General features: G+C 40.6%; 1 protein-coding gene and 1 long non-coding RNA gene across 4 annotated transcripts; one reads left to right on the forward strand and one right to left on the reverse strand.

The window, feature by feature from the left end:
• Positions 1 to 36,297: 36,297 nt before the first annotated feature.
• Positions 36,298 to 95,550, reverse strand: ajap1 (adherens junctions associated protein 1). 2 transcript variants are annotated; one of them, XM_076878311.1, is made up of 7 exons: positions 94,925 to 95,550; positions 94,617 to 94,738; positions 59,175 to 59,917; positions 45,667 to 45,754; positions 45,284 to 45,526; positions 43,819 to 43,951; positions 36,298 to 42,900 (listed from the first exon to the last, which is right to left on the reverse strand). In XM_076878311.1, the coding sequence occupies exons 2-6, from the start codon at positions 94,643 to 94,645 to the stop codon at positions 43,879 to 43,881; spliced, it is 1,176 nt and encodes a 391-aa protein (XP_076734426.1). In that variant the 5' UTR covers positions 94,646 to 94,738; positions 94,925 to 95,550; the 3' UTR covers positions 36,298 to 42,900; positions 43,819 to 43,878. The 2 variants fall into 2 exon arrangements, with proteins under 2 accessions (XP_076734426.1, XP_004570992.1); XM_004570935.3 differs by having other exon boundaries at positions 94,617 to 95,550.
• Positions 85,607 to 89,501, forward strand: LOC143414348 (uncharacterized). Of its 2 annotated transcripts, none has more exons than XR_013094908.1 (5): positions 85,607 to 85,954; positions 86,738 to 86,803; positions 87,154 to 87,309; positions 87,762 to 87,854; positions 88,144 to 89,501. It is a non-coding gene; the product is annotated as an uncharacterized LOC143414348 (long non-coding RNA). The 2 variants fall into 2 exon arrangements; XR_013094909.1 differs by lacking the exon at positions 85,607 to 85,954 and adding an exon at positions 85,968 to 86,111.
• Positions 95,551 to 144,179: the final 48,629 nt, after the last annotated feature.

Here is a 144,179-nt window from a genome sequence, read left to right on the forward strand (position 1 = left end):
TAGCTGGTGCTTTGGCCCAGTGGTGTTGTTTCTAATGCCATTCTGAGCATCATTCATGTGCCTAATACTCAGCTTGGTTGCTATGATGATTGAGAGGAGCATACATGTTGTGGAGAGGCAGGTAATTGGTATTTAGATAGTAAGAAGGTGTTGTACCTTGGTAAGAATCATGAGCTAACTTTTTTATCATCTGTACTTCCAATGACTCTGAGTTTTGGTTTCATCTTTCCAAAGAAAGTTTTCTGTCTGGTCTGTATAGCCTCGATCTCACATGAGCATGAGAATACTTTTAAATTCTGCCATTATTTCTTAGCCTCTGAAAATGAGCACCCATGTATAAAAGTGGCTGTCATTCCAATTCCATTAATATAAGATTTTCTTTAATCCCTCTGCTGTGACAGTGCAAAATTTGAAAAACTGTGACAGTGTCTAAATACTTATGAACCTGAACCATTTCAGAACACTAACATTAAGCTAGGTAACACTGAGGGCAATTAGGTAAATAAAGGCAATTTAACAGGGAAGTCTCTTGGTTCTGGTCACCAAAAATTGTTTTCGTTTCTCAAATATAATTCAGTAATAGCTCTTTACTTTCACAGCCATCACATTACCACAAGGGAAATAAGTTTTAATACGGCCCTCTGGAGCAAAATTTACAGACTACTGTCAATTAGACTATCCCCTGATTTAGAAAAAAAAGAAAGAGAGAGAAAGAGAGCATGAACTGAACGCCTCTATGAGCCCACTGTGTGTAGCGGTGTGTGAGAATCGCAGGGAGGAAGAACTACTTGTGAAATTTTGAAATGTTGAAGAAACGTTTTTGAGGAAAGTTCCTGTTAAAGTTTTAACACTGACTCTCCCATAGTTTTCCTGGCAGAAAAATGGGTCTGGGATGTGTTAATATTAATATTAACATTGGAGTCGCTCCAATGACATTTAAAGAAGAATACAAAATAAATCTGTATCACTATAAACATTAAAACTAAAGCTTTTCATCAGTAGCCTCAATTCTGTTAAGGAAAGTGAACTATATAGTTGAACTGCTTTCTCCAGTAACTTGGCTTTGGGTGAATAAATGAAAGAATAAATGGGACAAAATCGCCCGGAGAATTCTCATCAGAGGAAACATGTTTCAGCTCATTAACACTTGCGGCACACAAACTGTTTTCACTGTTGTACCACTGGCACAGACTGACCATTATGATTGCTAGGTCAAATTAAACAACCTATTGAACTTGCAATTATGTTCTTTTATGTTTGTTTTATATCCAACCGTTGGTCTTAACCACATATGTGACACTAAATTTCAACTGAAAGATTAAATGTGGTTTGAAAAACATCCTGTTACTGTCATTATTAGGATTTGCCATGTGTTTGCTCTTTAGAATTTACTTTTTAAAAAGATTAGATATTAATCTATGTCTGTATTATACCTTCTAATTATTTTTGATGGCATACATTGCAGATTCAAACAAAAAGTAAAGTGTTTACATCAGTCTGACCTGATTTGGCACTGCTAGCTGTAAGTATCTTGACTGATCATCGCACACAGTTTTGTTTCCTGTTTATCCTCCGAGCTAGAGGTTCATATTCATGCAGTTTTGGGCATTTTAACATTATTTCAATGCTACACACAGATAGCTTGAGGAATACCAAGGAGTTGAGTCGTGTAAGGGTGTTCTGGGTGACTAGTAAGCAGGTGTACATTTATGAGATAACCACTAACCTCAGTATTTTGAAATTCAATTTGTCATTTAACTGTACTTGCTATTTTTGAAGGCAAATATTTTTTAGCCTGTGGATAAGTCAGACCAGACCATAAAGCTATATATACCAGTTACATAACATTACGAGCACTGACAGGTGAAGTGAATAACACTCTTTTCATCATGGCACCTGTTAGTGGGTGGATACATTAGGGATTTTGTCCTCAAAGTTGATATGTTAGAAATAAGGAAAATGGGCAAGTGTAAAGATTTGAGGGAATTTGACAAGGGGCAAACTCTGATGGCATCTACAAAACTGCAGCTCTTGTAGGGAGTTCACAGTCTGCAGTCTGCAGTCCATGGAAGGTACAGTGGTGAAACAGTGAGAGAGTCATGAGCGGGCACGATTCAGTGATGTACATGATGGAGCAAAGACTAGCCCGTGTGGTCCGATCCAACAGATGAGCAACTAGAGCTCAAATTGCCAAAAAAAAGTTAAAGGTAAATATAATCTATAGGTGTCAGGATACACAGTGCATCACATGTCTGTGTAGGTTCTCCATCATCCAGGTCATGGTAGTTCAAGGAGCTTGGAAAGAAAGGAGCTGGAGTTCTTTAAGTTTCTTCAAGACATTTCAGCTCTTATCTGAGAAGCTTCTTCAGTTCTAAAACCGTCTTCAGCTTCACACCTTGGCCCATGTGGTGAGATACTTGATCAATAGTCTTAAGGGACAACTCCTGCATAACTACACATCAAACAGGGTGTCCATGCTGACCTCTGTCCACCACCAAAAATGCTAATAATCATGAGCATCAGAACTGGAGACAATGGCAGAAGGTGCCCTGGTTTGAATCTTGTTTTCTTTTACATTACATGGATGCCCATATGTGTGAGTCGCTTACCTGGTGAACACCTGGCACCAGGATGCACTGTGGGAAGAAGCCAAGCTGACAGAGGCAGTGTGATGCTTAGGGCACTGTTCTCCTGGGAAGATCCTGTCATCCAAGAGGATGTCACTTTCACATGCACCACCTACCTAAGGACTGTTGCAGTCCATGGAAACAGCATTCCCTGATGACTGTGGCCTCATTCAGCAGGATACTGTTCCCTATCATAAAAATGGTTTAAAGAGGAGCACAGCAATGAGTTTGAGGTGTTGACCTACCTGCCAAATTCCCCAGATCTCAGTTCAATCATGGGTCAGGGCAGATTTGGCAGCATTAGGACCAACAGAATATTAGGAAGGAAGGTGGTATGTTCTGATCAGTATATGTATCCACATGGAGGGTTACAGTTTTATCAGAGTGTACCAGTGTACCCTGTACTGGAGATGCAGGCTTCCTACCTGTTCTCCAGAGCCGAAGTGACAGTCAGCATGCAAGTGCGAGGCTAAATGGAGGACTGCATGCAAGCTTTTTCTTTTTCCTTCTACTTGTTTCATTTCACTGTGTATTGCTGTCTTCCTGTTGCTGTCGACATTCTGTCTTTCTTCCCGTCCTATCCCCTATATCGTCACCCCACATCTAACTGGCTTCCTCTCACCCTCCTCTCTCTCTCTGTCTGACAGCAGTAAGGCTCCTTTGGGAGGTAATTAGGAAAAGCTCAACAGAGACACACACAGCAGCTGCTGAAAACAAGGCTTTCAATCGCTTTTACTCTCTCTCTGCATTACAATAGCAAAAGGCCGGGAGTCAGGGGAAGAGGATGATGAGGGAGGGTGCGCGGGCACTACCAGGACATCTTTAGGGAACAATGTCTGGGAGAAAATGCTGCTTTGGTAGTCCTAAATTTTTATGTGCTGAAGAACCAGGTATTTTTTTTTTTTAAATTACTTGTACCTGCGCTTGTGTCATTCGGAGGCAAAAGGTCTTGTCTATCCCTGTCTAGCACAATGGCAGCTTTGAAGTGAAGATGACACAAAAACTGAGAGTGTACAAAAGGAGACACATTTCAGTAATTTAGGACAGAGATGAAGTTGCTTTTCTTCCTTGAAGCAATTTGTTCACTTTTCAAAACTGCGTGTTATTGGCTCTAAGCCTTGTTCTCTGCAAGCTAGTAAACAAAACCATAGGATAAATCCTCAATAAAGGCACCTGATGGTTCTTCTCTCTTCAACAAACCTGCTGCCCTCTGGGCTGATTTCAAGTGTTTTCATCAAGCTGTATGGTCATTCTGTGCCCTCTCTGCACACTATGACTGACCTAGTTCAAATACTTCACTACTGAGAAACAGAAGAGGCTGTTGATGGTGTTGGTGACCATGAACCAAACTTTTAACCGTGCCAATCACAAACTTTACATTTTATAGATTTATAAGTCAAATGTCACTCCCCTTCACTCCACTCCTACATTTCACTGTTCCTGTCAAATAGAAGGCCAAAAGTTCCTGAATGCAATATTCCATAAATTTCCGGCCACATTCCATAACCACAAAATGATGGCTTAATCATACCACCCAGAACTGGATGGTTTTATACATTTCAATACAGGATGTGAAAATATGAAAACATTGGTCTCTGAGTAAAATTCTATTACAAGATCCAGACAGAACAGCGTGACTATTGCCATGCTAATGCAGTTGTGTAACCATTGCTATAGAGCTCAGTTCTCACATTAGCATGCAATATGCTCACTATGACAATCCTGACATGGTGACATTTAGCGGTTTTAGTTCATCACCATGTTAACATTTGCTAATTAGCTGTAAAGACAAAGAAATGCTGAAGCTAAAAGGGAAAACTGATGATGCTGGATGAAAAGTGATTACAGTTAAAGACAGGCACGACAGTCCAGTAGATACAGTCCAGTGGTTACTGGACATTTCACTTAACTACAAATCCCAGCATTGTGATATTGATATGTATTTTTCTATCCTTCCAGTAATGATTTTGAAGATTTTTTTTAATATAACTTAAATATTGACTTTTACTCAATAGAAGCTATTCAGTTTATTTTAGTAATCAGATAACAATAAGAGACTGTACTGTAGATGTGTAGCATGGAGGAGTAATATCAGAGCCTTGATAAAAGTGAACTTTGCTTTTGTAGTTTCTGCAGCAGCATTAATAACTAAATGTGCAAACCTCTTCATTGCCTGCAGATGCAAAGTCTGTTATTACAGAGGTGAGCATGGAGAGGGGGGAGTGCATGCGGTAGTTCCAGGAGGGTGCACCGCTGTGCATTTTAAACACAAGCATACATAAATGCTAATGATATAGACAAACACAAATATTTACATACACCTGTAGATGCAAAGTGCACTGGCAGTTCTGGACTTTTCACTCAGCAATTACCTCCCACTTAAGACTGTACATCTGAAATCTCATTCAGCATATCTTCAGTCCCTCACTGCTGAATTACATGCTTTGGATATGCAGTATGCTGCACATCATGCATTAGAGCCCTAAATTTCCAATAGAATCATTTCTTTTATTTCCCACACTGTGCTCTGAATAGTTCTTTCCACTCTTAAATTTTCTTTGAAGAACTTGCAGTAGCTAAGTGTAACTGTCTTTTGAAATACATGGGACTGAATTCGTAACATTTCCAAAACTGCAGATTTCTTTGCTTTTCTTTGCGAAGTGTATGTTACTTTAATGCTGACGGTTTGTTAAACGTGGCTAAAGATGGATGAGCGTTCATGCTGAAGCATACCAAGGGTGAACAGATAACTTTTCTGTGCTGCAAAGAGGATGGATGGATGGATGGATGGATGGATGGATGGATGGATGGATGGATGGATGGACGGTCATTCTGTGGCACGGAATGAAAGAAAGGGCTGACGATCGATGACTCACCATCTCTGTGTGTGGACTTCAGGACAGGCAGGCCAGGCATGTCTGGACAAGCCAAAATCAGCAGCTTTTACCTTTGTACAAAGGCAAGTGAAGACAACCAATTTGGCTGGAAGATTTATTCAGTGGACACCAAGCATCCCGACATGACAGGACTTCCACTGCAGAGATCTAGAAAATATCTTTGCAGTTTCTGGAGAGAACTGATTATAAAAGAGAAGAAAAGAGAGTTGGCATCAGACTTGACGTTACAGGAGCAAGGAGCCCAATCATATATAAAGCACTCTAAGCACTGTGCTTTCAGAAGTCACTTATTTTTTTTAAAGCCAACACATTGCTTTTACTGCCTGTGAGATTCAAATTCAGAGAGCAAGTATTAAGAAAGCTTTGACAGTATAGTTTAAATGAGGTCATGCTTCAGATTAAAAAGGGTGGTATTCAGCAAAAACTCAAACTCCCGACAGTAAAGTATTGCAAACACTCCCTTCTCTCTGAGGATATTATTAATGTGCTTTTAAAAAAAGAAGGGGAAAAAAAGCAGCTTTATAATATTGCAAACTGACCAGTTGTGTACATTGTACATTCTCTTTTGGCTCTTGCTCAGATCAGAGAGGTGTTTAAATTATTTATGTAGAGATGTTCGTGCATTTGCATTGAGTGGTGATGCAGGAAGGATCGTGGGTGAGCTGTATACCGTACAGTGCGAGCTGTCTAGGTTCCAGGCTGATAAGCGCTAAAAAGAATCTTTAGTAAGATGAAAGCTGCCTTCGGCCAGTGTGTAGATTGGGTTGACATCTCTCCAGTGGTGCAGACTTACTACAGCTGCCTTTTAGCTGCCTTTAATAATCCACAACTTTCAGTTTAACACTTAAGCTGCAAGAAAAAGCGGTAGCTCGGAAACAGCCCTGCAAATCCTGCTCTGTACGTGTTGACACAGTGGGCTCAATGGCAGTCATCTCATAACCAATCCATAAAGCTTGAAATGCTCCCATTCACTTAGGTGATGCAGTACCTCTCAGGGAGATGTTAGTGCAGGTGAATTTAAAAGGTTCAGTGTTACAGGCTCAAGGGATGGCGTTACCACCAAAGAACTAAATTACTTATTTGTGTTTTCAAAGCCCCTTAAAGAGCAAATCTAGGATAACAATTTTCTCTGCAGTGTTTTTGATCTCTGGGGTGCTCACATAGTCTCTGTGGTTCACAGCAACTAAATTACAATGCGTTTGGTATAGTACAGGAGCACAAAGCTGATACACCTCTGTCAGTAATCATTTGTACATTATGAGCAGGGAGCCGCTTCACTGGATCCAAGCTATTGGGGGGAAAGTGCCAAATCATTAAGTTATTTAATAGTTCATTGAGTCTCTACAGTTGGCTGCTAATTAAACAACATTCGATCAGTGTGAATAGGGAGAGGCAGTGGATGACATTAAGTAGATGAGGTGGTCTTAACCCCTGCAAACTGCTAGGATCAACTGATTGGCAATTAATGTTCTCGCCGGCTGCCGCTGATGAAACCTCCTGAAGTGACTTTGAAAGCTCAAACTTTCCAGCAACACTGATGCCAGAGCTTCCAGTATTTCTCATACTGGGACGGTACTGTTCTCTCTGCCATCACGACTTTATGTTAATCCTGTGCTTTTGGACTCCAAAAGTGCTGCTTTTTTCCGTCTTTTTCTCAACTGATTTAAACTGATGTTTATTGGGAACAGCAGTTCACTGCATTTCATTATATTCATGCAAGTGAGAGTAAACTACAAACACTTCTCACTTGTTTCTTGATTACTTCAGAGAACATTTTTTTAACCTTCAAAACTGTATAAAATGCAGGTTTTGGAGTTGTGGCTCAAGGTGAGATAGTGGTTTGGATTCACTCAGTAAATAGAAGAAATACCAAAGACCAGGTTAGCGATGTTGTGTCACAGTCAGAAGGTCCTGACTTTGACTCCACCATCTGGCCAGAGCTTTTCCGTGTGGAATTTCCATGTTCTCCCTGTGTCTGGGTTCCTTCCGGGGTACTTTGGCTTCTTACCACAGTCCAAAGACATGCAGTTAGTGGGATTAGGTTAGGCAATTCTCTTGGCGACCTATCCACGGTGTAACCTGCATTTATGGTACCTGTATAGGTGCCAGTCCCCCTGCAATCCTGAATTAGATAAGTAGAAGAAAATGGATGGGTGGATGGATAGACCAAAGCCAAAGTCATTCAGTAAATATAAAAAACTCTTTGTTTTGCTGACCCATAGAATAAAGAATCAGTGGATGATTCTTTATTCTTCCATCATTTTCAATCAACACAGAAACTGGGGCAGTCGACGGTAGGAGTGGTTCACCTTAAGTAAGAAATGTTAGACTTTCAGAGGCGTTATTTCATTTTGGCAGTGTGTAATAATTACAATTAAAGTCACATTTTCACTATTTTGATTTTCATATTAATATATTTAGGGAGGTAGAAAAGCTGTGGTGGATTCTTAATGAACTAAACTGGTTGGTGGATAGAAGAACTGGAATTAGAGAATAGTTCCAGGCTACCGCAGTAATCGTGCAATATCCGGTGCCGAAATGAGAGTGGGTTGTCATGAGTAGGCTTACTTGCAGACCTTGTAAGGTCAACAAGGCTTTAAGGCTTTAATCAGCACTGAGATCATACAGGTATCGAAGGCCTAAACAACTGAGAAGCTACATGTCTTATAAATGTCTGAAAGAGAAAGCCAAAGGGTTTCAGAGGAATCTTGCCCTCCTGAAGGTGCCCACACACTGTGGGATTTCAGCAGTTTTATACATTCATCGTAACCCCTCATGGATCTAATAAAATTTACGTACCAAAGTTCAGCTGAGTTCTGATCCTGGCTTAGGACACACAGATGCTATTCCCCTATAACTTTTTCCATGCTACATCCTCCTTGGTGTTGTCATGACAACAGACACATACCTTTGCACATTTTATCTCCATCTAGTCTGTTTGAATGTGTTTTATTTATTTATCATTTAGTGTTGATGTCATGCTGACCACTCTGCCAGTTCATGCTGCATTCCCTTTGATTAGTTAATAAATGTAGCAGCAATCAGTGTACACTGACACGCTACACCATCTTTGGTTGTAAAGCTGTTACAGCATCCAACTTCAGTTCTATGACTCCTTTATGGTTTTGGTTATAGTTCATATTAGGAACAACACTGCACAGTGTCTACCAGGCTCACAGCTAGCTAAATGGGATCGTATAGACATCTATTACCTGTATTTTCTATGAGAATTGATTGGTTAGATCACTATTTGGTATTTTGAAGCACTTGTTATTTCCACTATAACCCGCTCAGCAGCACGTCATGTGCACCATGGCGAAGAAGTTTCCCCCCAAACCCCAGATCCCACCTCGTAGCACCAGCTAAAGCCTCGGGCTGTGAAGCAACATTTCCTTCTCTCAAAATAAAAGAGAAATAACTGCTCCTCAGATCAACACATTGAACTATTTCCTCATCAGGAAAATGCTATGCTTATAATTTCCTTGCCTGCCTTCCGCAAGCCAATCAGCCGTTTTGTTTGTGTGGTTTAAATCTCACTGCTCTTCTGTCATTCTGCCTTTCAGACTCTCATTTGTGTGACCTCCACCTCGCCAACTCCCCCTCATCATGACATCCACCTTTTACTGTTTATTTTACTGTTTATTTTCATGTGTGTTTATGGCACCAATGCTAAGAACACAACGCGGCACAAAAATAAAATGCTTCAGTTTAGGAAACCTTGTGGTTTGGGTTAAAATGGCTATTTCATTGTCAGACTTTGTGTTGAAGCTACATACTTTACACATACTGTACCCAATTGTTGCTGTTTGCTAGTCTGAAAAAATGAATTCTTATAGCACAGCAGTAGGGGGAGGACTAACATGATGATTTTGCTGGTCATTATGATATGTTTGAACCTCAAAAATAGATGCTTCCACATGAAAATGTGTGAATATACACCACCCTAAACCTGTCCAGGACGGACGGTGGAAATCTGACATTTGGAATCATTTCATTTTTATCAAGGCTCCTATAATAATTAGCTGATCTTAGTTGGTACCCAGCCGGTCCGAGCAGTCACATAGCCGTGAAACTGTTTAGATGCAACACTATACCAAAAAAAGAAAATATTAAAAAGCATAGCATTTTCAGACACACACACTCGGCTGGAAGATTATCATCGCTGCAATGATGCACAATAACAGCAGAACTGAGGCTGTGAAAGAAATGAAAAATTCTGAGCGCTGGGCCTGATCCTCAGGAGGGCTGCTGCTGTATTGATCACATGCAGAAAAGTCCCATGAAAACAACTCAAAGGTCAAGCTGGCGGGACTCTGTCTACAAAATATGAAAATCTCCAACTTATCTGTGATTATAATCACAGTGTGCCACCTCATCTGTTGCCTGGAGGCAATTAGCATCTGGATGGGAATGTGTCAGATGGCGCAAATTAATCGCATAATGGAACATAATACTGGAATAATGGAAATACTTACACTCACACATGCAGCTGACAGACAGGGAGATTTGTTTTGTCTTTTCACTGCTTGTCATGTTCATCCCCATGAAGCTGTATAAAACATCAGAGTCATTTATAATACGAAAAAAACGGATTTTCCAAACACACTTACATTATCTGCATGTTTACATGACTTCCTGTTTGCTTGACTCATCCACTTACAGCCTTCCTTATGCACAAATGCAGCCTTATGGATTTCTTGCGGTAGTGTGCATAAATTCAGTTTGCTTAATTCCATCATCCCTTCAGTGGCTGCGACTCTCATCAGGAGGTAATGTTACAGTGAATAAAACTGACAGGAAGGCTTTTGGCTCCTAGCAAAGTGCAACTTTTCTTTTCCTCTGTCACTAAAATATTAACATCAGAATCAGCTTTGATCTTGTTTAACCCCTTTAATTTGAAATTGAGGTCACATGTGTACTACTTGGATGTTTTTTTGTTTCTTTTTTAAAATGAATGACCGCCGCAGTTTTATAGTTGACGGGGGTTTAAGTTTTACTGATTTGTAAAGGCAACCTTTCGGTACAATATAGGTAACACAATTACATAGATAGCAAACCTGTGACCCTAACCTGTCTGCTTGGGTAACAGAGAAAAATTAAACGTGTTAAATGTGTACAGTGCAAACTTTTTAAGTCTATTTCAAGTGATTTCATTCTCGCTGTCACTCCTACCTCTTTGATTATTCACCTGCAAGACTGAAAGAGAATTCAGCCAGAGTAAAAGAAGTCATCTTCTATCAGCTGAAAGAAAACGAGTCACAGATGGCAGACAATGACTATAGCGGGAGCTCTCTCAGTCGGCCCTATTCTTCCCTGCTGCCTGTGTTGTTAGCTGGATTCCTTACCCGCGGTTCTGGCATTCAGAGGCACTGGGCTGTGAGAAGGCAATCAAGGCTGCGCGTGGACGAGAGAAGAGGGACATCGGGGCAGTTAGGAAAGTGGGCTGTGCCCCGGAGACAGATAGGAAAAGGCGGATCTGGGCTGTCCTGAAGTCAATCTGTGTTCGCTCAAGAGGAGAGAGTGGAGGGGGAGGCGTTCTCAGCGAGGGAAGAGGATATCACCTCAGGCCATTCTGCCTTTTCTGTCGCTGCTCAAGCCTTTTAATAAACATTTAACATTCACAGAGAGAAAAATCAATACCCACAGGAGGTGACTTCCCTCTGTTACTATGAGCTGCCGCTAACTGCTAGGAACATGTTTAAGAGTGTGGATGAACAGGTGGTAGCAGCATGGGAATACCAGTGGAATGCATAGATTAGATTTATTACGGCATATTCCAACACTGACGTTTAAAAGAATGCCCAAGTATATGCTTTTATTTTATGTGCATATAAGAAAACAAGGCATTCAATAATATTTACTGATTTTCTCACTGTGAATTTTGCATTACCCAAATGAGGGCAGAGCATTGACAATGATTAATGGCATGAAATTATGAATAACAGATAAGCATTTCAAAATTTCCCCCAAAACATCTCCAGCTCTGTTGAATAATCTTTATGAAATAATGCTTAACACGAGGTTTCAAGTGATAGTCTACATTGCTGAGCCTCTGACTTTTCATCTAGTGCCACCAACAGGTTGGCATTTTAGCTGAGAGTGTGATGTCTTCACAGCTGAGTGACTTGCCAATTTATTCAGACATTCTTCTCCTGCTCAGCGTAACTTTTTAACGACACTGATGAGCCTGTAACTTTTCATCAAGATTCATTACCAGGTCAGAATTGCACTTTGTCAATTTCTTTGATTTATGACCAAATACTTGCAAAACAACTGAAATTTCCATGCTCAGACTCAGAAATACTTTGTAGCTTTATTACTTTTTGTAGAAAGCCATCATTAGCTGTAACTGGATATGCTTAATCACTATATGTTGCCTGTGCAGAAGGGCTGTGCTTATATTGAGGGTTTGTAGAAACAATAGCAGTGGGCAACAGTACAGTCATAAGAAAGATGATTACACTAGTTTATTTTAACTAACTAGTGTCACAGCTAATAACTCAGAGGAAAATAAGGAAAATTTCCCGTTTGTGTTTGGTTTTAGATAGATAGATAGATAGATAGATAGATAGATAGATAGATAGATAGATAGATAGATAGATAGATAGATAGATAGATAGATAGATAGATAGATAAGTTCTTATTTAGTGCAAACACTACAGTTTAGTTGTCCCCGCCCTCCTTTGCCCTCCTGTTGCCCCCAACAGTTTGATGACATGTGGGTCAAAGGAGTTTTTAGGTCTGTTGGTCCTAGACCTGGGGAGAAGCAACCTGTCGCTAAGCAGACTCCTCTGGTTATTTATGATCATATGCAGAGGATGCCCAGCATTGTCCATAATGTCTAGCAGTTTTTTAAATGACCTCTTCTTTGCCACTGTCACCAGAGTGTCCAGTTTAATGCCTTGCTGAGTAGTTTTTCCAGCCTGGATGAGTCTCTCTTTGCTGCACTGCTCCCCCAGCACACCACAGCATAGAAAAGTACACCAGCAACCACCGACTGATAGAACATCCACACATTATATGATCTGACCCATCAGTCTTCTTGGAAACTTTATTTCTTCAAGATGATGAGAAGAGAAAGTGGGCAGCGGGCAATTTTGGAGGTAGGCTGTAGCCTGTGTGCTGTTTTCTACTGGCTTAAACAAATCATAACATTAAATTTTGATTGAGTGAGCAAGGTGCACATTTGGATTTCATGAGCCTATAGCTGCTGCCAACTTGGCTGTACACATAAGAACAGAATCTGTTCTGTTTTTCTATGGTATACATGGAATTCGTGCTGGTGCTGTGCATCTGTGAAGCTGGAGGAAATGCGGTATTTTTATCAAGGACAGTCTGACAAAGTCTGTTCTTTTTTAGTGTGCATTTTTGGAATTTTGGTGACTCACCATGAACGTGACTGAACCTGACTGAGTTGGGACCACAAGCACAGAAGGGGGTATGACAGGGAAGATCAAGGGGATGGTGCAATTCTGATTTAAGCTGCAGCTCTTCCTCAGAATACCAAGTAGTTATTTTGATTTTTTTATATGATATGTTGTGGGAACAATATAATCATATAAGAAACATGATAGTTGAGTATAGCGGCATTTATTTATTTGATATTTTTTGCAAGATGTTAGAAAATTTTCTTGTATCTATGATCGGTTTCAATGAGATATATTCATTTGCTTTTACCATTTACTTTTTCTTTATTTCATTTTTTACTGAAATGCTTCATTTTATAAATTCATTTCTTTTTGAGCTAGTTCTTGTTAGATTGTGCCACTTCACGTTTACTCAAATGGCTCAGCTTGAGCTGATAACTGCAGCTACCCTTGAAACAGTAAAAGAACCCCAAACCACCACAAACCATGACTAGTTGCATCATTTATAGGCATTCACAAGCTTTCTTTTTCGATCTAAATGAAACCACACGTGTATTTAGCTAAGAGATCATCAGGACTTTTTTTGGAGTAACTTGTATTACTAGGCAATTTTTCAAAGAGAATCAAATAATGTCAAAAATAATAAATCAATTTACACTTTTTCACATGACTGTACTCCATTTCTTAGACTCAACACACCCAGCAGTTTAGAAGTAGCACACTGCTTGCTCCTGCTATTTCAGCTCATTATTTTGAGTGCGCAGTAATTACTGAAGGCTAGTAAGATGAATGCATCAAGATTCTCTCATCACATCTTTCATATGTGTTATTGTGGCTGGTGGTAAGAAGGAAAGTTTCAAAGAGGTTTCAGAAAGAAAAATCAACATGAAACAATAAAAGGGAGACAGACACGTTCCTCTCATCCCAACTGGAAATCCTGCCACTGCTGACAGGTTCAGTAAAATAAACCTTGTGAAGGCTATGGTCAAATATCAGCTTTTGGACATTCAAGGCGAATTTATTTTCCTATATCAACCCAACATCACTTCAGTTTATGTGCAAGACCACTTCTAAATGTCAAGAGACATTTTTTTGAAGGCCTCTATTGAATTTTACTTGGCGTTTACACAGCCTGAGTATTAGATTATTTAAAGGGGACTTCTTAATGTCAGTGGACGAAGAGAGAGTTAGTAGAAGAATTTACAGGAACACTTTAAAAACCAAACACTGTGCCCTTGGTACAACATCTCTCAGAGAGAGAAAGTTTTTTCAAGACACATACACTATACAGTGGGGCAAAAAAGTATTTAGTCAGCCACCGATTGTGCAAGTTCCCCCACCTAAAATGATGACAGAGGTCAGTAATTTGCACCAGAGGTACACTTCAGCTGTGAGAGACAGAATGTGAAAAAAAAAATCCATGAATCCACATGGTAGGATTTGTAAAGAATTTATTCGTAAATCAGGGTGGAAAATAAGTATTTGGCCAATAACAAAAATACAACTCAATACTTTGTAACATAACCTTTGTTGGCAATAACAGAGGTCAAACGTTTACTATAGGTCTTTACCAGGTTTGCACACACAGTAGCTGGTATTTTGGCCCATTCCTCCATGCAGATCTTCTCGAGAGCAGTGATGTTTTGGGGCTGTCGCCGAGCAACACGGACTTTCAACTCCCGCCACAGATTTTCTATGGGGTTGAGGTCTGGAGACTGGCTAGGCCACTCCAGGACTTTCAAATGCTTCTTACGGAGCCACTCCTTTGTTGCCCGGGCGGTGTGTTTTGGATCATTGTCATGTTGGAAGACCCAGCCTCGTTTCATCTTCAAAGTTCTCACTGATGGAAGGAGGTTTTGGCTCAAAATCTCACGATACATGGCCCCATTCATTCTGTCCTTAACACGGATCAGTCGTCCTGTCCCCTTGGCAGAAAAACAGCCCCATAGCATGATGTTTCCACCCCCATGCTTCACAGTAGGTATGGTGTTCTTGGGATGCAACTCAGTATTCTTCTTCCTCCAAACACGACGAGTTGAATTTATACCAAAAAGTTCTACTTTGGTTTCATCTGACCACATGACATTCTCCCAATCCTCTGCTGTATCATCCATGTGCTCTCTGGCAAACTTCAGACGGGCCTGGACATGCACTGGCTTCAGCAGCGGAACACGTCTGGCACTGCGGGATTTGATTCCCTGCCGTTGTAGTGTGTTACTGATGGTGACCTTTGTTACTTTGGTCCCAGCTCTCTGCAGGTCATTCACCAGGTCCCCCCGTGTGGTTCTGGGATCTTTGCTCACCGTTCTCATGATCATTTTGACCCCACGGAATGAGATCTTGCGTGGAGCCCCAGATCGAGGGAGATTATCAGTGGTCTTGTATGTCTTCCATTTTCTGATGATTGCTCCCACAGTTGATTTTTTCACACCAAGCTGCTTGCCTATTGTAGATTCACTCTTCCCAGTCTGGTGCAGGTCTACAATACTTTTCCTGGTGTCCTTCAAAAGCTCTTTGGTCTTGGCCATGGCGGAGTTTGGAGTCTGACTGTTTGAGGCTGTGGACAGGTGTCTTTTATACAGATGATGAGTTCAAACAGGTGCCATTCATACAGGTAACGAGTGGGGGACAGAAAAGCTTCTTACAGAAGACGTTACAGGTCTGTGAGAGCCAGAGATTTTCCTTGTTTGAGGTGACCAAATACTTATTTTCCACCCTAATTTATGAATAAATTCTTTACAAATCCTACCATGTGAATTCATGGATTTTTTTTTCACATTCTGTCTCTCACAGTTGAAGTGTACCTCTGGTGCAAATTACTGACCTCTGTCATCATTTTAAGTGGGGGAACTTGCACAATCGGTGGCTGACTAAATACTTTTTTGCCCCACTGTATTGCCAAAAGTATTCGCCTCTCTGCCTTCACAGGCATATAGGCTTGAGTGACATTCCAGTGTTAGACACTGATGGCAGTCTCTGCTCTGATTCATCCCAAAGGTGCTACGTCGGGTTGAGGTCAGGACTCTGCACAGGCCAGTCAAGTTCTTCCACACCCATGGCCATGGAAGTGATTGGAAAACCTGAATTAAATGATTTGGATAAGCAATATAGTGTGTGTGTTTTGACTTGATTAGACAGTATTTGGGGTTTGACATTTAAATGAAAATTATAAAACCATATAATTAATAATTACAGAAGTCGCATTTCTATTGGTATTTGTGTCGAGATGTGCCTTGTTTAATAAATATATGAGCTATTTATTTAATTAAACATTTACATCTTTTGTCATGATGTGTTTCCTTTATATCAAGTAGAATGTATTGTGTAAGATATATATTTAAACCAGAACGTACAATACATGACCATTGTTTTAATTCTTTTAATGTTTAATTTAATTTTTACATTTCACTGTTAGCGAATTTTGACAAATGACTGTCATGGTCTTGTTTTTAAAGTATTTTTTAAGTTTTGATACATTTTTATTAAGTCTTGACCCATCGAGACATGGAGACCACTAGATCCCTGTAAGTGTGCTGTGGTAACCTGGCACCAAGATGTTTAAGTCCTGTACGTTGTGAGGTGCGGCCGTATGGATCGGACATGTATTGTCATGGTCCTGGGCCATGTGGGCCCAGTATTCTCAGTTCTTTGTATTCTCGTATTTCGTTCCTTATTTAGACCATGTCTTCTGAGTTGCCCTGTTGTGTTGTTCCCTAAGTGTTTTCCCTTCATGGCTTCTACCCCCTGTGTGCCCCTCTGTGTATCTGTGAGCCCTCGTCTCTCCTTATGTTTTATTCCATGTTTCCCCTGCCCTTTATGTCTAAGTTCTCCCCGTGCTCTCTCTCCCCCCCTGTGTGCCTTCTAGGTATTTATGAGCCCTCGTCTCCCTTTGTGGTTGTTTCATGTTTCCCCAGCCCGTTATGTCTGTGTTTTCCCCGTGCTCTCTCTCTCCTCCTGTCTGAACCTCTGTGCCTGTACATGTCATGTTCAGTTCACCCCGCCCTGTCTCGTTATGGTTATCTGTGTCACCTGTGTTCCCCGTGTGTTCCCACTTTCCTCGTTAACCCTCTGTGTATTTCTGTCTGCGTCTTCCCCTGTTCGGCGTCGCGTTCTCCCTCATGCCGTGTGTGGTTCTCCCCGTGTCTTCCGGTATATGTTACTTTAGCTTTTCCCAGTTTAGTGTAGTTTTGTATTGCTTTTGTATCATCGTTATTGTTTATCACTTATCAGCAATAAAGCTGCATTTTGAGTTTATCCCCCGTGTCTGTGAGTTTGCAATTTGGGTCCTCATTCTGCCTGCCACACGGCCGAAACATGACAGAAGAACGCGACCACAGTATGGACCCAGCGACACAGAGAAGGGAGGTCGTTCAGACAGTGGAAGCGCTATGCTGTCAGTGGATGCAGCGTTCCGGGGAGGAGGATACGGAGGAGTTGCTTCACCCATTGCGGGTGAGCGTAACCGTGTTCCCCTGGCTGTGGGAGGCGCTACCCCCCCTGATTTCTGACTACCTCCGCACCATCCTCCAACCCCGTCCTCAGGAGCAGGCGCCCAGCGCACGGGCCGCGTCACCACCGTTCCGCTGTCACGCAACTTCCCCATCACCACCTCCACCATCTTGCGGCTCCGGGGTGATTAAAGTTGGCTCACTGAGACTCGGACGCAACCTGGGGTCGCTACCATCCATGCCTTCGTACACGAGCCGCTCACCCTCGCCGTTTCGTTCGGATTTCGCTTCTCCAGCCTCCTTTCTGGCACGGATGTGGTCGGAGGATGAGGAGCCAGCCGTCACAGCTATCAATGTTGTGTCAACAGCCGCTGCTAGGAGGAAGCGGCGCCTTCGTCGCCGCCGCACGTCAGCGCAGCCAGAGTCCGGGGTGTCGTCAGAGCAGTCGCCTGGGCCGGAACCGCTGGCCGAAGCCGCCTCCGAGTCCGTGTCAGCAGTGATTTTCGGCTCTGAGGAGATGTCCCCACAAATCACTGCCCGGGACATCGCGGAACGGGAGCAGGTGGTTCTCGCGGAGCTGGAGGAGAAGCTCCGGTGGAAGCCGTGGCTGACCCCCGACTGTGAGCAAGTCTTTCGGGGAACGCGCCTCGCTCTCGGGGGCCCCCGGAGTTGCCAGGGACTTCCACCACTCACCCCGCCCGCTTCCACGGATAGAAAGAAGCGGCACTCTCGCCGCCGGCGCTCTGAGCCCCTCACAGTTCAGTTAGCTCCCTCGCAGCCACCCTCAGTTCAGTTAGCTCCCTCGCAGCCACCCTCAGTTCAGTTAGCTCCCTCGCAGCCACCCTCAGTTCAGTTAGCTCCCTCGCAGCCACCCTCAGTTCAGTTAGCTCCCTCGCCGCCTGTAGCGCAGGCCCCAGTAGCTCCAGTGCCGCCTGTAGCGCAGGCCCCAGTAGCTCCAGTGCCGCCTGTAGCGCAGGCCCCAGTAGCTCCAGTGCCGCCTGTAGCGCAGGCCCCAGTAGCTCCAGTGCCGCCTGTAGCCCAGGCCCCGATAGCAGTACGGTCCGCTGGTCGGCTTAACATTCAGCCAGGGGTCTCAAATCTCTCTGGCTCTGCATCAGCTCCTGCTGGGAGCTCGGATGAGCTCATCCAGGACTCTGCGGCTCCCACGCCGCCATCTACCTCGTCAGCTGGAGGGTCCGAGGGGCCCGTTCAGCCTCCTGTCTCCGCTGGAGGGTCCGAGGGGCCCGTTCAGCAACCTTCCTCGTCAGCTGGGGGTTCGGGAGAACCGCACCAGCCTCATGCCACGTCAGCTGGAGGGTCCGAGGGGCCCGTTCAGCCTCCTGTCTCCGCTGGAGGGTCCGAGGGGCCCGTTCAGCAACCTTCCTCGTCAGCTGGGGGTTCGGGAGAACCGCACCAGCCTCATGCCACGTCAGCTGGAGGGTCCGAGGGGCCCGTTCAGCCTCCTGTCTCCGCTGGAGGGTCCGAGGGGCCCGTTCAGCCTCCTTCCTCGTCGGCTGGGGGTTCGGGAGAACCGCACCAGCCTCATGCCACGTCAGCTGGAGGGCCCGAGGAGCCCGTCCAGCACCATGCCACGTCAGCTGGAGGGCCCGAGGAGCCCATCCAGCCACCTTCTGCTACGCCTGGTCCAGCCTGTGCTTCGTCAGCTGCAGCCTCAGAGCCTTCGTCAGCTGCAGCCTCAGAGCCTTCGCCTGGTCCAGCCTCAGAGCCTTCGCCTGGTCCAGCCTCAGAGCCTTCGTCAGCTGCAGCAGCCTCCGAGCCTTCGTCAGCTGCAGCAGCCTCCGAGCCTTCGTCAGCTGCAGCAGCCTCCGAGCCTTCGGCCTGTGCTTTGTCTGGTCCTGTGCCCACCGGGCCATGGCCAGCACGCCTGACACTGGAGAGCCGCCGCTGCCTTCCGCGCGGCCGGCCCCCTGAACTGCTCCGTCGTCTCCTTCGCCGCCGCCGCTGCCTTCCGCGCGGCCGGCCCCCTGAACTGCTCCGTCGTCTCCTTCGCCGCCGCCGCTGCCTTCCGCGCGGCCGGCCTCCTGAACTGCTCCGTCTCCTTCGCCGCCGCCGCTGCCTTCCGCGCGGCCGGCCTCCGGACCAGCTCTGCCACCTGTGCCACCCGCCTGGTCGGCCCCCCGACCGTGTGACCCGTGAACTCTTGTTCCTGTGGGCTCTGGGTCGGCCCCCTGGACTTTATTTTGACTATGGTCGTGTGCTCCCGTGTTTTCTGTTGTTTATTTTGTTTCCCGTTCTGGTCCCTCCGTCCTGGTCCCCCGCCTCCCGCCCTGGGTGGGTTGTTTTCTGTTTTTGTTTTTGTTTCTCGGGTTTGGGCTGTCGGGAGCCAGCCCTTTAGGGGGGGGTGGTGTCATGGTCCTGGGCCATGTGGGCCCAGTATTCTCAGTTCTTTGTATTCTCGTATTTCGTTCCTTATTTAGACCATGTCTTCTGAGTTGCCCTGTTGTGTTGTTCCCTAAGTGTTTTCCCTTCATGGCTTCTACCCCCTGTGTGCCCCTCTGTGTATCTGTGAGCCCTCGTCTCTCCTTATGTTTTATTCCATGTTTCCCCTGCCCTTTATGTCTAAGTTCTCCCCGTGCTCTCTCTCCCCCCCTGTGTGCCTTCTAGGTATTTATGAGCCCTCGTCTCCCTTTGTGGTTGTTTCATGTTTCCCCAGCCCGTTATGTCTGTGTTTTCCCCGTGCTCTCTCTCTCCTCCTGTCTGAACCTCTGTGCCTGTACATGTCATGTTCAGTTCACCCCGCCCTGTCTCGTTATGGTTATCTGTGTCACCTGTGTTCCCCGTGTGTTCCCACTTTCCTCGTTAACCCTCTGTGTATTTCTGTCTGCGTCTTCCCCTGTTCGGCGTCGCGTTCTCCCTCATGCCGTGTGTGGTTCTCCCCGTGTCTTCCGGTATATGTTACTTTAGCTTTTCCCAGTTTAGTGTAGTTTTGTATTGCTTTTGTATCATCGTTATTGTTTATCACTTATCAGCAATAAAGCTGCATTTTGAGTTTATCCCCCGTGTCTGTGAGTTTGCAATTTGGGTCCTCATTCTGCCTGCCACACGGCCGAAACATGACATGTATATCGGACATATTTCACAATTCAACACCTCATTTGTTGTGTTCCTCAAATTATCCTGCTGAAAGAGGCCACAGTCGTCAGGGAATACTGTTTCCGTGAAAGGGTGTACATGGTCTGCAGTAATGCTCAGGTAGGTGGTGCATGTCAAAGAACACCACACACATGGATGGCAGGATCCATGGTTTCCCAGCAGAACACTGTCCAAAGCATCACACTGCCTCCACCAGTTTGCTTTTTTCCTATAGTCGATGTTCCTCAGGTAAGTGATGCACACACGATGCAAGAAGTCTAGTCGCTTTCTTTCAAAGCTCCTTGAACTACCATGACCTGGATGATGGAGACCTGTAATGCACTTTGTATTCTGACACCTTTATATCAGAACCAGCATTAAGTTTTTGGCAATTTTAGCTTCAGTAGCTCATCTGTTGGATTGGACCACATGGGTTAGTCCCCACGTGCATCAGTGAGCCTTGACTGCCCATGACCGTTTTGTTGGTTTACCACTGTTCCTTCCTTGGACCACTTTTCATAGATACTGATCACTGCAGACCGGAAATACCCCACAATAGCTGCAGTTTTGGAGATGTTCTGACCCAGTGGTCTAGTGCCCATATCAAAATCATGTAATCAAACTCTCTGAAATCCTTACCTTTGCTCATTTTTCCTGCTTGTAACACATCAACTTTCAGGACAAAATGTTCACTTGCACTCTGATATATCCCACCCACTAACAGGTGCCATGATGTACAGGGTGGGCCATTTATATGGATACACCGTAATAACATGGGAATTTTTGGTGATATTAAAGTCCTGTTTGTGGCACATTAGTATATGTGAGGGGGCAAACTCCTCAAGATGGGTGGTGACCATGGTGGCCATTTAGAAGTGGGCCATCTTGGATACAACTTTTGTTTTTTCAATAGGAAGAGGGCCATGTGACACATCAAACTTATTGGTAATGTCACAAGAAAAACAATGGTGTGCTTGGTTTCAACATAACTTTATTCTGTCATGAGTTAGTTTTTCCTTTTGGCTCTCCTCCCCTTTATCTTCCCTGCTTAGTTCTTATGTCCTTGTCTAGTCTCGTGTTTTTTTGTATTACTTTTCCCTGGAACACTCTCTCACAGTCTGTTTCTAAAACCTAAAGAGAATTATGGATTTGATCAACTGGTCTCTGAATGCTATTGACACCCTTTTCTCAACGAGAAGTCTGGGCTCGGGAGAGCCCGAGTGCCCTGGAGGGACTTTCCCTGCCGGATGGACAGGTGGCAGGAATGGAGGGTCGTGTGCCTGGCGGGACTGTTGATCGAGGACGCTGAAGATATCTACCTATTCGGAACCATGATAACAGGGTTCTTGCTGATCGGTGCTGGCTTGGCCCTGGCTTATAGGAGAATTAAGAAAGCGGAACTGGCTGTTCAAACCCCCCCAAAGCTGCCCGCTGGGATTGAAACGATGGGATGAGGCGCGACTTCTCAGAACGGGATCATTGAGAGCAGCATGGTTAAGACCTTGGAGATGCTTACAGCTGCTGTGAATACTCAGAATAACACCTCTGAGCGTATATTGGGTTACATCAAGGAGAGGCCTGCTCAGAATAACATCTTTGAGCGAAAGTTGGATCACATCGTGGAACAGCTGACTGCAGTCGTGAGTTCTCAGAATCGGCTCTCTGAGCAAAAGAATGACAACACCACGGAACGCAAGTTTGATACCATCATGGGGAAGCTCGCAGTTCTCCAACGGGAGATTGAGAGACCAGTGTCGGAGTGTTAAAGAACAGCTTTGAAATTCTCATGAGTTGTTGCAAAAGACAAATTACCCTCAAAATCAAAACCGAACAAAAACTCCCTGATAACGACTGTGTTTAGACTGTTCCTTCCCATTCCATGCAAGGCCACCTGGGTTGGCTGGAAGACTGTTTACTTAGCCTGGCAGGGCGAAGGACACTGTCTCAGCTGAACTATGGACACGCACACACATACATATACTGATACTGATAAGCACTCACTGACGCATCACCCTCCCTACCCCGGATCCAACGCCACCTCCAACGCTTACCTCCCCTCTGATGTGGACATCGGGTCAGCTGGAGGCGCAGTCGAAGATTGCAGCGGTCCCAGATCAGATGTACACACTGGAACACTTTCCCATGTTGCTGTCTGTGTTTATTGTGCTATGGTGTGTTGATATCTGTGCATTCATGTATTATCCTTTTGTGTTACACATTTCGATGTTTTTTTCCTCGCTACCTAGCCTGACCTGTCTCCCCAATGTGATGTTTGTGTATTGTATGTAAGTACGGTCGGCAAGGTCTGTCATCTCGGTTGTGGGCAAAAGACCTGCAACTGACAAATGAAGGCTATCTCATCATCATCTCATCAAAAGTTTCTCTTTGTTCACAGCCATTTACATGTCAAAGAGGTTAACACGTGAGGAGCGGATTGAAATTGTGTTGATATCTGGTGAACGCAGTAACCGGGTCATTGCAGCAGATTTCAATGCAAGACACCCTACGTGACCCCCCATCTCCCATGCTACAGTTAGCAAACTGCTTGCTAAATTTCGTGAAACTGGTTCAGTGTTGGATTTGCCAAAATGTGGACGCAAGAAAACTGTCACTAATGAAGAAACATCAGTCCTAGCTTCATTCAGCAAGAGCCCACAGCGTAGCACTCGCTGCATGTCACTGTAGAGTGGCATTAGTCGGTACAACTAATGGACCCACTATCGGTACAACAATAGTGGGTCCATTCTTCATCAATGGAAACCTCAAGGCCACTGGATATTTGAAATTGCTACATGATGATGTGTTTCCCTCTTTATGCACTGAAGCAGGCACGTTCCCTGAGTTTTTCCAGCAAGCTGGTGCACCACCACATTATGGGTGCCAGGTCCGAGCATTCCTAGATGAACAGTTTCCTGGAAAGTGGATTGGTTGTCGTCGGCCAGCTGAATGGCCCCCAAGGTCTCCCGATCTGACCCCCTTAGACTTTTATCTTTGGGGTCATCTGAAGGCAATTGTCTATGGTGTGAAGATACGAGATGTGCAGCACCTGAAACTACGGATACTGGATGCCTGTGCTGGCATTTCTCCTGCGGTGTTGCTATCAGTGTGTGAAGAGTGGGAGAAGAGGGTTGCACTGACAATCCAACACAATGGGCAGCACATTGAACACATTTTATAAGTGGTCAGAAACTTGTAAATAACTCATGAGAGAATAAAGTTACGTTGAAACCAAGCACACCATTGTTTTTCTTGTGAATAAAGTTTGATGTGTCACATGGCCCTCTTCCTATTGAAAAAACAAAAGTTGTATCCAAGATGGCCGACTTCTAAATGGCCACCATGGTCACCACCCATCTTGAGGAGTTTGCCCCCTCACATATACTAATGTGCCACAAACAGGACTTTAATATCACCAAAAATTCCCATGTTATTACGGTGTATCCATATAAATGGCCCACCCTGTACATCATGGCACCTGTTAGTGGGTGGGATATATCAGAGTGCAAGTGAACATTTTGTCCTGAAAGTTGATGTGTTACAAGCAGGAAAAATGGGCAAAGGTAAGGATTTCAGAGAGTTTGATTACATGATTTTGATATGGGCACTAGACCACTGGGTCAGAACATCTCCAAAACTGCAGCTATTGTGGGGTATTTCCGGTCTGCAGTGATCAGTATCTATGAAAAGTGGTCCAAGGAAGGAACAGTGGTTTAGTATATGTGAGTTTGCCCCCTCACATATACTAATGTGCCACAAACAGGACTTGTTATTACAGGACCATGTTATTACGGTGTATCCATATAAATGGCCCACCCTGTAGTGATAATCAGTGTTATTCCCTTCACCTCCCATAATATTATGGCTGATCGGTGTATATCTCTGCTCATGCCTCAAATGAAAAAGAATTGATTAGTGATCACTGATTTGATTAGCGATCCATAAAGTAATTTATTTGCACCAACAAGTGTTTTTTTGTTTTGTTTTTTGTTTTGTTCCATGAGGCAGCTGTCCAGGAACTGAGGCGCTGTCAGATTAAAAGCTCTGCCAAACAGGCGGACCGGACAGCTGCCTAGATGCGTTCGGTGTCTGCTACGATTAACAGTCACACAGTACAATACACACAGTTCTATTCATGGTTCATTAAATGGAAATCAATATCAATATACTGTGGCTTTATGTAAGACAGTGGCTACAAACTGCCAGCATTTTCTTTGTCATGTACTGTACGTGACTGTTTCTTATTTAGTACTTCTGTGTGTTTGTGCATTTTTCTCTGTGTGTGCAAGTACCAGCAAGACAGAATACCCCAGCTCAGCAGTGCAAGTAGTGTGTGATAAAGCTGTCCTATCAGCCAGCAAGTCGGCAGTTATTGCGTCCGTTCCGCATCTGTGAGCTCCCTCCTTAAACTCAGCAAAGAAACTCTTGGAGGAGCCATTTGCGAGGAATTGAATCAGTCTTTGGAACACAGAGTGGCCTGGCACCACCAAGGATTAAAGGGAAAAAAAAGTGAAGCTGTTTCACTTCACTTGGGAACTTTTGCATATACTGTCTCACTGTATCATATACAGGTAGCGTTTTACAGGCTTGCCGCAGAGACAGAGAAGGAGTGAGCTCATGAATGTTTAATCAACGTTTTCAACGTGCAGTCAAAACAAGCATTTATATTCCTCGAGTCGATATCCAGTGCGGAGGCTGATCTATGTTTAGCTATGCAAATGTGGGGATTAAAACTTGAGGCCAGGCTGGTAACGGGGAAGCGCTCACTGCTAAATTAGGCATTCCCAGCAAAATGCATTTGCAGAAATGTGTGTATGTGCACTCATAATTGCTAAAACAGAGACCAAGTTTTTGTTGTTGGACTCTCACAGAACACAGTATGAAAGAAAAACACTTCACCAAAGAGTTTCAATGACGAGGCGCCCAGTGAGTGATGGACTCTTGGATGTCACAAGCATCTACCAACCTGGAGATACTGCCCATCTACTTCAGCATCAATCAGCCCGAGGCCCAAAAATTCACCCCCCAAAAAAGCCCATTTGGATCTGTTCATTGATGTGTTTCCCTCAAAGGTGAGTCATTTGTTCCACGCTCAGACACTCATTAATTGGATTGTAAATCTTTGGTGACGATTAATCATACGACCTGCTTCAGAGGTGCTAATGAGGAGCTATTTTAGCCTGGTGACATCACCACACATCACCTCTGGCAACTCCAGGCTCCGGGTTTTAGCCTGTTTGCGAGTGTTTCTCCCCGTTGCACGAGAAATTCAGTCATCATTACTGTGCTTACTTCTAATTTCAAGTTTGCTGAAATAATGATAAACATTCATAGGTTCTCTACATTTTCTCTAGATCATGATATTTGAGTACTGTTCTGTTATGTTTTTGGTATCCCTTGCATCTATGCATGTCATTCCTTTGTTTGTAACACAATAGTTCACAAAATTCTGATCAAACTTTTCAGGAGTGTAGAGCAGGGTCAGGTTATAAAATCCATTAAAAATTGGCTTGCATCCACCAGGGTCTTCAAGGTCAACTTAATGATTTTTTGGTAGACAATTGGCCAAAAGCATTAGAACTTAGAAACTATGATTCCTACAAGTATGGTGTGTATAGTCATCATATAGAAATTCCCATATAAAGACTAAAATATCATGTCACATTTGACCTCAGACCTGTCATTCAAGGTCAATACACTGAAAGTAAAGTGTGAGCTGCCTTGACAGAGGTTTGCACTCTTGATGAGCTTCTTGTTTTGTTTTGTTTAACTCAGAAATAAAGCTGTAAAATCATTTCAGTCTCAGCATCAATTGTAAATTTTTGATGGAAAAAAAGGATTAAGATTGCTCATGTCACCATAGGAACCATGAAACCTGGATTTGGCCTGACAATTCTTGAACAAGTAAAACGCAGACTGGTCAAACAAAGGGTTCTGGATTGTGCTGATAAGTGATGTGCAAACAGCAGCCACCCTGCAGACGTCTGTCACTCAGGTCCCTTTGTCACAAATAATGACTGGCTTTCAGAACTTTGTTTACCTTGCAGCCCATTTATACTAAATCTGACCAACTGTTAAAAAGTTTTGTGCTCCAAATGTCACAACGCATAAGTATTGTTAACACATCCTGATATTTTTCATCTTCGTCATGTAAATGCTATGTGCATGCATGACTAATGTGGCTTACAAAATGTTTTCTCTAGAAAATGTATGCAGTGTTACACTGAATATTTATGAAAGCCAATTTATGAGCAGACATCATTTTGCCAAGGTTTGCTTAGGCATAGGTACACATGCAGAGAGAAGATCATGTTTTGAGGTAAAATAGATGAGCGTTTTGCAATCTACACTGTGCATTTACCGCTGTTAAAATGGGAATGGGTGTCGATGGGGAAAGAAAGCAGTGTCACCTGTCATTAGGAAATGGGAAATAGCAATATCTTCAGTTAAGGTTCAATGTTTGTTTTTGCTAGCTATCCAATAAGATTTTCTGTCGAATTTTTGGCTTCATAATAACATTCTTTCCCCTTCCTGACAGATAACTCATTATTACTGTGGCTTCAAGGGAGTTTACTTGATAGTAAACAAATCTTATTTGCTGGGATCTGTAGAAATGGCTGATGGTTGCATTCATTTTTTGGCTAGACACTCTCTATTACACATATAATTTTTTCACTACCTTTGAAGGATGCCCTCCTTTTTTTCCAATAATGTTGCCAGTGAACATAACCCCCTACAGTAAAACAGTGTAAAAACAAATAAATAAACAAATTTGGGGAATGAAAATACAAAAGAACTAGATGGGTTCATTTATTTGTATTTTGCTCAGGCAAATTAGTTGATGATTTTGTCTTGTGAGGTGTTAATCAGTGTTCCGCACTCTGGTTGGACTGAGACACGACCTTAATATTGATTCAGTGCGATTCAGTTCTTTTATAAACAAAGAAGATCTGAGTAAACTCAGGCAGACACTGAAAAACTGCCTCACAAGCTACTACTGTAGCTAATATAATTATGCAATATGTATGTGTGTAAGTTTTAACATTTAAAAGAAACGATAACCAATGTTGATCCCTCTGTTTATTTTTCTACTCTTGGTGGTGTCTGTTTAAACCATCACTATCCACAAGATGGCATTGAATGGGAGTAGAGTTTAGAAAGTTCTACTCAGGTCATAAATTCTAAGCTGACTCCAATCTAGTTCCACAGACTTCAATGCTAGGGCAGCAGTAACAGAAAGCTGCTTTCAGGCGTTCAGTGCAGAAACCTAGTAGCTAGGCAATACTGTCTGGCAGACAGTGTAGTGCTTGCGCATAAAGTAGTGCACCATATAGCTAACCTTACATACTGCACAAGTGGTAAGCTTATCAAAAGGAGTCATTTGCCACTGCATGTTGTCGAAGCACAGATCCTCCAATTGGTTAGAGACCTGCAGGAGTGGCTCATTTTGTCCCCTAGCTCTTGAGTACTGCAGCCACTGTTTTAAGGCCAAGACCAAGACAGTGGCAGCCTTACATCACCTGCAGCTATGACTTATCAAGTTGCCTGAGGCATACTGTGGTATCGCAAGAAATAAGTGGTTATATAAATATGAGTATACATAATAGTTATTATTCATAGATACCTACATCCTAAGTTCCTGTTAATCTTCTGAAAGAAACAGAATGAATGTGTTGTTACAATGGTAATGCCAGGAGAGGCAGTATTAGTTCTGTGTTACATTAATGTGTAAGGAAGTGGAAGAAGAGTGAGTCCTGTAGGAGGCAGTAGAAAATGGATGCTCATGTTCTGTACATGCCCTGAAAGTAAGGTTCAGTAAACCAGTGCAACGATACCCCGGTGTAAGGCTCAGTTATTGTATTTTTATTTTTTGAAGATGCAACATCTTTTTGGCGACGAGGACGTTTAGGGGGAAGGAGTTTGGGCGATCGGACTGAAAGAAAAGAGAAGAAAAAAAGTGATGGAGTCGGCTACAGGTTTGGCTAGCTTTTCAAAGAATGCAAAAGTTTTCGGCTGGAAATAGAAGGCAGTGACCTCGAAGCGGAAATGGCTACAATTGGTACGCTAGTAGCGTTCGATCCAAAGAATCAGACTTGGGATGAGTACACGGAAATACTCGAGCAGTTTTTCACAGCTAACGGGATCGACGATGCAGAGAAACAAAGAGCGATATTAATAAGTGTCGTCGGAGCAGCGACGTACAGCTTGATGCGAAACCTTCTCAGCCCGGCCAAGCCCAAAGACAAAACCTTCCAAGAGCTGGTGCTTCTGATGAAAAATCACTTCGATCCGAAGCCCAGTGAAATTGTGCAAAGGTATAAGTTCGACTCTCGCTCCCGCAAGCCGAATGAAACCGTCATGGAATATGTAGCGGAGCTGCGTCGCCTTGCACAGGATTGTAACTATGGCAACACGTTACAACAGATGTTGAGAGATAGGATCGTCTGCGGAATTAAGGATGACCGAATTCAGAGACGTCTCTTGTCAGAAATAGATCTCACTTTTGACAAGGCTCTGTCAATTGCAGTAGCCATGGAGACTGCAAATAAAAATGCACAGGATCTGCAGACCTCAGGGGCGTCAGCAAAATGTTTCAGTCTCGCTAGAGGACAACAGGAGAGTCGTACCTTTAAAGCAGAAAATAAAGAGTGTTATCGTTGCAAAGGAACCAAGCACACAGCAGCAGACTGTAAGTACAAACAAGAAAAATGTCATGCTTGTGGTAAAATGGGACACATAGCTAGAGCTTGTAAAAGCAAGACTAAACTGAACCAGAAAAAGTATGGATCGACATATGTAAAGAAAGAAAAAAAGCAGAGTTCACGCTACAGTACTCACAATGTGGGCGAGAAAGCAGATAACAACAAAACTGATAGCTCTGAAGATGACTCTTTTATGTTGAACTGTGTCAAGTGCAGTCAAGGGCACAAAAGAAAACTGTTCAAGTTAGGGCGTGGCAGTGCGGTACACTTAAGAAGAGTAGACCCCTACACTGTGGATATGCAAATTGATGGAAAAAAGGTGAACTTTGAAATAGACACTGGATGTTGCCTAACAGTCATGAACGAAGCAACATTCAGAGAAACAGGGAAAGACAGCAAGCCCCCCAGCCTGCAGCCCATCAAAATCAAGCTCGAAACTTATACAGGGGATCCTGTTAAGGTGATTGGTGCAACACGAGTCAGCGTCAAATACAAGCAGCAGAAAAAACATCTGCCCCTGGTGGTGGTCGAAGGCGACGGCCCCAGCTTGCTAGGTCGAGCTTGGCTCGAGGAAATTAAATTGGACTGGGGTGAAGTGAAAAACAGTCCTAACAACAGAAAGCTGCACCAAGTCAAAACAACAGAGAAAACACTTCAGCAAGTGTTAAGTAAACATGAAAATGTGTTCAAAGAGGAGTTGGGCACCCTGAAAGGAATGAAAGCTGCTATTCATGTGAAAAGTGATGCCACCCCACGCTTCTTCCGTCCGCGTTCTGTCCCCTTTGCTATGCGAGCAAAAGTCGACGAGGAAATAGACCGACTGTTGAAAGAAGGCATCATCTCGCCAGTGAAATATGCTGAATGGGCGGCACCAGTAGTGCCACTCCTGAAGCCCACAGGGACAATAAGACTGTGTGGGGATTACAAGCTTACTGTAAATACCGTGGCTTCACTGGAGCAGTACCCCATACCCAGAATGGAGGACTTGTTTGCCACACTGTCCGGGGGTAAGCAGTTCTCAAAATTAGACATGAGCCACGCTTACCAGCAAATCCTCTTGGATGACGAATCGAAAAAGTACGTGACAGTAAACACATCGCGGGGGCTGTTCACGTATAACAGATTGCCTTTTGGAGTGGCCTCTGCTCCAGCAATATTCCAGAGGACCATGGAAAGTCTTTTGAAGGGGATACCTCATGTAGCAGTGTATTTAGATGACATCTTAGTGACTGGAGTGGATGAAGTAAGCCATCTACAGAACCTGGATGAGGTGTTGACCCGGTTGGAGGAAGCTGGGTTGAGGTTAAAGAGGTGCAAGTGTGCCTTCATGCAAGAGAAAGTGGAGTACTTGGGGCACATAGTGGACGCCCAGGGGCTCCACCCAGTGGAAAAGAAAGTTAAAGCAATCATGGACGCACCTACCCCCACAAATGTCACTGAACTGAAAGCATACTTAGGTTTGCTAAATTACTACAACAAATTCCTTCCAAACCTGGCAACCCGGTTGGCACCCTTACATGAACTTTTGAGACACGAGGTACGGTGGACATGGCAAAAGAGACAAGAGGAAGCATTCCAGAAATCTAAGAACCTGTTGAACTCAGCAGAGGTGTTAGTTCATTATTCTGCTGACCGTGAGTTGGTTCTCTCATGTGATGCATCCCCATATGGCGTAGGCGCCGTATTGTCGCATAAGATGGAGGATGGAAGCGAGAGACCTTTGGGGTTCATGTCACGCACACTCTCTCCTGCTGAGAAAAAGTATTCTCAGCTTGACAAAGAAGGTCTAGCTGTGATATTTGGCATCAAGAAATTTCACAAATACTTGTATGGCCGAGTTTTCACGATTTACACAGATCATAAACCCCTAATCTCACTGTTCAATGAAAAGAAGCCTATACCTCAGATGGGCTCACCAAGAGTACAAAGATGGGCCGTGACATTGAGTGCTTACGAGTACAACATCAGGTACAAGCCAGGAAAACATCATGAAAACGCGGATGCGCTCAGCCGGTTGCCGGTACCAGACTCAGCACCTGAGCGAGAGATGGCTGAGCAGGTTTTGATGATGGATGTACTGGATGACACATTAGTGGACACTGCACAGATCAAACGATGGACAGCTAAGGATGTCTTGTTGTCGCAAGTCCACGAGTACACCTTAAAAGCCTGGCCAACTGAGACCGACACCTGTTTAAAGCCGTATCGACAGAGAAAGCTGGAACTGAGTGTGAGGGATGGTTGCGTGCTCTGGGGAGCCCGAGTAATTATTCCCACCAAAGGCCGAGACAAAATATTGAAACTCCTGCACCAGACTCATACAGGCATGTCGAAGATGAAAGGCTTGGCAAGGTCGTATGTATGGTGGCCAGGGATGGATGAGAACATTGAAAGAGAAGTGCAGGCATGTGAGGAGTGTCAGAAACACTCCAAGTCACCACCTACTGCACCATTACACCCTTGGGAGTGGCCGGAGTCACCATGGTCCAGAATCCATGTGGACTATGCAGGGCCTTTCCTCGGGGAGATGTTTCTAATCATTGTGGATGCTCATTCCAAGTGGATGGACATTTACCCTGTGAAATCCTCTACATCACAGGTAACTATAGAGAAACTGCGCCAGAGTTTCAGTGTGTTTGGACTACCTAAAATGTTAGTTTCAGACAACGGAACATGCTTCACAAGTGCTGAATTTGAGTCATTCATGAAGCAGAATGGAATTGACCATGTAAGATCAGCACCTTTCCACCCTTCTTCAAATGGGCTGGCTGAGAGGGCGGTCCAGACCTTTAAGGAGGGGATGAAGAAAGTCAAAGGTGATACCTTGCAAACCAGACTGTCCCGATTTCTGTTCAGTTATCGCATCACACCGCATGCCACTACTGGTTTATCACCTGCAGAGTTGATGATGTCACGGAGACTCAGATCAGTTTTGGACTTGCTCATGCCTGATGTGAAAACAAAAGTGCAGCACAAACAATCGAAACAGAAAGAAAATCATGACACCAAGAAAAGACTGAGAAGTTTCACACCAGGAGACAAGGTCTTCATCAGAAACTACTCCTATGGCCCGAAGTGGATTCCCGCAGTCATTGTGAGAGCATCGGGTCCAGTGTCTTACATTGTTACCATTGGATCAGGTCAAACTGTGAAGCGGCATGTGGATCAGGTGAGAGCAAGAGTGGCTGACACTGTTCCCAGTACACCAGACAGGGAGGTGGAGCCATTGCTTGACAAAGAATCAGTGCCTGAGTGCTGCTGGCCATCAGAGTTGGACACATCGCCACAACCTCCGGCAATGGAGTTGCCTTATGCTCCGGAGACTCCAGCTCCCGGAGACTCCTCAGGGACACCCGTGTTGTGACGTTCCCAGAGAGAGAGACGTCCACCAGAGACTTTAAAGGACTTTGTTAGGTAGTGTGAGATCTTCCAGAAATAGAGCAACAATGCGCTCTGATCTCACAGGAAGGACGTACCTTCCTAGTTAGAAAAAAAAAAAGAGAAACATGGAAACCTATGTACAGTTGTATGGTTGTATGGTTACCTTAATTACATGTTGATTGTTTGTTAAGCATTCTTTAGATAAACAGTTATTTTGTAAGTCAAGGGAGTTGTTGACTTAAGGGGGGAGGAGATGTGGTATCGCAAGAAATAAGTGGTTATATAAATATGAGTATACATAATAGTTATTATTCATAGATACCTACATCCTAAGTTCCTGTTAATCTTCTGAAAGAAACAGAATGAATGTGTTGTTACAATGGTAATGCCAGGAGAGGCAGTATTAGTTCTGTGTTACATTAATGTGTAAGGAAGTGGAAGAAGAGTGTGTCCTGTAGGAGGCAGTAGAAAATGGATGCTCATGTTCTGTACATGCCCTGAAAGTAAGGTTCAGTAAACCAGTGCAACGATACCCCGGTGTAAGGCTCAGTTATTGTATTTTTATTTTTTGAAGATGCAACACATACCATTTTGAATTTCTTTATTGTTTTGCTAAACTGTCGGATTTTATTCAACATGCTCCCAACCAGCTGCCAAAGGAGGAAACATGAGCATAACAGTCTGTCAAGACATTTTCACATGGAGCCCAAAGAACTGGCAACAAGAACTGCTTCTTTCCTACAGAGAAGACTACTTTATGGCACAAAGCAGGACATGTGTGGCTCTTCTTTCCAGCACAGTAGACATTCTGTCTCTTCAAGAAATATGGAAAATATGAGATGGGTTTGGAAAAGCACTCACACTGACAAGGCTTGACCCCGGTAGACAAAGCCAATCACCTCTAAAGACTCTAAAATATCAATTGAAAAAGTGAGTAGAATAGTTTAGTAGTCTTCTCAGCCCTGTCCTACACTATCTTAGCTGCCATTCAGAGGTGGTCTGGATGTTCCACTCCCCACTGGACAACTAAGGAGCTAATCAACTTTGACTCCCCTGTCTGGGCAAGGCGGCAGGAGACTCTTTGAAGGGTGCAGGTTTGCAACTGGGATTAATCTCACCGTGCTGAAGTATCTCCCTGGCAGCTGTTGGCATGTGCCGTCCACTCCATTGATCGTGTCCGTCTGTGCAGGCAGGGCTGCATAATTCTATTTAATGTATGAGGAGCGAGAGGGGCTCCGTTCCTGTCACAGTCAGTGTAGACTGATCCAACTGGCCTCATGCTAATGCGGCCTGGCAGGCCTCCCCGAGGACAGAGTCTGGCTTTAGGGAGTACAGAGGAGGACTCATTCTGCCCATGCCGATTCGTCAAACATGAGAGGAGAACCGTATCTCCAGGTGATCTCAAAAGCACAGCGTGGGTGAGAAAGCAAGGACTAAAGAGAAGCCGCTGATCAACAAGATATGCTGTTAAACCGAGGAGCAGTATCACAATGCTTAGATAAATTAGCATTTATTGTCACACTGTGAATTTTGTCAAAGAGGAAAGATGCATATGACAGATACAATATGTCAACCTAGACCTTTTTGAAGTGTGGCTGAAGTGGAAGAAACATGAATTTTCTTTAAATTAAAGGCAATCCATTCAGTAGTTGTTAAGATATTTAAGAACATATACATAAGTTATGGCTCACAAATTATACTAAATTGCTTTAGTTTTATCACAAAAAAGACGAGTAACTGATTATTGAATCTGAATACGAAGGATATATAATAATTACCACTTGGTGCGAAGTTGCTTGTTGTCAGTTGCTTTTTCATGTGAGCTGGTTGTAACTTTGGGCCAGTGTTAAGTGGGATTCTCCACTAAGCCTTCAAAAACCATTGTGTGGCGCATACTGAACAAACAGGGCCCGCGCTCGCAAAGCTTTAATCATTGCTATTATTAATGATTGAGTGGTTTAGATACGAGGAAACGCGAGCCGAGAAGACATTTCGCACCTTAATCAGGTAGAAAAACAACCACTGGAGCGCTTACAGCTTTCCCTGCAAATATGTCACTACTCATTCTGGAGGCTTTTATCCAGGCAAGCCACGAAGGACGTTATTATTAGTTATTTTTGTCATTTTACAAGAAATTGTTGACTGGAGCCAATGAAGAGAGCTTCTTGACCTTAGTATTATAACAGTGACATAGTGTGATATTCATAAGTTTCAATTTTCCATTAACTTTCCTTTAATATAAATAAATACTGCATTTTTTTTCCTGTGTCATTAACGCAAAATAGAGTCCAATTTATTAATTTAATATTATGAATATAATCCTGCATGTATAATGTACCCGATCACAAATGCGGTCATCCATTTAGACTCTTCTGCTCATCGAGGTCGCTGGTCACAGTCAGGCTGGAGGCTAGAAAGAGAACCATTCACATTCACAGCCGATTTAGAATCAGCAGTGGACCTAATGTGCATGTCTCTGGGCAGTGGGAGGAAGCTGGAGAATCAAGAAGGAACCCACACAGGCACATGGAGAACATGTAAACTCCTACCAGGTCAGTGGATTTGAATCAATGGCCCTTCTTGCTTTGAAGCAATAATGCTAACCACCGTAACACCGTACCACCAAAAGGCTGTGAAATGGAGAGAATGACGAGTTTACAAGGGAAACAGCAAAAAATAAACTAATAGATCAATTAAAAAATCGATGCTTCATATCTGGGATGATCAAGATAGATATTTCATGGTCAAGCTCACAAATATCGAAAAATAAACAATCACAGAAAAATTAGTCTTAATGAGCCGTGGCAGTGTTAAGTAATCTAATGGCTGAGGGAATGAAGGCTTTTAAGTTTCTGTTTGTGTTACTCTGGGGTAAAAGGTAACCTGTGTGCAACTTCCTGAACTCAGATGACAAAACATGTTCAGGATGGATATTAATGTTTTTTGCCTTCGTTGCCACCTGGTTTTCCCATAGTGAACACAAACCTCTCTGCCTGACCCCCGTGATTTTGGAGCAGGTGTTAACAATACTGCTGAGGGAGTTTCTATTATTGATTGAGAAAACAATGTAACACCAAATAAAAGAAAATCAACAATAAAAAATACATAAAATGTTCTTTAAAGTCTATATACTCTTTTTTTTTTGCAGAGGACTTTGTTCATATTAAATTTGAGTTGATATGATGATCCCGGTATATGGAGATTTCACATTATAGTCTGCATCCAAATATAATTTCACATTTGACCCCTAACCTCCCTTTTATGTTTCAGCCCCCAAAATACAGTTCTAGTTTTTTAAAAGTAAATACTACCCTTGAATTTTGCTGCCTTGCTGGATGTTTCTTGTTTTTGTTTTTCCCTGATGATACTTTTCATGTTCCGTCTAGAATATTATAGCTGTTTGAGTTCCGCATATTATATTCACCATGTTTAATATATTTCGCCAACGGTGTCATCTTTATGCTTTTAAAGCGACGCATGAGTCATTGTTACCACTGTGGTTACTGGAAGAACCCTGAGCCCTTGATACCACATAGTGTAAATGCTGGTGGATGTGAGTGCTAGTCTCATTTGTTAGCATTATTAATGCTCATGTATCACATTTGACATGATAACTCATGTTTATTCATTAAAATGCTGAGAATTTAGCTGCTCAGAATTTTGCACATCATTGGATTTGACAGAAGCATCGATTGGATTCATATTAAAATCTTTTATTTCGTGCCATTTGCCCAGATCGCTGCCCTCCCCCAGATTCATTCCAACAAACTCCCTATAGCACGTGCTCGTGTTGTTTTACATTTTATTAATAGCAACATCAGAGTACTAAATGTACAGAGGACGAGTCCAATGAGAATCGCATTTACAGTGCTTGCAAATACAGAGCTTAGTAGTACAAGAGTAACCAAATCAAAGTCACCTGGAAATCGTAACATTTACCAATAACTACAAAAGGAAGAGATGTGGTTCATAAGACACAAAATAAAAGTTATACAACATTTAGCCGTCACAGAGACAGACTAGAGTCCCTTTTCGTGGAGGTGTGTTTTGTGTGTGTGAGTGTGTTTGTATATACTATAGTCATAGGTCTTATACAAAAGTTAACAGAGGTACTCATTGATATATTAAACACAAATATAAAAGTTTGAGTCACAAAGTACAAACTCTTCATTTTTATGGCGACAACACAACTTGAGTCAGGTTCCTTCATGGTAGGTATGAATCATGATTGTAAGTCAGCCTCAATGAACTGTGTGTGAAAAGCCCTTCCCTCCCCCCTGCCCCAGAGAGAAAAGAATCTATACAAGCTCCTCACCCCTTGACCTTTGACTTGACCTTTGAACTTTTACTGTACTTCATATTTAGTTTTGTTGCTGTTTTTGCTCCATCTACTTTGATCAGCTCTCGCAGAACATGCAATCGCAGGCTATCCCATTCGCCTGCTATTCCGAATTCCCTCGCTGTGTCACTCGTTTCAGGCCTGCACTTAGCTCGCGAAGGCATGATCCAGGGCTAGAGGCCATCTGCATGAATTAGCTGACACGACAGCAGATTTGGGTCACGCTGCTAGTCTCATTCTAGCAGAGGGATTATAAGAGAATTGAGATGTTGCAAACAAAGTCGTTTTTTTTTTCTCCAAGTCTTTTTCAAGTCTGACTGCACTGATAATCACTGACAGTGACAGTGCTTTAGCTCTTGTGAATAGAAAAAGTAAAAACATGACCCGAGAGGAGAGTCGCAGCCCTCCGCTTAAAATACAGTAAGCGCACAGTACGTGATTTTTAGTTTTTTTAGTTTTTTGAAAAGATGCGGAAAAGCGAGGAGTGAGGAGCTACAGTTTACTGGGAGTGAAAAAAAGAAATAAATGGATCCAGCGATATACCTCCACAGTCTCGGGGCAGTTTGTGAAATAGTCACAACAATATAATCACTTTTATTGAAGTTCTCAGGCAGAAAAGAGCTGTGTCACAGTTGTTTTTTGTGCTTCATTTTGAAAAAGCAACACATTAGGCATCAACAGACCTTCACCAAAGACTTGTCTACACCTTCTTTATATATTTTTTCTTTTCTGTCGACTTGCTGATTTTGGTTTCTTTGGTTCAGAAAAAAAACTCACGATTTGGATCAAAACACTTTTTGTTAATATGTTTAGGAAATATCCAATTTTCTAAGTTGCCTGTCAGAGGACAGTTTCAAAAGAAACACGTCCACTAGCATTAGCCTGAAAATCCTGCTGACTGAGAAAAGATGTGTCCGTGCACGAGTGGACTATATTTTGTCACTATTTCACAAAAGGCCAAAACACCGGCCGAGGATGGATATATATCATTCTGCAAAGATAAACTTTATCCTTTCCTCTCAGTTTGTCCTCTCACCTTCTAATTAAACGTCTCTTTTTGTTTTCATTGATAAAGCGTCCACAAGATATTTTTGTTATCACACAGTGTGCTAATAAGTCCACAATATAGCCAATACACGGATTCCTCTGACCGTTCCTCTGGTATGAATGCTTCCATTAATATGTGGAAAGAAAACAACTTTGTCCTTCAGCTAGCATGTCATTCAAACAAAACACATGTCAATAACTTCCACTCTGAGTTTCTGACATGCAAAGAGGAATCACAGTCTCTGTAAATGTGGCACATCGTTCATCTTGACAGGAAAAGCCTCGCTGATTGATAGCTTGTTTATGTCGAGGAGAGCACAGGTTTTATGGGCTGCTGAAGAAACAGAAAGGAGAACCGCAAAATATTCATTTGCTGTGAAAAAAAAGGCATGTCGAGTAACCCCCACACCCACACCTAACACAACAACACAATATTTCTTCAATCAAATCTGACTGGGCCGAGTGGAATTACTTTCCTGCCTCTTAGTTATAATAAACTAAACTCATCTGCTATACTGAAATGTAAACTGAAAACGCAAGAAAGCAGTAAGACGCTTCCTTACGTATCAGTTTGATTTCAGACAGCGGTAAAAGGGGGAAGCGTGCTGTATGCTGATGTCTCCAGACATCCGCGACTGTTTAAAATATAGATCACAGCTGCTGGTTACATTTTTCTTTGTCTAAATGTCCTTCAGGAATGCAAAGAGAATTCCTTTTAGCAGCTCCTCATGATTTCAAAGAGAAATACTAACATTAAAATCAAGCTTTTCAAGTCTTTATAGATCTGCCCGAAACACGCCCAATGCCTGAAAAGAAAAAAAAAGCTCAAAAACTTTTTCCCCAAAGTATTAAAACACAAAGAACTTCAGAAAGTTAAAGTTTCCTGTTGTTCAATTAGAGCATTTAGTATATTCCAAGGAATCCAGAATCTTTCCCACAATATCGGTATAATCTCAGCTGACACTTTCAGCAAATTCTAGCTAGTTGCATTGATATTCCACAATCATCAGATATGGTGTTGTTAACAGATGAAACTGTTTACATCAAATGTCAATCAGCCAAATGTTTTAAAGTTGTGAGACTAAAATAGAAGTTGTTCAAATTTCTGTGTAGGTCTCTTATATGTAGCATGTAATCTTAAAACGACAGTCAACTTTAGCACAGCTAGAAATTAGGGGGGGGGGGGGATTTTTACATAGATTTGGCCATCACTGCATTCAATAATATTAATATACTGTATTCAACAGAGTAACTGGGAAATTGTTTACATCAGGCAGCCATTTAAAAGAGAAAGAAATGGGCAAATTATAAAATGATCTCACAAACTTTCCACTTTGAAGGTTCATTGTCCTGTTGTTGTTGGCTCCCTCCCCTCAGCCTCATTGGGCTCAGGGAGAGGCAGATGGACGCCTCTCCCTGAGGTTCTGTTGGAGGTTTCTTCCTGTTATCGGGGAGTTTTCCCTTCCCACTGTTGCCAAGCGCTTGCTCAATGGGGCCGTCTGATTATTGAGGTTTTCTTTGTACAGTTGGAGTTTGAATTGATTTGATAACCTGGCTTGATTAGGCAAAATGACTGCGCTCCCAGTTTTTGGCAAATTACTTGTTTAGTACATTGTCATTATAAACAGCAGAAATTTTGGCCAAAGCTAAAGAAGCAGAAGAATTTGCAACCAAACTAGCAGCCCTGTGAGGCCGCACTGAAGCACAGCAGCTGTGATTTCAGCTAAAACAGCACATAAACAGACAGTGCTAACATGCTAATGTTGAGCAGGTGTAAGGTTTGTCATATTCACTGGCCTAGTTCAGTGTGTTAGCATGCTAGGTACACCTAGCATACTGACTGAAACCAACACTGCCATAGCCATGCCGGGATTATAGCTGAAGGGCAAAGCTGGAATAAAAACAGGATTACTGAAAAAGTTTGAAAATGAAAACGTTGCCTATCAACGCTAAAGTTGGCTTTTTGTATTTTTAACCCTGACTATTTAGCAGTCACATCAAAAAGGAAAATACAGACAGTGTATTTCACGAACGGTCCTCCTTTCAAAAGTTTTCCTTTAGATGTCTTTCCCTGATTTTCTTATATGCTTAATAAATGCTGATATTGGTTTATTTTCAGAGTCATTACAGTAAATAACATTTTCTGGGGCAGTTGTAGCAGTATGTATATACAAATACAAAATGAGGATGGTGACAAATGATTGCAATCCAGTCTAAATCAAGTTTAGTTAGTTTCTTGGCAGCTACTGTTGGATTAACAGTTTTTTTGTTTTTTGTTTTTTTTAATTCATGTGATGATACACTGTCTATTAAAATCGATGCAGAAATGATAGTTAAGAAGAGCAAGTCATTGGTTTCCCAGCCAACCATGGATACAGCTGAACCCAAGATATGATCACAACACCGTTTAAAACCACTCGGTACTGTTTTTACTTTCCACCTGGAAATCACTCTTCAGTCTCTGAGCTATTGCAGCGTCTACTGAAGTATTATACTGGTTAGCTAAAGATATAATACAAGTAACTGCTTGAAAGTGCAGGTAAGAAGCTTGGCACAAGGTTAGTTTTTGTGTTTTGAAAGAAATACCATAGTTACACATGTAAACAAAGACACTATCCCCGACCTAGCTGAAACCTTCCCAAAAAATGGGAGAGGTCTTGAAAAATAGAACACACCTGTACACAAATAGAAGCAAATATATAGAAAATACATTTACACGTGTATAATTTACAGCAAGTTTCATAACCCTCTTACTAGTAAGATATCACTGTTCATTCAAAAAAATATATGTTATGTCAAAGAAGCAACGCAGCCTATCGTGAGGCTGCACTGGTATGTGTCATTCATGAGATGAGTTTCATGTTGTGAATTGGCCAGAGCAGGAGTTTTGCACCACAGTGTTTATCCCAAGCCATCTCGACACCTCCTGAATGGCTCCCACGTACTGATACTGATCACTGGGACAACCTGTTGTCTTGAATCCTTTAAGGAAGTGAGTACAAGTCCGAAAACCTAGCAAGTGAAGTACTGGAGATCGACCGTCTATACCTAGTAAAACCCATCATTTATATCTGTACATATTGCTGTCTATAGCCATAAACATTTACAATTGCAGAATTGTAGTTGTGCTTTGTACAAACCCACAGCAAAATAAAAAGGTAGATTAACAGACAACTTTCTCGAAAGCTTCGTAGCACAAAGCTAATCTGTTTCAGGAGCTTGAAGATGATAATAAAAAGTATTGGTGCTAGGAAGCTCTCAGGAGAGCTTTACTGTCCTTCCTCACCAGAAGTTTAAACCAATTTGGCAGCAGCAGATTGGTTTGTCTTAATCCCCTTACTACAACAAAACACAGAGGGAGTGTTTTTAGGCCTTTGAAAGTACAAAATAGAATTTTTTCCTCTTAATTCTGTCCTTTTTTTCCCCTTTTTGCTCAGCTTTCTACAGCACAAATTAAAACAAATTATCCGAGAGTAACCCCAAACATCCTGGCTGTGATAGCTTAACTACTGAATGATTTAAACATTGTCCTCAAGAGTTTATTTGGGTCTGGAGAGAGCGAACCCTTAAAAAACCTACTGTGTTTGATGGGGGATTCCTTCCTGCTTACATTCCACAGTTAAACAAACCATGCATTTTGATCCTGAGGGACACCACATTTTTAGCTTCCCATTTCTTCTGTTTAATTCCACCTTGAACAAATCGGTTGACGATGGAATTACATAGACTTCCGCCTATAATTTAAGAGTTTCAGGCTCAACAACTAATTTGTCAAACCGGTCGAGAGTTGGGAGTTGGGTGGGGATGTTCAATTACTATCCGTTTTTCAACTTTGCTGTTTATGCAAATGACCACAATTTATTTGAACACAGGAGGTTCAGATTAAATCTCTTCTACCCTTTAATTTGGAGCTCGGATCAAAATCTAAACCGTTAGATTTATCCCAGACAGCTGCTGAGACAAGAGACTGATACGAGGTGTGCGAGAAAGCTAGACAGACCTGAGGCAGTATGAATGTCCTGTCAAGCTCCATGCAGTCTGTGGCTGTACTCACTCGTGAATGTGCCGCTGTGGGATCTAACGAGGACACACGCCTGCGCCACAGAAGCCTTTTGTGTATTTTTCCATTTTCCTAAATCAGATGCAAATCTTACATAATAAGCAGTCGAGGTGGGCGCTGTACTGGCTTGGACCAGATGTGTTCAGATGGTTGTCTTTGATATTACCTCAGCTTAGGTGGGAGTATTTAAAAAGTGGTTCCAAGCGCTTCTGACTTCCCCCGTTAGGGCTGTGGCAGACTCTTGTGTGTAAAAAAATAGACACGACTATTCTGATTTTAAAATGGGACCGGTAGAAAGAACTTTTTTTCTTCTTTTTTTTCTTAAATTAACCGTCCAATAAAGCATATACCGTTTTCCATCATCTCTCTTCCCCAGCTAATAGAATAGTGCTTCATATAAATATCTTTTAGACTCTTTTGTAACACATTTCTTAAAACTATTTCATAACATATTCAAATACATTTAGCATTTTTTTGTACTTTCATATTTCTTTAAAAACCAAAAACCAAAAGAAAAAAATGTAACTGCAGTTGATACAGGGTTAATATAACGCTCTTTTTTTGTCGGCTTGTTTTTTAGTCCATCAGTCGTTGTTGAAACTTCTGTCCATCCAGGTTGTGGCACATAGTGGCATTATTGGCACATTGTTCAGAAATACAGTTCATCTTCCTCCCGAAGAAGCTCCTTGAGTTCCTCTGTGATAGGGCTAATGTTTTCCTTGAGACATCCGCGACGTCCACAGTCTAGTTCCATACATCCTGTAAATATATTTATATATAATCTATATCTAAATGACCGTAGGTTCTTGGAAATATGGTTTTCGCAGCGTTATGGCTGCTGCTTGTCAACTCTAGAAAAATAAATATCTTCACCAGTGTCCAAAGATCACGCTATTTTACAAAAGAAGCTGTTTTTTTGTGTTTCTTGTTTCCAACTGGATCCTGTGGAGATGCAGAGAACACAACCCCAGTTACTTCTCATTATGTTGCCAGTGCAAAATTAAACACACACACAAAGCTAGCCTGCTTCTGACTTATTATAGGGAGAATATGGGTTTGTCTCAAAAAACATGTGACTCCAGTGCCTTTTTTACATGATATGAAAGGGCAGTGTTGAATTAAAAATCAGTACAGTTAAGGTCTATTGTTGCATACACTTAAGCCTAAAAAATACACAAGATTTGCAAAGATAAAAAGGGATCTTATGTCTTTTATGACTCCAGCACAGGGAGCAAGCTGTGGAAAGCTAAGCTGAGTGAGACTAATGTGTGTCCAGATAACCCAGGGTCCCTGTCCCTGCCTCTCTGTGTTACCTGCTGGCAATCTATTCCTCTTAAAAATCTGGGTCAATAGCAAACATTACACCGCTTCTTGACCTTCCAGCAACACTGTGGGGCTAGACCATGTGTTTAACGTTCACGCTTTGAATTTCAAATGCTGGCCCATTCTGGCATATTTTAGCCACGCATAAAAATGTGTCACAAGTCAAGCAAAAGTGCCCCTTACTCCTTGAAATGCGCCAAACAATGCACCTTTGGTGTAAGAATGAAAGCGGCACCAAAAATATCAATGAAAATGTTTCAGATGTGAGAGGAGAAATAATTAACAGTGACCATAGTACTGATATTCACATAATTAGTCTCTTATCTCAGCTAAAGACCCCGGCTACTGCATTGAACCGGATTCCTCCTGGTTTTTTTTTTATATCAAAAGGGAACAAGATGGAAAGGGAGCATAATCATGTCACAAATAACAAACATATGCCAAGTTCCCTTTTATTCCCAAAGTGGGGCAGCATCACCATGGGGATCGAAGGCTCAGATGATTATTTACAAGGGGATAAAGTGCTGCGGTACCCACCAAAGCGTGAATTCAGGAAGTCTCTTCCACCCACAGAACATGAACAAGGCCTTCAGCTCGTCAACATGAGATCTCAAACCACTTCTCTGACACAAAGGCCACAGGAATCAGTTGTCTTTCAGTTGGTGAGGGCCTGTTAGGCAAAACGCAAGAAGTCAGAGTCACACTGCAAGAAGTTAACTTGTGAATATAAATGATGTAATCAGACTGGTTACATTTTTATATTAGATACCATCACAACATATTAGTTGATAGTAAACCTCCTATAATTGATTCTAAAATTATCATTGGTGAGCAGTGTCTTTTTCTCATAAGACTTCTTCTTTTTTATGCTGCACACGCTACAAGGCCTAATTATGTCTCTTGGTAGCCTTAAGTGCCAAAATCAACACGGTACCACTGTCACGTACACAAGCGGGGTGACAGAGACCTGCACTGGGTGAAGGTCTATGTCAGCCTCGGACGGCTGCTCTGCAAAAATAAAAAAAATCCTAGATTTTTCAGCAGTGCTGTTGGTTAACCTGTGAAAAACAAGCTATAAAAACCTAACCATCCCTGTGTAATTTAAAAGCAGACTATTTACAGCAGATGAATTATCCCGCCATCCTTGCCAACATAATGAATCTGTTACAGGGTTTGGATTCACTGAGTAAGTGTGACCATCTTTGCTGGCCCTGCGGCTTAGATGACTATGTTATCCACTCAGACAGCAAACACTGTGAATACTCCACCAACTTATTGTCGGCGTGGCAATGCAAAGTGTGTGCGATTTCGATGTGAAACCTACCTGTCCGGTTAAATCGCAAAGCGGAATGCAAACGCACCAACGACTCACCAAAGACACATCTCTCGCCTAATGTTTCTCTGTATATATAACACTTTACATGTTCAGTAAACTTGGGCATGTAAAGTGTATTTACTGATATTACATAACTTGCAGGTATTGAAGTTCAAAGCATACACCTTTGTGCCAACGTTTAATACTCCCATGAAGAGCCAGACACAAAACGACACAGTAAAGACATCTATCAGCTGACTCATTACACCAATAGAAATCAGTAGAACATGTTATTTTTTGTGTGTGTGCAGCCTGAACATGCTGAGGCATGCGGCAGATGGATGAGGTGATGGGAAGCAGTCCGCCAATTTATGTGTAGATTTGCTCGAGCAAAATACCGACTGAAGCTGACTGTGGCTGCGGGGTAAAAACACGAGCTTGGAGACGAATGTGAGGATTCGTGGTCGACATTTCAATGCTCTTATTCTCATCTGTTTCTGCTTAATGCTTCTTAATCCTGAGTACGAGTTACTGGAACGTTTTTTAACCTATTTTAAACCGATCAAGCCTTGCTGCTCAGCACGGAGCTTCATAAAATATAAGCCACATGCTAATAACATTCACACTGTGGATTTCCAAGTGCTGAATGACTGGGAAGCGTGCATCCACCTGTCATACAGTCAGTACCTGTTTCCGTTATAAGCAGTCTTGTAGACAGGCGTCTGCTGGATCATCTCATCAGTGTAGATGGGTACGGCAGTCCGAACGCACTCGTGCGAGCACTGCAGGCTGTCGTTGTAGGCAGTGAATATGTCCACCTTGCTGGGCACCCGAGCTGGGGTGAAGTCTGTCAGGTTTTGGCAGCTTTCTTCTTGCTGGTGGATCTTTCGCTGATGGCTATTGTGGCGACCATTTCCAGACTGCGCACAGCTACAAAAACACGCACCAAAGACAAGAAACAAACATAAAATCATACCTTGTACCTTCGTTCATCTATTAGGGTTTCTGAAAAGGAACGGGGGTGCGCGTCTGACGTGTCGTGAAGCAAAAAGTAAAGGAATCTTTCCTACCAGTTTTTAAGGACGAGTGTTGTAATCAAGGCCGCGATAACCATAATGAGAGACACAGTGATTGTGATTATCTGGTGAACTGCCAAACCTGTAAAAAGGGCAGAAATGTGCAGGAGAGCAGAGAATTACAATCATTTGTATAGGAAATGGATTCCCCTGTTGTTCACAGCACACGGCCAAGCACTTCACTTCTGTTTTGTTTTTTGAACTGCACAAACTTGCTGCACTTGACAAAGTTTCGAGGCCGTCCTCTTAAAATGTAGAGGATAACAAGCTGCAAAGAGTACTGGTGACACTGACTGAGTTTGAGAATTAGAAATTATTCTATTACAGTACAGTCCACTCGAATGGGTAAGTGAGTTTTCTAATCTGCAGATCGGAACTTTATATTATGTCACCAAACTCACAATCAGTAGCTCTACAAAAAAGAACTGACATGTTTTTCCATAATGCTGTCTTTGTAGATACTGCCCCAAGGCTTTTATTTAAATATTAAATGAGAGCAAACAAGTTGATATGTTATAGATGTATATTTTTATGCATGAAAAAAAAAAACAGATCGAAAGATGATCTGCAGTCTGAACGCTCTAAAGGGAGGCATGCCATTGCACAGCTAACAACCAAGGCCACTTACACACATACATACAAAGACACACACGCACATTATGTGAATCATTAATTGATTTGGGGCAACAAGACATGACCATATATAATTTGCAGAAAAGTACTACCACGTTAAGATGGCAAACTAGTCATGGCCCGCCTAGGAAAGATTGCATTCACTTGAATGTTTGGTTTGTTGTATAAACTGAAACATTTTTCCACATTTAAGGTGTTTTTGGAAACCTTAAATTAAAGTTTGGTGTCACATATACCACTATTTCTCCAACTAGCTGCTAACTGTGTTTGTTAGCTGTCTGGTGCTGGGCAGGTAGCATACGGTGACTGAGGTTATATATACTCCTGCATTTCTGTGGTACTTCACTTCTTTACTGATAAAGTCAAAATTTGAACCACAGTAAACACTGACTCAGTCACTGCAAGGACTTCTGAGGTCACATTCCTATCCACTCACTGTTAATATTCATGATACTCTGGGCTGAGTAAGATCTATTTGGACGTGTCTCCCTGCTCTTAGAAAATCATTATTGGAAAAAATTAAACCCCAATTATAGGGCTATCAGAAGGAAAGAGTGGTTGCTAGCTGACAAAATGATAACTCATATGGACTGAGTCTTTAGTGGTCAATTTAGAACAGAACACTTTTGTATGAATCACTGCTTATTATTATTTGATCTAAGGAGGATTATAAAACCCGCAAATCTCTGTATAATCACAAGTCAACCTGGTGGCAACCATATCATTGTAAATTCACACAATCACTACGATTGTTTGCTAAGCTTTCTGGACAGTGCCAAGCCATACAAGTATTCAGCCTTTTGTTTATGCAGGACATCTTAATCAGCTTCCACATATATATGAAGCCCACATTTGTATGTTCTGTATGACTAAAGTATAAAAGCGCTTTTATTACTTAAAGACTTCAGACTCATGTGTGCTGATCTCTCACTGGTGCCAGAGGAGAGTAATCCAAACAAAACTGCCCAGGACATGTCTAAAGTAAGGATTAGTGCAAGCCTATTGCATTGTACTGTAAGGTTAGTGTGTATCTGTGTGGGTGAGTGATACAGCATGAGAGAGACTAGGACACAATGACACACTGCAGCAGGAAGCCAAAAAAAGAGAAAAAAGGGAAAGAAAAGCCGTCATGATGAAAATGCCCACGTGGGCCTTATACATCTCACCTCTCCATCAGCCAGCTGCCTGGCTGCTGATCCAAGCCAATTTGTCTTCGGGAAACGCTCAAAAGGAAGTGCTGCTCGGTCATTTTAGAAAGCACACAACGTCTCCTCTGCCTTCCAACTGTCTAAACAGCCTCTTCTTAGACAATAAACTTAGATGGGCAGGACCATGCAAAAGACATACCAGGTCAACCTTGGATTAATGATATCTCCGGCTGGCTCAGGGAAGCCTTACCTTCCCAGTGCAATCAGGGTCCCTTGCCATGGCAAAGGCACATTAACTTATCTGGCAAGTCATTTGCATTTGCCTCATATCCCCTCTGTATCCTCTAACCCCCCTCTCTGCCTGTGCCAGGCTTATGCTGAAGCTGTTAAGTTGAAAGTGTTCAGCTGTAAATTAACATCTGTCCAAATTCAGGCACAATACAGCTCCAACCTGACCTTGATCGATAGTTGAGTTGTCCACTGAGGATTGCTTCATTTTATATCGATGTCAGACTGAAAGAGGGGGACTTTCCAGTCAGTAGATTTTAAAATCAAAAGCTGCACTAATTTGATTTGTAAAGCCATTACTGATTAAATCCCATTATGGGACAGAATTAGGCTGTGTTCCTTTCCAGCCTCCTATGGACACTCCTCAGCTCAGGAAACAAGTGGAACTTCAATTAGTAAATTACAAACTGCCATTAACTGACAAATATGATGATTGATGTCTGTAAACATGTTCAGAATTCTATAATCTTGTATGAGGGGAATGTGATTGGCTACGCTAGGCAAACATTCACATGCTGTGCAGGGCTTACTGATGCGGCTTTACATCTTATTGTGGCTGTAGCTCAGGTGGCAGAGCAGGTCAGCCACTAACCTGAAGGTCAGTGGTTCGATCCCAGGCTGCCTCCTGGCGGCATGCCAAATATCCTTGGGCAAGATACTAACCCCATGTTTGCCTACTGGTGGTGGTCAGAGGGCCCGGTGGCGCCAGTGTCCGGCAGCCTCGCCTCTGTCAGTGCGCCCCAGGGCAGCTGTGGCTACAATGTAGCTTGCCATCGCCAGTGTGTGAATGACTGAATGTAGTGTGAAGCGCTTTTGGGTCCTTAGGGACTAGAAAAGCGCTATACAAATGCAGGCCATTTACCATTTATTGCTATTTTTTAATGGTATTTAACCCTCTCAAGGCAGGCGTTGCAGATTTGTAACAAGTAAAAGCTAACAACCTGATTACCCCACATACATATTTTATGAGTTTTTTTTACTCAGAAGTACCACTGCAGGTATTCTTTTGTGCATTAGCAACAAAAACTTAATTTGAGCCTGAGAGGGTTAAATCAAAGTTACTTCCAGCTGCCATTCGGAGCCAAAACAAGCACACTTTCATCACATGTCCTTTAATGAAACAACTGTACCCAAGAATGTGAGGTCCAGCAACACAAACACAACATTAAGTCTATTGCATCTTAATTTTCAGGGCAGTACATTTAAGGCTGTGGGAATAATGGAGCAGATAATGACACGGGTGACAAATCTGAGTGCAGAGGCTAGTTCTATTTTAATCCACGACTGCCAGTTGGAGGGAGGGAAATTTGGCCTCTCTATCTAAAACTCATTGTGTCCTGGCAGTCAGCTTGAAAAATCACCTTTGGCAGTCACCTTGCTTTAGAGATACCCAGTTAGATTTTGTTTGGTCAAATCACTGCCAAACAAAGAGCAGCAGAGAGTCACACAGGCAGAGGGAGGAAGGAAGAGGAAATGGGGACATGAAGTGATACAAAAGGGAAGGGACTGCTGGCCTGTAACCTCTGTGGAGCTCCCATCAATGCTCCCAGCAAGGAATAAATGAGATTTTTCACCTTCATTGCTATGACAGTTTGATGAACATGTCAACAAAAAGAAGTACAATTAAATTAAATTTCCCCTTGCCACCTATTTTTAATAAAAGAGCGACAGCTTAGACACAAAAACTCTGGGGAGTCAATTAATGTGACGTTAATGCGTCGAAGACAAATATCTGTCTCATCAAAGCAAAAAGGTCAAAAGAACAAAAATACAGTAACATTTTTACAGATATATGTACACCAAAAATAACAGCCCCACCTTCACAGAGTGGTGGAGCATTGGAGAAAGAAAACTTCGCCTATGTCGGTGCAGCTCTAGATTGCCTTCTTTAAAAGTGCAAGATAACTGATAGGGGATTGTGAAGTCCAGGTTCTCTTCTAGTTTTAAACCATCAACCTTTCTCTTTATGTACATAGTTTATCTTCTCTAATTCTGGATGCCGTAGTTAGCTTTTCCTACCTGTTTTGCACCAAACATCAGGCACAGTCAGCAGCTAAACAGCCAGGCATTTCTCTCAGCACATTTCTTAGTGGACACAAAACTAATACCAGTGAATATGGGACTTTCAGTCTGCTCAAAGTGTCAAGCAAAAACATTTTATTGACATGTGTGCCATTACAATTGTATAAAAAATTTGGTGTTGTGTTTACTCTGCTGCCTCCAAGTGGAAAAACATCCACTTTTTACACTGTTGCTGCATTAATCTGAAGAATCACATCTCTAATCAGAAGATTTACTAATTTATATTTATAAGTCACCAATTTCTTGAGTTGTGGAGTGATGGTTATGGCTGTTTTTATGAAGGAAAATACAGTCACAGCAGTTCTCTCTAAAAATCCAGTATGATTTATATGGGTAAAACTCCTCAGCCGTCAGTGTCTTGAAATATCACTTTGGCTTAAAATGTTATGCACACAAATTGTTATTTTCCCTTATAGCTAACGGGTTATTAAATGAGATTAGATTTATTTTTAGCTTTTGAATAGTGGCAGTTGAGTCAGACCTGAAAGTGTAGCAAGAAAACAGCATGTTGACATGAAACAGCTGGCCTGGGATTGGCTCAACCCAGGCAAATGCTGACTGCAAGCTACAGGGACATCATTTATTTTGATAATATTAGCAGTAGTCGTTTTATTTGTTCAGTGGCATATCAAAATTTCTTCTTGTGCAAACACCATTCAAATCGTCTCCATGCACAAGGAATCTACTTTAGCCTTTCTAAACAGTAGTTGAGATGCAAGATCTGTCTGTCTGCTGTTTCATTCGTAAATTAGAATGATGCAACAACTCAATGGTGATGGTGCTACAAAGAAAATCTATATTTAATCACTGTGCATATGTATGAGTTATTGTGTTAGTGTGAGTGTGTGTGTGTATACTGCATCGTCTACATGTAGTGGGTTTAGGCATTATTTGCAAAGTGATTTAGAGGTAATGGCACCAAAGCCCACGCAGTATTTGCTTAAAAGCACCTGAAAAATGTAGGAAAGGGTCCTCATTTGTAAACCAGACTTTTAGCTTATAGAGGTTGAGCAACCTCATTTCCACAGAGAGCAATGTGTGTTTGTTCTGGCATACCCAATACATGCCTATATAAACCCTCCAAGACTGAGCAAAACAGGTTAGGAGAGGGCTTCCATCAAAGGTTTGCCTACTGATAGCTAGAAACTGCCAATTAATGCTGGTGTCAAAGTGTCAGTCTAGGGCTGATTTCCACAGAGTCACCGAGCAATCTAAAATGCTCACTGAAGAAGCGGACAAGAGAGCTGAATGAGGAGCAGGGAGAGGAAGAAAGAGAGCGAGAGGGGGAGAGGAAGAAAGCTAAAGATCGGAAACAATTAGTCTACAGATCTTTTCTCTCAATGTCAAAAGCATTGCTGCATAAGTCAAGCTCAATGGCAAATGCAACAATCCATTGCCAAAAAGAAAAAGTAGCTAGAGTCTATTGCTCCAGTAAGGCCTTTTTTCCCCACAAACATGCGCTCCTCTTCTGTCCTTCTCTGTATTAGAAACAGCAGGGAGCACACAAGAGCTCATCCTACAACAAACAAATGAAAATTACTGCAATTTTCAGGAGGGTGTAAAATGGCATTGCTACTGAGGCAGTTTCAAACAACCTTCTGAAAAATCTGTGTACTATCATGCTGGTGACAGGGGGCATTTTTGTAAACCAAACAAAAAGCTTAGCTGAACTGCTGACCAGGCGATTGGACCTAAAACTGGCAGGCAATACAATATCTCTCTCTCTCACTCTCTTATTTTTCCAACAAAACCTCCAAAAATAAAACAAATAAGAGTTTGGAGAAGTCATATTAAAAATTGTCCCTAAGCACTTTTGATTGACAGAACAATCTAACATAGCCAAAACAGTGTCTCGGTCAACATCTGTAGTCTTCTTCCTTGAGGCGGACGTGTCAAGCCACGGAGAAAGAGCTGGAGAAAACAGAAAGTGAAACAGCATCTGCTCAGTGAAGCCCGCTCAGCTCCTCTTGGCTGAGATTTCTGTAAATCAGGAACAGGGGGGTTTGACTCTGCACGCCTGTCGCCGGGCATCAGCATTTAAGTCCAGATTTAATGCTTGAGAAAAGGAGATTCATTTTTACTCACTTTATTGAGAGTCAATACAGAGAGTAAAGGCAACCTTATTGGATTGCCATGGTAACTGTTGGGAGAAGTGATTTCTCTCTGTCTCTATGTGTATCTCTCATTGTTGAAGAGGCTGCATTGTACGCCTATATGGGTGTGCACAGGTCAAAAATCTGCATTACAATGCTCGCCGCGCTGCCTTCTTTAAAAATAGATTGCTGGGATGCTTAACGTACATTTTACATGCTCTCACTTTGCTCCGTAGTGGATGTAAACTCCATCCACTTTACCCACACGTCCATCACAAACTTGATAGCGTGACGTGATTTGTTACCACATGGATCCGTTTAGTTTAAATACCTCGAATTCATACGCTGAATGCTGTTCTGTGCATTTTAAACATCCTCTACAAGCAACCGACAGGTCCGCACGGCTCAACGGGACCGTTCGGGAACACGTGGTGGCGTTCGATGGCCCAACATAACACTGCAACATTTAACCTTGCAACCCTCAGATCATCTAACAAGGCCCAAGTTATCAGTAGTGGCTTTGCTGACTGGAGTTTTAATCATCTCATATCCATAATGGAGCTGACAGCTCCATCTGCGTGGAATAGAGGGGGGTTGAAGTTGCTAGCAGCACAAACAACAGGAACAATCAGTGAGCATCTGGAGGCTCCACAGCTATAACACCCCCCCCTCCACCCGCCTCCGCTCCCTACCCTCAGCTCCTCTATGATGGCCAGAGAGAGCAGGATCAACAGGAGCCTGTTTGCTTACAGTATCCCGAAAAACTCCAATCCAAACAAAGTAAAATGTGTAACATGCACAATGCTGGCATATTGTCTCAATACAAGAAACTACAGATTGCATGTTGGTGATTAACCACAAAGGTTATAATACTGTGAGAAAGCATTTAATTACATAATCATAAAAACCTACGGCTGCAAGCCAATAAAACTTCACAGGTGTTAAACGGATGCCCTGACAGATGACATGCATGAGAATAGTTCAATCTCTGTTAATGAGACAGAAGGCATGCGAAAGCTACTTCCTTCACACAGATTAAGGGCAACATTCACTTCTTTATCTCGGTCTAAACAATTTGGATTTTCACCAGTGCCAGAAAGAACCATCCCTTTTGTTGTCCTGTGCATCCACGCCAACAGCGAGTGGGAGTTAAGACACATAGCCTGTATTCAACAAGTGCAACTCAGTCAAGCTGCGGCAAGCTGTTGTGTACTTTCCCTGTGTCACTACGTAGCTGGTTTTTCTACCAACCCAAACTGGTTGGAGAAATGTCAGAGTAACTGACTGGATCCCACGGCAGGCGTGAGGAAATACAGCTCAAATGTTCATTTCTGGACACTGACATAAATATAGAAAGAAACAAGCTTTTGATGGTAGTTGGATCCAAATGAGCTGCAGTCTCTCAAGAATAATAAGGACTTCCAGAAAATCCAGAAAAGATTATGACAAAAAAATATGGGAAAAATTGACAGCAACAGTCAACGGTGCAAACAGTACAGAAAACTTTCTGCTGCATAAAAGCTCAGCGCAGTGCAATCCTGTGGCATAGGTGGGATTATTTTCAGGTTTCAGTATAGTTCTGTGAATTCTGCAGTCAGGATCAGGACAGTTTCCTTTCGCTTTGTGTGACCAAAATCAATGTTAGAAAAGCACAAAATATGAGCTCTGTTTTCCTCCTTTTGTGACTCGAGTCCCAATCGTCAACACAGGTGTAACTGCCTGTTGCCATGGTAATGGCAGTCTTAGGTTTGATTTAGTCTGGGGTTAAGTTGGAATTTTTTTTATATCTGAAGACATTTCCGCTAATGACAGAATAAACCTGGTTTTCAAAGTGCTGTGGAGCTTGCTTTTCTACATTTTTTTCTATCCTTGTGGTCATACAGGTGCAACATGCGTTCAGAAATTCACCATCACCTGAAGTATTAATGATTTTATCGGAGCACAGTCAAGCAACAGAATGTAACATTCAGACTACTGTCGGAAAAAATCTACATTACTTCTATTTTCTTTCTTTTTTGATTTAAAAAAAAGGCTTTTTGGATACTTCCTCTATCACTGGCAAATCCTTGTGAATAAGAGAGCAGTCGAAAGTAGCTTCCTCTACTCTCTGCCACTCTCTGCTCTTTGCATTCATGTTTGACAGCGATTACACTCTGAAATGATTACAGTCATGTTACACACACGCCATATGGGATGACACCAAGTACATTCACGACTTGCGTTTGTGCAAGCATACAATATTCATGAGTCATAATGTGCATTTATTGCATGGCTGCATGTCTCTACTTGTACTGTGGTCTCATAGTCAGTGAATGCCTAAGCAGCAAAGATATAGACATTTTCTGAGCTGCTGAGCTAAAGCAACTAAGTGATTTAGTATAAGGAAGTTCATTTGTGATCTGAATATGTATCTAATTATTTTAGGAAACGTGCTACCAGCCCATGCTGCGAGGACCTTTTTGCCTTAGAAAGTCTATAGACTGCATCAACACTATAGATGAAGAGAAGAAGAAGGTACTGAAAGTAACTGCAAGGATGAATGTACCAAACAAATGAATATTTAATTAGTCAATAACTGGCTCTGTTAAATACGTAATTTCTAGACATCTTTTTCAGCTATTTTGCAGCTTCTTAGCAATCATTCAGAGCATTGCAGAAACCATTTTTGTAATTAATCATCCAACTTGAAATAACACTTCTGGCATTTTTAATAATTTAGATTTTTTTATAGAATGTCCGTGACCCTAAATTGTATATATATCGATGAAGATGGAGGGATGGATGGATGGCAGAACCCCGGAATCCAGAATGCATGCTATGAGCTAACTGTCATTCTCCATCGATACTTTAAGAATGCAGTTACTTTTGAGTGCCCTTGGTGCTGCACAGTGGAAAATGTGGCCCTCTCCCAATTTTTTTTGAGAAGAGCTGCCATCAAACTCAAAATGAGCTAATATTTTTTCTTCAATAAATAAAGGGCAGATTTTCTCAATTTAAACCTTAATTTTTTTTCCATTTTACACGGCATCCCAACATTTTTCAGAATTGGGGTTATACATGCTTATTGATACTGTGAATATAGGAAACAATCAAGCACAGGAGAATTACAACAGTAATTAAAAATGTTTAGTTTAGAATAACTTGGTTAGTAAACAGCATAAGTTGTTTAAATCCTCATAACATTGAAACTAATAGTCTCTTAGGTTCTTCTCATACTGGCTGCAGATGACTTGACCATGTTTTGAATGTGAACTGAAATGTGGCGGCACTTCCATGTACATGAAAATATTGTATCATTCACCTGAAATAACTGCCACAGTTAACTTAGCAGAGTGAGTGAAAGCTTCGAGGATGGCAAGGCACAACCACGGAGCGAAAAGTACATTCAGCAGATACCAGCTGGGTGCCAAATGCGCTTGAACTCTCTGCATGCATGCATGATGCATGCACAGTCTTTTGCACTGGTTATGCATTTTTCAGAGCAATGCATCTACATTGCATGCATGTGCACCAGCTTCTCTCCTACTCACTACTAACCTTAAATGGACTTCGACACAGCTCTGTTTAAGCACTGACATTTAGGTTGGTCTTGTACGAAAAATAACTTTCATCTAGGGCTGTGCAATATGACCAAAATCTCATATCCCGATATAAGAATTCTATCGTCCGATAACGATATAAATCACAAAAATGTAAGATTTTCTGTAAATTCTGTGAATCTCGGGCAGCTCGTCTTGCGGAAAGTGTTTCCAGCTGCGCGTCATTTAGCTGGAGTCTAGTGTTTTAACCTATGCATGAACCATACATTTTTAGACATAAGTTGTAAAGGCCGCCGTTTTCTTTGTATTTATTACACGGCGTGCTGCGGGGAAAAGCCTGTTCTAACGTTTGAGTCTAAGGTTTATTTTTTAGCACCTGGCGGCTCTTTTTTAATTCTCATCCGTAGATAATCTGCTCTTTCACGTGATTCAGTTTATTTTGAAAAGTCTCAACAGGATCTTGAGCTTTATTGTGAAAGGTTTACGTGGAACATAAACAAGCGGACACGCGATGCTGTTACCGTCGTTGTTGCTAACCACAACGCATAAAAACAGGCTCTTGTCCGTCCGTAGTGTGGTTATATAAAATATAAGAGAAAGAGAGAACTTTAAGAAATTAATATAGCCACTACAGTGACCATCAAAACGATGAAAAAATATTGCTGTAAACAGTTTATTTTGCGACACCACGAAACAAACGATAGCGTAAAATGAAACGATAGACGTTTTTATATCGTCATCCGATATATCGAACAGCCCTACTTTCAGCAGTTATTTTGTGACAAAGCAGCCTTATGTCTTAGGCACTGACAGATTAGATGCCGTTGTTAGCATTGCTGTCAGATGATGTCAACTCATCTGCCTGTTAAAGTTAACATTGCATGCAGCGGGCAGGTTAGACACAGTAGACATCCGGAAGTGCAGTCATCCGGTTGTTCAGTCTGACGTCACTAGCCGTGTCTGGGTCTAAACTCCGCTGCAGGTCCATATATCAAACGATCACTATGGCATTACTGAGAGTTGAAAAACTGTCTAAAGTATTTCATCTTTAATAAAATGATCAGCCTTCTCCTCTACCAGGTGTAACAATTGAGTTTAACATCCAGGCATCCATGAAAACGGAATTTATGACATTTAACAGAGTTAGAAGTTAGCAGGGAGTTAGCTCGCTAGCTTCTATCTAAATACAATATAGCATGTCCTGACTGCGGGGTTTTGGAAACAAATTAAAACGTACAGCTCTGCTATCACTTCCAGCATAAATGAAGACAGAAAACTAAACAGCAGTGACGTTTGTAGGGTTACTGAAGTTGGGCTAGCTGGTATATAATGATGTGCTACGTGACCGCTAGCGACACAGCTATGTTAGCATAATATAAACAAGCTAACTTTTTTTTCCACTCGATAAAAGTTACCGTGAGTGTTCTCGGTGGTCAGGAACAAATGTAATCGCATGGCAGGATGCTGTAAAAGGACCAAACTTCAGCCAGGAGAACAACTGAGATAATCCATCCACAATACGAGGTTAGTCATTCATATACTGCTGCATGGGCTGGGCTGTAGTTACATCGTAAGGTTTTAAAAACTGAGCTTAAATAAATGATTAGCGGTAATAAAAGCCGAGGGAGGTCAACAGTGGTCGCTGACTGTTTTAGGAGCTTTTTGAGATCAAATAGAAGAAAATACATAACATTAAACATGTTAACAACACAAAAGCCATATTAAACGCAGACTACTTTAGACCCGGAAGTAGGATTCGTCGCGTCATCACTGAACAACCGGATAGATCTTAACCTTCTATGAAAGGATTTCCTGTGAGGGATAGTGGTAAGAGAGAAGGAGAAACCTAGATAAATTAAAATAAATTTTATTAACACCTTTCCCACTTTAACAGAATCAGTTTAAGTTTGCAAGTGAGAGGTTATCCCACTGCAAGTTTCATCAATCATGACTAAGAAATTTTGTATGCATCCACTAAGACAATTCAGAGATATGAGAGTAAGAGACAGGCATACAGTGAAGCGCCTCTCCATCTGCAATGCTTTCAATTCAGCAGCAATCCAATGCTGCACTGCTCGTGTGGTAATTACATCTTGCCTTGGGGCTAATATGAGGCAGAGGGTTAACGTGTTGTGAAGGCAGAGGGAAAATTTCTGCTGCGATTACACACCCACTCTTTGCTCTGAAACATGATTCTCTTCATCTGCTCTGATCAGACACAATGTGCTTATTGATACAATAATATTCAACCAGTTGGAGGGAGAAAAAGTCTCAACTCTCCTTTCTTATCAGCTCTCAGTTAGCTGTGGTGACTGATTTCCTCCAGGATACAAGCCATCATCTGAATCACAGGTGGTCTCACACTTACCTCCCAATCAAGAGAAAATGAAGAGATCACAACAACACTGACAAGATAATTATGTCCTGCCATTTCATTTTGCATGAGCTATATACAGTTCAATCACAGTGCAACTTATATGTATGCCACTAACACTCAAGGCTGTTTTGGGAGGCATCGTTGTTCCAGTATAGGGCTTGAACAGCACTGAGTAACAGCAAATAGTTCAAAGTGTTCATTATCTGAATACTCCCACTGCAGGATGAACTTTTCTTGATTCCTCTAACATTTATCATTGAAACTGAGTAAGTCCTTCCTTATCTTTGCATACTTTTATGACATTTTTGCTACTGCACTAAATGGGAAAACTTAATTTACCACAGTTATTGTTCCTAAGTTGTTAAAACATAACTTACATAGGTCATTTTAATAAAAAAAAACATGTTCCTCATAGACATAATGACATACTAAATCTAATAAGCCCGGCAGGAGAAGATTGTGTTTCCACATTACAGAAGAACTGCCCATAAAAATCCTTGCCCATAAAATGCCCACCACCGGTATTTCAGACCTGAGGGCTACAATATAGTCGAGGGCATAGTCTGTCAGTATCAGCGCCTATATCTCTAAGCTGCAATATTATAGTCATGAAAGCAGATCATCAGATGTACAGTGAAAAGGTGATTATAGAGGCTTATAATCAAACAAACAACAACCTTTATTTATCACATAGACAATTAAACAGGGTACAACATGTAGTGAAATTCTTGCGTCCGAGCTGCGGACAGGCTGCAGACATAGCCGCGCCATTCCAGGGCTTTGTTTTAAGCATGGGGGGTCTAGCCAGGACCGTTACTGGCTAGACCAGTAAGGGTGGTAAATGTGTGATGGTCACACATTTAACCCCTTTTCAGTGTAAAAGCAAAGCTGTATATTTCAGATTCATTTGATTTTCAGTTTGTCAGAGAGTGGCCAATTATCCATAGATCCATTGGGGCTTAAACAGATTATGAATTTGTTAGGAAATGTCATTAACATACGTTTCATTCCTATAGAACCTGTTTTACGTGTATATATACCTGTAAACACAACTGTGGAAAACTTGTCATATCACAAAATAAAGCTCTGCAGAGAAAAGCCAATTCATAATTTATTTATAATGTTTTCAGAGCTGATTTAACAAATGTGTTACCTTTATCCGCTTAAGGTTCCCCTGAGAAATGTTTTATTAAAAAGACAACCTGCAAAGGAAAATCTAAGTAGCATGTTTGGACACTGCTGACTTGAAGAATTACCTTCACATCACTCTATGTTTGTCTGTTTAACAGTTACTGAGAGAAAAAAAACATATCTATATCTATATATATCTTATATCTCTTACCTGGTGTGTCCCCTGGTGGGTCTAGCTTTGGTGGTTTGACAGACTCCGTGTTGCTCATAGAGGACTTGGTGGTGCTCTTGGACTCTGTTGTGGTCACCACAGTGAACGTCCTTTGGGAGAGCCTGGTTGTAGTGCTAGTGGTTGTGGCCACTGTAGTAGTTGCAGCCCTGGTGGACGTTAAGTTTGGCTCCATTTTGCCATCCTCATCTATGCTATCAGTCCCCGTGGGTCCCCAGTCAATAAATCCAGCCACTGTTGTAGTCCGGCCCTCCTGAGACTTGTCATAGCTGTCCCATTTGAGCTGCCTCCTGGTTCTAATTAACAACCTCTCGCTTGATAAAGCAACTGGAGCTTTTGCTAATACAGCCAAAGGATCGCCCGTCTCTTTTTGAGAGTATCTCAGCCGGCAATTCTTGCACGCTGCTTGTCCTTTGTGTGCTGGCTTCCAATGCTTTTGACCTTTAACTTTTGGCACTATTCCTGCCCTGCTGTCTTGGGGCGGAGGAACAGGGCTGAGGAGCCGGTGGGCTAACGGGCTCACTGTTCTCCAGTGAAGCATGTTAGGCTTATCCCAGAGGGGCTGCAAGCGAGGCCGTGAGCGAGGCACCGGTTTAGGCGTGAGTTTGATCCCCAGACCTTGACTGAGAGGGCTGCACACAGAAAAGTCCAAGGTAAGGTGAGTCATGGCTAGCAGGATCCACACCCGATGCCCCACACAGCTGCCTGGCTTCAAAGCAGACGGACTGCAAAGAGAGAGTAAATGAGAGGCAGCGTTTTAGATTTAGCACTAAATGTTAAAAAAATACAAATCAAATTTTCTCCGTCTCCCATCCTACCAAGTTTTAGCTCTTTTGTCAAGATGCACAGCAGTAATTATCCCCTATTTACACACTTAGCAAAGCTTAACTCCAAGTTCTGGAAAACACACCCAATTACACTATGATAATAATTAGCCTCGCAAAGTGATTCTTCAATAACAACATAAAGGTCAGACGCAGGGTAAACGTTGCAGAACATGGGAAAGATTCTGGAGTTGCTCTTTTCACTCTCAACTGTAACAAGCAGGGAGGGCGAAGCTGCAGATTCACATCAACCCAGTGATGATAACGACAACACACAAGGTCAGTCCTCGTTTAACTGATCATCATCATCATTTTCAGCATTATCTCCTCCAAAACACAAAGTCATCTGATTCCCAAAAGGGAAATCTGGTCGTGCAGAGAAACATCTAAGAAGGTTTAGTGTAACAATAATGGGAATGCACAAGTGAGCTTCACATATAACAGGTCTGCTTCGGTGTGTACATGCTGTTATTTTCAGTCGTAGATTCCTTCGCTCCTCTCTGCTGCTTTGGGCACTGTGAACTCCCGCTGGGTCCTGCCTTAATATGCACCACTGTGCACTTTGACTCGCAGGTGTCTCCGTAGTTTGCGGCTGGATTATAAAATCGAATCACTGAAGTTTGACGTTGTATTTTAGCTTTGTTGAGGTTGAGTACTGCTTACAATATGATATCTAGTGATATTAACTTTTACTTACCTTGCCCTCTTATACAGAACAGTGAATTACTATGTCTGTCTTTTTACATGCTTTGTCTTTTCAAGACTTAAATGTTATTGCATTTTAGTTATATAATTTACCTTATTTTACTTGCTTTCTGTAAAATGTCCGTGAGAATATGTTAATGTTTTCACTGACTGTTGATGCCGATAACGCATGTGGAAAAAAATTACGTGAGGAATCAAGTTATGCTAGCTTTGTGGAGAAGTTAGCAGGTTACTTCCTAGTGCAGCCGCTCAATGCCCGGTGAACTCAAAAACCTACTTCTAGTCAGAGAGGAGAGAAGCTGGAGCAGACAGTTTAATACAAGGCAGCTTTTCTTTATCATTTGTTGTCAGAATGAACAGTGATCGCCTATAAGGCGAGGTGTCATGGCAGTCTTTTCATGACAACAAAAAATGAAGAGCCTTATTGTTTCACATTTGTGAACACTGCGGAAAAAGCCACAGTGACAAACTTGGGTGAAGTTAAATGAAGAAGTTATGAACAAGGGCGCAAATTAAAAGTGTGGATCACGGTGCAATATTTTCAGATGAAGCATGATGACTACGTTGCAGAAAGCTTCACTTATATCACATGTGCGTACATTTTTTTCATATTTTATGATGTCCAAAAATAGATTTTGTCCCTAAGTAAACTTCACCTCTAGACAACATTAACTGCATGGCAAGGTGACAGACAAGCTGGCTGTTCGGGCTTGAGCCCCATAGCAGACTGATTCTAGAGACAACCTTCAGGAGCCCCTGGGACAAAGCTACACATTGAATCCTAAGGGAGGAACCTCATTATGGGCAGCTTTCATCTCTGCTGTCCTTGGCCAATTTAAACCCATACGGAGGACTTTTGTGGAGAAGTAATGATGGGTGGGAAAGTTTGAACGGGTCTGTCAACAGTCAGAAGCAGCATTAGACATCTTTTGATCATATAATCATAAAGTCTCTATCATGTTTCTATTACAGTTGTCCAAATAATCAACACTCAGCTACTAATCGATACAAAAACTACTACCGGATTAGATACTCATTTGCAACAGTCTCAATACAGACAGTACCATCTTTGCCTCCTCCAGTTGACACACAACTTTACCTTAAGCCATTTAACTATTATGCGACAGCCACATTAGCCATGGGTTATTATTCAATTCAGTTCAATGTAATTCAATTTTATTTATCTAGCGCCAAATCACAACAACAGTAAGGTAATAATACATACAGAGAAAACCCCAACAATCATATGACCCCCTATGAGCAAGCACTTTGGTGACAGTGGGAAGGAAAAACTCCCTTTTAACTGGGAGAAACCTCCAGCAGAAGCAGGCTCAGGGAGGGGTGGCCATCTGCTGCGACAGGTTGGGGTGAGAGAAGATGTGTTTATAGGATAAAAGACATGCTGTGGAAGATGCGAGAGATCAATAACAAGTATGATTCAATACAGAGAGGTCTATTAACACATGTTGAGTGAGAAAGGTGACTGAAAATGAAATACTCAGTGCATCACAGGAATCCCCCTGCAGCCTACACTTATTGCAGCATAACTAAAGGAGGATTTAGGGTCACCTGATCCAGCCCCAACTATATGCTTTAGCAAAAAGGAAAGTTTTAACCCTAATCTTAACAGTAGAGATAGTGTCTATCTCCTGAATCCAAAACCATTATCAAAACAGTGTCTAGCTAAATCCAATAATAACAAAGTGACATTAATGTGGGAGCTAGGCAGTGCTTGTTGAATAGTATAACACAGTTATTTATACTTTAAGTGTTAAGGTTCCCTTTAAGTCCCAGATCAAAGCAGAGAAAAGTCTACTAACAGCGTGACAGAAACAGCGGCAGCCTACCTCACCAACTGCATTTGATAAGCAATGAAAATAGGGTGCTAAGTCACCAGCAGAAAAAAAGAATGAACTGGGATGTAGATAAATACATTTGCACATAACAATATTGTTTTAATCTATTTCTGCCTAACTCTTAATTTTCTACCCACTGATGGAAAATGGTATTGAGTATTTGTCGAGTGTAAAGTTCTAGTATCATGATGACCCTACTAACTATACTACGGTGACATTTGATGAGACAAACTAAACTTTTTAAGGTTGTATCTACAATTGCTTTGATCATAAACAATGCTTCTTACAAGCACATGTACACAAATAGGACAAAATAAGTACAGCGTGCCAAGAGCCTTGCTAAATCATTTCTACTCACTAAGAATACCAATTTTTAAAAACAAATTAAATGTATATTTCACAGGCGACGGTACATATGTCAGTCCCCATACATTTAATCTCCGCCTGACCCTCTGCATAGATTGTTGCCTCGAATGTAAAAAACAAGAAGAGAAAATGTGGTTTTTGGATTTGAGCTATAAACAAGGTTCAAAGCGCTTCAGTGGCATAAAAACATATTAAAAGATAAAACCGTTGCTGCCTGGCAGTAATATTATAACACTGCTTGTCACTTGAGGTGAGCTTCACACTTTTTGAACTTGTTCAATTATAATTCAAAGGTAATCCAGCATGCTAACTAGAGACCTTTACAATTATTATGTAGACAGGCTGCCCATGAAGAATGACAACAGGCTTTTATTATCACCAGCGTTCCATTTTTAAGGTGTGAGAGACCAGCCGACCACTAACTGATAAATAATTTAGAATGACATCTTAATTGAGCTGTAAATGGTGACTGATGTGGTCAGGAAAGAGCTGTGACAAGGTCATTTGATTTTTGACAGTTAAAAATATGGATAATAATTTGTCTTGTGAGTGTTTTGGCCTTGACCTCAGACTGAGACCTTGGCACCTGCTCAACCTGCACACTTCAGGTGAGTAAATTTTAACACTCCAATCCAAATTATGGCAATACATGATAAGGAAAATGGCTGTTAGGAATATTATTATTTTACAACATGGAAAAATGCGGTGTAAACATTTTTTGACCATGTTTGTTTGCTGTACCTCAAACATGATCAGAACAATGTAAGCAAAAATAACCCTGAGGAGAGATGCCTACAAAAGGCAGCAGAGAGGACTTTTATGATCTCACTCACGCAAGTCTCTGATATGATTGAGTAAGATGGAAGTGTTGTTCTTTTTTGCCAGCGGTACATAAGTGAATAACAACCACAGACAACAAATACTGAGCTCATGCTGGGTATTGAACTTCATTCATTAGGGAGTGGTAGGTAACTTTTGTATGTTATTCATTGTCAACTGAACATTGAGAGCACAGATGCAAACATTATTCCTAAAATAAAAGGAACTTCTTTCTGTGCCTGCACCATCTTTAGTATCACAGCTGTGGCTCAGGCGCTAGAGCGGGTCATCTGCTAATCATTAGGCTGGCAGTTCGATCCTTAGCTCCTCCAGCCTGCATGTTTAAGTATTCTTGGATAAGATGCTAAACCCCGAGTTGTCCAGTAGGTTCGCTTAATCATTCTTAATTACTTTGAAAAAAGAGGAGAGCATTATGTATAAATGGACCAAAATGCTTTGAACCATAAGGAGGAGCACCTATAAGAAGTCAACTATAGGCTGATTAACTTCATTGTGGACTTCAAGGTTTATGTTTTATTAGCCTATTTTGACTAAACTGTCTGATCAATATTAAGAAGCAAAACCATAACTTTTTAAAAAAGTCACGGCCAGTGTTTTATATAAAGTAGCTATAATGAGAGATCTTTAAAAAATACTGTTATTACTGCTCTAAAATTTATCTAAAATTAAGCAGTGTTCATAAACTTGATTCACTAACATGCTGATGTATTTTCACTTGCCTTTCATTCACATACCTTCTACACCGTGAAGCAATGTTGGTGTTGAATTAGACAGAAAAGGAAAAAAAAGTTACAGCAAGAACAACACATGCTACAGATAAATTTCCTTCAACCGATGTTTTCTAAGAACAGCACTTGCATAATTTCAGAATTGCTAATACTCTTTGACATCCTGCATAATGAAAATATAATCTACAAGTATACCGCACAGATGGCGGAATAATTGCAGTTTTCACAGCATGAACATACCAGATTGCTTTCTGGTTGGATTGTGTGTCTGGTGTCCTATTTTATGAGCACATGCTCTATCATACTGTCAATGCTAACTTCAGAATATAGGTAAGCCTTGCCGATATGGCAGGAAATCCCTTTAGTAGAGCTTGTGACATCTAATGACTCACTAATGAGTTTCTCGGGCACCTTCTTACATGCAGTCTTTCCACAAGAAGGAGTATCTCATGCACATGTTTACTGCAGACTTGGTGAAGTTAACCGAAAGCCAATTTAAATGCATTATTCAGGCATCATTCAGTGACCCTACAGGATACTTTTTAGTCCTGAATCTCAGTATGCCAGCCCCATTTTTGAACCCAGACATACAGGGAATGAAATTGCTTTGTGAAGTTACGGACCAATCCGTTAATTAGCATGTCTGCTGGCCTGGAGGACTCAGGTTTGAAGGTCAGCGAAAGACTTGCTGGAATGATGATTTTAACCAAGACTTGACAGACAGCAGATGAAAGAGGTACCTTGGGATTCTGTTCGCAGACATATCAGGCAAAACAAAATTGCTGTGCATAGCACGTAGACACATTCCAGGAGTTTCTACCATTATATTACACATAAAGCACAATATGTTTTGTAAACAACATATTTGCTGCTATCCTTCACTGCTTCTTGTACCTTATCAATCCAGCAACCGTGGTTCTTGCTATATGTGTGGACTCTAATTACACTAAAATGCAAGAAATGGAAGGAACGTGTGTGTGTGTGTGTGTGTGTGTGTGTGTGTGTGTGTGTGTGTGTGTGTGTGTGTGTGTGTGTGTGTGTGTGTGTGTGTGTGTGTGTGTGTTTCAAGCCTCTATCATCCTTAACCAAACTCAAGTGATGTAGGATTTCAACAGAAACTCTGTGATGTAACAGTGTATGTAAGATGTGATATTTTGGAGCAATATATTTAGATTACCAAATATGAAAAAGCGCTGGAGGAAGGTTCACCAAGCTTGACTTCTCACTCTGCTCGTTGCCAGTTTAAGCTGTACTATATTCAGTAAATCTACTTCCAACTTATTCTGCAGCTTTTTATAAATGTCACAGTCGGGGGGGTGGTGTGTGTGTGTGTGTGTGTGTGTGTGTGTGTGTGTGTGTGTGTGTGTGTGTGTGTGTGTGTGTGTGTGTGTGTGTGTGTGTGGGGGGGGGGGTTATCTTTGACAGGCACACCAAATTAAACAGATGATCTATAAGCACAAAATCACAGTCAGCCACAAATATATTATTAGTAAACCATACATAAGCTTCCAATGTGCAAATGCCAAAAAGGTCATCCGAAATCTAACAACAAATGTCAAAGTGAAGACTTTGCCAGCAGAATTTCAGCACACAGCGTGACTGTCTCACTAACACTGGAACTAAAATGAATTTTTCGTTATTCTTTTCCGATTTTCTGTCACTTTCTTCTTCAAAAGCCAATGCAGTGCTGTTGCGCAAAACAGAAAAACATTACAGAGAGTAATCCATTGTGTACGGCACTTAATACCATTTACCTGTCCTTGAAACTGGAAACCTCGCTTAACCAACATAATACCATCAAAAGACCAAAATGAATGAAGAGTAGCCTTTGAAGTCTGTGAAAAAGATTCACGGCATAATCCTGAATCAAATGCTTAAGCAAAGGGTGTGAGCGGTTAATAAAAAAAGACCATTCATACGGGCCATTATGCCTCGCAGACACAGCGTCTGCATCCTATATGTCAGATTGTTGACATGAAAAGTGGACTACTGTGGTGTGTGCTTGACCACTGGTTTTCCCGCCTATTGTTTTTTACTCTTTCATGGTCTGTGAACTCAGGCAGAGCAGCGTTTGCGGATTCTTGCTTTCAGCAGCACAGAGACTATGGCACTCTAAAGTAATATACAAGCAATATACAAGTAATATACAAGCATATGTTATGTGGGCTTAGCTGAAGCATCATATAGAGATGCTTAAGCAGGTCTGTGTTAAACTGAATTTATGCAAATGTTAGATTTATCATGTTGTTTAAAACTCTGTTACACTCTCTGCACCAGTAGTCTGCATTACCAACACTGAAAATGCTTCAAAGATCAGGAAATGGTGTAGTATATGTACCGTATATATGTATATACAGTGGCTTGCAAAAGTATTCGGCCCCCTTGAACTTTTCCACATTTTGTCACATTACAGCCACAAACATGAATCAATTTTATTGGAATTCCACGTGAAAGACCAACACAAAGTGGTGTACATGTGAGAAGTGGAACGAAAATCATACATGATTCCAAACATTTTTCACAAATAAATAACTGCAAAGTGGGGTGTGCGTAATTATTCAGCCCCCTGAGTCAATACTTTGTAGAACCACCTTTTGCTGCAATTGCAGCTGCCAGTCTTTTAGGGTCTGTCTCTACCAGCTTTGCCCATCTAGAGACTGAAGTCCTTGCCCATTCTTCTTTGCAAAACAGCTCCAGCTCAGTCAGATTAGATGGACAGCATTTGTGAACAGCAGTTTTCAGATCTTGCCACAGATTCTCGATTGGATTTAGATCTGGACTTTAACTGGGCCATTTCAACACATGGATGTGTTTTGTTTTAAACCATTCCATTGTTGCCCTTGCTTTATGTTTAGGGTCATTGTCCTGCTGGAAGGTGAACCTCCGCCCCAGTCTCAAGTCTTTTGCAGACTCCAAGAGGTTTTCTTCCAAGATTGCCCTGTATTTGGCTCCATCCATGTTCCCATCAACTCTGACCAGCTTCCCTGTCCCTGCTGAAGAGAAGCGCCCCAGAGCATGATGCTGCCACCACCATATTTGACAGTGGGGATGGTGTGTTCAGAGTGATGTGCAGTGTTAGTTTTCTGCCACACATAGCGTTTTGCATTTTGGCCAAAAAGTTCCACTTTGGTCTCATCTGACCAGAGCACCTTCTTCCACATGTTTGCTGTGTCCCCCACATGGCTTGTGGCAAACTGCAAACGGGACTTCTTATGGTTTTCTGTTAACAATGGCTTTCTTCTTGCCACTCTTCCATAAAGGCCAACTTTGTGCAGTGCACGACTAATAGTTGTCCTATGGACAGATTTCCCCACTTGAGCTGTAGATCTCTGCAGCTCGTCCAGAGTCACTATGGGCCTCTTGGCTGCATTTCTGATCAGCGCTCTCCTTGTTCGGCCTGTGAGTTTAGGTGGACGGCCTTGTCTGGGTAGGTTTACAGTTGTGCCAAACTCCTTCCATTTCTGAATGATTGCTTGAACAGTGCTCCGTGGGATGTTCAAGGCTTGGGAAATCTTTTTGTAGCCTAAACCTGCTTTAAATTTCTCAATAACTTTATCCCTGACCTGTCTGGTGTGTTCTTTAGACTTCATGGTGTTGTTGCTCCCAATATTCTCTTAGGCAACCTCTGAGGCCGTCACAGAGCAGCTGTATTTGTACTGAAATTAGATTACACACAGGTGCACTCTATTTAGTCATTAGCACTCATCAGGCATGTCTATGGGCAACTGACTGCACTCAGACCAAAGGGAGCTGAATAATTACGCACACCCCACTTTGCAGTTATTTATTTGTAAAAAATGTTTGGAATCATGTATGATTTTCGTTCCACTTCTCACATGTGCACCACTTTGTGTTGGTCTTTCACGTGGAATTCCAATAAAATTGTTTCATGTTTGTGGCTGTAATGTGACAAAATGTGGAAAAGTTCAAGGGGGCCGAATACTTTTGCAAGCCACTGTATATATTAAAAACACTATAATTTTATTTTACTCACAGTCTGAATTCTCTGAGTGTCAGCTAGCTTAATTCTTTTGGTTTATAAACATCTCAGTCTAAAGTCACACTTTCAAATTCCTTTAATGGTCAAACAAAATAAAACATTAATAAAATAAAATATTTTCAAACATCAGGTTAGTTGCATATTTTGTTTTTTCCGTCGACTCACTTGAATTGGCACAAGACAAACTTTTCCCACTAAGAGGCGAGACCCTAGACTACCATGACCTGGATGAATGAGAACCTACAAAGGCACTAATAACCAACTCAGCTGATAAAAACAGTATAAACTGGGTGGAAAGCAAATCTGAAAGCTTAATAATTGAACTGGTACATTATTAAAATTTTAATAGACGTGTGCACATAATGAGGTCAATAAATACATAAATGATGGGAGGAGCTTGCATTTTTAGAGGTTTTTTAATAACATTAAACTGTAAGTCAGTCTGTGCATCATCATTATCTTCTTCATATTTGCAGTATTATTTTGTCAAATTCTTTTAAGGATTTCAATGCAATGCCAGATTTGCTGTATTAAATATGTCAAACGACCACAATCTAAATAAATAATCTAATCGTGACAGTCAGCATCGTGACGGTTTTTGGGCCGGTTACAACCACCATTTTATCCGAGTGAAGAGGAAACTCATCACATCCTTACGGCTTGCAACATGTCAAGCATCTTGAAAAAGGAGAGCAGTGCCCGGTGCCTGATGATTCCGCTCTTTCCCTAGAAAAGATCAAAGTAGTTGAGTGCTGTGTAGGCTATTATGCGCAGCAATTCTGCAAACCATTTGCCAGTGGGACACGGATAAGCAAAGAAACAAAGGGCAGGAAACAGCATCTGTGAATGAGGCCAACTTTAAAGGCTCTTCTGAAGCCTTTTTATAATGCTTCACAGAGCCTCGATGTTTTAGTAATCAGAAGAAGTCAAGCTTAACAGAGAGTGATAAAACAGTTAAGAATACATTAAAGTGATACTACACACAGACTATTTTAAAAAGTCTAAATTTAGAGGAAAATTTCTTCCCTATAGTGTACTTAAATTATCGTCATGAGAGTACAAGGGCCTAGTAAAGGATTATCTGACTCTTTGAACTCATCCTTTTCACCCTGTTAGACCCAGTAAAACAAAACTATTATCTCTGAAGCTAATCAGATATTGCCCCTAATTGTCTCTGCGCACTATCTCTGGCCCATTTCTTGGTTCATCATCACACTGTGATCACTTGTGCGAAGTAGGTCTTAATTAGAACTTGTTGGGAGTTTGCAGATCTGAGGCCTCAGCAGATGGGCTTCCCACCTGAGGGAGGTGAAAAAGGCATGCCTTCTTCAATCCCTTCAACCTGGATCCCCAGCCTGCCATCCATAGAAATTTGATCAGCATGGTCTTGACAGCCCTGCCACTGAGTACACCTAATTTTCTTGGCTGGCCATTGAAAGGTGCCTTATTGAAGGTGACTCCACCTCTGCTGAAAATCTGGGTGGAATGGCAGACGCTATATGCCAGACAAGATTTAGACTGAACCAGTGGTTTCCTTTCCTTTTTTATAACCTCTCAGTGGGGCTTTGCATGCCCTAGGAAAAGTGCTCCAATTCAGCCTTTTGTGAACAATCTCAAGAGTACAAAAAGTAACTGGTGTTATACAGGGTAGCACAAGCAATTTATAGAGTATTTACACGTTGAACTATGGTATTCATGTGTCTCCCACACACTTCTAAAAACAGCACCTGTAAATACACACACACACACACACACACACACACATATATATATATACACTGGGGAAAAGGTTCACCAGCTACAGTTCAGAAAGTTTCACAATGCAGTGGGTGGTTTTCCCTGGTTGGACCAAGCAGGCGCAGCAAGCGGTTTTAAAATGAGACTATGAGCATAAACTGGAGGACAACATCTCAGCATCATACTTGTTTTTAACTAACTTGACTTTTCTTTTTTCATATTGTTCCCCGAGACAGAACCCTTTGGCTGGGCAGAGGGAGTCGGGGTAGTGGTGGAGGTTGTGTGTGCCTTTTTTTATTGGGTTCTTTAAAAAAACATAATAATAATGTTTGTAGAGAGCAGAAGCTGTAACAGAAAATCAATAAAGTATTCCTAATATAATAATACATGTACATACATACATACATACATACATACATACATACATACATACATACATACATACATACATACATCCTAATAATACATGTCTCAACTTTGTATATTTTTATATATTTTATTTATTGTTTACTCTATTTAATTTGTAAAATATGTGTACACACACACACACACACACACACACACACACACGTAGAAAAATATTTAGTATACACATCCAGAAATGCATATACTATTATATATTGTGCATATATTTATTAGTTTCAGATGTAGCCATTCTTGTATTTTGCACAACTCTGTTGCTTGTGAAGCTCGCACACAAGAATTTCACTCACATGTGCTGTACCAATGTACCTGCACATGTGATGTGACAATAAAAGTGATTTGATTTGATTTGATATCGCTGAATAAGGTATTCAGTAGCAGCAGCTCAAGGATTTTAGGGAGATTTTATTGCACTTAAGGTTGTGGTCATCTTCAGTAATCTCAAATTAGCAGAGTCCTACATACAGCTACAGTGAAACATGTAAACACTGCACAGAAATTTGGTAATAACATACAATAAGATATATTTTGAATCTTGTTAAGTCAGCAGCCTCCTCTGCTGACTTTCCCGACCACTGTATCTTGGTCAAAGACTGATTTTTGTACTTTTATTGCGCTTTCTGGTCTCCTGGGCCTCATTTTGATTACTCCCACCTGCCATTATCGAGACAACTGAAAGTAGATACAGTTGCAGGTAGTTAAATCTCAATCTGTGTGCTCTTCTTGAACATTGTCCCTTAGATGCCTCAGCATGGTACAGAAGAACTACACACTGGCAGTTTGACCCTTGGGGACATATATAATAGTAAAGTATCTGATGAATACTGAAGTTGAGCTGTACATAAACAGCAAACTATAGGATACGCCACACCTTCAAGTTTTCAGTTTGTAACAGAATTTCGTATTTGATAGTATTTATCAAGATGATATCCATCCGTTTTCTTCCATGAACCTGAGTGGTGTGGCTGGAGACTATCCCAGTTGTCATAGGGTACATCCTGAACAGGTCACCGATCTACTGCAGCACTATCATAAAGCCAATCACACACCTTCACATCATGCCAGCTAAGAATCACCAATTAATGTAACATGCATGTTTTGGGAGGAAGCCAGAGTACCTAGAGTGAAGCCAAGTAGAGAACATGGAAACTGCACACAGAAAGGCCCAAGCTGGCAAGCAAATTTGAACCCAGGACTGCTGTGAGGTGATGGTGCTACCCACCACAACAACATGCTGCGCCATGGGGAAACTGGCAACGTTTAATCATTTGTGTATCATCGTATCACGTCTCATTTTTGTTTCTATGGCTAAGTTTTTGATCGTAATTTGTATTCAGTTATGGATATCCACAAACATTTGCTTCTCAGTTGGAGTTTATATCTCTTATGTAAAGACATCATTTTGCCATAAATGTTTTCTTGTTAAGCCTTATTTTAAAAAAAATTCAATATTACCTCAAATGAATCTGTGGAATACGCAAAGTAATATAACAACTTCGTTTAACTAAGGAGCTTGTAAAGAAAAGGTATTTCAGTCCTACTGAGAGCTTTCCATTAAGAGGGTCATTGACCAACGATTGATCGTGTGCCTCAACACATGAGCCAAGGTGTGAAAAAGGGTGTGGGTCATTATCACCAGAGTTTTCAGGTGAAACTATTATGAGACCTTGCCTCAATATATCATGAGACCTACTGAGCTCAACTGACGTATGTGAGTGGGTGTTGTTAAGGCCCTGGAAAGGGATCTAAAAACTGGATTGTAGGTGACATCTGTCATAGGCCATTTCCAACTGTTAAATATTTTCTTTGGTGAAAAGGGTTTGTTTTTTTTTTTAAACTAAAACATTTCCATAAAAAGGCACCTCTTTATCCATGATTTATGCTTTGTGTTAAACTGCTGTATTCTAACCACTTTCAGATACTTCAGCTTCTAGGCTAAAGCAAACAATAGAACTGAGCATAACAGCACAATGCAGATTAGTCAGCATGTCAAGTTTGTAGACTGTGTTTACACTGATCGCTTTTTCGGGTTTCGATGGAGGTCCCTAGGGGTTTCCTGTTTACATTAAATGTATCAACAAAAAGGAGGTATTTGTTGACACATTTATTATTCATGGTCATATACTCATTCTCCCAACACTGTTATAATAGCTACTGTAATGTTTGCAGAGTAACACCAGGTTATTATCAGTCAGTGAATTAATATCTTATGTCTGTGCAATTAACTTTTTCCCTTAGAAGCATTAATTCTGGTATTGAGTCCTTTAACATTATTTATAACCAAGTTGTCTGAAAAACATTACACGGTCATGGCTTTTTGCAAAAGCCTGCAGGGGATTTGTGGATGGTTCATACCTTAAAAGTCATACACTTTGGGGCAACTATTAAGTCGCTCCAGTGGCTATGTTGCTAGATTGAACAACTTTAAAGGATTATGGATTGAGAACACACCAAAGACAGTGGGATGCTTGTGAGCGCTCATACAGTCTGTTTCCAGTCATTCAACCTTCCCCAATTCGACCAGCCCCAAGCACAGCATGTCCACACGAGAGAGAAGATTCTTAAAATAGAGATGGGAGTATATGGAGTATGCATTTGAATTACCCTAAGAGAGTGACAGAGATGGAGAAAGAAAGGAGAGAACAGGGAAGGAGCTGTGTGGTAGTCTTACCCCTCTGGGGGTAAAAACTCTCTGATAACATCCAGGCCACAGAACAAGGACGACTTACTCTAAGGGCAATGCACATAGGTTTGCAGACTGGATGCACTGGCAAAGCTAGCTGCATTTGACTGCTGTATCAGATTACAACAGGGCCTTATTTACTTGCAAACTGAATATTGATAAATTCTAGATTTACATGAACATGTTATTGGCATATTGGCATTGCATTGTGGCTCAGTTAACCTAAAATCTTTATGTGGTAATTATAATTGGTTGTTATTATTGTTTTGGTCACTGCTGACCTCACAACACAATATCACTATCTTGGTAGTGAACTTAACTTGTCTATAGTCACCAAACATCAAACAATCCTTTGCCACAGAGATCACTGGCCAGGTAGGACTGATAGAAATGTATAACATAAAATGTATCATGCACTGTCACATTATGCTAACAGACCTCCAGTTTCAGTAGTAGTAATAAGAGGATTAATGTCATTTTAGCCTCACAATAAAAACCACAAGTGGATGAAGCCCTGGGGAGCTAAAGTGCTGCTTAATCTCCCCAAAGACTCAATTCTGACCTCTAGAACATGAAAAACAATGCCGACACACATTAAATAATTCCATCACTCTCACACTGGGAATTGACGTGCTTTCCTACAGAAAACACAAATTTACAATGAATGGAAATGACTGACCCCTCTAGGATTAGCGAGGTAAAACATGTCTTTTTTTTCAGCTGCAGCGCACTGAGAAACAAGGGCACAATAACATTCCCTATTTGCCCTTCCCAGTTCCATTAATTCCAGCATGTAGCTTTAAAAGAGTCTGACCCAGAATAATCACTGTGTTCAAGAGGAGGTCAGCAGAGATGTCCTGTGCAGCTGAAACCGCCTCAAGTTGGGAGGCTCAAAACAACTGGCTCTCTCTGTAAAACAAAGGCGCTACTGGAGAAGACACCACACATGATCAAAACAAACTTACAAATATTTTTAGTGTTGTATTTCAGAATTTCTCACAGTTTTACTGAAGAATCAAACATAAAGTCCAATCATTAGGAGGATAATCCGACAACAATGAGGGGGGAGTCATCATGGAAAGCTTGCTAAGATAAGATGATAAAAAAAATCAAGCAAAGTTTTTTTAAACTTGAAACTGTGAAATTTTATCCACATGAATGCCAGGACCAAAGGTTTGGCAGCATCGCACTCTGGGGTATTTACTTTAATATTTATCAATATGATCAATGTTATACACTTCCCCTGTCAAGGTGAGATTTTTAAGGGAGATACAAGATAAGAAATTACAGCTGACAATGACATATTCTGACGTTGGGGTATGAAACATGAATGTCTGGCTGCTCTCACGGCACTCGTCCAAGAATAAATAATATTTCAAAGTTGGGAGGCTTACAGAGTTAATCTTACAATCAAAGTTTGCTGATTCAAAGTCAACAGGCTCCGTTGACACAAACTGCAATTTTACCGTGCAGAGCACTGGATTGCTGGACCACCACTGTGTGATCAGAAAATAAGAAAAATAAGCTAATCACTTGAGGCAGCAGTTGACCTGCAAATGCAGCGTTCTCCGAGGTAAAATTACTGTGTTGACAAAGTCCAGTGACTTTAGAAGGCGATTACACCGATTGTGAAATGGTCATCTGACGGCAAGGCAGAAAAATGTTTTACAGCCTGTTTTAAATATAGCCTAAGCCTAATCTAATATTGATTTCTGTAAGTGGGTGGCTAAAATACACGCCTACATCAATACCTTGCTTTATCTCCATATCTGTTTGAGGGCATGCCAACAGTAGGTAATATTCTGACTATGGATAAGTACCTTATACAATCCCACTTCAAGAAAGCAAAGGAAGTTTGGAGTGGAAACAGTTTAGTCAGCTAAGCTTTTATTTTTTCTAAACCCTACAATCAAATTTATAAAATGTTTCCTGTTAGCTGTAAGTTTCCTGAAAATTCCAAATGCTCCAGAAAGACAATTTGACAGGGTTAAAACACATCCTGTGATCATTTTTTTTGGCTCATTTTAGACAGATTAATAAAAGTGCATGAAAGATTTAACATGTTGCTTTGACTTATAACCAGACATACAGTTGGCTTTTTATGTAGAACTTGAATCAAATCCTGCTCTCCCCCAGCAGAAGACCCAGAGCAGACAGGCTCACATCAGCAGCAGGTGGAAGATAAAAGGAAAGGTTGAATGATTACAAAGCCAGTTTCATGTAAAATTATGAACCTTTTTAAATTTTGTTTTGATCCATGTGTGTAATAAAGAGGCTCTCAAACCTTCATATTCCCCACTGATAAAATTAAGCTTCTAATGTTTGAGGCTTTTTTGAATCATTGGTGGAACTGCACTTTTTTACTACTAGTCGTGAGTAAAAAATGAAGGCATAATATTGCCGTATTTTGCGTGGTGAGATTTTATTGATATAAGGACACCAAATATCGATATTTTATTCAATGCAATAAAATACAACAAACAAGAGGCCTCGTCTCATGCATCACGATCCTGAGATAACGTTCGCTGAGAAAACTTGCATTAAGTCAACTCAACGGAAAATCCATCCGACAGTGGACACGCTTAGCTTGATGAAGTTGGACCGACTGCTATCAGCCTCAGAGAGCTTGTTGACAATTTACAAATAATTGTTGTCTAATTTATAAATCCACAGATTGGCAACACATGGACATCAGTATGAATGAGTCTTTGTCAATGAGCAAAACTTACAGGAATCAAATCAACTGGCTGTCACATCGCTGTATTCTGGTTATATTCCTATAGAACAGGAAGGTTGTTGAGCACAAATGTGGTAGTTAAATGTGAATCTCTGTAGATTGCAACAGATATGTGACTTTTGATGGTTTATCACGGTTAACTGGTGTATTATTGGAAAAAGATTGTATGTAAGTTCCAATTATACCCCATTCAGTTGCAAACTGACTCCAACTTAAGGCAACATTTCTGACAGGTTTAAGTGATAGTGTTAGTAGCCTGTCAAACTGGAGTGAAATAATATCAGTTTATTAGTGGATAAAACAGACACTGACCAAGTTTAACTATGAGGACAAAATTTGCAGTTTAGAAAAGCTAATAAATCAAAATGAATGTTATTGCAATACTATATATAGAATATTGGAAAATGTTAAAATTGCTATAATGTGGTATCTTGCCAAGTATTGTGATAATTTTATACCATGGGGTGTCAAGTGATTCTCACTTTTAGTTGCTACCAACTTGACTCTTCACACATTTACAATATATTTGTGCTACCATGATTGTCCATACCTGGATTTTAAAGTAAAATATCTTAACAGACCTGGTATCATAAATAATAACAAATGTTCTGTTTTGGCTATTTTTTGGTAAATAACCATGTCAACTAGTGATTATTGACAAGTGACTACAAATACAGTAGATCATGACTAAAAACAGTTGTTTCCATGTATGTGTATAAGCAAGTCAAAAACAGAAACAGAAATTTGTATTTTAAATAGATATTATAGATACTAGCTTGATAAAGCTTGGACTAAAAGATGTTTAATACGAGGTCTTGGACGTTATGCAAGTTGACACCCATCTGCGCACAGACTGCACAAGTGTCTGTCGTTGCAGCTGTGTAGTGGTCATTGTTTGTAGCTACTTCTGATGAACATATCAACCCAGCATGTCCTAGGCATGTTCAATAGCAGACATAAATAAAAGCTGGCCAAGGAAGTGTCTAGATATGCTTGGGATCCAGAAAGCCCTGCTGTGTACTCTGGCAGTGTGGCAACAAGCAGTCTTCTGTTGAAATAGCTGAAAGGTGGACTGCTGCTGCAAGAATGCCACAAGTTCAGGTTAGAACACCTGATCTCAGTACCTCTGTCCAGTCAGATTTCCACCAAGTTCAGTAAGATCAGAGATGGTGCTTTTATAGCTAGTTTGAGGCATGCCAACAGCCAAGCCTTGGTCAATCTCAGTCAGTCATGGTATGACGGCACTGATGATGATAATATTGTGCATATATTAGTATCAGTACTAGTTTATATTCAGAGACTGCTGGTTAGAAAATGTGGCGGTGTAGAAATGAGTTCATCTGTGTTTGGTAAACAAATCAACAATTTTATAGGGCTGCTCAATTAATCGAATTTTAATCACAATTACGATCTGGGCTTTCAACGATCATTAAAAATGACTGAGCCGATTATTAGCCCCTCCCTCGTGCTTTACTCTCGCGCTGCTCCGTGTGGCAAATCGAGCGCACCTCTCTGCATTTCGAACACGTGTCACAACAATTAAGAGCAGCGGTCCCCAACCTTTTTTGCGCCACGGACCGGTTTATGCCCGACAATATTTTCATGGACCGGCCTTTAAGGTGTCGCGGATAAATACAACAAAATAAAACTAGTACCGGTACCGAAAAAAAGAAAATTTATTCATAGCACACGTGAAAAGACCCAGGAAAACAGAGTAAACAATAAAAACGCTAACAAAATAACACTAAAAACCGATTTAAAAACCCTGAAAACTATACATTTCACCCCTGAGCCTCAACTCTCGCGGCCCGGTACCAAACAACTTACGTACCGGTCCGAGGCCCGGGGGTTGGGGACCGCTGATTAAGAGGACCCGAGGGATGCTCGGAAAGCTAAGCAGAAGTTATTTGGAGAGGAGAGTGACTGCCGTTGGTTGAAAAGAGAGGTAAAAAAAAACTTCAGTGGTGCGGAAACATTATGGGTTCGCGGAGTCAGACGTGGATCAAGTAGACATAGTGTGTAAACTTTGCTACAGTGTCGTAGCTGCACCACAGAGCAACACTGCAAAGTTCACTAAACATAGATGTTTACATTTTTCATTTATTTTTTATATTGCAAACATTTGCACTGTTATCAGTATTGCACACTATTTTATATTATTTTTTGACAATCTTTAAAGTCATTATTCAATACATTGTTATTGTTAAATAAATATCGTCAAATAATCGAGATCTCAATTTCAGTGAAAATAATCGTGATTATCATTTTTGCCATAATCGAGCAGCCCTACAATTTTACAATGGACAAAACTACTCACAGAATATGTTTGGGTTTAAAATTATGATTAAAATGATGTACAGAGAAATCAACTGCAAACAAAGATTAAAAATGTATTTCATGCATGAAAACTTCTATTTTTCAAAACTTGCTTCTATTTTTTACATACTTTACTGTATGTATGCAACTCTTTCTGTGATAAACTGTGTTGTAGTGGTATCACGCTATCAATGATACAATAATATTTCCTAGCACACAGAACAAGGCCAAATTTGTCTGACAGCAAAGGCCATGTGTCAGCCTCCATTGATGTTTAGTAAAGAAGTCACTTCAACCAAACACAGCACTTTGCAAAACATTCAGTTCAATTCAGTTCAATATAATTTTGTTTATACAAAATCACAATAACAGTCAATTAAGACACTTTATATTGTAAGGTGGAGACACTACAATGCAGGAACACCGAAGTGGAAAAAACAAACTTGGCTCACCATTACAAACAAACCATCAAGTACACGTGTGACCCGAGCTTTAACAAATGACTCGATTGGACGACGCCGGAACATCTGCCAGTTGTGTGAAAGGTAAAGGAAAATTACTGATGCGGTTACATGGTGGTAAAACAGGACTTTAAGCAGCTGGTTAAAAAGCTCAACATCCCAGACTCCCGAAGAGTTAAAAGGTAAAGTTTCTTTAGCTATTGTTAAACTAAAGTGATAAGCAGTTATGTTTTACTTTTACATAACATTTCCTTGGCTACTTTTGTGGCTTTCCTGTGTTGCTATATATACTCCTATGTCACTAGTAATGCAATATAAATCTGCTCCTGCTGACAACTGAGGGCACAAGATTCTCACTTTGAATCAGTTAGTGTGTCATAAACGAGCTCATTTGAAAAGAATGGTGGAAAATACACTTCAGTATTTTTTTTCTGTATCATCATAAATATCGTTATCACAAAATTCCTTGAAATATTGTAATATCATTTTGAGAAAATATTGCCCAACCTCTACTGTGTACTGTGAGCAAATAGACTCAAGATCTAGAATATATAAAAGCAGACGTTTTATGTGCATGAATAAATCTGATGCAGACTAAATGTATTCAGACAGGTTTAATTTCAAACTGCTGCTTCATCATCTGTGTGCGTGTGGGGTGGGAAGCAGATGATAGGGCTGCAGACCTTTGGGACATTTAGGTTATAGAACAAAAGTGAGGCTGTTTTTTTGCACAGTGCTCACACGGTGCACAACTCTCAGGGGGACTGAGGGAATATGTGGGAGCTTCACCGCAACAAGGTCCAGAAACACACTTACTCAAATACACTCTGACCACTCTGCTGCCCTTAATACACCTGTCTCTCAGGCTTTCTTTTTCCTCTCACACTTTTTTTCTCCACACAATGGAGAAAACACACGATTCTGGGTGGAATCAAACTAGCTCTGCCTTTTAAAAAAAAGAAAAAACAAAAGAATGAAATCTGCTGTTCTTTATTTATGGTAGAAATAACACCACCTTTGTTCCCCCCAGCTATTTGCTTTCATCCTCCTATCCATTTACATGAAGAGCTGACCTATCGTACAGACTACTCAGTTAATGTGCTTTTGCTACTGATCACACAAAGACTGCTTTCTGGCAATAAGCCTGGTCACTGCTTTTAAATCTGCATCTGTTATTTTAATAAGCACATACTGGTGTGTTGTTCAGCCCACCATGTTAGTCCAGACTCAGTTTCCTTTATAACTGTTTGATGGACTAAGATAAAGGTTTGGATGAATTTGACTTACATCTCATTTAACCATTATTGTAGCTTGCTTATCTGTCAGTTAAATCTACCACATTCTATAAGCAAAATAAGCAGTCTCTATCAATTCAAAAGCTGCCAGCAAATTTGAGCAGAAATTTTGTAACATAAAGCAAATGCAAAGGTTCCAATAACAGTAATATTCTTCTACACTGGTTTGCATGAAATCTACTATTATGAGGGCCTCATTAGTAAAAATGTGAAGCCATTAACAGCTAAAATATTTATGTCATATCACTGCAACTAGCGGTTACTCGTAGCCACAGTATTCTATGAGCCTACCCTGATCTCACCTCAGTACACTGATCACTTAAACCTGACAGGCAGATCAGAGCTAGAGTCGGGGTTACTTTAATACAGCTGATACTATAATATTGCAGGCTTCATCAGTCTGTGAAAGTCTGTGAAAGTGGGCTTTCTTTTATGTTAATGTTGCTCATGACAGATAAGATGGAGAGAGCTACAGTACATGCACGATTGGTCAGTACATGTGTGCTGCATTAAATGATTTTTTTTTCTTACTAAAAAAATGGCAGAAGAATATGTTTCCCAGACAGATAGTTTATAATCTTAATAGTATTTAATGCTATTCCAAAACAACTTTATCAAACTGAGAAACTATGAGCACATGCAGCACACGTTACATGCCCCGTGCATGCCTGCTCTTTAGTGCAAGTGCAAGTATTCAAACTTATTGTGTTTAAAGTAATGCATGCAGTATAGTTACTACAAGAGGTGGGACCTTGTTTTTAACTGCAAATTATGTCCTTAAAATTAAACCATATCAATGTCTGTTTTATCCAATAAGAAAAGGTTATCAAATCCCTTCAGAATTTTTTGTTATGTCATTTTCGTTGCAAAATTACTGTCAAGCACACCAAGACTGTCATTTAAACCTGCCATAGATGTTGCCCTAAGACAGAGTCAGACTGCAATCAGTCTGCAACTGAATGCCAATTAAAGGTTGGCAATTACATTCAATCCATTTTTTATTATCCAGCAATTAACTGTAATAAATCATCAAAATTGCATATCTTTCTTTATAGACAGAAATTCACATTTAATTAGTACACCTGTGCTCAGCAGAACAGGATGGTTATCCTGTTCTATATGAATATAACCAGTAAACAACCAACTGACAACCAATTGAGTCGAGTTTCCTTGAGTTGTGTTCCCTGACAAAAACTCATTCAGACCGATGGCAACATGTTGGCATCAGAGAGATGAGACCTTGTGTTCATAGTATTTTTAATTTATTTAAGAAAATATTAATATTTAGTGTATAATACTGAAAAATATGCCAATACTATACTGTGTCATCTTTATAGTTACTAAATCCAATTTAGTAATACTGCCACCACCGCTTTTATGGACACATGACCAGAGTGCAAGGATGAAGTCGACAAGTTCAGGCGCAGTGTCATCGCTGCAAAGAAGTGCATATCTGAAAGAGCCTAATGTGTCTCCAGGGAGATAATGCCTAAATTGACTGGGATCATCTCTTGAAAAAGAAACAAAAATCTGCAGAACAGTGTGTAATCATGCGTACAGCCTGAAAGAAACACCCAGTTGTCATTTAAGAAAATATACGACCATTTAAAAGGCTGAACTTCTCAGAGAAATGAATGTTATTCATGTGAAAAATATGGCAGGCCTGCTTTTCCAGTTCAATAAACACAATAGACTGCTAATGATAATGCAAATTGAAAATGTCAGAAGGTATACAAAATGCTGAAAGGAGTTCTCTGCAGCTTTGATGAATGGTGCTGCATACAGGATATTTGTGAATTATGAGGCTACACAGTTCGTTCCATTATTCCATTTAAAACTCATTTTAACTGGCACCTGGCCCACAGACCCAGACACAATGGAAACATTTTATGGCACTGAACTTTGAGACACTGTTGAAATAGTGCTTTAGATTTTTATCAAATACAAAAGTTAATTATTTTCTAATAGAAAGCAAAGCCTCATTTACTAAAACTGTCTGCAGGATTTAATATGTGCTAATAGGCAACGTGTCTTAGAGAAAGAATGACAGTCAGCATTATCCATTATCAAACACTAACATTCTCACAAAGTAAGGCATGCAAAGCATTAGTATGTCTCTAGAGACATCAGCACCTTTCTTATCCACCATAATTCTCACAGACAGTATTACATTGTGGCAACAGCTCAAAATGGACTATTAGCAAAATGCTCTATTGTTATTTTAATCCATTTCTGCTCACTTTTCATTTTTCCCTTTGCTTGGCACTTTTTTTCCCTCCACTATCTCCCAATGTGCAGAGAACTTTTCAGGGAAAAGACTCCAATGGCCTTTTTATTTCTGAGGGAATATTAGTGGGACGGGAGTTTTTGCATCTTTATACATTTAACTACAAGCGATCCTCATGATGAACATCATGTTTTCCGTTTTTATTTTTCATCCCCCAATGTTACACACATTTAACAGTATTTATGTTTAAGTACCATTTCACTCTTAATAACTGTGGTTTATTTGCTGTCAGAGATTTTCTTATTCTTATTTGTTTCATGCCTGTATTGTATTGTATTGTATTGTATCTTTATTTAGGTAGGTTTGTTTTATTAGATTTTTGCATTTACAGGAAGAGTCATAAATTTTGAACAAAACCTGTTTTTGTAGTTATCGCCCCACACCACACACAAATAATCAAATATAATTGAAGTTCATACTTTCAGCTTTATTTCAGAAAGTTTTACAGCTTCAACATTAACTGGCCAGGAAATTTCATGGCCAGGTCTAGCCTGTGTTCTCTTGTTATTTCATGACAAAACAATCAGAATGTGTGAAGTCGATTCACAGTGTTGGATGTGTATTTTATAGCTTTTCGCTGTCGTTTTAAATATATGCTCCACAAGATGTTAGTCCAAGGGACAGAAGACGTCATGACATTGAAAAACAGAGCACACCTGTCACAGGGACAGCAAAACTTTTAGGAGTGCCAACATTAACAGTCTGATTCATTCGTAAAATATTACAGTGTTTATTTACAACAAGGTGCAAACCTCTGGTTACACTCAAGAACAGGAAGGCCAGGTCAGAAAACAAGAGCCTGTGCAACTTCTAAAAACAAAGAAAAATGGAAGAAACCAAGAAAACTGTTTGCCATAATGATGGGAAGAGAAAACTTTGGAAAAGGAAAGAAACAATTCATGATCCTAAACATACCACGTTATCTGTGAAACATGATGGAGGCAATGTGACAGGATGTGGCTGTACGGCTGCCAGGGGTACCGGGGCGCCACTGTTTATTGATGATGTGACTGTTGACAGAAGTAGCAGGAAGAAATGTGAAGTATATATTCTGTTCAGATTTTCGAATGCTTCAAAATTGATTAGATGGTACATAACAGTGCAAATGAAGTTTGTCGAGATAAAGAAAATTAGGACTCTTCAATGGCCAAGTCAGTCAAAGAATCCAAGTAATAAATACAGTCGTTATATGTAAAAATCAGATTAGTTTTTCCAATTAATTTATAGCCTCTTTTTAACTTCAATCACATCTTGATTGTTTGATAGAAAATCCCTTGGTACAGAATTACAGAAATGGTCTAATTTACAAACAAATTATGGCTCTAAATGTATAAAATTAGTATTTCTAATGTATTATAGTTAAAATATTCCACATATAAATGTTACAAATTAATATGTGGAATAAAAATCAACACCCACAATAACAGTTGTATTATTTAGTCATTTATTTTGAAGACATAAGTGCAGAAACATGGAAGAAGAGCATCACGTTTTTCATATAAATGTGATTAGATGTGACTGGAGAGGGTGGGTACAATTTTATGTTGCACTTGATTTTTACAGCACTAGCTACCTGCTGTAGCGCTAATCACTAATTGTGTGGTGGAACAGACAGAACAGCAAGACTGCGTATGTGCACACAGGAGGAGAGAAGGCAGAGACAGAGAGACACTGGGAAGTGGAATATGGAAGTAAAATGTATCTATAACAGAAGGGGAGAATTGATTTACAGTTGGATTCATATGATAGCTTAGCCTACCTTAATTAGTTGACCTGTGTATTTATGTACTGCACTTTTTCTAACCCTCCCGTTCAGCTTTACACCACATACTTAAACTGACAATCAGACCATGGTTGTTGGTCGTTGTTTGCATTTCAATTGCAGAAGCATTTGCATTTCATCCAGAAGACCTGAGGGGGTTCATCCTCTGTCCACTTAAAGGAAGAGCCGTGATACCCTGAGTCTGTATTTGCAGCCTGTTGAATATGCAATCACGCCTTTGTTGGAAAGTGAAAAGGGCTGTGTGCTCAAGCTCTCAGCTCTCAGACTAAGTGATGGGGCAAATATAACCCAGCATGTATACACACACTCGCACTCACACACACTAACATACCTACATGGAAATGGCTCTGTATTGGCAAGCACAATTGCCAAGATACACAGGAACCAAATCGCTTATTCCCACTACGTTGTGTTTCTAATTTGTTGACTGTGGTGGCTAAATCCTCCTCAATGCCACTCTAACCAAGTAACATGCCTCTAGTATCAAATGAATGTGATTAGCTTTGAGACTTGCCAGATGTTTACAATCCCCGCTGACATATCCCACTGATCAGCAATAAAAGAAAAAAGGCATATCACTCAAGTTGTCTGCTTTGATGCAGGTTATACAAACAATTTCCCTTCCACAGTGGCCCGGCTTTCATCTTGACTCTGAGGAAACTAAATGTTTTGTCCTTTTTCCAAATTACCAGAAATACAGAGCGACCCTCCTTAGTTACTGATAGTGAACATACAGTACCTTTCCATGTTATCTGTAATACATGAGAGCTTTGTTCCAGAATATCTTGAACATCAAATTGAAAGGTCAGAAACATTGGTAGGAAGATACTGATCATCTGTGTAGAAACATGAACTTCTCTTATGACCTTTTACTTTGGATGATGCCCGAATGCCTCAGTGCATCCCTTATTTCCCCACTCTACTTCTAAAATAAATCCTAGCTCTTCTCATCATAAATCAAAATGTACTGTTTATGATTATCTCTAGATGCTTGCTGTGTTTATATTTATTTATTTAGCTATTTTATTTTTAGGGATCTCAGCGGCATGTGCTTGCATTGCTCGTAAAAATGCAGGCTCCAAGGTGTAGGAGTTAAGCTGTCCTCAGTAGATATCCAGTATTAGGGAGATAAATACCACAGTTGGCTTTCCAAAGAGTTCCAGAGATTTATGGATTGCCGCGGTGCAGCAGGCCTCTGGGAGGCAAATATTGTATGAAATCCTCCAAATGTTTTGGTAGTGTGCAACGCGCACACACACACACACACACACACACACACACACACACACACAAACAGATATGCACACAAATAAGACTCCATCCATGCCTGAAAGGCTGAGCTGCAGCAGCTGCTACTATGGCCGTACACTCAAAAAAATGAATGAGGTGGATTGTTCAGTGTATATTAATTATTTATTTTCATTTTACTTAAAATATATGTTTTTGTTAAGTTAACATATGTTTTTCTAATCAAGTCTACGTAATTGTGTCTATTATTCAACGTACATAATACTAATGTGTTACTTGATCGCATAACATTTAAGTTAAGTCAATTAGGATCGATATACCTTGTATATCCACAAGGTGGCAGTAATGCAAAAACAGTTGTAATGAAACCGCGCAGAACAAGAAGGTTTCACGGCTTGTGCCTGCTCATGCGCAAGACTTCAAATTTAACTGAAAAAGGCTGTTTTGGCGCCAAGCTACTGTTTCTTTGAGAGGTAAGACCACTTTTTTTCTTTGACTATGTTGTGTAGTATCTATATGTCCAGCATGGTTATATTTTGCGTTTGTCTTACAAGACATGTTATATCGTTTGCGTGCGCTTGTTTTACATTAGTTTTACTGGGTCCTGGACATGCTTATTTTGTGGACTGTGTAAGAAACATTTTTATTGTTTTTTGTTTTATTAAGGGATTAGCTACAGGGGTTCATGGGGTTATTCTTTCAAGGGGTTATTTTTCCATTTGCTTTCTTGGGATTCACTGAGTGAATGGGTCAAATGCAGAGAAAAACAAGTAATTTCCCCATGGGGATCAATAAAGTATCCATTATTATTATTATTCCTTTTCTGTAATCCGAGAGTCGGAAATATCGAATAGGATAGCAAGGATAGCATAAAGTGACATTTAAAATCCAAAAAGTCAAGGGCGAAAGCCACTGTGACACCATTGTTCTGCTCTATCAGTAATCTGTATTATGTAAAAATGGTCTGTAAATACAGCATGTTTCCTAGCGGAGTTATACATATCAATGTAGTTATAAATTACAGTTTGTGAAAGTACACACTTAATTTTTTTTAATAAAATTATTCAAGACATATGAGTGGACAGACAATGGAGGTCGACAGACCTGGTAATAATTGCTTCTATAGAAAGTTAGCACATGGCAGTGTCAATCTCTTGCTTTTCTTCTGAGTAGTATTTTATTTAGTTGTAATTCAAACAATAATTTGCTTCTTGAAATTAAGTAATGAATTTCTTGTTTTACTTTATAAATCTCAGATCCTGCCTTTACCTGCTCCCTCCTATACTGATGTGGTGTATGTGGTATTGCTGAGCTTGTATGTGGTATGTGAACTGTTATACTTTTAAAAACAAAACTGTTTTATAAGTTAAGTTTTCTTTTGTGACCCATCCCATGCCCCTGTTATTTCTTCTCCACATCTGAACCATGGTAAAGGTTGCAGTTCAAGGGCCTGAGGCATGAAATTCTTTTCAGATCAGTAGTGATCAATATTTTTTGGAACTTGATAAATAACAATAAAAGCTGTAATGGCTCCATTAGCATTTTGTGTAAATGTTTGTGTTAAAATTATAGCTTTAATGAGGTCTTACTACATTAGTTTTAGTTTGTATATGTGTACATATAGTATGTATATTTACAGTACAGTATGTTGTGTTTGTTGACATATTTTCAGGTGGAAGCAGAATATGTGAGGATTACTACTGCTGCACATGTTCCAAGGCTTTTTACACAACTTGACCAATACACTGACCAGCTCATAAAAGTCTTCAAGAAAAAAGGAGGCGTTGCAGGGAAGAAAATTAGACAAACTTTGGCCCCAGCCACACAGGTGCGTTATTCTGTTGGTAGCAAAATATTATAGCTAATAAGATCATTTTCAAATTTAAACAGCTAGTGTATGGTAGCTGCACAGTGCACTTACATTTATATTAAGCAAGACAAAGTTTGGTACTCAAAACGTTGGAAAATTTAAATTACCTAAACATATGTAAAATCTGATCCCTTGATTTAGGTTAAACCAGAAGTGAATGTTTTTATGTTATGTTTTGAATGCAAAAAAGATGATGTATTAGTTTGTCTTTACCTCCATTATGGACATATATAATGTGGTGGAAACCCTGCCCAACAGGTTAACTATTCATGTCCATGCGATGATTAGTTGGTCTTGTGTACATGTCTATCTGTGCAGTGGATATGTCATTCATTTTGCGTATAATGTGAGTTTCTGTCATCCTAAAGTATATCTGTTTTCTCTTCCTGTATCTCTGCCACTCTCTACAGAAGGAAAGTATTGAAAAGGGGAGGGAGTGTGTCCTCAGGGCACTACCTTTTTACCTGAATGAAGACCCAAGCATCCTCTTCAAAGAATAATTGGTTGGTAATTTTAGTTTAGTTTTTTATCTGTATTAAACCAAATTTTGAATAACTAATGTTGTTGCATGTTGTTGTTGTTGTAATTTGCATGGAACCTGTTTAAATGTTTTGGGAAATCTTCTTGTATACCCAAACTATTTATATTTATCGTTGAATCTGTAGTCTGAAATAGTGGCACACTGGGGTGCATGTTCCTAATATTGTGTTTACGTCATTAAAGGGTAGCTTTGGCCCTTTTTCTTTCTTTTTTTAAAACTGGATGCCATTTTTCTATGTTTTTGTGTCTAAGCTACAGCTGTTCAGAGGGAGCTGGAACAAATTACCCTTGCTATCTTTACCATCGAAAGAGCTGATGCCAGCACTCCTCCAGCCGATGTGGGTATAACCATCTAGTGTGTCCTGCATGACCTGGAAGACCTGGCCTCTGCATGTGCACTCTTAATGGGTGGGATATATGCACTGAATCTCAGTTAACCTCAAGACTGAAAGCTTTCTTTGAAGTACTTCAGAAGCTCTTCCTTCATCTGTATGTCAGCATACTCTTGACCAAGGTACAGTTGCTCAAGAATACACTGAATGAATAAGCCAACCTTTAATTTGGATGATGAATGTTCTGTCAGATGGACAGAAGTTTTTCGGAGGCTGAATGGGAATAAAATGGTAATTTGTAAATGACAGATAACGGGAAAATTACATTTAAGAGAAATTTAGAACATTTTGAAAAGTTTGTAAACTACTACAATTTGAGAGATTTTACTGTTGTGGGGGGCTAGTAAGAGACAATCAAAAGTATTGAGATTTAAAGGATTTAATTGAGAGATGATACTGCACCAGAAATGTTGAAGGGTGGTGTGTATATTAGCGTTCAAGGCATATTGTTATGAGGTGGAAATATGTTCATATTCAGTTTGTGTTACATTGTGTGCATTGTAAAGGTAATTGCAATACATACTAAAAATAAGGGTAAGTTAGGAGGTTGATCTGATATCCTCGTGTTGGTGTTGTTCCCAGATCATCATACTAAATGTTGTTCCAGGATCAACATTGCAAGTGACCAATCAGAATGTTGTGACGTCATACTTTTGCGACTTCGGGAAAAACCGGCGTAAAACAAAAAACTGTACTTAAGCTGCGTGAAACCGCCTCTGTCCGCCGATCAACTGACCCTAACCCTAACCGTAACCCTTTAATAAACAGTAAGCAGAATTGATATTGTCCTTGCAACATTGGAATTTCATAAATGCACGAATGGCTTGGCGCGCAAAAGAATAACGTCACAACAATGTGACAACATTTTCATGATGGTCTGGGAACAACACCAACACGAGGATATCAGATCATCCAAGTTGGGAATGCAGGATGAATGTATATTTTGTGGACTTTTAAAGACGAACAATTGTTTCCATGTTAAAATGTTTACATCTGAAGTTTTTTGCCCAAACACTAGTAAAATAAATGTTGACAGTGGCAAGTGTTAAATGGTTACTGCTGTGCTGTTGCAAAAAAACTGAACGCTGACAAGCTGTTTTATTGTTAGACCATAATGTTGGCATGTTTTGTTAAAGTTTTATTTGGGATGGTGATGTAATTTTCTTTGATTGCTAATATCAGTGGACTATTTATTATTATTATTATTATTATTATTATTATTATGATTATTATTATTATTATTGTTGTTGTTGTTGTTGTTGTTGTTACATAAATTTTTTTTAAATTGTGGCTGTTGAGGTGGACACTTCACTTTGCATTGTTAAAGGAAAGCACTTCATTGGCATTGTGTTACTGGACTGACCCTAAGCAATCATTGCAAATAGCAACTTTGCTATCCATTTTAGACACTAAAAGAAAAAAACACTCACAGACCTTACTAGCATCACATGTGCATAACTCAAGTGTCATCTTATCAATGTGTTATGTGATCTTCAATGCGTTTTTTTTTCTCTCTTCTATTTCTGGTAGATACAGACATTTAATTTAAAGTCTTGATGTTGCATCTGTCTACATACTGTTAATTACTAACCCTAATGAGCTGTTGTGTTTTATTTTGGACTGGGTTTACACAAATGCTCACTGAATGTGTTGGCAATAAAAGAAATTTTAAAAAATAAGTTGGATGTACTTAATTCATTTGTGTGGAACCTGTTGACAAAATAGATTTATGTAAAACTAATTAATAAAGCACAAGGTGGCTGAAAATATAATATTTGAATTAATCTAACTTAAATTTAACATTTTACTGCCACAAATAAGAAATGTGTTGAAGTAACTAATCTAAACTATCTAACCTGAAAATATATCATCTTTGTTCATACAACATAACTTGATTTAGTTAGTCTTAAATATGTCTTGTTAATCTTAAGTAGTTTTTTTAAATTAGATGAACTAAAGATTTTTGCTTTAAACTAACATAATTCAATTTCGTGGAACCTGTTGACAAAATAATTTTAATTAAAGTCAACGTTTCATTTTTTTGAGTGTAGTGTAAGAAACATTGCTGCATTGCTGAGGTCAGAACATAATTCATCGAGGAAAACAAACAAAAGAGAAAATGGGTGGGGCAGAGTGTGTATATATGTGTATATGGGGGGTCTAAGGCGCAACAGCAAGAGTGTTGCATCATCCCATTAATTACTCCCACTGCAGTAGAGTGTACATGACCCACATGCTCAGAAAGATAAGCAGGGCTGTAAAGAAACATGGTGGAAAAAGGAAATAACAGGACAATGCTTCGGTCATATCAGCCCTTTACTGTCTTTAAGTCTTGTTTGTCTCTTGTGACAAACTTGACAGCAAATACCACTAAGTAGCTAAACACAAAATAAAGCAGGTGGCAGTTTGGGGTTTTGGTGGAGGAGGAGGAGTAGAAAATGGCCCTCTGAGAGGCACCCCAGTGCCTGGAGAAGGCCAGTTAGTGGGAAGGGCCATGACGGATAAGTCTGATCCTTTGTAGAGGCAGTATTGATCCAGCAAAAGCTCACTACATGAATCAAGTATGAGTTCTGTGCTGTTAGTTCCTTTACTTTGTGGATGGTTGTGCTCCAGTGCGATAGAAACACGCACACTTTTTTCATGTAGCACAAAGCGGACAAGCCGGTGATTAAACACAATCAGGCTGAAGGTTGCTGCCAATAAAGTTAGAACACGGACTATAAATTCATGAGATCTGAATATGGAGGTTTTATTCTGAGGTTTACTGTCATTTGGCGGTCTACAGCCGGTTCCACAAAGCAAAACACTTATTCTGATTGCTATTGATTTTTTTTTTTTTTTTTTTTGATCACCAGCGCATAAATTCAAGTATTTTAAGTGTTCGGTTTTCAAAAAAAAAAAGAAAGAAAAAACTTAATGAGCTAAACTCCAGGCTTCTCATTTCAAGCTTCCGATATGCACTCATGTGTTGCAGTAAGAAATTAAAGCACAGTAGCAGTTACGGTCCCATTCTGCCTTTGACTCCTCTCTGCTAATTGCTATGCCAGTCACTGACAGGTCGTTCATGTTTCACCCACGTCTTCAACAACAGCTAGCCTTTCTCTTGTTCTCTTTCTTTCTCAGAGGTATTTCCAGAAGGTTTAGATGGACAGCGTCCATGCCTTTTTTGTCTTTTATGTCATTAGAAAGGGACAACCTGTACCGGTCCTTCTGGATCTAACAGATTCCTGCTGAGCACAGGGTGCTAATGACACACATGCAGACACACTCTCACATACACACAGACACACACGCCTCCAGAGGATAGGATCTCCAAGAAGCAACACAGCCTATTTCACTGCAAATTAGGTTAATCACGCTCCAGAGAGGCCCAGTTAATAACCCTCATAGAGGCTATTAAGATGGCACCTAAATCATAGGAATATCTGAATATCTGATGGCCCCTAACACAGTAATGCCATGTTTAGCCCTGGAGTTCTTAGTAGGGCTCGCTAAGAGAACCACGGCTTGTCATATAACCAGCTGCAGACTGATGATGCTGTGCAACTTTTTCTCATTGGGGAAGAAAAAAACACCTCACTGCAAACTGTAATACATGAGGAACCCTTCTCATTAAGCCAGTGATATTAATCAGAATTAGACTATTATAACAGTTTTCTTTTTCACACAGGAGTAACTCGCAAAATACCAAAGAAATTATCACCAGGTGTAGCAATATTAGGCAGCTCACAGCTCATTAAAACCACTCTCTTTTCTTTTTTAGTGCATATCTGAATCACTACTGTCAAATTCACTCGATGTATCACTCTTGATCACTCAATGTATCCCTATTGAGCAGAAAAGGCTAAACATACAAAGACACAGCCATCTATGCTTTACAATCCTCTGCCAGGCAAGTGAAACAAGACAAATAAAGCCTTCGTAAAAGGCAACTGGTGTCTCAGTCAGCAACGCTTTTTACTGCCGCAGTGTGCCGAGGCTTGATAGCATCTCCGGTGCCTCAGCTGTACAAGAGCTCGCCATGGGGGACCTGAAACTGTGTGACATCCATGAAAGGCTCAGCCCAGAGATCCCGAGTGTGTGAGAGCCGAATCCCCGCTGGTTAACCCTCGAGTCAGATGCTCTCTGGTTCAAGCTCGTTATAACGCTGCAAATTACCAGCATTTAGCTTTGACTGGAAGATTTCACACATCACAGACAGTGAAGCATGTCGCAGGTCATGAGCGTTCATTGTTATCCATTTACGAGAAAAACTGAATGCACACCAACAAACAGCTGGTTTACAATTTGGGATGGCTACTTTAATAAGAACCCAATTACAATTCGTTCCCATGTTATCATCACATCTTTACAGTCTTTTTAGTAAGTCTATAAATAATAGTGATAATCACTAAAGCCCAGCCTTAGCCCACAGGCTGTCTTAATGAGACGGTTTGCCCAGAACGATGAGTAACTACTGTAGTCATCTCTAGAAGCCTTGTTTTTTAAAATTGTATCTGTAACTCTCCATCAGCCCTTTTTTTTCTCCTGGTCTACTGAAGCCAGTGCGGTTGCATTTACGCCCACATATTTACTTTCTGTAGGTGGTTTGTTCTTTGTCTCTTCCAACAGGTACAGTGGCTTTCTCTGTACACATTCAGTTCATCCATCCTTTTTTTTTTTTCAAACAAAGGAAAGTAAATATTTTCACCACCCATACTGCAGGGAAGGAAATCACTCCAGTAAAAGCCCCGCCACCAACTGCTGCCATCAATGTCTGATAATCAGCGACAGCATTGCAAAACTTTAGACTGTGGCGGGGTTTCTCGTGCACAGAGTAACCGTGGGCACCTCATGAAGATGCTTCGGCTACAGCTACTGAACTACCGAGAGCATTTTAATATTCTTTAACGAGTTTTGATAATTGGGGTTTAACTTAAAGGAAAATGGACAGATCTCTGTCACATAAACAACTTTATTGCCTTTAATGCATGTGCACAGATTCCTGTGTTCACAATAACTTCTGCGCCCTGAAAAGGCCCAAGCCAGTAAAAATACCTGACTACAAAACAGGGTACATTACTGCTAATAACAAGCGACTTCAGTCCATAACAGCGGCTGCAGATCGTCCAATGTCCCATTTGGACATTCCAGTTTGTGTGAGCAAGTGACAAGGAAATTCCCGATGATGGAAATTGGTTTCTCTGTGCCCCTTGCCGATCCATCTAAAGGCATGGCATTTCATTTCATCATCTCGCACAACTGCACTGTCTAAGACGTGCATTGCCATTACCCTGCGAGGTCAGCCCTAAAGATGTACAGCGTGTGTCATGCATAACAAATGTACGGCTGCAACTGGGCAGGAATATGAGCTGCCGGTGGGAATGGGATCCAGCAGGTGGCAAGAAAACAGACTTGGTCTCATTTTGCAGTGTGTCATTACCTATAAACCCACTTTGGGGCAAATGAATGATCTCACTTAGGGCTTTTGTTTGGACTTCCTCACTCATCAGTTGAAGTCTGAAGCCTACTTTCTATATCTTCACTTTAGGGATGTAGTTCTATCATATCTATCATTTAAAAAAAACTATTTCTCAGGCAAAAAGACTTTAATGTAGCCTAAAAAGATAAGGGATGTGTTGTTCAGTGTGATCAAGCTGACCCCTGCGCACAGATATTTTGTATGCCATCCTCTCCTTGTGCTTGGATACGCACTCATCAGAACACCAAGTGCTTTAATATTTTGGGGGCAAAGCTTCTCAGTTTTATTTATTTCATCATTTTACCTTCACTTTATGCCAACGAATTGCACGTGGAGCTCACCTGGACGCGTTTATTCTCACAAGTGGGGAGGAATTGACAGACCTAACCTTGAGACTGTGCACGCGCACGCGCGCGTGTGTCTACACACGTGTCGCTTTGAGCACGCGTCTGTTATCTGCGAATGTATGTGCGTCGCTTGCGCCGTACTGTTGGCGACCCCCAGCGTACAGGATGTGAAATTTTCCAATTATTTTCTTCCTTAAAATTTTTTTTAAAAATCACACAACATATCTATAGAAAGCCTGTACCCGGATATTCTTTATTACCAACGCTAAAGCAGCTAATATGTGTATAACTCTAACACAGCGGCAGCCACAGCCTCGCGCTTTTCACAGTCCAATTGATCTATGTTATTCGTTCATCAATTCCAGCAGACTCTAATAACTTGCAGTGGCGTAGATTTAAAAGAAAAAATTGAGACACGCTGTTGAAGAGAAATTACAATGCACAATCACAGTCTACATTTCCCCCCTTAATCATTCAAGAATTTAAGTACAAAGTAATTACTGAACAAAATAATTTGTGCCTTACCTGCGCGCGACACTCCGTTTTATCCACATTTTTTTCTCTCTCTCTCTCGACTGTCGAAAACCGACTCAGTCCTCCAGGTATCCTCCCATTTGGATGGGTTTTTCCACCAAAGTCGGCAATTGCTGATGAGAAGAAAGCACTCAAGTTACGGACCTTACTCCAGCTGTCAACGCAAACATCATTTAAGCCATATCCTTCTACGTTGCGCACATCAAATTCCTCCCAAAAAAAAGGACAGTGGGGGGGGGGGGGAGGAGGAAAAAAACACTGCCGAAAAAAACAAACAAAAAAAATTCCACTAAAAATACTAGAACAATTGTCGGGTCTCTTTGAAGTTGTCCGTCAGTTCTTCTGTTGGCGATGATTTGCTCTCCCTGCTCACCAGCCGAGAGGAGAGAGAGGGGGTAGGCGCGTGCAGGCGGACAGGTGAGCGGGAAACCGAAAGAGGTACCCTCAAACTTTGCCTTCACGCAAATCGTTCATTTTTCAGTCGCCCCAGCAGAAAAGGCAAAGATGCAAGATGCCGAGAGCCGAAATCGGGGCATGCAGTTGGCATCCTCATTGCTGAAATGACGCCGTCACTTCTCCTACATTGCTGAACGGCAGATGAACGTCCAAAAAAGAAAATTGGAAAAAAAAATGGGGGGCGGAAAATGAGAATGTTCAGTTCTCTGAAGCAGGGAGGATTCAAGTCACCAGAGGCAGGGGATCTTCATTATCTGTTGACATCTCTGTGGAGGGGGGTGGTTGAGAGGTTAGATAAAGTAAAATAAATGAAAGTAAAATGAAATAAGGTGCAACTGAAAAGAAAAAGGAAGAGGGGAAGCGGCGGAGGAAAATCCTGGAGGCTGAGGGTTGTTTCAGAGGAGTTGGAGAGAGTGGCTGTGAGGGCTTGTCATTACAGCGGAGAGGAGACCGGCACGTCTCCTCCTGCTGCTCCTCTTCTCTCAGACTGACGAACGATCTGCCTGCTGAGCCCCACGCTGCCGTGACGTCACTTTAAAGCCAAATATGTCATGTGCTGGAGTGTCTCACGTCATATGGGTGCACATTCATGACTGCAAGACTGGGTATGACAAATCCAGCAGAGTACAGAAGTGTGCAGAGCTGCACACTATGGTTGGAAGACCATATAACAGTGAGACCATTACGTATCTGCACTTTTGTAGCCAGCTAAGGGAATTGCCAAATAACCTTGTAGCCTGTAAGATAGCATATCATAAAATAATTTATATTTTATATGATATGAGACACATAAAATAGAAACGACCCAGTTCATTTAGCCTGGGTGTTGCTATGTTCTGCCAGGCAGATCGACAACACTGCTCAATATCAGCTTGCTCACAAACTGCTTGTTATTCTTGTTATTTCTTTTTTTAAGCCATAGACTGTATATAAAAGATGGACACAACAAGGACATCAATAAGCATAAATGCGTCTGGCTGCAAAAGGAGGTTGTCAAAATCATCCTCTCTCCTCTAATCTTCCTCCTATACTACTGATCAGAATTTAATCAAACTTACACAATGATTATCTAATGAGTAGCCATCTGAATTGTCAAGGTCAAAATCATATTTATTGTTTTATGGGCAATTTTACAAGACTTGCTACTCCCTTCAGAATAGATTTTACTCTGAAAAGAGATTTTATTGAAACTTATACACGATGATTGCCTAATGGGTCTTCACCCCAACTGTGTTCGTGTTCAACGTCGCATTTGTTGTTTTTTTATAGCAATAACCTGTGAATTGTGATGGAGCGGGATTGCTGATTTAATCACATATACTCTTCAGCATCTGGTTTCAAAAAGCTGAAATAGATGGCATCACAGTAACTAGATACATTTTTTATATACAGTCTTTCGTTGAAGCCGCAAAACTTGTTGTTCAGTTTAGATAAGAAGTTGTTTTTTTCTTATTTGCTTTATAAATTTTTGAAGCAATATTTTTGGATTAAAAAATCTCTGGGAAATAAATAAAAATGATTAATAAATATGTAGCCAATCAATGACACAGTCTACTACAGCACATGTAAGGTATAATACAACAATACATTGACCTGTGGCTGAAGACATTTTATGCATGTCTAACACAGTGTGATAATAAATTAGCCAAGGTAATATTGGCCTATATGATACATACTGCAATTGTATTACAGGGTCTATTGCTGAACTGGCTCTAGACTCTGCGAATGCTCTAATGATCCAGTCCAACCACAAAGGAGTGCCCGGAAAATTAAAAAGAGTCCCTTTTTTTGTTCAAAAGTCCAATTCTGAAGCAACAGCCCAATATGAAACATTAACATTTTAACCAGAGGCACGGACAAGCCCATTTGTGAAGTAATCAAAAAATGGAAAATTGAAGTTACTCTGTAACACGTGAGTAGAGTTACAGTTAAGTCTGTAACACTTTAACTGTTTTAAAAGGCTCAAAAGAGACAGAAAAAAGACACATTTCTGTATTCTGTTAGATCAGTTTGTCATTAGAAATGTGGGATCTCAACCATCATTCAATGTAATCAAATTGATTATCATGTGTTTTTCACCTGTGATTGATGTTGTCAGTGCTTTTCACACTCCCTGCCCCACAAGTCAAAAAGGTCCATAGTGTACAATACACAGTATAAACAGAGATAGCTACAATGAGATGTCAGATATCAGGAAGTGCTCTGAACATCAGGATCAATCACATCACCTGAGCTTTGGAATAGCTCCACAATCTGAGGTTAAATGTTCTTTCCTTGTAACATTTGCTAGCTGAGTGCTGAAGCTAAAGCGACAGGTATTCTCTAGTGAGGGGCTTATATCTACCATCGTTCCCATATGACACGAATGCAGCATTAAACTGTCAACCTGGGGGCTTTTTGCACACCTGTACTACAAGATATCAGCGGTAGGCAAAATCCAATTTCATTAGAATCATTGTGCTCATGTGACCGCACAGCGAGATAGGTGAAAATATTACCCATGACAAGACCAGCTCTTGCGTGAGAGAAAGAGGGGATGTGCCGGCCTTTCTTGTACACCTCGGGGTCAACGTGTCAAACTGGTGAACGCATCACACCTGTTTTTTAGCCTTTGCAGCCGCTCTAGAATTTCCTGGAAAAGAAGAAAAAAGCATGTATAGCCATTGTATTTACTGAATTTAAATTTGCTTTTCACTCCAATTCTCAGTGTCTAAACCCGAGGCCGACTTTGCCTCTGGCGTGCCTGTCTGGGGTTGCCTTGATCAGCATCTAGTCATGAAGAAAGTCACTCATCTCCCAATCAGAACTGCAGCTGTTTCAGAACAGTGACTGCTCTATACGCGAAGATGCGACTTTCCTCCCCCACTAATTGTTGCTATAAAGCACACTTCTGTCAAATACCCTCATTACTCCATTACTGTGTATACGTACGTACTGATCCAAGTGGGTATCTCTGTCTGAGGAAGCGGTCCGTGGCTCCGCAGCAGATGGAAGCTGTCATCACTCTTTTTCTCTCTGTCACTTCCTCCATCTCATCCCTTCTCATTCACACTCCATATCCCACACTCGCTGTTTCTGCATGCCGTCTTCCTCCCTTTCCCGTTTGTGTGCGCACTCGCACGTGCCTTTGCCTTTGTTACTTCATGCGAGCAGCATATGTGCAGTAAAGTGTTAACGGGCTTATTTTGCCTCCGAGATAAGAGTCACAGGTTGTCATATATAAGGCTGCGGGTGGCTTGGGCTCACATGGACCTAAACGCAGCATACTAAACATCTGTTGTGTAAGCCATTAACACCCCGCCAAGAGAGTGCGAATTAAAAGGAAGAGGGATTTGGGTATTGCTGTGTGTCTGCTAAGCTGGACTGAGTCACTCTGAACAGCAGTTGTGGGTACAGTTAAGTGTGCAAGGGTGAAATTGATGCTGCAGAAGTTTAAAGCTGTGGTGTTGCTGGGGGTACACGGAGAGAACATACAGTCTCTCCCTGAGGAAGAGGCCATTTATATCTCTTGTGTCTTCTCTCTCCTGTGCCCCCCCATACCTTTCTGCGGGTATTTCCGACTCATGTCTCTGATCTGTTACTGGCCTCAGCAACCTGGTGAGTATTTGTTGTTTGTTGCTTCTCAGTGCTCTTCTTTGCGCTCTTCACTCTTCCCTCACCCCAACCGGTTGAGGCAGATGGCCGCCCTCCCCGAGTCTGATTCTGCCTGAGGTTTCTTCCTGTTAAAAGGGAGTTGTTGTTTTTTTTACTCCCTACTGCTGCCAAGTCCTTGCTCAAAGGGAATTGTTTGGTTTCTCTCTATAATATTGTGAAGGCTTGTCCTTACTGTGCAAAGCGCCTTGAGACGACTTGAGCCAGATCTGTTGTGATTTGGTGCTATACAAATAAAACTGAATTGAACTGCCCAAGGCTTTAATCTAAAGTGAAATCTTAAGAGGTTTATACAAACGGCCACAAGCACAGATGTTTAAGAGAATACGAAAAGAGCTTGTAAGCACACAGATGGATTTGGTTTTCCAGTGAACGATAATAATTATGTACAGTTTATTTATAATGTATTAGTTAACTCACTCTGTCTTTAATAGAAGTTTCCTGTGACTGGAAGCAGAAGCGGAAAGCGCACAGAGGCTCACAAAGTGAAGTAGACCTATTGTGCTGTCTCCGTATTTTTATTCTTGGACTCCACTGGAATAATTTTACATGACTCATAGTTCAAACTAATCCTCATTTATCTTACGCCGGGTGCTCAGTTAATACCCTGTCTGAAACAAGTGTCTCAATTTAAAGCTACAGTCTCTGTAGGCTTTCTTCTGATTGGTTGCCCCTCACTTGTTTTTTCACAAACTGAATCTGGTGCTGCAGGGGACGGCGTCCTCTACTTTCCAAACTGTAAACTTACTAAAAGAAAAAAACAAATCCAAGTATGAAGCAGAGCTCACAAACATCAGTTTACAAAGATTAAAGCAAGACAACCGTCTTCGGTAAACGTTACACTTATTTCACTTATTTCACTTATTTCTCACAATGAGCTTTTCAAAAATGAGTTGTATGAAACTGTGTCTGTATACAGGATTTAAATATACTATTAAAGGATGCACATGCAGGGAAATGTGATGAAACTCCTTCTGCTATGAGGAAACATGAAATAGTGAGTAAAATGCTATTCGGCTCTGGCTAAAAGACTCTGTTCCACAAGTTAGTCAAATTAAAAGCTTAACTATATTGTAAGTGTGCACACTTTTCTTCCTTCCTTAAACAGGGAAATATTCATCATTCAGTCATCATTAGTCATTTTGGTTTGATTATCAGTACAAAGCAAACATTTCAGCGATATGTTAATTACAGCTCGTATCTCTGATGCTCCACCACTGCCCCTTAAATCAGGAAGTCAAATAACTTTAACTCTCCCTCACAAATCGAAACCCCTATCCAGAGTCCCAAAACCTGCTGAGTAATCTGTTTCAGAGCTTGACCACATGGAGCAAATCCCCTCTCATCAGCATGAGTTATTGTGAGTGACTGTCAGCCAGTAAACTTTACTAGTTTTTGTTGCTTACCGTCTTGACTTTTTTGTTTCCGTTCTCTTTTTTGAGCTACAGATGGGAAAGGTAGACAAGACATTTTTTTATTTAATTAGCTGCTCTTCAATGTTTGCATTTATTAGAGTTATTGTTGGAAGCACTAAGGAAAAAAGAAAGAGTTTCCAAGTTGCTTTAACATTACTGCATTATGTTATTTCAGTGTAAACATATAGAGATTTTTGGTCCTGTTTTTATATAACTTTGCTTGATCTGACCTGGTGTCACAGTCCCTGAAAATTCATCACAGCACTTGCTCTGAGTGATGCTGGAAAGATCCTCCTGACCCTTTCATGTAGTTACCACTGCAATACATCTTCAGTTGCATACACCAGCCACACTGGGTGTTCGAGCCTTTGATTACATGACATCCTCGGGCAAGGCAGGTCCGCCACGTGCTTATGTCGGTGACAGTGTCAAGTTCCTTAATTGCCTTCTGATGGGTCTGTCCTCTGATGTGGACTTCCTTCAGCAGTCTTCTAGTTAGCCTCTCCAGCTAACGTCCACTGGCCACACCTTCACCTTCCAGCCCCACACCTTCGCCACAGCTGCCAAGTGTGCATATAATAGTTCCCTTGATATTCCTCATGGAGGACCTCCTCCCATGGGGCTGTCGGCTCAACAGTGAGGACATGCTGCCTTGGGCCAAAGGATCAGATCCAGGCACAAGTTGATGATTGCGATTTTGATTGGGAATATGAGTCTTCAGTGGTGCTCTAACGCTGAGGCCAAGCACCAAGCAACCTGTCCATCTGTCCATTTTCTTCCACTTATCAGGCTCAAGGTTGCAAGGGGGCTAGAGCCCATTCCAGCTGCCATAGGGTGAGAAGTGGGTTACATCCTGGACATCCGGTCAGTCACAGGGCTTAAACAGAGCGCCAGTAAACCAACTACTCACTATCGCATTCATGCCTACAACCAATTTAGAATAATCAGTGAACCTAACCCATTCATGTGGGACTCTGGAAGGAAGCCAGAGTACTTGGAGGGAACCCAAGAATGGGGAAAACATGCAAACGCCACACAGAAAGGCCCCAGACCTCTTGGGTGTGAGGCAACAGTGCTAGCAACTGAACCACCATGCTAATGTTAGTGTGGCTGTATAGCTGTATAATACAGAGGTTTGGGGGTTTTTTTAAATCAAGAATAAAACCTTTTCACATTTCACGTGGGACTATGTTCGTGGACAGAGGTTATATCACTGAGTTACACAGAAGACTGAGAAGATAACACATTTTTATCAAGCAAAATTATAAGGTATCTGTCCCAACATTCCTAATGTTAAAAGAAGAGACTAGTCACCAACTTTTCATTTATGTATTTCTTTATTCATTGCATCTTCAAAGCCACATTTAACTAAGCATCAATCCCTTTCATCAATATCAAAGTGCTCATGTTTTAAATAGGGAATCACAGACAGATCCAATTACATTTCTAATCATTTACATTTGAAATGTTCATATTATATGTAACTCCTTTTAAAAATGTGATCTAATAATCTAACAGTTTGATATATAAATCAAGTTTTCACCTTTTTGTTGCAGCTGAAAATTATTCAAGAAAGAAAATCAAGTTAAAAACATCTGTATGAAACAACTATAATACCCCACAAATCCCGGCACAACACTCTAAATTATTCTTCCATTGTATGACAGAAAGTTATGAATCAAAGAGTGAAAAAAATTTCATCTCAGGTTCTCCTGTCAACGTCTTTGCTAGTGGGAATTTCAAACTGAAATCACAAGCACAGATAAAATATATTGCAAGTGCTGCAACATAGGCACTTTTTACTTTCCTCTTCATGCTACTAGTAGGCAAAGTAGTGCCAATCAGAATCAGCCGGCAGACATGTCTCCCAGAATAGCCCAAAAGACTGTGAGGAAAAGAGTTACTATCAGGGGAGTCTCTGGATTTCTTCAAGCAACTTTTTACATCACAAAGGTTGTACTGGCTTCTTTTAATCGCAAAATGCTGTGTAAGCTATGATATTGGTGTAGATATACTTTTCCTATGTTACAACTTTAATTATGTCCAGTGTTCTGAATAAAAGGTGCACTCGGGAGTGAAAATTGTTCTTTAAATGTTGCCAAAATACATCAAGACAAAGAGATGACCTTTGAAGGTTTACATTTAATGTTTTATTTTATTATCATTATTATTATTATTTTGTAGATGGCAGTACACTGAGTGGCTGAGTTGCCCACCTTCAGTTCTCAGGGATGGAGGACATGCAGAGCTGAACCCACATTAATGTGTTGTCTCCTTACTCTGATAAGCTGTACACACATCCACAAGCTACTCTTTAGCATGTCAACCATACATCTAACAATCACAGCATCTCGTGGGTCAAATATGTGCAGGCTCGACTGAGACTAAAGCTGATGTTACTATGGCAACATCATTTGGATGAACATTTTAGTGGCAGCTGGGATTAACAGTCTAACTTACCAGAGATCATATTTTTGTGCTGACAAATAAGAAACAATGCCAAATAAAAAGAACATTTTTTAAATGCTGCTTGTTATTCTTTAACATTAGTCTGTAAATCTATAAATAGACCGGTTTTTAAAGGGCAGCAATATAGTCCTGCTTCTCCTCAGCTCTTAGGCATTAACTCTGAGCCACATGCGGAGTGGCCAAGGAATCCGATTTGGCACTCTGCTATGATTGGATTGGTGGAAACTGTCCACTCCACTTTTTTTTAGTATTCAGTCTGAGACATAAAACATGCAATACTTTAATTAGAATATTTCAATTGAAAGCAGGGGTTGAGTTTTCCTATAAATAACAGAAGGTATTGCCTGGATTATGTAGTGCACACTCACTGGACTGTAAGAGAAGCTAAGTGAAGCTCGCTTACAGTCTACTCAGAAAGACTACTTTATGTTAGATATTTATTGATATATATTGCTCCTTGACTCCAGGCCATCCATAGTTCTCATCCACTTCCTCTTAGAGCACAATTCAACTAAAGGAGACACAACTGATCAATGTACTCTTTGTGTATGGAACATTTGGCATGCTAATGACTAATGAATGAAAAAAACACGTGTTGGGAAGGACAATGAATCAAGCCGTTGTCTTTAATAACTCAAAAAACATTTCGGTTTTTCATTGTGAATTGAATTATCCACACCACATTAAATTAAGTCACAGCACAGAAAACAGAGTGAGGAGGTGTGCTGCATTTCAGTCTTGTCCAGAGGAAAGCAGTGTGAAATTGCCAACACAAAATGCAAAGAAAAGTCATTATCGTCCAAGAAGAGGTGCAAGAAAGCATCTCCTACTTTGAAATTGAGTCATTGATGCCAGAGTAAACAACTGCTAACTGACCAGTCACTTTCTTTTTTGGCACTTTTTAAACTCCCCGATATGAGCTTGATTGATTTTCACATCAAGACACCCAACATGTGACTTCACATTTCAGTTCATCTCCTTGAATTCGTCTTCTATGTCTTCTGACTCTGCCTACATGAAGGGCATGCGTGGGCTGTTAGTGGGGATCAAGCAACATATGTGGGAGGGTTTAATAATACCTTGCAATGTATGTGTTATCCATTACCACATCACAAACTTGTGGCCTCTAAAGGAAGAGCGTTCCTTTGGTGTTTGCTGGATTAGAATTCTGTGCACCCCTTTATGCATTATAAGAACAACATCAGAATAAAATATTTGCATTCAAGGAGTAGTTGATCAAACAATGTACAAGGCAGCTTTGCAACAGCAAACCTATATTTCAGGATTTATGTTGATTATAGTGGCTCTGACGCTGTGCAGTATGACTGTGAACAGCTGGATATACGTCTTTGGCTTTCAAGAGTGAAAGAGAAGCAGTGTTGAGATAGAGTGTCAGCATTTCATCTGCCAAACTTCCTTTGCTTCGTTAAATAATGAACGACTGGCTACAGCTGTGTTATTTAGGAGTTATTTCATGTCAGTGGATAATGTTTGCACTAAAAACAAACTCAGCTGGCTGAGCAGGTCAAGTTATGTAAAAGGCCTTTTACTCACTGGTCTTACATGAGTAACAAAGGGGAGTGAAAGGGACTAAGGGTAGGATGATCAGCAAGCAGCAGCTTCGATATGATGAACACAAATAGCTTAGCCATTGCATAGTTATTTGCTCACTGAGTTTATGCTTATGGGAGATTCGTTTTCCATCCGTGTTTGTCTGCTAGCGCCCCGTGCACACAAATTTTCCCTGGATGTTGTTTTGAACTCATCAACACATGGCCATTCGAAGAGTTATACCTCCACCAAGGAGGTTACTTTTTTAGTAGTGCCGTCACTCCGTCTGTAAACACGACAGCTCGAAAAGTTTTGAATGAATTCTGATAAAACTTTGTGTGAGTGTAGAGTGGGGTCGTGTTAGCAATCCATTCAAATTTGTTTTACATCCACCAAGATCATTAATGTCAGCTTAACGATTTATTGGTCAAAAAGCCTTATAATGCAAAAACTATGATTCTTACACATGCGGTGTGTAGTGGACACGTAGAAAGCACCATATAAAGATTTAAAATATGTCACACCTCTCATACCAGGTCAATAGAAGGTCTAAGTGATAATAAACTATTTCTCTTACTGCTATAACGTTATACTGATGAGAATAGATAATAGAATATATATTCCTGTATGCTCCTGGCATATAAGGAAGGTATATGGGAATTCTAAATATGACCTCTAACCTTTTCTTGAAGGTCAAATAAGGTCAAACGCTCAAATATCTTTGGCAGTGTTGGGAAAGTTACTTTTAAAATGTATTCCACTACATAATACAGAATACATGCCCCAAAATGTATTTTGTAACATATTCCGTTACGTTACTCAATGAGAGTAACGTATTCAGAATACTTTGGATTACTTAATATATTATCATGCTTTTTACAACTGCATGAATGTACTATTGCTGTGTGATTTATTACTATTACTGAAGGTTACTCGCCATACCAATACCAACTAGATTTTTAAATCTTAATATAAAATAAGTAACAGTAGGGTGGACATTAGGTAAGGCTGCACTTCTTGCAGCGATCTCGTATGGAAAACTATTCTGCGCGTATATAAAACAGGTCCGCGGCTCCGAACCGTAGTACAGGGACCTCTGGCTAATGCGTCGGGTTCCGTGTTGGGCTCGTAGCTGAAAACTAGCTTTACTTTGTTGTCTGGATCAACTTTGCTAGTGAGAGGCAGAGAGAGGCATTGAAAGGCTGCTTCAACAGAACCTATTGTTTCGGAGGAAAACATGAAGACAGTGTACAGGCGAGTCTTAATAGCTTATATACAACTGGGCTCGTCAGGCACTCTTTTTGGCTGCAGTGGTTATTATTATATTTACATGCTTCATACATGCAATGCATGTAACACTCTGCCTTATTTCCTTCATATTAAATACTTTTTATAATAATACTTTTAAAAAATATTTCTTCACGTCATTATGCGGCCGCAAGTCGAGGTGACATTGCGACACACGCATTAGAGCATCTTAATGCGTGTTTTGTTCAGGTTTCCACCGGCGTGGAATTTTCAGAAGAGGGCATAGCCTAACGTATGAAACAGGAAAAGAAGTGTAATCCATTTATTTCAACAAAGTAACTGTATTCTGAATACCACCTTTTTAAACTGTAACTGAGTACAGTTACTCATATTTTGTATTTTAAATACGTAACGCCGGTACATGTATTAAGTTACTCCCCAACACTGATCTTTTGCCTTAAGAAATGATCCTAAATTTAACTGCCTTTGTTTCTATTGGGAACATTTGGAAAATGATACTGGTATATGGGGTTTTAAATATTGCATTATAGTTCAAATCCAAATATCATGTCACATTTGACCTCTGAGCTCACTTATACGTTTCAGATTAATTTTTTCTACACTACAAACATCCCACTGTGTGTTTAAAAAGAACTACCGTATATTCTATTCCATTAAAAGTAAATGCTGCCCAGGTCTGCTCATTTTGGACTATTTATTTATCAAATTCAGCAGCCATGTAAAACTGCTGTAGTAGAATAGAATAGAATAGAATTCAACTTTATTGTCATTGCACATGCACAGGTACAGTGCAACGAAATGCAGTTTGCATCCATCCAGAAGTGCTTTAGTGATATAGATATATTACAATATATATTAGCAATAATATAGATATGTGAGTATATTACAGAAATGGGTCTATTATGGTATGTTATAATGTACACGGTATGAAGTATGTTGTGAATATTCTATAACTATAAGTATGTACAGGCTGTAGTGAGTACAAGCTATGTACAGGATATGAACAGGATATAAATATGAAAAACTATACAGAATATGAAATAAATAACTTTACAGAATTTGAGATATACAGCTATACAGAAATGGGAACTATGCAAGTTGTAAACAGTTGTAGGATTAAAGATTATCGAATGTACAGAATGATTATTTTATTATTTTATTAGTACCATTGCAAATTGAAAATACCCATGCAGTCTGTTATGATGGCAAAGAAATGACTATAAATTGTGAGAATTTCCAATAATATTGAACCAGAATTCAAGTAGAAGGGAAAAAAGATTTGGAGAACTAATATTTCATTCTGTTGCATCTACCTGACTTTTTTTCCAGACGTTTTTTGCTGATTGAGATTTATCTGACATAATTTCGGTGACTTCTTCCTAACAGGGTCTGTGAAACCGATAAAAGTATGAGTAAGTGCGAGCAGGGCGGCTGTTTGAGTGCGGAGACGAGCCATCTCCATTGATCTCCTGCCATCCAAGGCTGTGATACCCGACACGCTGCCTGCAAGACTCCATAGTGTCAAGATGGACGTTCGCTTTATCTGTCTCTTGTTAAATTGTTAAACACACCCTCCCCTCACACACACACACACACATACACACACCCTGTCAGCACACTGGGCTGGTGCCCAGGGCCACTGAACTATTTTGAGGGAAATGTCATATCTTCTCAGTTCAAAGACAAGCAGCGGTGACGGTTCAACTCACATTCACCTTTTCATTTACATGTAGTCTTTGGTGTGGAAAGGAAAACAAAATGTGTTTATGTTGTGCTGCACATAGAATGCGCTCTGCCTGCCTGTAACGACGAGCGTCTACTTGATTCAGTGCTTTCAACTCTTTAGTGTGCTTTCACACAGCTGCAGCGAAGTCGCACTGACTTTTCACTTGTCGGCCTGAAAGAAAACAAGTTCGCACCGCCACTCGTGAGCTCCGACTTTGATACTACAATGAGGCTCCTCAGAATTAAGCTTATTTCTCTGAGTGCAATCAAATACACAATGACATTTTATTGGGGAAAGAAAAGTCAAAGCTGAAAAGAAGTAAACTGCAACTGAGTATATAATAAGGAAGAGTGATTTTCACTAGTTCATGCTACATGGGCTTCTTTCATTTGGCATCCCATGGATGGTAGTGGATTCCTTCACTTACCTGTGATAAGTGAACAGATTTTTTAAAAAAAAGCAACGTGATTATGTGATTCCCTGCCCGTGTGGTCCTTTCTGGAAATGGGAAGGACTGGCACATGATAAATCACCACAGAGCTCAAGTGTTTTATATGATTAGATGGTGGAGGGAACATTAAATCAGGCTTGATTTACTAATTGACTGGCTGTGAGACCCTTATCCCTGCGCATTCTGGCTGCAAGTATTTTCCATGCTTAAATGAAAATGGCTATCCCAAAAAAAAAAAAAAAAATCCTCCTTCTCCATCACAGAGGCAATATCCCTTCATGGCTCTGGAAGACTGTTATGTACGTCTCTCCTGCTCCAGCGCTTACTTTTTTTGGTCATTTTGTTGAATCATACAAAGGCAGCTAAGATAAATCAGAATTTGAGCAACGTCAGCAGGGCCTGATGAAGGGGGAGAGGGGGTGGGTGTAGTGATGTGAAATGTGAGGTGGGTGGGGGGGGGTGACCTTGAAGAAGAATACCGTATTTGTTAGCGGTGCGGGCTAAATTCCAGTTAGGCTGTGCATTCTCCGAGCACAGAGGAGGGCAGAAATATCCAGGAGCTAAGCATAATGTGAAAGTTTGTTGCCCTGAATGAAAACTATTAGAAAATGATACAAAAACATTTGGCTGCTCTGCATAGGAACGTAATGCCTGAAGGCATCGATTATATCATTCCTATTTGATCTTGATATCTATGATGTGTTGGTTTTAAAAGAAAGAGCCACCGCCGTCTCGTTTTCTGTGACCCTTTTAATTCAGTTTAACACAGAGTGTAAAGTGTTTTATGAAGCCCCTCTGTTATGTCAAACGTTAACGCCTGAGCCTTTCAACGAAACATCAATGGAAATTTATTGGAGCACACTCAAGGACAATTGACTTACTGCTAGAATACCTCTCTTCAGTCTAGCAGAGGAGCTGTAACGATGAGAAATTCTTCAGTGAAGCATTGTCACCCCAGCAGAGCCTACCTGGAAGTCGAGTGTGGGAGCAACCAGAGTCATCGCTATGGAAACAAGGATAACAACACCAGAAAAGAGGCGTACGCAGGGCATAACCAGAAGCAGAAACTTCACCGTGGCAGAAAGAATGCTCTAATTGATTGGTTGATAGGGATGGTGCAGAGAAATCCTTCATTCCATTTCTCCCGGGTCACACTTGTGCAGCACTTTTTTTTTTCTCTCCTCAGTGTCTAGGCAGAAAAAAAAGTTGGTGGTAATAGTGTTGTACGAGAGAAAAGCCAGAGGGGAGAAGCGTCAAGCTAGACTTTAGATGTCCACAACAAATTCAGCCCAGGCAGAATGGTCTCTTATTTGATTGATGTGCACCTGCAGGGATAGAAAAAAAAACACTTCTAAGAGTGTAACATCTGCTTCACTGGGAATCTGAACATCTTGTTGAGAAAATTAGTCTGAACAAAGTAAAGCAGGACCCGCCAAGATCTCCGCGGGTCAGCGAGCCGAGCTCTTTACCATCTGACAAATGGCGCGATGACTTGTGTGACCACAAAGGTTAATGCGATGTATTTCAAGTCACTTCTCAGCCTCCGTCACCTAGAAAAATGCTCTCCTGGTGTAAGAATATTTTAGCTCCAGTAGCCACAGTTTGCTAGCCATTGGTGAAGCAACACACGGCTGGAGTGCAATGGATGGATTGTGGCCATTTGGAAAGCCAGCACAACCAATATCACACATGGTTGGCTTTAGTATTAAGTAGGACGGGATATCTGCGGATGGAGAAATAGGGGTAGCAAGAGTGGACAGAGCAAAAGAGCACCAGCTTTCGGCTTTCCCGGAGAAAAAACGATAAAGGACTACGTTCAGTTTCCAAAAAAATAATTCTGAGAGCTGAGAGATTTCATCTACGTTTACAGGAATCCACTGGCACACGTTAAAGCCTCAAGAACTTTGCTCAAAGTTGTCGCAAACGATCATTCTCAGATACAAAAGCGTTAATTTAAAAAAAGCCACCAAACTGCAACAATGTTTCTTGCTGAGGAGCTTTTTTTATTGATACAAGTGAACAGAAATCTAATAACAAGGAATTCTACATTAAATCAGTGAAGTATTCCAGAGAGTTTTTGCTTTTGTTTTTTTTAATCAAATCTTATGCTCTTCAGTAGCAGTGTGTTGTTGTAGCACAGTTGTAGTACTATACTTGTGTGCTTGTATTTGCTGATAAGGATTATGCAATCAGAAGCTTTGGAACGGCTACTAACTGGAACTCGGGGTGAGGCAGCGCTCTCTGCTACTGTGTCGCAGATCCAAGTAATAAGTCCAGACTTTTAAGCCAGCATAGAATGCATTACATTTGCTGATTTAAACGTGTGAGATTTCTAAGTCCTTCACGCATCTATGATACCCAATATTGTCTCGCTTGTTGGCGGGATAGCTCCGGCTGTGACAGTAATCTGACTTCAAAAATCGCTGCCGTGATGGCGGGGGATGCTGGGCTTTGTGCTGCAAACTTCCGCTTTTAACTGCTGGCCACTTAAGCAGTTGAGGTGATTGGGGGAATAGGTTTACCCAGTGTGAGAGGTTTGTCACTGAAACTGAATTAGGGCAAATTGATGGTATTATTCCTCCGGCTGCACTAGTGGGACGGTATAAATCACTTTGCAGCCGAGCAATAAAAAAAATTAAAAGAAAAACGAAAAAGAAAAAAATGTCAGCCAGTGGATTAAAGACACTCTGGCTATGAACTTTTCTTTTCTCTTCTCAAGCTACGCAAATATGACATTTGGAAAGAACAGGACCCTTGAAGCAAAAGCAGCAATCATCTTTGTAACATATCCGGCCATACTACACCAGAGCTATTGTCTGCCAGGGGCTGAATAATAGTGTGTTTTGATAAGAGCCTGTGTGCCACCAGCATATTATGAGGCAGTTAATAGGTTTTACTTGCTTTCATCTGCAATTCAAAGGATTTTGCTGTACAAACAAAATAATTTGCCTTTTTCTGTCCTAATGCTCCCGCCGTTCTGTCCTCTAAGTAAATGCAGACATAACGCACGTTCAAACATCCTGGATGTGAAGAGAGGCATTTAAGATTGGGGTTATTTGTTTGATCTCGTCTTACCTCTCATCTCCACACCTGCGTTCCTCCTTACTACTCCCCTACCTGTGTGGGTTATGCCACATCGCTGGAGAAATGAGGGTCACAAATCCAATAAGATTCATCGCAGGCTCAAATCAGATTAGATTATTCTTGTGTAAAGCAGGGGCCAAATGTACTTCCTGTCAACACGGAGCATCGGAATCCAGACAAAACAATGACAGCACTTCATGACAGCTTGCTGCAGAGTGTGTAGTAGTACGTTGCGATATGTTTGCAGACACTGAAGCAATATGTGCTCTGGTTTTAGGCACCGTTTAGCACTCACCTTTTTGCTTTTTCTCGTGAACGCTGGAGCGGCGCGTTCAAAGAAACCAGTTAAGAGTTGGGATTGTGCTGACACACAAGCCCTCGGGCACGAGCAACGCTTTTCAACAGATGCTGCCTTCAACAAATCGGCCTAAAAGATGCCTGTCTTACACACCCTTATTCCTCATTGTGCACTAGCCTCCCGGCATATCAGTTTACACAGAGGCTGTTTTAATCACCTTGTAATATTGCTTGAGTTTGGCTCTCCGTTCATCGCTCACTCTTTCCTCCCTCGGTGGCTTTAATTTATCCACAATGTATCGATTTAGGACCAAGAGTGGGCCGCTAATGATGACTCTCAAAATTATTCATATGTTTATTGAGAGGTTTGTAAAGCACTGAGACACTCCTGCTGCCTCTCCCACATTGCCAACGCTACCATCCCATTCCACGCTTGGCGATAAATTCCTTCTATGTTTCAAGATGGGTGATTTGAAAGATTTATAGCTCCCCTTCACTTACTCATTGCTTCAGTTTCCTTGTAACACTGTGGTGTACTGTGGCAATTTGCCTATTGGAGAGCCTCTTTTGCTGGAAAACCTATGCTGGGCAGTGTATGTGGGTTACAGTTTACTATTTACAGTTAAATGGCAATTGAGTATCTGCAAACTTTAAAGAGACTACATCCTCACTTTCTGAGGAATAAACTCTAAATCTGAATATTCTATATGTGGAAATCCTTAAGAACAAACATTATATGAATGCCTAAAAAGAGGGGTATGCCATGGAATTACTTTAAAAGGTCATCAGTGCTCATTAGAAGTTAATCTTTTTATCTACTGATGCTATTCATAGCTAATGTCATATCGCTATAGGAACCACCACCAAAATGAAAAAACAAGCATCATTTATTGGCCAGCTGCACCATTTTCTCTTCTTTTGCAACACAAGCAGTCAAAGAGTGATTTAAAGAGGCAACACAGATAGGTTTCAATTAGATTTATGTTAGGGAATATATTTAATCCAAAAAACAGTATCTTCTCACTACTTCGTTAAAACTCTGTCTACGGAGATCCTGCAACGCTGTTAGGTAGGAACTGGTACATTATCTAAACTCGCCACTGGTTTGACAGTACAGAATCTCTCATCCACATTGCATCATTATTCACCTGCCTAGACCCACTAAACACATCTTCTTCTGTAGTTTATACGTTTGCATCCTGGTGACAGTGTAAGGGGAATGAATCCTTGAAGAAACCTATTGACAAAGTGCAGCTCTGGTATGGTGACGTTGTTTTTTTTTTAGTGATTGAAATATTACAGTCAATGCTCCCAGAGTGATCAAAACATAATTTATTTGCTTTTTTTGGAGGTAATCTAAATATTTGTGGCATAAAACAGACTGACAGGTTTTTCGGTGCAGTTCTGTTGAGTTTCGAGAGTTAGCTTCCACACTGAAATAATGTTTTGCCCTCTAGCTCCCAGAGCCAGACCCATGACTGAAAACAATGAATTACGGCATGTCTGGACACTTTTATCTCTCCGATAGCTACAGTAGAAAGCGTTGAACACACATTACTGCTGTCCGTTTGCTCTCAGGTACTTGGATGACCCCAGGGCTCCCTTTATATTTGCCTCACATAGGGTCCACTTGTCAGAAGAACGTCGAACATATGGTAATGATTCCTAGACAGGGTTTGGTAAGTGGTCAGACAGCTGCGAACTGCAAAGCAGATGGAATGATGTACCCTTTACAGAGCTGAATGTCATTGGCTGGCATTTTCCACCATGCCTCATGGATAAGACTACTGAAAATGGCCTGGAGCAAAAACGAGAGGCCCTCCTCACTGTAACAGTGCATGAAGTGATATGTTTTTGGCAGCGACTGCATACTTATTAATTACACGAGATAGTGATACATTCCTATAAAATGGCAATAAAAGAAAAAAATATTTGAAGCAAAATGCTACTTTAGGTCGGCAGGTAGATGGATAGATTAATGAAGCTGTGACCTTGTTGTGAAATTGTCCATCACATCAGATTTATCAAACTGGGGTGTATATCTGAAGTCCAGAGTGCCACAGGTCTCTCTAAACGCAATTCATCATGTCTTTAAGTAACCTATAGGGGCAGACTACATCATTTTTAACTTTTATCATTACAATTCATAGCAATATGAATGTGGCAACATGAGCTTTTTACAGGAAAATTAACTAAGGTATTTATGATAACATATAAACATGAAAGGGACAAGTTAGGAATGGATAGATAATATGGGTGCAGAGCACAATGACAAACATCAGGTCACCAGCAGAAATAGAGACCTTCTTTTGACTAGAGTCTCTTCAGGAGAAGATAAATGAAAGAAGTGAAGTAGCACAAGACTGAGAATTACCATGGGATGTGTTCATGATCTCAGTGACCTACTGAACCAGAGTGCAAAGGAAACCAGTTCAACAGCAGCAACCTATCAGAGCATTTATGGATGTTATCACAGTTACCGCAGATTCAGTTCACGGCTGTCAGTAGATTCTGCAGGATCTCAAAAAGCTTGCGGAGCAAACCCAGATGCATTTCAAGTAAGCCAAGTCAAGATCAAAGGTGCTCAGAAGAGAAAAAAGCCTTAGTTCAGTGCTTCAGGTGCAACAGCATCAATCATCATGGAAAATCTATTTAAGAGGTTAGGCAAGTAATCCTATAGGATATACTTCCCATCCATTCAGTCTGCACTGAGCTGGATATTTGGCTTGCCATTTGACCACTCTGGCCTGCTAGAGACGTTCAAAGCATAGTTGTACCAGTATGGCACTCTTCCCTGAAACCTTTGACAACTCACCATGTATGAAGAGCCCGTCTCCAAAGTTGAGATCTTGGACAGGAAGGTCATCAGCCTGACACAGTGGATGAGACTGCAAGGCACTGTCTTCAGGGCAAAAAGCTACAACTGCCATTCATGTTCTCATAGACTGACAAGAGCCAGAGAAATGTTGCAGCCATCCAAACAAACTATTACGTCAATCAGAGCTAGCAAACAGCTGACGGACTGAAAAACCATCTCCGTAAGAGACGAGCAGCTATTAGTTGATCTTGAGCACCGAATGAAGTTTCCCACATACATTGTGACAACTACCTTGATACCTGTGCACTAAAGTGGACTTGTCAGCACTGACAGTTCGAACGCATGGAAGAGGCTTTTGAAAAGAAGCTCACAAAGCTCAAGGGACTGGTTAGTGGGTGTCAGCGAGCCATTTGGAGAGCAAAATGTCTCGTTTGCTGTTGGATTCCTGTTTAAAGCCCTCAGCTTACTGGGCATGGTAGGAGAGAGGAGAAGATCCATGCACCAAACCGCTAAGCAGAGAAGGTTTGTAGATGGCAGTGGCTCTAAAAAGAAGAGTAAATTAGCTAGTAAGCCATCTGGATCCAAGATGTGTATCATGCTGAAAGCATCTCTGTGACCAAGAGCCTGTATTTAGATATGTCTCTATATATTTTGCTGATATAGCACAAATCTTGCATACATACTGAAATTTTTGTCTTTTACGTGTTTGCCATGTATTGACATAAAGTGACACGTCCCTATTAACATTAACTGCTCTGAGATGGATTACAGGGTTAAGATCCTGGCTAGTCTCCTGTCAAGAACTGAGATCTCTAGGGATTATGATACATTTACCACATGCCTGGATTGCTACAGCCTTACAAATTAAGATGCCAGTAAGTGGTACGAATCCTCAAATTTTAAACGGTCCTTCAGATACCTGGGACAAAAATGTCAAGAAAGCTATATAGAAATGCCATATTCTCATTCAGAAACACAGAGAGTGTTTATAACAAGTAGTAAAGAGACGATAAGGTCTAAGTGTTTTTTATCCCCCTCCCTTCTTTAATTTGGAGACTGCCGTTGGCAATAGCAATAACTGTAGATTAGCGGTAGGGGGATTTCTCTTGGGAGAGAGACTACAGAGGAAATCGTTCCAGGCCGATCCTCTGCAAATGTTTTTCTTTCCAAAGGCCAGATCTCTCTGCTTCATTGTCTTTGCTGCCCCCGTATTTTCCCCAGTTTTACTGCTCTTTTGAGGGTCAATTTGTGTGTTGGGCCCTGGTTTTATTTGTTGGTGCTCTGTGAAGGGTAGGAGAGGCCATCAAATGAAACCCATTAATCACCTCACAGGCTATAACAGATAATTGTGAAGGGAGAGTGAGAAAGACATTGAGAGAGGTGGAACGAGTAAGCATGAAAGAGAGAGGTAAGCGAGGGAAGAGAGTCAGGGGAGTGCAAATAAAATAAATCAGGAAGTGTGGTGCGGGGATTCTTACATATAACAGCCTTTACCTTCAATTTTCTCACTCGCTCTTTTTCCCACCACGCTCGGAGACGGTTGATTGAGTGCAGCGCAAAAGTGAAATATTAGGGTAAATACATGACTTTTCAAGCCCCCATGATGCTCAATTGATGGCACCTTGTACCATTTGTTTAAATTACACAGCTGCATTGTGCCAGAACTTAGAGTCAACTGACATGACACGGACATGTACTTTATGAATGAATTGTGGATCCGTGGTGTCACCCTGAAACTGAAGCAATATTAAACACGTCAGCTGCTGTGGTTGATGTCATTTCTCTTTGGTTCAATCATTTATAATTATGTCCAAACAGCAATAACTCTCAACCTTATAACATACTGCAAATGCAACTAATATGTTTGGTGTACGTATCTTTGCCTTGTTGTCTATTTGGAGATTCTGGACCGTCGCAAAGACGCCTTAAAGCCTTGATCAAACATTTTAGCATCAACAAAGCAAGAATGCATGAATCTAATGTTGGCTAAACATGTACAAAAATGCCTTTAATATAGCACATTGCACATACACAGACAGAAAAAATAAATAAATGAAAGCGAACGCAAGAGTGATTTAACAGCAGGTAAATTTAGCCCGGAATCGTAAATGAATCATGATTTTATTCAGCGGCGGGGGAACCATGGGGTCACGTCAGAAACCTTAAAATGAGCCGCAAACAGCTGATAAAATGAACGATTTCACAAATTATCCCATCCTCCCCTGCCAACTGAAGTCGAACTTCTGATGAACTAAACATTTAATCTACATAATTAGTCAACGCAGCAGACAGACACATCCTGTGCACATCCACACACAGTTCACTCCATCAGCTTGAGAAACACACCATCAGACACAACAAAAACATTTTTTCCCCTTTTTTCTACATTGAGATAAGACACTTTGATGACAGACTAGTTGTAGGACATGTTAACATTTAAGTCAGGGGTGGGGAACTCCAGGCCTCAAGGGCCGGTGTCCTGCAGATTATATCGCCCTGGGTAAACACACCTGAATCAAATGATTAGTTCATTGCCAGGCCTCTGGAGAACTTCAAGACATGTTGAGGAGGTAATTTAGCCATTTGAATCTGCTGTGTTGGATCAAGGACACATCTAAAACCTGCAGGACACCGGCCCTCGAGGCCTGGAGTTCCCCCACCTCTGATTTAAGTGATGCCACAGTAGGGACCAGTGATCAATTCAATCCAATTTTCAAAGCTTTAATAGCCCTCCGGGGACAAGAACTGATAGCTTTGAATCTGACAAGATATACAGAAAATCCGTTTTCATTTTTGCTCACCAGAAATATGACACTTTCTACGTGTGTGCAGTTTTGCTTTGTTTTATATCTGAATTTATTTTTCTCTCAGCGATGACAATGTGAGATGTGCGATCCTTTAGAATGCTTTCACACCTAAGCTGCTGGACACAACAAAACCCTGATGCATTTTTCTTATTTGGAGCTGTTCTTTTAGACTGGTGTGAAAGCCATCAATCACACGTTGGTGTATCCCAAGCAACCGGATCGGGACGACCTGAAAAAAGCAGCATCAGTTTAACCCTCTGTGGTGTTATGGAAAAGGAGACCAACAGCAGCGTTGTGCAAGAGCGTTGCTATAACCACTATTAAACCCATCTGCCGATCTTGAACTGTTACAAAGAGCAGTGTCCCGATGAAAGGACGGATAGCATATAAAAAAATATTTTAAAATGTAACCATGGTAACACATCTGTACAACTGAATTCAGGTTTTGTCCCTGATAAACAGGAAAGTTAAAAAAGAAGCTCAATCAGAGGTTTGTCGACCTTGTGTCCTTCTTCATATAGTTTCATCAGAAAACGCTCTAAAACCACACAGCAACTATCCTCCCAAAATGTAGCCATCCTCCTCTCTTAGGGGACATGTGCTCGACTTGTTTTGCTGATATTATCATGTGAGCTACCTGTGACGACACATGTAACCGCGCGCAGGAAAGCGCAGCATAACCAGAAAAGAGCCACAGGATATGATTTCCCCATGAAGTGCTGCATCACCCCAGACAGAGGCAAGGACAAGGCTCCCTCTGTGCAATTTGTGTCTATGTAACTTGATTCTTTGTTCACTGCTTAGAAATTTGTTCGACTGCAGTACATTACAAACTATGTCGGATCTTTCATCTCAGGCTAGTGGTTCTGGTCTTGTGGAAAGGCTCAAAATATAACCTGAATGGATTTAGTTCTTTTTTATTAAACTGCCTTGTGTTTCTTTTCCTCTTGAGAAATGATCATATTGAACCCTGGGTCAAGCGTACAGCTCCAAACAACGATTTTAAATACATCTGATTGTTGTTTTCTTAAATAATATTTAGATTTTTCTGTTTAAAAAAAAAGACTATATGCCACACAATAACATTTGGAAGTCTGACCAGCTATTAAAAATCCCCAAAATGTTTGTAGTTATTTACTCTTGATAGATATGTCATTGTTTAGTGCGATTCCTGTGAGTTCAGAGTAGTCAGGTATGTTATACTGTTCAACCTCACTCAGGCTCTTTACCTTGGATGACTCACATCGTCAGGGTTGCGCTGGGTATTTCACACAGTCACTTTGTTGTCTGGCAGCACAGTCCAGTGTTGCAGAGCACATCACCACACTGACCCTGAAAAATCGAGGAAAATGTGCTGAGAGCACTTCATGATGCTGCTGCAGACATGTCTGCAATCAACCTGTTCTCACTCCCCACACTGGAACTTGGTCAGGCTCTTTTGCTTGTATAGTCCTATACTCCTTTAGCAGCTTTTTAAAATGGATATTAAATTCCGATATATAAGATTTATATCACACGTGAGTGTTGTTTCTGTTTTCATAATTTTTGGATTCTTCAGGCAAAAACATTTTTAAAAAAGGTTTGCCTTTTAAAAACACCGGCGTTATTGTGTCTTGCATTAATCATCAATTACTTGTGAAGTATGTGAAACGATTAATTGGTTGTCAAAATAAAACCGATTTTCTAGCTCTAAGTCAAACAGCTGGATATACTGGCCTCTCACCAAAGCTATCCAATCATTTTTTATAAAGCAACAATGGGCTGTTGTCTTCCTTGGTCCTAACCATATCAATCAAATCTCAGGTGTGAACTCCCTAGCTAACAAAATGTGAATTTCTTCCAGCGCCTGCAGACCTGAGGACCAGGATTCATTTTTAAACACACTTAAGCATTTGTATTAGTTGCCTTTAAAAAAAATCACTTAATGTACAATTTACAAATGCCAAATCTTTTGCACTTGCAGATGTGATTTTGGTGAGAAGGTACTAGCACGCCTGACAAAAGTCTGCCAAATAAATAACAGCATAGACAGATTCGTATTTTTATATTTCCTTTATAAACTGTGTAATAATAATTCATTATTATATACTAATCATGAAATTGTTGATTAAGATCATTTGTTTGCAAAGTAAAGATTGCATTCCCAACCGGGAAACCAGGGTATCCAGGAATATCCAGGAGGCACTTGGCGACAGTGGGAAGGAAAAACTCTCTCTTAGGAAGAAACCTTCGGTAGAACCAGGCTCGGAGAGGGGAGGCCATCTGCCATGAAGACAGGATTTAATGCACACTGTGGAAGAGAGCCAGCAATTAATAATAAGTAATAATTAAATGCAGAGGGGTTTAAAAACACAAAGAGAGTGAAAAGAGATGCATCATGGGAAGCCCCCAGCCGCCTAGACCTATAATGCTCATGCATTCATGGTTACCTGATCAGGCCCTAACTATCTGCTTTACTATAATAATGTGTACTTCAGTTTCCAAGCTGCTTTTGGAAAAAGCTGCCTGCTGTTCAGAAAGTTTTCAATCTTTGCAGCAATTAACGCATTCAGAAACACTTCATTGGCAGCTCTTACAGGAAGAGCCACTGATAAATTTCCAGTTTTGCACAGATATAATAAAATTTCAGTAAATACGAGTTAAACATTGGTACGGAATTTATTGGGCTGATCTCTTTAGGTGTCAGAGCTGAAAATCCAGCCCTTCTATTCTAATCTGCTCTCTTAATGAGGACAAGCTCATCTATTGAACACTTGCACACCGATCGCTCAGTACAAGACACTGTATTCAGTACATCGCCATTCTGTTTTAATCTTCGGAATGACTGGTATTGATCATTCTGCATATGAGTCAATGTCAGTGTTACTTGGTGATATAAGAGCCAGTCTCCCACTTACAGCGTGATGTGCCAGGGCTCAGCATGGAGAAAACACACATTTGATTCAGACAGTGATGTTTCACAACAGAATTAGAAGCCTGCCACTGGCTGCCAAAGTTTTGCAATAGGATATGCAAATTAGCTGATGGGCTGAAGGGAGAGAGGTGGAAATTATCTTGAAATACAACACTGTGAAGCAAAGTAAGTGTGAACTGTCACAGCTTGCTCCAATAGTCCCTGTTCTCATGTTACTCCCATCATTCAAATTGGCTGGAGCCTTGCGGTTTTCTGCCACTTTTATGGTGTGTATTTATTGTTGCTCTGTTGAATCATTTTACTTATCCACCCTCTTGATATGTAGTTTTATTCACTAGGCCTTTGATTTAAGGCCCAATTAACAAAAGAGCACCACAGCTGCTTCTTTATAACTCTGTGCATCAATGATATATTGACTTTGGGCTCTGCGAGATTTTTTTTCCCGCGGTGTCCTTGTAGTACATATGGTGCAGAAGCATGGTGGTGCATAGCTTACAAATATGAAATGAATTTAAAAGGGCAGAATCATTTCTGGCTCTGACAAAAAAAATGCAATTACAAGACTTTTATCTTGTAATTACACTGATTAGCTATACAACTGATTTTATAATTAGTTCCTCCTCTACACCCCATAATTCTGATATCTGTGTTAAGAGTGGGACTGAGAGTTTTTAAAAATATTTACCGCAGTATGTGATTGTGACATAGCACTATTAACATGCACAGTGGCTAAGACAAGTGCTAGGGTCGTTATACTTTTCTTAAAAGTAATGCAGTACATTGCTTAATCACTCATCAGAGAAAGTAATTTGTTACACTACTGGTTACATTACTTTCATGTTACTCTGTAAATTGACCAGCTAAAAAAAATCTCTGGCTCTCTTTCACAGCATGTCTTTTGTTTTAACTCCCAACCCCTCCCGCATGTTGGCTGCCCCTCCCTGAGCCTGGTTGTGCTGGAGGTTTCTTGTTAAAACTGAGTTTTTCCTTGCCACTGTCGCCAAAGTGCTTGCTCATAGGGGGAGGAAAGAATTCTTGGGGTTTTTCTGTATTACTGGAGGGTCTTTACCTTACAGTAAAGCACCCTGAGGTGACTATTGTGATTTGGCGCTATGTAAATAAAACTGAATTCAGTTAAATTGAATTAATTTGACACATCAACACAAACCTCTATCTTAATGAGGACATACAATGTTTCTTTTAGTTTTTACGTAAGAACACAAAACTGGCAACACAAGACAAAGATGAAAATTAGCCCAAAAAGATTCAAAAGCCACAGTGATTCTACTTTAGAAATATGAACAGGTAGAAACACAGGCTGTCAGCCTGACTGCTCATCACTGCTTTGGTTACCTGTTGAAGATTAAGCTCTAGTTGCTGAGTTTGGGCTGGCATGCACTCAGAAAAAAGCAAGTTGAAGTAATTTTCCTTTCCATTGTATCCACCCTGTGTGCAGATAACTGAAGGTTTTTTAAACACAAGTACTGATATAATTGTAACTTTAATGTTCTTACTAGAATCAGTAGAGTTAGTGCTGTGTTATTTAAAAATGTAATGTGATTACAGCACTTTTAAATGTGTTACACTTAACATTGTCTAAGACAGTTTTACAGCAACTTCAGTCATTATATAAGTCAATCAGAATCAGAATCAGAATACTTTATTGATCCCTGGGGGAAATTATGAGCAAATGAGTGTAGTGAACCTATGCAGTCCTATGTATAGTCGTACATATTTATTAAAAATATAAAATGTTCTTAATAAACATAAATAATAAGAATGAATTCATTTCATTCACATTTGTGCATAAAAGTGGAATTGTAAAATGTATGGAGGAGCATGGGTGATTCATCCTTGATTCACTCATCATACAGGGAGTGCAGAATTATTAGGCAAGTTGTATTTTTGAGGAATAATTTTATTATTGAACAACAACCATGTTCTCAATGAACCCAAAAAACTCATTAATATCAAAGCTGAATGTTTTTGGAAGTAGTTTGTAGTTTGTTTTTAGTTTTAGCTATTTTAGGGGGATATCTGTGTGTGCAGGTGACTATTACTGTGCATAATTATTAGGCAACTTAACAAAAAACAAATATATACCCATTTCAATTATTTATTTTTACCAATTGAAACCAATATAACATCTCCACATTCACAAATATACATTTCTGACATTCAAAAACAAAACAAAAACAAATCAGCGACCAATATAGCCACCTTTCTTTGCAAGGACACTCAAAAGCCTGCCATCCATGGATTCTGTCAGTGTTTTGATCTGTTCACCATCAACATTGCGTGCAGCAGCAACCACAGCCTCCCAGACACTGTTCAGAGGTGTACTGTTTTCCCTCCTTGTAAATCTCACATTTGATGATGGACCACAGGTTCTCAATGGGGTCCAGATCAGGTGAACAAGGTGGCCATGTCAATAGTTTTTCTTCTTTTATACCCTTTCTTGCCAGCCACGCTGTGGAGTACTTGGACGCGTGTGATGGAGCATTGTCCTGCATGAAAATCATGTTTTTCTTGAAGGATGCAGACTTCTTCCTGTACCACTGCTTGAAGAAGGTGTCTTCCAGAAACTGGCAGTAGGACTGGGAGTTGAGCTTGACTCCATCCTCAACCCGAAAAGGCCCCACAAGCTCATCTTTGATGATACCAGCCCAAACCAGTACTCCACCTCCACCTTGCTGGTGTCTGAGTCGGACTGGAGCTCTCTGCCCTTTACCAATCCAGCCACGGGCCCATCCATCTGGCCCATCAAGACTCACTCTCATTTCATCAGTCCATAAAACCTTAGAAAAATCAGTCTTGAGATATTTCTTGGCCCAGTCTTGACGTTTCAGCTTGTGTGTCTTGTTCAGTGGTGGTCGTCTTTCAGCCTTTCTTACCTTGGCCATGTCTCTGAGTATTGCACACCTTGTGCTTTTGGGCACTCCAGTGATGTTGCAGCTCTGAAATATGGCCAAACTGGTGGCAAGTGGCATCTTGGCGGCTGCACGCTTGACTTTTCTCAGTTCATGGGCAGTTATTTTGCGCCTTGGTTTTTCCACACGCTTCTTGTGACCCTGTTGACTATTTTGAATGAAACGCTTGACTGTTCGATGATCACGCTTCAGAAGCTTTGCAATTTTGAGACTGCTGCATCCCTCTGCAAGATATCTCACTATTTTTGACTTTTCTGAGCCTGTCAAGTCCTTTTTTGACCCATTTTGCCAAAGGAAAGGACGTTGCCTAATAATTATGCACACCTGATATAGGGTGTTGATGTCATTAGACCACACCCCTTCTCATTACAGAGATGCACATCACCTAATATGCTTAATTGGTAGTAGGCTTTCGAGCCCATACAGCTTGGAGTAAGACAACATGCATGAAGAGGATGATGTGGACAAAATACTCATTTGCCTAATAATTCTGCACTCCCTGTATATACAATTTGCACACAGCAGCAACTTGATAGTTAGTGCCCAGCACAGTGTAAAGACAGACCCAACACACTGTTGTTGTGTTACCATTGAGGAGTGTTTATTGCGGTTTCCCACATACAGTGTCGCTCGGTTCAACACCCGATTCACCAACTTTGCAGCTGGTCTCAGCACACACACTCCTATCGCTCCGGTCTCAGGTTTCACTATAAAAAAGGAGACTCTTCATTAGTCAGATCATCACAACCTGTGGCCTCACTTGTCTCCCCGGTGCTGCCCCATTGAGCTCACTGCACCACCCCTCGGCTGCACACCTCCACCACAGACAGCTAGTGCTTCCTCTTTCTCAAGTGAGAGCAGTAACTCAGGTCAGAAACTGATGTTATTGTATGCAGAGGACTAAACAGTGTTAAGGAAATCAGTTCAACTTTTCGGAAATTTCTGTGATTTATTCTTACAAAACTTTTTCAGGTCAGAAAAACACGATTTCCAAATGATGCGATTTTCAAATTCCACGTTTTCATGACTGAAACAATTCCACTTCACACACAGATTTATGATAACATATCTGAAAAACATGGCACAACAACATCACTATAACTGTGCCTAACAAGTTGAAACGTGAATGTTTAGACAGGCTGTAAGCAAGTGGGCAAGAATTTCTCATAGTTGGTGAGGGCAGAAAATAATGCCAACTGAATGTGTTCCCACAGGAAGGCAATGCTCTGTTTTATTATGTATTCATTTAATTTGAGCTATTTTGGCTGTTGTCTGGCTGTAGCAGAACCGAAATGTCTGAGAAACATCTAATCAAGTTTCCAGAGACAAATCAAATATGCAAAAAATAAATGGACTTACAAAGAGAGAAACCTGAAAGACAATATTTGAATCACACATCATATCGTTTATTCAGAACTTCTTCCCATCAATTAAAATGTAAAGAGAAAACAAAGACGCCTACTCATTGAAAGGTCCAAGCTCACAGCGAGAAACTGTCCAATTTAATGTTATTTTACCTGAATATAAAAAAAGAAGGTTTAGCAATAAACATGTAGTCGGACAAGTGGCTGATTAAACCTGATAAACACAGAGGCGGGGTTAACGGCAACTCTTGTCAATAAATGCCTTTGTTTTGATCAGTGACAGAAAGGCTTGTTTTTTTAATGATATGATTAATTCGTTAAAGTATTGTAACCTGGAACATTTGCTTACTTCTATATACTTTTGTGTGGTGATAGAAGAAACAGACAGAGAACTCGACAGCTTTAATTTTTTAAGTAAAAAACTGACAACTCCACCCTGGGAATTTGTCACAGGGAGTATTTACTCAAAAGAAGTAGCAGCACCAAAACTTCATTCAGGTCCATTCAGCTCCATTATACTTAATGAACAGAAAAGTGGTTCAGCCCATTAAGAAGTTTCCTTATTAAAGCCATCAGTCCACTCACATGGATGCTTTCAAACGTCAGTTCAGAGCTGTGGCTCCGCAGTGTGTGGATGGGATAAAGGAGTTCCAAAAGGATCACTTCGTGCGTCTCATATCCACACACTAAAGTCTAGTTCAACTTATGGCATAGACGACCACAACCAAAACCAAGGTGCCCAGCTGCTGCCCCTTTAGGGCCTCAACGTCTGAATGAGGCAAAGATAAAGAAGTATGTCTAAAACATGAGCAAGAAAACAATCAGATTTAACTGTACTGTATTTAATGCTGCTGTTAAAACACACTAGTAATCCACAGCTATAAAAGGGGGCCTCCTTCCACCTTTCACAGACACACAGTACACACAGCACACATTTCATTTTAAAGGCCTTGAAGACCCAACAAATTACAACAAATCTAACAAACTGTTACAAATTCACCGCTTAAATAGGAGCCAGCTGCGTGTGAAGCAAAAAGCCGGCAATAATGTTAGCCCAGCCCAGCCAATTAGTAGAAATGAAAAAGATTGTTTTAGAGAACGCAACCCAAATGCAAATACAGAAACAATGCAAGCTGAAACAAAAGAACAAAGCAAAGGCAGAGCAAAAGCAACACAATATGCAACACAAATAGTAACGCAAGGACAGGCAAAGCCAGCAACATCAAAAGAAACACAATCTAGGCCAGAGTAGCAGCAGTGGCTTCAGTGTAAGGATATTAGCCACCAAATGGGTTAACGTCCCTTCAACTCCATCCTGTAGCATCACAAAAAGCTAACATTACATACCAATGAGATGAGATCTTCTGTTTCCGAGAGGATGTGGTCTATTTGGGGTTTATGCAGCGGCAGTCTACGATGAAACACCCGTTTACTACATGTGAAATTATTAACCTTGGTGTGCAAGAGAATGAATAACTTGTAAACTGAAGTGGAGACTTCTGGGGAAATGAAAATCCGCAGGTGGCTTCCGCAAAACCACCAATCGGCACCAATGTCTCAGAGGTGAGCAGGACACAGGAAACCAAGAGAGAGCAGATACCCTCCTTTAATAATGTGCCGTATAAGGTGATTGATTACTGCTTGAGCAATTAAAAGTGGCACAACACTAAAGAAGATATTCATTCTGCTACAGTCACTAATAAATGTTTTCAAAGGGGCAGTAAAACAAGAGAAAGCTTGTACACGAAGAATTTTGCCTGCTGTTAAACATTGTTTTAAATAAGAGGCCTAAACATTGTTCATGTTAGAGAGCCTTGTGTACCTCTCTAACACGAACCACAGGGTAGGTAAGCTGTGTGGCCTTAGGTGTGATATAAAAATCTGTTTATTGTCTGCTGAGCAGCAGTAGGTTGTACATTGGCATGACGCACGTCAGAGGTTTATTCTTTTATTTTCTAGTTACAGGGAAGTTGTTGAGTTATGCTTACAAATACTGATTGGGCGCCCAGAAGCCATCAGAATATGATTTCAGTTTTGTGGTATTCCACTTAAAGTCCTTGTGCTTCCTCCGGGGCTGTGGCAATGGCTCATTTTGAAATTCATATCGTGTTGTGCGAGAGGCCGAAAGCTGTGATTAAATTCGCTCATTACCACTCACCGTGTGACTTAGTACCACAACGATATTTTGCACAGGTCAGACAGCCTGAGAGCAATATTCATAAGAGAATAATGTCTGTGGCGCGCTCATTAAGAGGAGGAAAGACATCACCATTTGCCCACTTTCAGAATTGTAAAGACTTTCTTGAGGGGCACAGGATCAAAAGCATATTAGAAGAACACTCAGCCTGTGCCAGCCTTTTAAGTAATGGTGCAGATTCTTAAGGAAGAAGAAGAAGAGCCACTAGGCCCAACAAGGGCGATAGTGGACTGGACTGCTGTTACACTTACCGGCTGCTTTTAATGGACGTTAGTTGATTAAGTTTCACAGGGCCACAGTGATGCACTTGTCATCTGTGTTTCACTTTAATTGGATATGCTTTTTTGCCTACACCACGAGGCGGACATAGAATACAGAAGTGAGTTTTCCACACTGTCAGCTCTGGCTGTGAATGAAATTCTAAATGAAGAAAGACAGAAAGCGATTGCCATATATAGCTGCAAATGCTTTAATTAATAAAGTGAGAAAACATGTCTTTAGGGTGTTTCCTGGACTATGTGATAGAAATGTGATGCTTATGATTTGCAAGTTACGCCCCGTGTCAGCCAAGAGCAAGGACTGCCTTACGCTGTAAAACAAGTAGTGTCATATTGGTTACCCCATTAACCCAGTCACCAAATTAAAAGGGTTATTCCAACTGGTAATGAAAGAAGGGGTAAAAGGCGACCATTGTGGAAATGGGAAATTCTTCCTGAAGACATTCATATGGTGCACTCCATTTCAAGTCGAATATTCAACTGGAAGAATTAGAACTTTCCCTGAAGTCAGACTACCAATTCCATCTCCGAAAACCAACATTTGACTTCTGAGGCAAATGGAGTGTAGCGTTCCGACTCAGGAACAATCCAAGATGGTGCCAGTGTACATAAACATTAGTAAAACTCTAAAACTGTCTGATTGCTGTCGTGTATTTAAGATTCAAGAGCTTTATTGTCAATACACAGTATAAACAGTATACCAGCGGTCTCCAACCTTTTTTGCGCCACGGACCGGTTTATGCCTGACAATATTTTCATGGACCGGCCTTTAAGGTGTCGCGGATAAATACAACAAAATAAAACTAGTACCGGTACCGAAAAAAAGAAAATTTATTCATAGCACACGTGAAAAGACCCAGGAAAACAGAGTAAACGATAAAAACGATAACAAAATAACGCCGAAAACCGATAAAAACCCTGAAAACCATACATTTCACACCTGAGTCTCAACTCTCGCGGCCCGGTACCAAACTACTCACGGACCGGTACCGGTCCGAGACCCGGGGGTTGGGGACCGCTGCAGTATACAGTGTACCGAAATTCTGTTTCACCCCAAGCCCTCCCTCATGGTGCATTTATAAGTACATAAAAGATATATCTCCAAGTGATATAAAACTAGAAATTAATAAATAAATAACGTGCTAAATTTCAGTAAAATTAAGGGATAAGTTAATTGGATAATCCAAATTGCCACTAGGTGTGAATGTGCGAGTGAATGTGAGTGTGAATGGTTGTCTGTCCCTATGTGTTAGCCCTGCGACAGACTGGCGACCTGTCCAGGGTGTACCCTGCCTCTTGCCCAATGACAGCTGGGATAGGCTCCAGCGCCCCCCGCGACCCTGAAAAGGACAAGCGGAAGCGGATGGATGGATGGATGGGTACTAATTACTTACTATACAATACTATACAATACTAACTGTACGATAAATGAGGACAGGACAGAGAAAATACAAAGTGGATTGTGCAGTGGTATTGAATACCAGCTTCAAGTTATTGTCAGGATATTATAGATAAGACATGACAAAGATATGTGCAAGATGCAAAATGTGCAAATGCAGTATAGTTTAGATGTGTGTGACTGGCTAAATAAGCTGTACGCAGAGTACCAATTATGAACGTGTGCGGCGGTGTTTAAGTGCAAAAACAAGAATTGTGTTGCATTGTTAGCAACAACTGGCTCTGCCTTCTTAAGGTACCCCCACAAGAAATAGTCCATTGGGGTTAGAACCAGTGATCTTACTGGCCAATGGTTATCGCCAAAATACAGTGAATGCAGCTGAATGACCAAGCTCTAGTAAAGTAACAATAAAATGTTACTTTGTGTCCCATCTTTTTTAGAATTTGAGAACATAGTGTTTTGTTTTGTTTTTAGAATAATGTAGTCATTAAAAAACTGACCAGAGACAAAGTGCACTTTGCTACAACAAACTCATGGCCAAGTCAAGTGTTGGTAAATGATCGTTCACTGTTCATCCAAAATTGTGTTCACACCACACGACAGTAGGATGCCCCCCTCTTGTAATAGAAAGCAAAATGGGGACCGACCTGTAAAAGTCACTGCTCTGTGAGAGGCAGAGTGCTCCACAGAGTCCCTTTGACTTGTTCGGTGCAGTCATTGTCTATAAGATTAATGGCCGGAACGACAACAGAATGAGCCCCGAGTTGTAATAAAAAATCTTTTGTTTTTGAAATAGCTATGCTAGCTGTTTCAAACACTGGCATATAGAATTGTTTTAGGAATACACTTGCCCAATCTTGTCAGATCACACACTAAATATGAAATACCAACGTCTACTTCAGACTTTTAATTCCAGTGGGAAACATTCCCGTGCGTTTTTAATCCACAGGTTTTGAAAAGCACCTGCATATCTACAGATATCACTTCTGCAGCTCACTAGCAAATGTATCAGCACTGTGACCTTCATGAAGGGGCCCACAAATCATTATTATACTGATTATGGAGTCAACACAAAATGTTTTATTGTGACAAGAGGCCTTTGGATTTATCGAATGCTGTACGACTCAAATGCTGTTTAACAATAAGAGGTTAATCCCATCTTTATTGTCAGTGCCACAGCGTGTTTAACTCAGGTCTCGTCCATATGCAATAATCACCCGCCTCATTCCCTCGTCAGTCCACGTCTCTATTTATCTGTATCTCATTTTCTCACTTCTCCAGCGACACTGAGGTTAAAGCCATCGGCTGGGAATGTCTGACCTACCGCAGCACGAGATATGCAGCATGAGCTCAGTTCAATAATCAATCTCCTGCGTTATCAGAGTAAGAGTTGTCTCGTCTCGGGTGGAATTGGTTGAGTTGCTCTTTGCATACTGCCAGTGTGATACAGAGCTCAGCAGCTTGCAAGAAAACATTCAGCCTGACTGAAATAGCAGATTTCTGGTTTAGAGCAGCTGGATATTCCCACACCTTGAGAAATTCTGCCAACGCTGCTTTCAGCTTCTCTCCACGGAGTCATAAACAAGAACTACCAACATCTTCTCTCAATCAATAAAAGTCTGTTTTGCAGTAATACTTCAGCTTTAACGCTTTTGTACACAGATTGCCAACTTAAATGCCACCTTGTATTAATAAAGGTTTATTGGGTGTTGAATTTCTTCTCTTAAACCTTCGAGCAAAGACTGTTTAACAATGTAAAAAAAACATAGTTTTTTTTAAATAAACAAAGAAATAAAAAGACTAAAGTGACCGGCACAAACTTGGACTAACTGCTCTGTAGCACAGCAGTATATGAAGCAACACTTTATTTTGTTGTTTGATTCAATTCAGTGACTAGTTGGGTAACAATATGAACGGATTTCTATATTCATTGTCAACAACTTAACCAACCCAAGTTATGGATGGAGATTCATGTATTACTAACAGATAATTTAGCTTCCACTTTACGTGTTTATGCATGACATTTATTTCCAGAGCTTTGAATGGGACTATGATGTTTCCATCTCATTTAATTTCAGCCTGTTCTATCGAGCAGCTGTGAACTGTAAAGCCTGTACCTGCCTATAAATCTATGAAATAAGAACCTCATGTAACTAGACCTTTATTACTACAAGTTATTGCTTCGTGATTACTGATAAATTACCGCACAGCAATTTATGAACCAGTCCTGATGAAGATACATGATGGTCTTTAGTCATGCTGTAATCGCAAGAAATAAGGCTTCCTTTGTGGCTTTATCTTTGACATAAGATAGAAATAGCAAAGATACGTGGTGTTATCTGTATGTTTTGGTGGGCAGCTATCTTTGAGTTACATAAGAAATTATTTTGTTATTAACAACCATTCAGTATTCTGCAATACTGTGAGTTTGGCTCACTAGTAGTGTGAGGAAACATTAAAAATGCATTTACAATACCTTTTTGCATAGTTCACCATGATAGTTTGTTAGCAAACTAACGTGGTGACGCATGTTAGCATTTGGTTAGTAGTGCTAAGAACAAATATCTTGAAAATTGATGGGAACCTTGTTAAAGAGCTTTGCTTGACCCTTTATTTATGACAAAGTCATAATTTATTCTAAGAGGATAACATTTGATACCAATCCATATTTTTAAGAGCATTAATAGCATGGATACTCTTACCATTGCTAGCAACCTTTATCAGTGTTATAGATTTGTAAGCTAGCATACATTAAATGACTTTGAATTGTTTTTTATTTGCTTTGGGGACTCTTTTTGGTCTTTGGTGTAAATGTGCGCAGCTTTAAATTGGATAAGATTTACTTTCACAATAGATTTATTATCTAGTATCCCAATTACAACTACAGTGTACTTAAACGTGTGCGTTAACAGGAAAAATGCTGTTACCACAATATCAGAAGATTTGGTTTACACTCAACATGTTCAGAGCAACATTAGCATCTGTATAGATTTCTGCCCATCTGATAAAGTGTTATTACAAATCCAAGTTGTGCGAGTTTTCCGTTCGATTTTTTCCATCATGTCCCAAGGCAAGCGTCTGTTGCTTATTTGTTAAATGTTGCACAGTGTTCACAGTTGTGTGGGGTATTTTTAGAGGTTTCAAAGATGAAAGCAGCCACCTGAAGCCTCTAAACCAATTAATTAAGCTGGACTAAATGGATAAGGTGTAATATGCTAGGAATTTGCCACAGGGCTGACTCTTTGTTGATCTGCGTGAAGTCATTTGATGAATTGTTGTTGTAAATGCTGTTCACATCATTTTGTTTTTGTTTCTTCTTATCTACAATAATACATCAATCTAGGTGTCATCTTCCTTTCATAGCTATACGTTGCTATCATTTATTAACAGCTTGCAACACAAAATCATGTAATGGCAGTTGTGGTATTCTGACCAGCTCCCTTTGTGCTGTTTTGTGGACTCACAAGTTTCACAAATTTTGCAGAGATGCATACATGTGTCTGAATCAACAGAAAACTTCAGTTTTATCAGATTTTCGTCACTCTGGCTTTGAAGTGTCTTCAGCTGGTTTTGTGTTGCTACAATGAAAAAGCATCTATGCATTTAGGAGAGTGCGTACAAAAAGCTTTGAAAAATGTGTCATGCATTGTTGATATCCTTAGCTGACAGAAGAATTGCAGCATCTCTCTCGCTCTCTCTCTCTCTCTCTGAAGTTATATTTTTATCTTTTTCTTCTCTTTTCCAAAGTGACTGATGTTGTGTGTAATCTTTGCAGAGTGTGGCTGACGAGAACGGTCAGATCTGGACGAAGATAGCTCTAAAACCTCTAACTAACCCTGTTAGAATATTCATGAGTGTGGAGGTAATTTCTTTTGCAATGTAGGCATCAATATTAACATGAGTTTAATGGACTGAAATGGATTGAAGGCTGAACAAAACCCCTGTGCTAAAAGAGTTATTCAGCTATTTAAGTCTGATGAAAACTCAGGAAGTCCTATGAAAGTTAATTTATGATGACATCTCTACAAACCACTGTACGAAACATTTGGTAAAGGGACTGGTTGTTACATAGTGCTTTTCTACTAGAGGACTCAAAGCACTTTATACAACATGTCTCATTCATTCACTCACACCAATTCATACAAACATTTTCTTCTACTTTCTAAAATTCACATGCCGATGAACGTATCATCGCCAAGGATAATTTGGCATGCAGACTGGAGCAGCCAAGGATTCCCATATGGAAAAGATATAATATATCTTTTCCATATGGGAGGCAGACCACTACTTTCTGAGGCAGACCACTACTTTCAGGTGTGCTTTCCCCTAATGCAAGACGTCACTCCGCACTTTGCTGAAAAGCCATTTCCATTCAACCCTTGCCACATATCATAGGTTGCACAACAGTAATTCCTCCAGTTTATTGATGCTGTCCATTGTTCCCACATTGATTTAGTCTTCTTTTCCATATCTTTTATATATTATATAAATCTTATAAAGTTTGCATCTGTCTTGTGTGAAACTTGTATGAAAAGCATATAAGAGTGAAAACAGATATAAGATCCCTTGAAAAATTATATAATGAAACTTGTATGTTTTGGATACTTACTAAAACAATGTATGAAAGTAATGAGAAAGTGGCCACTTTCATGAGTAAATCATGTAAGCCTTATATGATTTACTCATGAAAGTGGCCACTTTCATGAGTAATCACATATAAGTTTTTACTATTTCTTTTCCATATGGGTTGAACCACCAATTTTCTGATTTGCTACAGCCACCCCACCATCTCAATTCTGAGTTTCTATATGAATGCGCCTTTGCAGCGTTTTCATAAGTTTCCTTCAATGCATGTAAAAGTCATTCTGAGGCAGACCACTACTTTCAGGTGTGCTTTCCCCTAATGCAAGACGTCACTCCGCACTTTGCTGAAAAGCCATTTCCATTCAACCCTTGCCACATATCATAGGTTGCACAACAGTAATTCCTCCAGTTTATTGATGCTGTCCATTGTTCCCACATTGATTTAGTCTTCTTTTCACATCAGAGAGACAAATTATTTGACTCTTTCCACGATGGCAGAAGCACAGCCTGAGGTGTTTTAATGGACACCTCCGTCATCAACGGCTTTGTCGATAGCACACGTGAGCACTCGGACAACAAATCTCTGTGTACCCTCTGTTTCTCCTGCCAGCTGAGCACAGAGAATACAGCAAACAGAAGGTTGTGATAATACACCTAAAGTCTTATCCCTCATTTTCTGCTGACTTGATACCCATTGTTGTTTGTAGTGATGTCTCGGGCAAGTCGGCGTGTTGACAGGACCTGAAATTACTTTTCGTCAAGTTTCTTGATGCTCTTTGCTTGTTTAGATGATTTCTCTTTTATTATCTCCACCAAACAGGAGTCAGTAACAGACTGCGTGTGAGAACACCCTGTACATGTGCTAACAACCTCCCTGTGTTTTTTTATTTATTTATTTTATTCAATTTTCTTTTTTTTTTTGGTTGGGTGGGTGGGTGGAGGGGTCTAATTAGCTAATGTAGATCCGCGAAAGCTACCTGTTACCGAGGGAACGAGTGATCAAAGGCACTCGCAGGACTTGGAAACCAACATTTCTTCTGTGGTTGATTAAGGGAATTTGTTTTCTGTTCAAAAAACACCAAGATCAGTTGACATAGTAATACAAAGAGGGAAAGACATCAGACAGTGGGTTTGTTATAACAGTCATTTATTGCATCTGGGGTTGTTTTTTATGTTTTTCAGTGGTTTGTAAAAGTTGAAGAATTTATTTTTAAAAACTCTGTTTGAGGGAGTAAGACGTTGAACGTTGGTGCTTTTACTTTTATACATGATGTTTCCATTAATATTGACAGGCATAATAAAAAAGAATGAGTTTTTAATTGTTTTTTATGGTAATCAAGGACAAGATTGAATTAAATTACACTTTTTAATGATATCTTTCCATTTGAGAACATATAAAGTGCGATCATGAGGTTCTGTGAAACCACCTTTAATAAACTTAAAATGCCATACTTTGAGTTGGTCCTCTGCAGATGCCTTATCACATTATGGTAGAAATTGCTGACAGCCTAAAGGTCTTTACACAATGTGCATTAACAATATTTTTCAAACTCACCTGTTTTTAATGAAGCCGCTGACAGCAACCACGTAATTTAGCAGGATGAATTTGTGCAGTTTATTTGTTTGGATTTTACCACTGCATTGGCAGCAAGGGCGCTCATAGCTCAAAACGGACTTCGGTACTGAATGTAAAATCTCATACAGACAGCTAGATGCTGCTCTGGGTTAGTTAGCGCTCTACCTCCTTAGATGTGGTCCCAACTCCACCAACAAGAGCTCAAACTACCCCCCTGACCACCTCAAATATGTTCGGTAGTGGACATGATAGAACTTAAATTTCTGGATCAAACCATGAAATTCTCCCTACTGCTGCCTGCTTGTGACAACGGAATGAACTGTTTCTTCCTTTTCTTCTTTAGAATCTTTAAGACCAGCTCATCGCTGCTTGATGTCAACTTTTTTCACGGTGTATTTTTTGATTACGATTTTGGGTTTTTTTTGCAAAAAACCCCAAAGATTTTTAGTGCGTATATAGCCTACACGACAGGTTTCTTCAAAAAAAGAAAAAAAAAGAAGCAGAATTTCGTGTCATTTTATTGCAACGCACGCAGTGTGTAATGACTCTGAAGGGTGAATTCAGAGGGCACATCTTGCTGACTTTTCTGCCGTGATGATGTCTCACAACAAGAAAGTCAGATCAGCATGATAGAGAAGTTGATTTTTGCTTTCTGGGCAAGTTAGTGATCTTTAGTGAAGTTGCAGATGTGCACGTGCAAGTCTTCCTAACCCAACTTCCACAGACGGATCCAAAAGTAGCGACAGATTCTACATGCAGAATCACAGTATTTTCTGTTTTTCATGTTAGAAAATTCATGAATTGCTAAAGACCCCTAACTCCATAATGACTATGTGAAAAATGGTGCTTCTATATTCATGCACTTTAACATTAGCATGTATAATCATAGCATATATAATCACATGACTTCTTTTTTTTTTTATTTCTGATGTTTGGATTTTTGAATCCTTTTACATTTGTGTTGCTATATTTATTGAGAACATCTGCACGCTACCACCAGCTTCCTGTGTTTTTCTGTTTTGTTTGCTTTATGCTAATTGCTTCATGGTGTTATTTTTCCAGCAGCCGAGATGTATGTTATGTGTTTGCATTAAAGCTGAGACTGTGTTTTCTGCATTAAATCCCCTCAAGCAGACGGCACTGGAATTATACTAGTGGAATGGGGTAAATGTTTGAAAACTATGCATTTAATAATGAGCAAATAAAACCATTGTGACAGACAAATACCCTTATTAGCAGAAGATTATCTTCATGCAGACAACATTCAAATAGTTTTCCTGCACTGTGTTCAAAGTGCTGCAACAACAACCACAGGCAAGCTATTAAAACACTGATACACTTTTTAGCTGCACGAATGCTACCAGGCGAGGGACACAGGAAATTCATTTTCTTGTTATTGCAAAATTATTCAAATGAGAAAGCCATCAATAATATGATTCCCACAGAGAAAATCCCCCATAACAGGTCCAATAGGATAAGAGATTTGATAAGAGGCCGCGTCCCGCTGGCATATTGTAATAAACGGATTTTTGGAGTCCAACGGGTCCAGCATCATACATGCTCGAGTCCATGATGGATGCAGGGGAGATAACCCTTCTTTCCATGCGCATCTGTTTTTTTTTAATAATGGCTTTAACAATGACACAGCAACAAGATGATTTGAAAACCTGCGCTAATTTTTTCCTCACCTTTCAAGGCTGCACTGACAACCCAATTTCCATTAAATATAATCTGGCGGTTTAACACCCGCTATAAAACCCAATGGGGCAGAGACAGGTATTGTGCAGGTTTTAATTATCTCAACGATAGCCTTCAACAGCTGCTGTGTGTTTATTTTACTTTGCACTTAAAGGAGTGCTCTTTAATCTCCTGAAACCCACCTCCCCTCATTTTTTCCTGACACCCCGCTATCATGTATAGCTGATTTCTTGAGATTGTACCTGTCACGGTCTGGCTGGCAGATCGTGGGGAGATGGGGAAATAGGACCCAAACGCTGGACTTAATGGAATGAACAGTGGGTTTATTTACAGTGAGGTAATTGTACACCACACATTGAATCTCCAAAAGTGCTCCCTCGACTCCCGTGACGTGTCTTCTCCCAAGTGCTGGTATCCCGTGCTCTCTTCCCCTGTGCCTTCACACACCCCGTGTGTCTTGCAGTCCTGTGTTCCGCTGTCCTCCTGGGGAAAAACACAGACACAGCCGTTATGGCACCAACTCCGGCAGGCATACACTTTAACAACACTAGAAACACTGACATGGAGTCTAACTCAACGATCCTGCGCCGGAGGAAGCTCCATCGCTCTGTTAAGTAGCTCCCCCGACGATCCTGATCAGAAGCAGGTGTGTGGTAAGCTAGGCGTGACCAGCAGCTGGCAGGGCCACACCCATCAGGCCTGCAGGTGGCTGTCCTTCATCCTCCAGCCTCACACACATACACACACCAGCATTGAACACAAGAACACAGTGCAGCAAACATACATCCAATACACTAATAACAATAAAGGTCCACACTGTTCACGAACCCCGAGTCCCCGGAACCGGGTCCGTGACAGTACCTTCCCATTTCATTACTCCACCCTCTAAGAAGAAGAAAAAAATAGCTATTATGATCATCATGCTCAGCTTACGACTGACCTCATTGTATCACATTGTCAGCGCTCCAGGCAGGATGGAAGGGGCCTGCAATACGGGATTGTAAATTCTGTTGTTGCAGCTTTTAATTGGTGTGAAATTACTTTTTCAGTGGAAGCATAAGTATCTGACTTTGCAGTGTATAACTGAGTTTGATATGGTTGACAGACACCAGCATGTGCAGTTTGATAGCGGTGTTGGGCCAGCATAAACAAAGAAATGTCAGCGGATTGCCGGGGAGGCGAACAACGCCTTGCTCACCCGGGCACGTCCTCAACCTCATTTGTCCAGTCGCATGTATTCAGTCAGAGTGAAGTCATAATACTTAAAACTATGTTCACTTTTAATAATAATAGAAACAAAAACAGAAACAATAATAATAATAGCATGTTTGCTGAGAAGATGATATTTGGTTGGTGTTGCTACAAAAGATAGAAAAGATGGACATAGCCTTCAAGTAAAGTAGAAAAGTATATTAATAGTATATAACGTATATTGTGTTTTCTTCTGCTGTTACATCACCCACTGGTCCATCATCATTGCATGTTCATTGGCTCACGTATTATGATTGACAACTTAACAACTAATCAATGTACAGATTCATAATCTTCCATTCTTAAATTTAAAGTAAACATTTTTTATTTATATGTTTATTTATTTATTCATGACCCAAAACGAGTGACCGAGTCCATAAGCTCTTATTTATGACCTCAATAAACGCACAGTTGATGAGTTTATGGTCTAAATTTAATACAGCTTGGTTTTCATTTGGCAAAATGGAGCAGAGCAGATTGTAAGGCAGGGTGTATGGGTGTAATTTATGGCATGGCTACTTTGTGACTGACAAGGATCTACCTAATGAGCGTGCAGTGTCCAATGGTTTGTCAGCATTTGTCATGTCCAGTTTTTTTTTAAAAAGTTGGTGATTTTCAAAGTCTTCAACGTAACTCTTAAAAATGGTAATTGCGAAACCGGTGGGTGGCATCTTAGTGGCTGTGTCCATCTATTATATACATCATGTGGCAACTGTGTAGGAATCCTGCCAAGATAATCACATCAGATACACAGAAATGTCTGTCTTCTGTCAGCAATGACAATGACAGAAAATGGTTACATGTTGGCCTTTTCCACACATCCACTGACCTGTACACAAACCCAGTTGCACTTGAATTGCTGCTTTAGCACATGTCATCCTATTTGCACTGGATTATGGCCTAGAGTACTAAATCAGTCTGAACATTTGCTTGACAGGGCACTGTCTGCTCAGACAGTCTTCAGAGAGAATACAAAATCCCTCCTCTTGGGTATTTCAGGTTTACTAGGGAAATTCACAAATGTTTAATAATGGAGTAACATTCCCCTCTTATGGGGGGGTTTACTGAATCCTTTGTTGAGCAGAGGTAAAATGTGTACGTTAAATTATTTTGCTGCCAGATGTTTCCTGGCTTTTAAAGCTCCCAGAGCTCAAGGCCTTGTCAGTTTTCTTGGAATTTAAAAGGTGGCCTTGTTAAGCCTTCGTGTAAAGAGAAGAGCCAAAGAAAGCACCGTGTACCAGGTTATACTTCATCTGGCCCCAAACACATCTTTCATGCTCACGCTAGAGGCTGAGTGAAGCTTATATTGGATTTTCTTTGTTAGATTTTAAGATTTTTCAGAGCATACAATTTAGACTGTATTGTAATATCAGCAACAAAGAATGAGGCTGGTGTATCCCCGTGATTGTGAGGCTGGGTTTACGCTTATATATTAATGGAGGCGTTTTATGTAAATGTAACCCACATCTGGTCCTGGTGACCAGATGTGGGTTACATTTACAATCCAACCTATTCTTTGACACCTTTTTAAAGCACTTGGTGCGGTGATATACGCGTTACTTTCACAGTGAGTTTAAGAGCTTTAAATGATCATTTTTAGCTAAATTTACCAGCAGAATGCACATCACAGAGTGCATTAACAACCACGGTTTTCGAAACTGACTGAAATCCCTTCCACCTCTGTTGTTAAGAGAGTAATGTCCTGTATGAAATTAAAAACAGCGAGCATATGCGCGGAAATGATGGGATAGAAATGAGGAAGACATGCAACAAAGGGCTTTGGTCAGTTGCAAACGAGGGTAATTAAGGCTTGTAATCACTGCCTTGTTGGAGGGTTCACATAAGTCTCATTCCCCCCCTTTTGGCTCTATCATGGAACAGTCCATGTCCAAAAGTTCTCATTACCATCCTCTTGGGAGCGGTGATCAGTATTTCCTTTACAATCTGTAAAATGTGTTTGGAATTTCTTAAATTAAGTTAAGATCTGCCTCAGTGTGGCACAAACGTAAAAGAGGAGAAATGACAGTAAATTCAACTTTCAAGGCAAAGAAGAACCATCAAGAATGAGATACATCTATGTCGAGTTCTTCATTTTTGACATGACTTTTCTCTAAAGAAGTTATGTATAAGATGGTATGACATTTACGTCAACTATAAGATTTACCTTTTAGTCACATGGAATAGTGGGGCGGCAGCAGCTCAGGAAGTAGAATAGGACAGCTTCTAATTGAAAGATTGGTGGTTCGATCCCTGGCTGCTCGTGTCTGCGTGCCAAAGTTCCTCTCTGATGCGTCCAGAGAATGCATGAATGAGCATGAATGGCTGAATGAGGTGCTATATCAGAAGGTGTCCATTTACCATTAGGCTTATATAACGCCTTTGTGAAATTGCCTCTGAGCCACGGTTTCTCTCTCTTCATTTAAATAATACATATATGCATTTTCGCATATACATATATTTACGTGTCACATGAACAATGGATCTCTTATCTAAAGTCCTACTGTCATTTTAATCCAACGAGCTACAGCGCAGAACAGACCTGGCACATACCCATTTAGCAAAGCCTTTTATCTGTGTCCAATCAAGAATAATTGCCTCCTCCTTTCAGATCAAGCCACCTATATGGAGAAAAAGATCCTTAAAACTCCCCAGGGGTTGGAAGCTCATTCTGAATATGAATACATCGATGTTAAATAGCTGCCAGAGATTAAACACAAAAGCGCGCACACAGACACACGCATGCACACATAAACAAAAGAGGTCCACCTCCTCACACCCACTCCCGCATGGATTCCTTTATAAACAACATGAGTCAGTCAGGTTGGCTTTTTATTGCCGCTGCAGCTCTCTACATCCCCGTCCTTGGACTAGACTCAGCCAATCACGCCTGCAGGAGGTGGAGGGGGGGTGTAGAAGCAGCACTCATCAACAGCTAACCAGAAATGGGCCGGAGACAGACTGACCAGGGGCTGTGTTTCTCTCTGGTAATTGGCTCAGTTTTAGATCTTAATACGTTCAACAGATGTTTGCCTGTGCCCTGAGCCATGGAACAGCCAACTGTGGAGGAATTCGCCCTCTGTGCAGCGATGTCCTTGTTTTCAGCTGCTTTGGCGCCTGTCTCTCTCTGTTTGACTTGATTGCATGGAACATAATCTATTATACCTCATGATCCATTTCTACTGCATGCATGTATGTTGGAGCACTTTAGCATCATTTAACCGTAGCAAACAAAGACTTTTATGAGATGCCCTTAAGCTTTTTTTTAACACGAGTTTAATTATGCATAAGCATTTAGGGCATATTGCTGAATTTCACAATTAAGTATATCAACTAATCCTTCTAATACTCAATTAAATGTTTTCCACTGTAGTGTTGTTTGATTATCTTTAAGATTAAAAGGTAAATTCTCCTCTTTATGTATATCAGAATTGTATTTTCAAAAAAAGGACCTGATAATCAAGTTCAATACCAAGACTTCTCTGTTCTTTTTGCAAATGTTTCTAGACCTTAAAAGAAAGCCACAATGTTGTTTAAAAGTTGTTTCATAACTGAAACAAGAACTCATGGAAGCATCAACCAACTCAAAAACTGGTGGAAAAGTTCAAAGGCCGCCTATTCGAAGGCTAAAACTCACAGTGACAAAAGTGGTTCAAAGTCAGTCAGTTTTAGGGGTTATGGGTGACAACCATTATAGCCCCAGCCATTTGTTCCAACCCAAGAAGACTGCAGCATTGCTGTGTATGCCATTCCCTGTAAAGGCCCTATTGTCATTCCTTTATCTCTCAGTCGTTTTTTTTTCTTCTCTCACTCTGATTATTCACTATTCTGTTAAAGCTGATGGCCTGTGTGGAGGGCAAAGTGGTTGGCGATATATATGTGGTGAGCACTGCGACCAAAGGCTATGGGGTAATGACGGGCTTTCTAGGCTGAGAATAGATGGCAGTATGGTCGCCAGCCTCCTGTTGACATAATCTCCGTCTTTCTGACAGAAATTGTGGAGTGTGCAGCATGCGGTAACAGTGGCTGGCACAAAGTGTAGTTAAAGTCTTTGTAGAAATACCCTCCAACTCAACTTCAGCTTCCCGAAGGTCACTTATCCCAACCTCAGTGAGCCGACGTTCACATTAAATGACTCCTGCTGTGTAAACAAGCGAGGGGAGCTTGTGTAAACTTTATCTGCGAGTAGAAGCTGGTAAGCAGGGTCACCAACAATTAGGAGATTGATGTCCTCTCCTTTAATGTTATTCAGCCACTATAATAAAGGGAATAATTACTTGTGTGTGCGTGGGGTTTTTGTTTTTTTCAATGCTGTTTTATTACACATTATTTTTCATCTTATTATCTTGAGTTGTTGAGGTTTAAATTTATCATCTTAAAGGTTTATATGCTGATTATATTGCTTCCAGAGTTGGTCAAGTTACTTGAAAAAAGTAATCAGTAACTAATTACTGATTACTTCCCCCAAAAAGCAATCCTGTTACTTTACTGATTACTTATTTTCAAAAGTAATTAATTACTTAGTTACTTAGTTACTTTTTAAAAACACGATTTACAACCTGAAGAGGTGATAAAGCGATAGATCTTTCAGCCCAATTCTACTTTTTCTACATAATCCATCATACAAAATGTAATCAAATGGAAAAGTCTCTTTTTAAAACTTGTTTTATTAGTTTTAATCTTTTAACTTTATGCATCAAGCAAAAATTTAATTATATGCAACATTCTCTGACTGGAAGAAATTTGTTTAATATTTAAACCTATTTTCTGCACATTCCAGCACATAATTTTTTTTTTGTGTGTTTACACTCACTCTTTCAAATAGATGCAAGTAAAACACAGCAGAAAATAAATAAAATCAAAGACTAGCGGTCCTTTTGCTCTATTTTCACCTGTAAAGCAGGAGCAGGGTAGGCGGAGGTTTACCCTGGTGCAGGTGTGCCGCGGCGGTCAGTGGAAGAATCCGCGAGTTTCTCTGTGAGTTTCCCATTACGTCGTTGCGCACTCGGTGCTTGCTTGGAAGTTTAGGGGTTTTTTTCGCTGTAAAAAGAAGTTTTCTTCCCACGCACAACGGACACTAATGTTTTTGTCACTTTTTATGGAATCAAACTTAAAGTAAGGTCAGTACTTCCACGCTTTAAACGCTGCACGCTCATACTCTCTCGATATATTATCCATTGTTGATCTGCACACAGCTGTTGTCACAAACGTCGCACTTGCTTACATCACTGTCATGAGACATTCTCGCAAAAAAAATCACGGTTTTAGTAACGCAGTAACACAGCGTTCCTACGGGAAAGTAACGGTAATCTAATTACCGTTTTTGCAATAGTAATCCCTTACTTTACTCGTTACTTGAAAAAAGTAATCGGATTACAGTAACGCGTTACTGCCCATCTCTGATTGCTTCATATAAGAAAGGCCTAACTCTGAGTACACTCTGTGCCAAAAAGTGCTGACAGGAAACTGCATGCTTTTGCAGAAGCGTGCTTTTGCAGCTAGAATGAAGTGAAAGTGAAACCAACTAGGCTGTTTGATCGAAACTTAAAGTGTGGTGTGACATAGAGAGCAAGTATATAAATAACTAGGCTTCCGTTTGTGCTTCAGACCTTGGGTTGTGTGTTGTGTCCTAAGGTCTCCATATCCGGATATGTAAAATAAAGATCATTTTTTAAAGTAAAAAGACCACTTTTGAGCCGTGTCTTTCTTGGGCCTAAGAATCCAAAAGAACCGGAATATAACAAAGAACACAGGTCAAGCCTCAAGTGAGCAAAACAAATTTAAGGGTCTACAAGGTTAACAGAAATTCACTTGGATATGAGACAGAGTTAACCGAATACACCGCAGCTAAGTATTTCCCCTTTATTTTAGCCTCAACAACAGCCTTTCCTGGCATTTGGCACCAGGTGAGCCCTTTGAAAAAGCTCAAACTGGAACAAGGTGTGCATTTTACAGTTGATGTTTCAGAAACTGGTGAACAATATGTACGTTTTTATATATAGTATTTTTTTTCTTGTAATGCAGCCTGTCCAAGCGGTACTCTACCATTAAAAGAAAAGAAGATACAATCATTACTACATGGTTGTATCTACTTATGAAATGAGCAGAAAATATGCAGCATTCTATAGTTTAAAAAAAACAATCCTAAATTTGTGTTTATTTAAGGAAAGCTGTTAAACATATTTGTAGTTACTGAGCCAGCTGGCCACAAATGTCTTTATAGATATAGAGAGAGGTGCTGTCACACACGCACCTGCAAGCTATCCAGTACAAGTCAGCAGCCCAGTGGGAGATAAAGGGCCTGGCTCAAGGGCACCTGCACTGTATGTGTTAATAATCTATAATAGTAATCCATCTATACATACAAAAATAACGGAACCTTGCTTTTTTTTTTTTTATTGATTTTGCTGATAATGCCTAATAATTCTATTTAAGTAAGACATGGAATCTAGGCTGTTTGCTTTTAACTGAGTATGTTAAATTGTGGCACTTAAACATGAAAACGTGTAACTATTTCTTCTTTATAAATTCTAACCAAATACTTAAAAGTTAAATGTTGGAACTGCAGCATTTACCAGATAGAAAAGGCTTCCTAAGAGAATTTATCATAGATTACAGCTTGCAGCACAGAAGGAGGCCACACTGTAAAGGCACAGATTGTAAAATACGTTAGTAGAGTTCAGTAGATTTTCTTTCCCCTCCCAATTCAAGTGCATAATCCTAGCTATGGTGGCCGCTGTAGAGCAAACTGAAGGACAGACAACTCTGGTCATCTGTAGTGAGCGTAGGCTGTCAGTCTGCTGTTTACCTTGGCTGTCATTATCCAAGGTGTTCATGTCTATATACTCTGGAGGAGGCTGTAAAACTTTGTGGACATAGTCCAATATGAGTGCATGAGTCAGTGAAGCTCAAATCACTCTAATGACAGAAAAACTGAGGTGAGTTGTTGAAGCTATCCTGAAGTTTTCTGTAGGTAAGCGCTGCTGTTTGGCTTTCGTTGGCCAAACTTCTTTTGAAGTGGATCAAACTTTACTGAAGTCTGGCTCTTAGTGAATAAACTCTCATGATGTGAGAATGTAATCAAACTGTTTGTCAAAGGGTTATTGTCATGCGGGAGGGTCGCGTGTCCAATCTGCTTTTTCTGCAATCTGCTTTTTCTGAAATAGAAAAGCATGTTTGTGCACGTTTTTGTGTGTTGGAGCCCTGAAACAGATGATGAAAATATACATATATTAAAAGTTAAAGGTCATATGTAGTTTGAAAGAGGTATTTGTGATCTTTAAAATTAAAGTAACTTATAAGGGGTGCTATGTATGTGATCCTTTTCTAGCTATATACATAAAACCCAATTAGGCAGATGGCTATCTATCTT

The sequence above is a fragment of the Maylandia zebra genome, linkage group LG20 (genome assembly GCF_041146795.1).
Source record: "Maylandia zebra isolate NMK-2024a linkage group LG20, Mzebra_GT3a, whole genome shotgun sequence".
Lineage (NCBI taxonomy): Eukaryota > Metazoa > Chordata > Actinopteri > Cichliformes > Cichlidae > Maylandia > Maylandia zebra.

What these genes read in the sequence shown, in the direction of transcription:
- ajap1 (XM_076878311.1), bottom strand. Translation starts at nt 94,645, where the DNA reads ATGTGGATAAAACGGAGTGTCGCGCGCAG. An exon ending in AAACGGAGTGTCGCGCGCAG is followed by an intron (nt 59,918 to 94,616) that starts GTAAGGCACAAA and finishes CTCTCTTTGCAG; the next exon opens with TCCGTCTGCTTTGAAGCCAG. An exon ending in CCCACCAGGGGACACACCAG is followed by an intron (nt 45,755 to 59,174) that starts GTAAGAGATATA and finishes CCCTTTTTACAG; the next exon opens with GTTTGGCAGTTCACCAGATA.